The 117,947-nt window shown below is 41.6% G+C and overlaps 4 protein-coding genes across 5 annotated transcripts in view; 1 reads left to right on the forward strand and 3 right to left on the reverse strand.

The window, feature by feature from the left end:
- Window positions 1-1,506: 1,506 nt before the first annotated feature.
- Window positions 1,507-5,401, reverse strand: cep57l1 (centrosomal protein 57 like 1). Its single transcript, XM_022770464.1, has 11 exons — window positions 5,246-5,401; window positions 4,472-4,643; window positions 4,170-4,358; window positions 3,912-4,033; window positions 3,521-3,634; window positions 3,364-3,441; window positions 2,996-3,085; window positions 2,821-2,895; window positions 2,471-2,733; window positions 2,223-2,367; window positions 1,507-2,050 (listed from the first exon to the last, which is right to left on the reverse strand). The coding sequence occupies exons 1-11, from the start codon at window positions 5,264-5,266 to the stop codon at window positions 1,844-1,846; spliced, it is 1,476 nt and encodes a 491-aa protein (XP_022626185.1). The 5' UTR covers window positions 5,267-5,401; the 3' UTR covers window positions 1,507-1,843.
- A 1,431-nt stretch (window positions 5,402-6,832) lies between these two features.
- Window positions 6,833-58,489, forward strand: sesn1 (sestrin 1). Of its 2 annotated transcripts, XM_022764245.1 has the most exons (10): window positions 6,833-6,914; window positions 8,523-8,843; window positions 55,817-55,882; window positions 55,991-56,191; window positions 56,291-56,473; window positions 56,762-56,998; window positions 57,271-57,525; window positions 57,618-57,808; window positions 57,928-58,072; window positions 58,190-58,489. In XM_022764245.1, the coding sequence occupies exons 2-10, from the start codon at window positions 8,565-8,567 to the stop codon at window positions 58,274-58,276; spliced, it is 1,644 nt and encodes a 547-aa protein (XP_022619966.1). In that variant the 5' UTR covers window positions 6,833-6,914; window positions 8,523-8,564; the 3' UTR covers window positions 58,277-58,489. The 2 variants fall into 2 exon arrangements, with proteins under 2 accessions (XP_022619966.1, XP_022619974.1); XM_022764253.1 differs by lacking the exons at window positions 6,833-6,914; window positions 8,523-8,843 and adding an exon at window positions 54,752-54,984.
- Window positions 58,490-60,235: 1,746 nt separating this feature from the next.
- armc2 (armadillo repeat containing 2) lies at window positions 60,236-78,463 on the reverse strand. The gene is made up of 17 exons (XM_022764265.1): window positions 78,214-78,463; window positions 78,039-78,111; window positions 77,499-77,664; window positions 76,737-76,863; window positions 73,298-73,365; window positions 72,451-72,558; window positions 71,354-71,538; window positions 71,076-71,178; window positions 70,686-70,900; window positions 69,882-70,027; window positions 68,456-68,555; window positions 66,626-66,956; window positions 64,734-64,856; window positions 64,443-64,556; window positions 63,888-64,020; window positions 62,500-62,654; window positions 60,236-62,244 (listed from the first exon to the last, which is right to left on the reverse strand). The coding sequence occupies exons 1-17, from the start codon at window positions 78,429-78,431 to the stop codon at window positions 62,111-62,113; spliced, it is 2,499 nt and encodes an 832-aa protein (XP_022619986.1). The 5' UTR covers window positions 78,432-78,463; the 3' UTR covers window positions 60,236-62,110.
- A 22,609-nt stretch (window positions 78,464-101,072) lies between these two features.
- foxo3 (forkhead box O3) overlaps window positions 101,073-117,947 on the reverse strand; it is a 46,735-nt gene continuing 29,860 nt past the window's right edge. The window contains exons 3-4 of the mRNA XM_022765397.1: window positions 102,114-103,591; window positions 101,073-101,160 (exon numbers count right to left, since the gene is read on the reverse strand). Of these exons, the coding sequence (XP_022621118.1) occupies window positions 102,143-103,591 (1,449 nt within the window). The 3' untranslated portion in view covers window positions 101,073-101,160; window positions 102,114-102,142. The remainder of the gene's footprint in view (window positions 101,161-102,113; window positions 103,592-117,947) is intronic.

Genomic DNA, 117,947 nt, shown 5'->3' on the forward strand with positions numbered 1-117,947 from the left:
AAACCTTGTAATGCTATATCCCTTATAGCACTTTCACTAAGAAGTGGAAAACTCTACAGCAAGCCAACTTTTCAGTGACCAGTAAACTTGTGTTCACACACTGAGGATGCGTAACACCTCAAAGAAACGCCTTGTGGACAAATACACTCTGCAAACATATCTTTATCTTTATAAGAGGATGGATCAGGAGCTGTTTGTAGGCAATCCCCACACACACCCACAGCAAAATGCCTGACACACACTCGTACCTACCCAGTCCTTCTCCATACACTGCTCTCTGAACACACCACTGCTATTCAACAGAAGACAAAAACAGGGGCGTGCAGTCACAAGGTATCAGCGTTGCACGGTCAGGAGAGCAGACAGGAGTGGCTGGAGCTGTTGTATATGTGGGCATGGAAGGGTCTTGACTTGCCTCAGCTAACCTGATTGCTGTGTCCAGTCTTGCTCTGTAATCTAATATGGGAGCACAGAGAAACAATGCATTAGGTTTAGTGTCTCTCTCATACACCAGCTCAGTCCATTTAACCATCCAGTGAACTCTGAATCATGCCAAGAATACCAGAACTGAGCAATGTTCGCCGGATAATGAACTGAAAAGGCTGAATGGAGAGAGAAACAATAACAACCAGCTGTTCTCCTCTCCCATGACCCAGAGCCTTTGACAGGGCAGTAAGTGATATCCACTGTTTTAATTTTAGGATTTTATATCAACAATTTGTGACTAAACAACCCTTGTAGAGTTGGCTGTACAGTTTTTTTGTTTGTGGTATGAGGAGTGACTGAGATAAGATTTAAGGTCAAAAAGGCCTCTTGTGTTTCAAAAATGTGACCTGATGATACAATAAAGATGTTGACTGAGGCCTGATAGTGAAGAGATAATGCAGGAATGTTATGAGGCAGCTTCACATGTGGTTATTCATCCTGTAAAAAAGGTGGCTGACTCAAATAAACAGAGAGCAAATATAAAAGCCTCAGCAATGCCAGAAATGTGTCCTGTCCTCTGACCAGCCCGTAATTAAGATTGATAATAGCTATCAAAGTTGAATTTAAGAGAATAGAGCTGTTTTGGCTGTGTGAAATTGTGAAATCCCGTGGCAAATAGCAGTTCCTCCCACTTTTGGACAGCAATAAAAACCACATCCCTTTGTCCTGTGGTTAGAGCTACATTTACTCAGCTGTCCAGGCAGCTGCTGTTGTAGAGTTCACAGAGCACTTGGTGCATCTCTATTGTAGGCTGCTCAAGACAGAGGGAGCTTGATGCTGCATGCAGTATTATAAAGTTATATTTCACGATTGTCCATGCAAATGTATAGTGTGTCAGGGGTAAAATAGACATAGGCTGAGCACTGCCACCTAGTGGTTCTCAGTATGAAATCCAAATGATGCTAAATTAGACAAAAACTTGTGTTGGCGTCAGTAAAATGTGAATAAAGATGTATTTACATTATGTAGAGGGAATAAACTTTATTAAAAATTGAAAATATTAAAAATAGATTACTCCAGCTTCATTTGAGAGGAGACATACTTCATGAAACACACTTAAGTCACATAATTTTTTGGACTGGTTTAAGTCATAGTTTATCTATCGTCTGCCTATGAAGGACCCTGTATGTGCAACATTTCATTTAAATCCATCACCCATTGCTTAACAGGTTTTATGATCAACACATTATCACGGTCTGTGTAAAACACTTTATTCCCTCTTTTCATTTGTTACTAAAAATGGCCCAAAGGCTGTTTAAAGAGAGGGAAAAACAAACTGAAAGGAACCAAGCGGAGTCTTGTGGCTCATCCAGCTGTCAGATCAAAGCCTGCGCACAGAATGGTCTTGCAGAGAACCTCATGTTTCCCAGGAGAGATCGTCTTGTTTGAGGCTGTTTCTGAACTTCTGAGTCTCCCGGAGAAGCTGCAGGTTATTGTGAGTGGTCCCACCTTTCCTTCCCTTCTGCTTGGCCTTAACAAGAGAAGGGACAGGTGGCTTGATCCCACTCAACTTCTTGGTTGTGTCTTCCTCAGCACCTGGCTGACTCTGCGTCAATTTATGGACCTGCACAGGAGCAGAAGACAGAAGACAGAACACATCAGACACCTACACCTATCAGCACAATTAGGGATGAAAATCATCTGACACAGGACGTACCTGGCATACAACATTCCCTTTATGACACGAGGAATTGTACCATTGACCATCTTTATGTATTGAGTTGTGGCTCACTTACTGTCTGCTGGTGTTTGCGGAGCTTAGTGATATGAACTCCCTTCTCTTCCATCCTGGCCACCAGCCTCTCCAGTTCTCTCTGCAGGTCCTGCTTCTGCTCCCGATGTGGGGCTGCATCGATCTGACGCACCAACTCCTGATGCTCACTGACAAAAACAACAGAACGAAATACAGAAATGCAGACACATATTATTAAATGTGAAAAGAAAAACTTCAACAAAACAATTTTAAAAAAAGAAGCGTACTCACAAGCTCATCTGTCCCAGCTCGTCCTGCAGAGCCAAGAGCAGGTCTGACAGGGAGCTCAGTGACCGGTCTACTTGCTCAGGTAGGTTGTCAGGCTTCTTAAAAGCAGTGGAAGATGGAGAAAAGTCCTTTTGGAGGCTCTTCTTGGCTCCACAGCCAGGCCTGTGCAGAGAACTCACTCGTTCACATAGCTGGGGCTGGTGGTGCTTCATCATGTGAAGGATACTTTGCACGTTGGCGTGGACTGAGTGGCTCGGGCTTATCGACTGTGACAGGTGGGAAGCAATAAAAAAATCAATCAAAAAGTGAAAAAAGAATGCATGGTTTTGAGAGTTAGCGCAGAACTAACGTACCGTTCCTGCGACAAAGGGCATTTTTATGTGTCTTGGGCTGCTTGCTGATGCCAGCTCATTCTTTTTGGATGTTTTCTGAGGGAGAAGACAGCTGTTATCATGACTTTATTCCAAACAAATCTTTCCCATCAACTAAATACAAAAACATAATTAACTTCATTGGTAAGAAAATCACCTTGCTGGTCTTTTTTGTTTTCTTCTTTGGCTTTATCTCTTCAGCAGTTTGCATAGACAATTGAAGGTTGATGTCCAGCTCCCTCTGCAGCTGTGGACAATATCATGGTTAAAGGAAAAGCTCATTTCTTTTTTTTTTTCTTTTTAAGATTCTTTGTTTTACATTTTACCTCTGTGTTAGTTGACAGAGGGTTTTATGTAACTTAAATACCCACGAGAGATCATTTAGTAGAAAGTAGAAGTAATGGATTTTAATATAAAGTATATTTAAAAATTGCTTTTACGAATTTATTGTAAAATGTGTATGTTGGAGTAAGGAGAATTAAAACACAAAGTGAAAATGAGGATTCTTGCGTCACTGTGACTGACCTCATCTGCTTTCTCCTGCACAAGTTTCCGTTCATACTCTTCTTTCACTAGTTTTTGCTCCAGAATAGCAAGCTTCATCTGTACCGAAATAATGATATTATCATTCAGTTTGTGATGATTAATGTTTAGACTAATCAACCGGATAAACGTGAATTACCTCTGCCACAGTTTGGGTTCTACTCAATTTGAGACAATCTGATTCAAGTTTGTCCAGCTTCTCCCGCTGAATTTGGGTGTTTGAGCTGCTTGGCTGCTCGTTCTGCAGTGAAGCCTGGTGGGGAGGTAAACAGAGATTATAGGATAATTTAGTAACATCTATATACCACTAACAGTATATCCAGAAATGCTAGGAAGTAATGGAACACAGATGATGAAAAGGGTTAGGATCAATTGTAATTATGTGTAAGAGTTGATTCAATCTTGTTTAAAAGATTTTAAACCTGCTTTCCAGGCTACGATTTCTCTAAAATATATCCTACTTGGATCTACTTTTAAGGATAGATTTGTTATGAATTTTGTTTGTTTCAGTTTGTAGCTTTTTGAACTACCTGATTCTCCATGAGAGCATTCCTCTCCTTCTTGGCATTTTCAACCATCTTCCTCATGTAGTCCAGCTGCTTCTCAAGAACCTTACAGCGAGCCTCTGCAGACTGCAGCTTTGAGTCCAGCTCTGGTATCATAATCGTAGACACAACTGTTAAAAAACATGTAGTGAAAAGACTTTGCACTTTCACAGTGTCCAAGATAATATTTCAAGATCCCGATCAAGTGCAGTGGCATTTCTCTTTGCACCTTCTATCACTTACCTTCCCTGCTAGAGTTATTGGTCTCAGGCAGGCTGGCTGCTGATTGACTGGGCATCACGTTAGATGCTGTGACCTGCTGATGCTTCTGAATATCATGGGAGAACTGCTGGAAGCTCTTCTCTGCTTGCTTTCTTTCCAGCTCCAATCGCCTAATTTTCTCCTGGAGGGTCTTCAGTGCATCAACAACAGCTGGAGAGGAGTTGACAAGAACAGAAAAACATACAATGTAACTGGAACAGAAAGTGGCCATAACAATAACATTGCATGAGCCAAAAAAACTTGACATAATGGCCGCGCCATACCTTTGCTGTCAATATTAGGTTTGGCCTGAGACTCCCGGAGGCTGTTGATCTTTGGATCGGTGTTGATGGATGCAGGCGCAAAGAACTCAAGCTGTCTTGGTATTGGTATTATCCTGTCTGGAGGCTGGTAATAGCTCCCAATGTAACTGTTTTTGGAGGGTGAGTCTAAAATCTACAGACAGAAAAAGGTTGCTTTAGAAGCTGTTGCAACAAATTAATTGCATCGTCTACAAAATTAAAAAATATATTAATAAAATTCCAATCAATAAGTTCTCAAAGCAGTAGGTGAGATCTCCATATGGACTGTTGATTGACTATAAGTCGAATTCTTAAAGATATTCAATTTACAATAATATAAAACAGAGGAAAACAGGAAATCTTAACATCTGTAGAGCTAGAAGCAGACAAGTTCAGCATATTTCCGGGATAAACGCCTGAAATGATTGACCGATTATCAAAATTTCAGTTAGAAATTCTGAGGATCATCTAACGTTCACTGGTTACCCCACTCATCGTCTACACATTTGTACTGTACCCGAGTGCACCAGTGTTCTGCAACAAGGCTGTTCAAGTGCATCGTGAAGCTCCTAAAAGCTGCAGCAATTCCAACACCGCTAAGGTTTCATAAGAACAAAAACAAACCGGTTTATTTACGAATAGCGTTGAACTAGCTTGGAATAACCTACCAGCAAACCGCAACTTCACAAAAGTAAACAATGCCCAAGCTAATGTGTTAACCACAGTCGCAGCTAACGGCTGATTAGCAAATGTTACCTGGTCGTGATACATCTCCATTCTGTTACTAAGACGGTTATACCTGTTTGTAAACTAATCATATGTTTATATTTAATGTTCTCAGACTGCTTGTGTAAGCTGTAAACGATGTTAATGCAGCTAACTAGCTTCTCCTAGCGACTCTGTCAGCTACAAGCAGTCCGGTCTTTTTAAATTTCCCTCCTCTTCGCTGCCCTCCTCACTGTAGTTCCGCCTGCGCAGTGTTTCCTCCTCCACAATCCAGAGTTCCTCACCTTGAATACAAATGTATATGTTGGCCAGTTCTCATAAAGATGTTTACAAAAGTGATCTGTTTTGGATTAAATGCAATGGATGTTCACTGTATTTAAAATCTAAAACCTACAAATAATTTGCCTGGTTTTGTTAGAAAAGGATTGATCAATAGGCTTGCATTTATACAATTTGGGGGTTCTTAAAACAAGTTTGATAGTTACACATATTCTACACTGTTAACTTTATTTAAATAAAAAAATATGGCATTTTTGACCAAATCAAAATTGAGAAATTTCGAAACCTGGTTATTACCAGCATTTAAAGTTTAACACAATAACAGTGCGTAAATCCTACCACATCCTCAAAAATACCGTGGACAAAACCTTGTTGTCCTGAATGAACCTGAATAAATATGACATTTTAAAAAGCACTGCTCTGAAATGTGCCAGCAGGTTCCAAGACTGAACTATTTTGCATTAGGAAAATGATCACCTTGTGGTCTGCAAAATGGGAAGTTGAAATATATCATATTATGTGGAAACATTCATTTGGAGACCACTGAAATTTCTTTGGGAACTCTTCCTGTTTGATGCTATTTTTCCTGATCATTTAGGCTATTGTAGATTAGTAATGTGTCTTTAGTTAGTCAATCACCCAGTAAATATTTGCACAGTATTATGCAAATAGCCTGCTGCAGCAATAGACAGTACATCTGCTGTGAAGCAGTTGTGTTGCACTCAGTGAAAGACTGTATTTTATCTGTGAAGCTTGTTTTGGTGTTTGTGTTTCTTATGTGCATTTGTATGTGCATATTTATATATATATATATGTGTGTGTTATCTCATTTGTAACACCTTTGTCTCTCAAACAACATGGCACACCAGAATCCAAGTTCAACGTCTTTCAGATAATTTGACATGTTGAAATTCCTGTGTTCATATTATTTAATTGGCGCTGATCCTTCCTGTGTTTAACATGGAAATTTGCCAAAATACAAACGAGGCTAAACACAAAAAAACAAACGACATTTCTCTCTATGACTCTCCTTTCTGTTTTTCTGCTTGCCTGTTTCAGTTATTTCTGATAAACAAGAAAAGGGAGGGGGGCTGCTGTCGACGAAATGTATGATGGGAAATGCAGTTCTACAGCTTTACCCTCCAAAACACACACCGAACGAAGAGAATCCAACTCCCATAAACCCATCCCCCGCGAGCTTGGCAACACCCCTCTAACCAATCACTGGTCAGAATCCTAAAGGCACCGCCCTAGAATTCCCACATACTGCGTTGATTGGCCAGCCGGCTGTGCCAATCAAATGTTTACCCTCAAGTTGTTGCCTCCTGTCGCCTGTACTCTGACTGGGACTAACGTTGCTGCTCAGCGCTGTGGCAAGGCGTCCCGTTGCAGAAGACCTGCACCAAAGAATGAGGATAAAGTGAGTATTTGAGAATGACATTTTTTGCTTTTGGTGCACAGTGACAGGTTTGTGTGTGGGAATGTTGGTTTCGGCGCGGTTCTGTTGTACTTTACTGGTGTCTTTGTTAACGGGCAGCTTGACAGCCTTGACACTGAAAGAAGGCATGGAGAGATTGAAATGGACCTCACTAACTGACAAGCTTCGTATTCGTACATTTTTAATCACATGTCATTAACCGTAAATCATTGTTGGTTCATAAACGTTTGCTTAAGCAATATCACTGACAGGTTGTGGTGGTTTGTGACACAAATAAATCATATGTAGATAGGATTTTTCTTGGAAGTTGGTAATAGACCAAATACCAACGTGATGAAATTGAGAAATTACTGGTTTCCAGCATGACCTGAGTTTAAATACCAGATATGATAGAGCCTGACTGATCATGTATTTTTTTTTTTAAGTCGATACTCATATCAATAATTGAGAGTTAAGAAATGAGATAGCAAATAGCTGTATATGCCAGTATTCGCTTTTGGTTTTACTTATATGCTTAACATCTACATAATTAATACAAATTGTGTTAAATTTGTTATTGAAGGAATCTGACCAAGAAACTGAAGAAGGTTAGGTTATATAATGACATATACGTGATACAGATTTGTCTACCATCAGAGACTTCTCCATGCCATTAAAATGTGATATCATTATATGTTAGGCCATTGCAAATAAATGAGCATGCCTTCTTTGAGGCAATATTATACATTTATATGATTTTTGCATCATAGTGGGAAGGCACCATGATTTGTTGAGTGTATATTATGCTGGGTTGTTAAAAAACAGACATTTCTGTCTGGCTGTTTCATCCATCAACGGTTTGATTCGATTTGATTCTGAGGAAGTTTTACTTCATGAATATCCATAATACCATAAAAAAATTCATGCAGATAATAGAGGAGTTTATTAGCGCTAGACAAATAAATTAGTTTATTGCATATATATCAATGTCGGTATGTTGACTGATAAGTAAGAGGACATTATAATGCACAAATACCTAACTTGGTTTGAGGTCATTTAGAAACAGTGTCATCATTAAGACAAGTTACTTTTTAAAAGGTTAAATATCCCATTCATGATGTATCTTGGTCACAGTTTAAAAAAAACAAATCTAAGGGATCAGTATCAAGATTTTTTATGTTTTGTGTTAATGTTGAAAATGATTAATATCATCCAGTATATCGATTTCAAGTTTTTTTTTTAAACTCCCAAATATCAATATCAGTATCAGCCTCAAAAATCCAGTAGGGATCGGGCCACAGATTTTATTTAATGTAACCACTCCCTAATTGCCATTTCTGTAGTCTTATTTCTTGCTACTGACATACTGTATATGCTGATGCAGATATACCTGTGATGAGGTAATATTGACTCATGACATTGGCTGGCTGATTATTGGTCGAGTTCTAATTTCTAATTCCTGCAATGCTATGCAATGTTTGATACTGACTGACACAACATGCATGTACCCACCCATCCCTCCCCATTAGCATAATATTCAAAAGTTGTTTGTTGCACACACTGTGCTGCTGTGATGTAAATCTGGATTGTATCGTGTTATTTGTTGTGTAGCTTCCTGTAAGACAGCACAAACATTAAGTCCAACGTCAAAAGATGGAAGTGCAGGACCAGGAGTCTCTGGGGAGATGGGACGGGCTGGGCAGCCGGGATGCCAGCTCCAGAACTGAGGCCATGGAAAACATATGCCAGGACGTCATGAGGAAAGCGGAGGCTATTGGGCCCATAACAGCATCGGTCCCCTCGCCCCCGGCCTTGGGATGCCTTCCAAACAGTGATCTGAATGACATCCTTGCTCATCTGCTCATGCTCTCCAAACGGTGTCCCTTTGAAGATGTCAGGGCACAATGCATTCGGCTTCTAAAGGCCGTCCAGGTAGGATATTCATAATATCTACAATGAGACCCTAGTGAGCTATTTGTACCGTGCTGCACTTAGCTGCGCCATGCTGTCATATGTCCGCACATTTTAGTACTTATGGTATTGTTCTGTTGCCATCTGCTCCTCTTCACCTCCTCATAAGCATTGCAAACACTGTGGTTGAGTCAGAGCTGCGCTAAGAGCAATGCATGTTTTGTCAAGTGGATTACAGTCAATGACACGATGCGACACCATGAACTCATTAACACTTAAACATTGCAAGAGCCAAGGATTTACCAATCCAGCTCTTCAACTATATGCATGCATGCCAAAAGGAGAGAAAGTCAAGAGTTTTTATATTACTGATACACAAAAAAATACCAATATTCTCAATTAATTATACTGTAATGTCTAAAATCAAAAATCAATTCTACAAAATATCGTCTTAAGTTTAAAACCTAGAGACATGACGAATTTGATTGTCATAAAGTTTGTTGTCATAAGAGTTCATTTACATTTTTGGGCTGATAAACCTGTATTTGTTGAGAGAATTTTAGCTTAGGCCCTTTAGTAATGTAAACAATTTCCTTGCCTCTGTCTGAGCCATCTGAGATCAGAGGCACGTATACAGGACAAGGGATTCTTTTCACAACCTCACAATGATTTCTGCCAATAAAAAAGCAATGACACCGTTGATGGTATGTGGGTATTCTCAGAAACCTAAGGCGTGTTTACTGAAAATACTCAGTAACACACTCCATCATCAACATCATACCGCTATGACATAATGTTTCCAATGTAATTTTTTTTTAAGTATTTCAACATGTCTGTCTGTTCATTTATGAATTTCATTGTTGATGTGGTTGATTTGCCAAATGACAGGGGTGATAGTTCTCAGGTCAGTTATTAATTAATGTTGGGGTGTAATATTACAGGGCAGGGGGCTAGATGAATGGGGAGAAACCACATTCTGCTGACATAAACATTAAATCCTAAGTCAATGCCAGTGCTATCAGAATACCGTGCAGTTTGCAGATGTGGTGGGTTGCAATTTTGATTCAGGTCACAGCATTTGCCTGAATTAGATTTTCTATTCATGTTGTTGGCAGATCTTTCCTGAAGATCCGTAAGAAGTGGACAGAACTTCAAATAAATGTGTATTTATAGTTAATTTTTTTTGATGGTTAATGTTCACGCTCAGGCGTCTTGGATTGATTATATTTTCTCAGTTAGTTATTTGTCATTATTTACCTGTAGAGAACCAAATATTTGATTTATCCCAGCTTAGCGGCGCTAGCTGTGGCCTGGTCCACTTAATAAGTCCTTTAATAACAAACAAAAACTAAGCCGGACAACTTTTGATGGCCTGACATGTTGTTATTCTGAGGAAATAGACTGTTTGGCTGTGGCATTAATTCCTGTTTGTGCGGAAGTGTTTTTGGAAGATGGAGCAGGGCAGAGAGAGATGAGAGAGGGAGAAAGCTGCTTTGCGGGTTTAGTAGTGCACCACAGTACACACCGTCTGGTATTTTTGAATTATGCTAAGCTGCATTTGCTGAGGACTTGCCAAAGGGTGCATTTATGAGACCAATGTAGCAGCTCATGTTGTTCTGGTCCCACGGTTGAAGATTGCCCCCCCCCCGACCAGCACACACACACACCTTTCTCACGTTGTCAGAGGTGGAAGGGGCTATAAGGGAGGGGGGGCTCGGGCTCAGACAGACCTCTAATTCCAGCAGATCCGCTGATTAAAGACAAAATCTTTGAAAGCACAGACAGTCCTTTCCTTATGGCAACCCCCCTCCTCTAGAAGAGGAAGGCCTCCTGCTTGGTGAGAATAATGTCCCGTAATACCCCCGTGGCTCGCAAAGATTTGGCCTGGACCAATTTTCTGCTGGTTTGGTGGCCCAGTGTGCATATCCACAGTATATTGTGTGCATTTTATTCACTGGGTTTTTAAAAAAGGAAGAAATATCCATGGCTCTGTCTGAACAAAAATCCACCTACCAACACCTCGAAAGTTCACTAATAGTCTTGTTTGTTCATTTGTTCGTTTCCTCCATAAAAAATGAGCTGCAAAAAATGACACGCTTTGGTTTTATGGGGGGTTGGGTAGACAGTGTCAGGCGATAGCTGTTTCTCCCCGTTTCAAGTCTTGTGTTATGCTAAGCCAATAGGCTGTTGGCTGTAGCCTTATATATGGACAGATACAGGAGAAGACTGGTAAGAAAAGCAAATAAGCGTCCAACAATTCCTTTAAAACAACTGTACAGATAAGTGTTGGATATTTTATACTGGACCTCATTCATGGATGAAGGCATATCTTTTTATTTTATTTTTATTTTTTTGTGTCTGTTATTGTTCTTTTTCTAGATCAGATACCCATGTGATAAAATAAAGATTCAATAAAATCTCTCATCAGACCTTTTTTTGGTCTGTACAGTTTCCCCACTTGCCTTTTTTATGCAGTCTGAGTCGTTGTTTGTTTTTCAAGGCACCCTGTGAATATGCAGGACAAGCTGCGATCACATAACGAGAACGGGCTTGTGGGCTAGTGAGTCCCAGGGGTTAAGGGTTATGGGGTCACATCCGAAAATAGGGTTCTATATGTGAGGGGAGGGGTCAGGTTCCCATAAGGCATCCTTGTGTAGCAGTCTGTTGGGGTGAACATACAAGGGGCAAAATCGCTTACCCGTGCAAACCTGTGAGTATGCTTAACATAAGTAGACACTGGGGGTCATCCTGGGGCTTGTGAAGGCTGTTGACCTTGCTGAGCTGTATTGATCTGATACATATAGGAAAACAGGATAACCATGGGTGCAGACAAATGCAAACACACACACACACACACACACACACACACACACACACACACACACACACACACACCCACACATATATATATATGCACACAAATCAAGCGAGACAATAGTAAGTGTTTGTTCTGAGTATATGAAAGGGGTGGGCAGACTCCATCGGCCGGCTCGCTCTCCGGTCACCATGTTCCCTCACTGGATGAAAGGAGCCCAGTCTTGGGCGGTCGGACAGAGACAGAAAGGGGATTCTTTGTGTTATGTAATTACACCATTGTGTTTCGCCCCTTACGCTTACTTGAATTAAGAGCTGCTCTCAAAAGATCAACCTGTTCTTGTGACGTGGGCTGGTGCTGCTCAGATTCCAGAGATTGTGCCCACATCCACAACCTACAGGGATGAAATGATGTGGTAGAGAAGCACAGTAAATACCAAATGGACTTAGTGTCTCTGTGAATTTCACCAAGCCCAGTTCTGAGCATGTGATCAACTGACAATGTAGTCCAATCCATTTTAGGGCTGACTTTTTTTTTTTTTTTTTTTGCTACTTAGACTCGGTTTCATTAGAAAATTACATAATAGAATGTGAAGTCTTAGCCAGGAACTCGGCATCTTTGCGTCAGCTTGTTCCAAACCAAGCCTTTTTCTAATGTCCTCATGTACAATTCAGCATTGTGCTGGAGTGCATAGCCCCAGTTTGTGTCTCTTATATATTGTCATTTCATTCAAGTCACAGAGCTAAGCATCTGTTTTCTGAAAGATAAATCCCTGGTGATTTCTTTTCCCCCAAAAAACCCAGATGGTTGTTTAACAACACTTAATTCAGTTTTGAATTCATTGTCAGAATCCACAAAGATTCCTTTGTCCATCTGGATAAAAAAAGATACTCAATTTGTTGTGCAATAAAAAGATTTTTTAACCTACTGTATTTATATATAAAATCTTTTTCACTGTGCAGCAGACAGAATACATTTGGACCCAGATCTTGCAGCTTTCACTGCTGAGAAGAGTCAATTGATACATTTTTTAGATATTTTTACAAATCATAAAATTGTCAGTGAAGTGACAGTCTTAGAGTAGACTTGAGCCTACCTAGATTTCTCTGAGGAAGGCGAAGGCAATGGATGTTTCAAGCTCATGCTGCTCCTCATTTTTTTTACACGTACTTATTTAGCTAATTATGGACATTTAGGATGACTCAGCAGCCCCTGCAATAAACACTTATGTGTGATTAATTAAGTGAAATGGCTTCCTGGATCTGGCCTCCTCCCAGAATAACCCAGAACACACTTCTGTCTCTGTATGGAAAGCTTAGGAGTGTCTCCAGGCCCTCAGAAATGACACCAGATATTGATTGTAATGCTTTTTCTGGATTGATGTATTCATAGACGGTGGATAAGGTCTCTGCCACACAGGTTTTAAAGGGTGTACACTGCCTTTTAGATCTGTGTCTCATGACTGAAATATGTATTGCTGGACAGTTACGGTCATAAAACGCAAGTGCTCAAGTATATGCAGCTGTAGTACCTAGTAGGTTTGGCACGGTAGCTTGTGCAATGACTTAATTCTTGGAGATTGTGTGGAGATAATTTGCGAATGATTCGGACTTAGGTTTCTTCTTGGAAGGCTTGTTGTCCATATAAGCCTGTCTCAATGGTGGCATGCTTGTGGTGAGGCTATATAAACAAACTTGACTTGTCAACCTTGACAGACAGGAGTGTGGACAGAAGCAACATTGCTTTTCTGAGAAGGCAGAGTCAAAGTCCACTTGTGAACCGTGGCATTAGTTCAAAGAAAGATTTTAGCCACTGTCACAGTGACAGGAAGTTGTCCCCTCGTCCTTTTTTTACAGTATATGGATTTATGCATGAGTGTGTTTCTTTGTGTGTGTACTATATATGTGTGTGATTGAGCGCATGCCTTCAGTTCTCTCGGGGCTTCCTCTGCTTACTGTGGAAATAGAGTAAGGACCCATGGAGAGAGAGCCTTGTGGTCTGGACGGATCTGCTGGATTATGGGCGATCTCTGCTCGAACCAGGTCAGACAAATTGCACGGTGAGGGGGGGAGAGAAAGCAGCAGCAGCAGCAGCAGCAGGCAGTGACCTTTGGCACAGTAACTGTACAGTGAAATGCTCCGTGGATATGGAGGACGTGATAGAGGAATAAAGCTGTGGATTTACAGCTGCCAGCCAGCTGGACAGAGTGATGGGACAGTGCCAGTAGGGGTTGTCAAGGGTGGGTGTGTGCGCGCTGGCAGTGTCTCTGTGTACAGTCTGTGGGATGTTCAATCTTACTAAGCTACATGAAGCTTTATGTTACAATCATATCATGGCCACTTAAGGCTTTTCTGCACTCCTTCAAACCTCTTGTAATATGATTGTTTTTGGCCTAGGTGATAGTGATGGTACTAGCGATGACAGCTGCATTATGATGCAGCGCTTCTTTTTCTTTGAGCATATTTTCTGTCAATTTTCCAAGTTGTGGTGCAAAATCCTGTGTCACCAAATGCATCACCTTTTGGCTTTTAGTACCACAAATATCTGTGAATATAAATACCCAATTAAACTGCAGGTGAGTGGTTTTCTCAATGTACAACAAGGGTTTAAAACCACAAATAATGAACGCAACTGACCGATAAATACGCTCCCATTTATCAGGGGTTGGTGTGCAAACAAGGAACCCTAACTGGCTATGCATTTTTGTTTTGTAGATAAAGTGATGTAAATGGCATTGTACCAGTTTATGTAGCCTAGTAGTTCTAGCTCAATAACCAGAAGGAAATAGATATACAGAGATTTTATACAATTTCTTGACTTTTCAACCAAACGTCTTCCTTGCCAGCATATTAAAAACCATTTCTAACATGCTAGGAAAGCATATTAACACACAAGCTCCCACTTTGATCCTACAACACAGACAGACCCCCACCTTCTAGCCAGTGCAGCATGCTGGCGGCTGCAGACTCGAGGAGACTGGAGAGGAGGGGGCATGTGGGAAGTGTGCAACTAGGTCACTGTCAATCCTGTTGTAAGCCTGAATAAATGATAAAATAATCACCATTTTCTTTTTCAGTAGCACACATGAGTACAGATCTTAAACATTTTTCTGTAGAAAGAAAAAGGAGAATCTTTCTGTTTGCTGTAAGAATCACGAGCCTTCATTGTAGGGACTGTTCCACTAAAAGCTGTATTATCTTGGCACAGAGGGAGGGATGGGTTGGTGTTGGGTATGGGCTTTTGCACAGCATAAGCAGTCGCCATGGTACCAGTGGCATGAGGTGCGATGATGGGGTGGGTTGGTTGGCACTGTTACTTGGGGGGTGGGGGTGCTGGCTTGTCTGCGATTATTTCTGGCCGTGCTATTCAGGAACTGAGAGGGAGAACGACAGAGAGAGGGAGAGGGAGGTGGTAGAGTGGGAAAGAAAGTGGAAAAGCTAATGTGGCAAAACATGACGCCGATGCATTGCAGGTCGAGGAGGAGATGGAGGAAAGTAACAGTGAAAGAATAAATTGTGCAGTCTTAACGCTGGGAGTAAAGAGGGGAAGGGATGAAAATGATGAGGTGGTGGGGGGGTGGAACAAACACTGTCTTTCTCTGTATTCAGTCAGCAACCTGCAGTGGAAAACTACTAGCACCCCACAACTACCAGCCCTGCTCTCCAGAGCCTGAGCCCAGCCTGGCCCAAAACTGGAATAATTTCCATCCCGTCCAGAACCAGACGCAACATGGAATAGCTTTAAATGATCCCAAACCAGACTAAAGCCCCAAATAGATGACAATTCTTTATGTAATAAGTTGACAATCATGCCACGGTTTTTCTTTAAGAACACCGTCATCCGAGCCTAGATCCGTGTGATCCACCCAGGCTTGCAGTTGTCTCCCATCTGAGCAGGCATACATTGCAAGGGTCAGCTTGTCTCACCCACACACCCCGAGACTGTGGGAGAAGGAGGGGGGTGGGGAGAGAGAGAGGATGCGAGGCAGGCGGACAACAGTAACAAAGTGCTGCAGCAGGAGGTGGGAACTCTTTGGAGGATAAAAGAGCTGCATACCTATATAGGCTAACAGTTCAGTGTGTGAAAAATAATAACAGCCATGTTCTCCTGCTCTACATTCACATTTCAACCTAAGGCAGAGAGATTTACTGTTGCTCCTATCAGGAGATTGAAGAATAGAGATAGAGTGATCACATGGTGCTTTTGAGTAAATAAGCCTCTCTCTCTCTCTCTCTCTCTCTCTCTCTCTCTCTCTCTCTCTCTCTCTCTCTCTCTGTCTTATTGCCATAATGTGATATTTATAACCTGCATATGGAATTAGACTTCACAAATAATTTATAAAGTTGTGCCTTCTGCTGCTTCGTTAGCGCCTATTCTTATTTCTTTTCCAAGCGAGTCTCTCGCAAGAATGTGCTGAAATCTTTTTTTTTTTTTTCAGTTGTTTTAATGTTGCCAATAAAAACTGAAGCTTGTGTAACTGTTGCAGCCATAAGTCACTCGACTACATGCCTAAATGTCAGAGACATCATGTTGTCGTAACTGTTTAACACCTAAACAGGTTCATCCACAGGGGCGGCTGTAATGTTTTTTCAGCTCTGTAGAGCCCACATGTGCATTTACGTCAGCAACCTCTTTCTATTTGTGAAGATTTTTGTCTTTTAAACGATATTACACAAACACATTGCACATTTTACATCTCCTGGATTTGCCCTTACTGTGCCTCCGCTTCCCATCAGATTATATAATAATAATTTGTAATATGCTGATTGCTTTAACTATCTAATGTAATGTGATCACCATAAGCCTCTGTGATGACAGCTCATTCAAGTGCTGGACTCGTTCCCTGTACATCAGGGCTAATTATACACTTCTGCCCAAGTTCAGGCGTTGCTCGACACATGTAAAGAAAGCTCCTGGGTTTTTTTTTTTTTGTTTTGTTTTTTTTTTACATGAAACCACTCTGGATAGACACTAAGTAGTGCACAACAACATGTTTCATGTATTGTTCACCTTGCCTGACTGATGAACCAGCAAAATGTTTGTGACCAACTACACAGATACTTTTGATGCCTTAATAAGAAAATGGTCTTACAGATTTGTACAGCTATTACATTCATCTGCAAATCATCATTGAAGCTGTACTATATTGTGTATTGTCTGTTATGACCCTACAGAAATGGTTTACAGGGACACTAATGGAACTGAGCCACCATTAATGTTATTAATAACGCTTGTACTTTTCCTACTATGACAAGTTGACCTGTTGTGAAAAAGGCCTTTTAGCTATTTGAATAGTAATATGAACCAGGTATTCAAATGCCATGTATATTTTAAAGGGCGTAATTTCCAATGGGAATGGACTGGAACTTTTATGGTTTAATTTTTATTTTCCTAGTAAAATCTTTCTGACCTTTGTCCACTTACTTTCCAATTACCATAAACTAAATGAGAGAAGAGACGAGTTGTTGAAAATGTTCACATGCTAAGCTTAAAGGTCCCAGGAATATGCCGACATGTCAGATCTTCGAACAGTGTCTTAAACGCCCTCCTCCTGCGCCTAAACGTCATCAGACTTTCTGTGACTTTATTCAAAACTGGCAACTTCACACGAACACCCACTTCATGCAGTGTTTGGCCAGCTGTCTGGAGGTGAGAAAGTAAGCTCGGTTTGAACTTCTCAAGCTCGCTCTCTCCATTGTTTTATGTATTCATGAGCAATTGCAACACTATCAGTGCCTTCCAGGCGAAAATGTACACCCGTACACCCATATTTAAACAGTTACTTTGTCGCACACCTCTCTATGACGGCCGGCTTTTCACCTTGCCTTCAGAACAACTATAATTTTTTCCTTCTGTTGTGGTTGTGCAACACATCTTATGAACTAGTCCGTTGGAGTATTAGGAGCAGCAGAGACAGATTTATGATTTTCTTTGCCCTTTGTTTTGCATATGACCCCCCTACATGATTGTTGGAGTTTGTTGATGCAGCCTTAGATCAAGACTGAAAGCACTACTCAGACCTATGCCCTTGTATATATTTCTTTAGGCTTTTGGACACCAGGAGGGAGTATTCAGACACACACACCCACACACACAATCCAGGAAAATAAATCTTGCGGATATAAAAGTGACAGCATATCACCCCACTTGCCTCTTACACTCAGACACTTTCATCTATCGACCTAAATGCCATCTGTTCAGGATTAATTTGATTGAATTCATAAATGAATGATGAAGGTTATTGTCCAGTGGATGAGGTATTTGAACAAATCAATATGTGCCTTTTATCCCCCACCCTCTTACTCTTTAATGCTCCGCCTTTTACTTGATGAAACATTATGGGCCATCGAGTGGTTTCACCATTCACGCGGCATATTGAGTGACAGAAGTAACTGAGGTTCACCTGTGTGGACAGAGGAGGGCGCTCTCTACCAGTCTTTAAGCTGATTTTGCTCTCCTCTCAAGTTGTTGGATGGGAATTTTCCATGCACTGGGCTCAATGCAAGCAATGCGCTGTATGATTTCAATTTTTTCCTTTTGCCCTGGTCACTGGGCATTCATCCAGTATGTGTGTGTGTGTGTGTGTATGTGAGAGAGACTTTTTCTTCTATGCGTTTATGTTTATCTGTTTGTGTCTATATGTGTCTATCTGTCTTTGAATACGAGTCTTACTGTCTCTCCCTCTATGTGTGTGTGTGTGTTTATTCGTCTTGAGAGATTTATAGCAGTGAGCATGCAGGATTTAGAGGCATCTGCGGATCAGGTCACAAAGCATGAATAGCCCAGTGGCTGCGGTCCAGGCCTCAGTCTGAGGTAGCCCCTATTAGGATACAAACCACACAGGCTCAACACCAGGCTTAACCAGCTGGAATACACAAACAAAATATTAGGGACACTTGCTCCTGCTCACTTCAGAAAACATTGTGTAACCACTAAAATGGAGCTGAAAACAAGTCCAACTTGAAGCTGCAGTTATTTATTGTTTTAATTTACTGTAACTTAGTTATAGTAAATTAGTTTAAGGTGAATATTTTGTTTGCTAAAACAAGCAGTGTCGATGGATTTCAGTCTATGCTTTGTGCTTTGCCAATATATTTGTGTGTATAGGCTTCACACACACACACACACACACACACACACACACACACACACACACACACACACACACACACACACACACGCTGCTTACCAGGTCTCCCTCATCCAATCTTGGAAAGACCCCACACTTTGAGACATGAACTTGAGCTGTGTCAGCACCTGACAGATTGTTTCCCTCACACCGACCACTGCATGTATTGTGTGGTGCTGCACCAAATGGTGTTGCTCCAAGCTTTGCCCAGTGCCATGTTGGCTTAGGCCTGGCTATGATGTTGTTTCAGCGTGTGTGGTATTGTTTCAGGCCCAGTGTGGAGTGGTGGGGTGTATTGTGCTCTCTTCTCGGGGGTATTGTCCCGGGCTGATGTATGTGTGCTTGTTTATGTTACAGGCCAGTTTGTCAGGACGGTGACAGTTTCACGCTACGGGACCTCCGCGTTCCCACAGTCGTTCACCTCTGACCTCAGCTCTTTTGCTCCAAAGCCAGGCTGAAGTGTGTGTGTGTGTGTGTGTGTGTGTGTGTGTGTGTGTGTGTGTGTGTGTGTGTGTGTGTGTGTGTGTGTGTGTGTGTGTGTGTGTGTGTGATGGTAGAAAAACGGAGGGTGAGAGTGTGTGTGTGATTGACATGCAGAAAAAACTGCACAAGTGGGTTTGCTTCACAGTGTTTACTTAAGGTAGGAAAACATACTCCTTCACATTGACCAGAGAGTCTATCTTAACACGCACCTTCATGTTGGAGGTTATTTAGTGTCCAGTCACACACACGCACACACTTACAAAATGTAGTCAGAATGAACAATTTGCTGTGGGGTTAAAGTGCTGACTCTGGAATGAGCAATGTAGGACTCATAGCTCATAGTTCCCCACTTTTTAAGAGACTGTGCTGGTGATGGTCTGCCAGTGGTATACTTGCTCGTTTCAGGGGCTTTTCACCTTCATGTTAGTTCTTCAGCAAGTGAGTTAGACCGAGATCATGACACTAAATTACCAGTCAAAAATATCCCACCTTTTGGTTGCTTTGTCTCCTATTCAATTCATTTCAACTCAATGCAGAATACTTTATTTGTCTTCATTACTTCATTTTGTTCAAGTGCACTTTGTGGCGAGCGAGTCTGCAACACAAAATACACACAAACAAGGAGGTAAAGGGCGCAGAACATACACTTAACCAGGGCTACTACAAGTATCTTCATTATCAAAAATTCGAATGATATATAATGCTATAAATAAATTTGCCACACTCACATTATGGTTGAAAGTTGCAACCAGCTGTTTTGTAAGTGTAACCAGATACTGTAGCAAGATACTGTTGCAAGATACGTCTGATGTTATTGGTCAACCACACATTTCTCTCCTATAGTGAGAGCAGAGTATGGTTAGACAATATCACTGCTGATTGTGCAGTTGATTGTGCTGACTGAACAGTTGAACTATCTAAAAAACATATCACCGGACATCTTGAGACCTGGTATGTAATAATGTAATGATAACCATTATCATATGAAATTTAACACAATAATATCAATTTCACTTTATCATCTGCACAGCAAAGACGTCCAAATACTGAGTGTGAAAGTCGATCTGAACAAAGTGTCTGCAAATAGATAAAAATATGCCTAAGTGTTAAAGATGATAATCTGTAGTTGTTTGATGAATGTAGACTTTCAGTGTGTTTGTCACACTCTGTCCTGCCTCCCTCTGTGTAGTCATCACACTTGTCTATATCTACTTGTCTGTGTTTTTGTATCTGTGGCAAGTGAAACTCAGAGGTGTATGTGTGTATGTCTCACTTTGACACCAGTGTGGTTGATGTCTCTGTGTTGATTTGGTCACTTCAGATGCCCGTGTCTTGTGTCTTAACTAAAAGAAGACTCACGTGTCAAAGAGGAAATGCTGATGTTCCCTTTTTTTTTTTTTTTTTTTGTTTAACAGTTCAACGGTTTTAAAGTTCATGACTGAATAAAGAACGGAAACTTAAGCTCAAAGGTGCAAAGCAAGTGCACAGAGTTGTTTACAGTCCTAACGCTCAAACATTTGCACTACATGTCCCGACGCAGTTATTGGAAGAGATACCGTTACATCATAATGTCATCCATCACACCTTTTGGGTTTATTAGACCCCGGGGTCCACGCACGCACACACACACACACACACACACACACACACACACACATTCCCCCTACACTAAGTGCTCCTGGAATGCTCTAATAGCACATTACCTAACAACTCCACACTTTTATAGCATCTTCTGTCAGTGAAGTTCATGTAAGGATTTTTGTCATACTTTACTGACTTGTTTTGCAAGAATCAGGGAGGTAGCAGTCTGGAGGCTGGTGACTGAACACATCATGTAACTTGCAGACTTGTCAGGCAGGGGTCTGTAAGCTGAGCCCCTCTGACTCATAAGCCTTGTAGGAAAAAGCCAGTGCCTTGTTGTTTGCACCAATAATCAAGGTTGTCCTATGTGTGTGACTCCCTGAGTCACACACATGAAATGCAACTAAAATACATTTTCCACCTGAAGAATATTGCAAAAGTCATGTTGTTTGTCTCGCTGGATGACTCAGAAAATCTGTAAATTCAGCTGGCTGGAATAATAATTCTTTACTCTCAGGTTTTACACCTAGAATCACTCAGACTATTTTCTGTAGCCAGTTTCCTGAAAACAAGTCTGGGAGATGCAATTTGGTTAATGTTTGATGCATTTAGTCTTGAGAAATCAGAGGTGGTTTTTTATTCAGAGGAGGATATTTCTGAAATAACACAACAGATTTCAGAAGGTGTTAGTCTGTCACTTTAAATCAACATTTCTTTTTTCCTATTTCAGTAGAAGATCAAGTTCATAATAGCGCTTTCATTCAGAGACCTTTCTGTGCACTGTAGAAATATTTACGTACCTGTCGCTAAGTTAACACTGCGAACACTTTCTGCAATCCTTTGTGCTTACTGGTTGAAACAGATGGTTTCATGACATGTTTTGCAACCCGGTAAAAATGTAGGAGTCATGAAGGCTAATGGCTGAATTATGGCAGTGGTTCAGAGACTCCCAAGGGTCCCTTGAGAGGGCTGCAGAGGGTCTCCAGCAAAACAGGAACACTCTACTGTAATTCAGCAGAAATTATCCCAATTACAGGATGATTAAAAATAACTGTTGGACTAATAGGCCAACAATGGGGAAAATGACCTTTATGGACTTTTGAGGATTAAGCTTTACCTTATGGGGGCCTGTGGCACAGTGCACAAATATTTGGAGGCCCAGTAAACAGAAATGTAGGCATGTATAGAAACTTTTATGTGGTCTTGCAGGTTCTTGTACATCAGATAATGCATTACAGCGCACAAAGCCTTCATCAGAGCATTTCAACAAGGGCGCGTAGGCTTACTGTGAGCTTACTGTATGTCTCTGTGCTGATGGTGATTAAAAATAAGTATTAGCCCTGCGTTGAAAATACCAAGTATAATCTCTGAGGCCAAAGAGCGCATTAGACAGAGATCTAAACAAGTAGAAATATTTGGAAACAATGCAATCCATTGTTTAATGAGCAGGAGAGAGAGAAAAATGAGAGGGTGGAATGAACGGGCACGGTGACGTATAGAAAAAAAGCATGCTTAAAACTAACAGTAAATAAGGGAAAGGAATGAGGAGGAGGAGGAAGAGGAGGAGGACTAGACAGCAAAGAAAGCAGCAAAAAGAAGATGTGTCGGGCTTCAAAAAAGAAACAAAAAAAAACAAAAACAAAGAAATATCTCACATATTAATAAGACAACAAGGGTACAGTAGAGGGAGATGTACGAGACATTTTTAAAGATTTTGTCTGACTTTTATGGAGACAAGAAGCGCAAGAATAGCAGGGGTCGAGTTTGGCTAAACTCTTGAGAGAAGAGAAGTATCCAGGCCACAGGGAGATCGATGGTTAAAGACAAAAACAACTTCTCCATCTGGTTCCTGAATGGTCTTTGCTGGCAGGTTGCCACACCTTGTCTTGTCCCTCCGTAGGTTTCTTGGCATGGAGTGATGTTGCACTAAATACTCTGAGGCCCTTAGGAAACCAGGCATGTAAAGGTTGGCAACCAACCAACACAAAATATACACAAACCCTCGAGTCACTCATTCAGCTCCTTTTTTTTTTTTTCTTCCTCCCTCCCTCTTTTTCACTACTGAGGATAACATCCTGGTAAATATCTGTAAGCCCCGAACTAACGTCAGCTTTCACCAACATCAAACCTTATTCTCAGATATGTAGAGAAGGAGTTCATAACTGCTGTGAGATCCCTTCGTGACCCCCATGAGCTTATTCGGACTAGAGCTGCCGCTCAGTACATCAATCAACGACATGCCCTCAGGCGTTCATTGGCTTGTTTTAAGGGCGTGTCAGTCGCCCAGTGGCTCACTTCTCGTCACTTGACGTCAGGAAAAAAGGAGGGGAAGGAAGGAACTCTATAAGGACCCCTCTTCATGAATTTTACACAGTGCAGGGCATGATGCGATGTTGGGAGAGAAAGCAAACAAGCGATGTTTAGGAGCATATATAACCCATTTCCTTTGTGCTGATGTCCAGCCAGTGAGCAAGAAATCAAGTTAAAAGTCAAAGCAGTTAGTCTGAAGCAGCAGCAGACTGTTATCTTGAGTTTAAATGCTGCTGCTGCTCCCTGATGTTACAGTCCGTCTTAAGTTGGCCTTCAACAAAATATAGATTAAGCTGATTAGGCAGATAGGTTGGTGCATAGATAACCCAATTCCTCCCATTCCTGGCATATCATTTATTACGGTTAACATGTATAACACTTATATACCGTATTTAACAAGTAATCAAACGTCAACACAAAAAACAATTCTACGTGTTTGCTTGTCTTCATCTGGACACCCTTGCCGCCATGTTTGTTTGCCCATTATATCTTGTGTGCTTTGCTACATAAACTAAGCCAGTTGGTGTCTTGTGGTCATGTGCTATGTCACATGTGCTTCTACTGGTATGTATTTTTAATGTCTGCTTCTAATTTGGTGGAGAAGGCTGCGATGCAAATAAGTTGTTTTTAGCCAACTCAAATACAGTTTCATAGTAATGTTTTTTATGCTTTTTTTAGGTACAGTTTCTGACAAAGAAAGTCTAAAACTTCCTAAAAAAAGATGATGGATACTTTTGCTGTTTATTTGGACAGTCTGTTGAAGAGTTGTGCATCCAAGCTAGAAGCTAGAAGACCAGAGTAGCTGTGTGGTGAAGGAATTGACATTCTGGTCATAAGTTACTGTAATTATGGTCAAAGATGGATAAACAAGGCCTAATTCAATACACATTTTGATACAGAAGACACAAGCACTGCCTGTTCCCATTTCCAAATATAAGGATTTGCTGAGGTCACGCTGGGCTCTCGGAAACTGCAACATTTTTCATTATTTTTTTGATGGTGTTAGAAGTTAAATGAGAGAGATCAACAAATATGTCTGCCAATAAGTAAATGCATGCCAAAGATATGGCATTAGGTGCATTAGGTCAGTTCATTGTCTGGATTGTCTTATATGTAAGTGACTTGCTGTTAAACACTACTCATACTCTTATGAAGAGCACCTGGATTAAAAGGCGCCAGCAATGATATTTTAATAAAATATGAAGCTGCACAGATGTTGCATTGTTTCGCTGCTGTGCCACATTTTTCTACTTTGATAACTAATCCCAAAGATGTGTTGGTGGTTATGTAGCGACAGCTCCACAAGAGCTGTTTTCCCACCATTGTAGATTTCATATTGCATAACCACATTTAAGGAGGCCAGATGAAAAAGTTTGTATACGTTTAGCCAATATAATGTTAAAATATCAATATTGTCATCTGCCTTAAAAGTCAGGTATCAGTCAGGCTTTAGTAAAGAGAAAAAATCTGCTATAAAAATAATCATAGCTGCAGTTCAAGTTTGAAGATGAAGTCTTAAAGTGAAGCAGTTAATTTATACAGTAGTATAATGTGATGTGTGTCTGGTGCTGACCCATGATACTTTTTGGGTGATGATTCTGCTGAGAAGCTGCTTTTGGTAGATAACCTTGGATCCCACGACCAAATCCACTCTGGTAAAATTAGGCCGACCATTAAAAAAAAACGGCAAATGAAAATACATCACTCCCATGTTGTGCATCATTAACGCTTCTTATTGTGGGTCAGAGCTTGTTTTGTGTGCTTTGTTCCGCCAACGACTTAGCTTGTCTTTCCTCACATAGGAATATGGGTCAGCAGGGCTCAGTTATATACGGGTGAAAGAATGGGGGAAAAAAAAAAAAAAAAGATCAGTGGGTGATGTTTAACCAGTGCACCTCTGTGAAATATCACAAGTGTCTGTGTGTTTCTGAACGCAGGTGTGTGAAGGTGACCATTCAGCTGAGACGTTCGTCCAAACATGCTGTCATCGTTCCCTTGTCTCAGAAGTTTTCCCTCGTCATACATGTGAGAGAAAAAAAAAGAAAAAAAAAGCGCTGGTGGTGCGTTCATGCCGTATCTTTAACCACACAAGCTTGTTTTCACATCTCTGATTTGATGTGGTCACTCCACAACGATACTTTTTGATAACTGAACGCACTGTTTATCACCTGCTGATGTCACATGGGGTTTGAATGGTTGTGCTCCTCTCGATAAATGCCGTTGTTTGCTCAAGGTTTTTCTTTTGAGACGTTACAGGTTAACAGTTGCGAGCAGCGCTCTGGTTACCTCATTGTGCAATACAACCCCATTGCATAAATTTGGCTATAGAGGGAAGGGTGAGAAAAACAAGTAGTGAATGTTTTCCTTGTACAGATTGTTTTAGACTTTCTGCATGAAGCCTCAAGTGCGTATTTTTATCGCGTGTGCTGTTTGAAAACTCAAAAACTTTCCAGATTCCAAAACTACTTGTACTTTTTTCAAATATTATAAAAATGGGAACTACTTGTCAGTCAGACAGACGGCTTATTTTGAACTTCTGTTTTGTGCTGATGTTGATATGGGAAGTGCAGAATCATCTGTGTTTGTGCTGTGTTTTTGGCTGGTTCGACAGGTGTCCTGTTTGTACTGGGCAGAAAGTCTTTCCCCCATTGCCAGCTCTCCACACCCTTCTGACCAGATATAACCAGTAACTGTGGGCTGTCTGTGTGTGTGTGTACGCGTGTGTGTGTGTGTGTGTGTGTGTGTGTGTGTGTGTGTGTGTTTGTGTAAGGGAGAGAGAAGATGTGAATGATGTTTATGTACAAGAAACAAAGTCTGGTCTGTGTGTGTTATAGGGAGGGAGAGGGCGGGAGAGAGATAGATAGAGATAAGTGAATGCTGTGTATGTTCTTGGGTAAAACAAAATGTGTGTGTGTGTGTGTGTGTGTGCGTGCGTGCGTGCATGCATGTGCCATGCTCACACACACTTGCACTTGTGAATTTGAGATTAGCCCCCACCTAATTGTGGGCAAGCACTCAGAACCTATTAATGCCTGACCCGACCTCCTCTTTATTCCCTCCATCCATCACTCTGAAGACTCGCAGAAAACAGAGCAGCAAAACAACAACTGCCGTTAACAGAAGGAGACGGCTGCTCTCACCAACCTCTCTGATTGGCCCAGATGCACAGCCTAAAGGGGCTGCTATTGGCTTAGAGGAGACACACCTCTAGAATCTGTTTATGTGCAGCCAGAAAGAGAGGGGGTGGGGGAAGGGAAAGGGGACGGGGACATCGGGGTGGGGTGTGATTGCGATGGGTTTGGCAGCCGGGTAGAGTTTGATTGTGCAGAAGGGAAGAGATTTAGGAGCAGGGAGGGGTTACATGAAAACTCTGGAAAACATCCATTGGAGCTTGTTCAAAAACTTCTAGGAAACTAGGATGTTTGTTTGCTCTTCTGGGGTCTGTGTGTGTGTGTGTGTGTGTGTGTGTGTGTGTGTGTGTGTATGTGTGCTTGTGGGTTTGTGCTGAGCCCCCTTAAAATCACAACCACACTAAGCTAATTTAGTCAGCACCATTTATGAGCCGGCAGCCCTTCCCAGAAAGTCCAACCCAACAACTGCATGTAAAGCTTTGCTGTGATAGAGGAAAATCGACATCTTTATCTGTGGTAATCATATCAACATGTTTCTGTGGTCAGGCCTGTCCTTACATGCTACAAAGACCCCAGTTTGTCATCAACAGCCGCTCAGGCACTCGCGCTTTTCATATTTGACAGACACGAGCGCTGTCTCGTGGGTATAGAATACATGTCATTCATCACATGTGACATACTGTATGTGACACAGAGCCAGCAGGGAGCGTATAGCATGACGGTGAAGTTAAAGCAAATAAGCCAGTTACACAAGGTTGCTCTGCGTGAGGAGAGCTGTTGTTTTCTAATCAGATGCCAAGTAGGTAGGAGGAGCTTGTGTGTGTTTGTGTCACAGTTTGGATGGAGAAAAAACGGTTCCCCATATTTTTTTTTTTTGGAGGTGAAAGGTCAGTCACTGGTTCTTCAAAACATTGACACTAACCGAGACAAAGTAACCTTAAGAAAATATACAATATAAAGGACGATATCTCGTTTAAGCTGTAGTGACCAAGAACATGGTGGATCCTACACTCTAGGACATTGTTGACATACACTGTATGATATGGAAAGACTCACATTGTAGTTTATTGTATTTTAGTTTTTAGTTTAGTTTATAGTTTAGTGAAAAAAATGTGTATAAGAAATAAGAAGACTGAGATATTTGAAGCTGTAAGTGTATTGTTTACCTCACTGACCCTACAAAACAAAATGAAAAACTGTGATCTCAGCTCTGGTCTGTCACCTGGGGAAAATAGTAATTGTAGGAAAAATAATTAATTTCATTATAAAGTACTGCCTCACTCATATTTTGCTTTATTATTGAATTCTTCTGTTTGTACAATGTGCAGAAATGGAGTAAATGCACATCAGTTTCCCAGAGCTCAAAGTGAGGTTTTCAGATTGTCTGTCCAAAACCCTAAAGTATTCAGTTTACCATAATGTGATGTTTGATAACTGACATAAGCCATCAGCTGTTTTGGAGTTTTTGTGCCTTCACATTTTATCTAAGCAGGCAAAAATGTGATAAGTCATCCCCCTCACATATGAGAATTGTTGGGTCATGCACTGCAGGCTATGTAGATTACTGCCCTTTGACTGTAGTTCCCAGGGCTGACTGAGGTCAAAGGTATGTCATAGTTTCTGTGGTATGTTTGAAGAGTTCTCGCTAAAGTCTGCATAAAGTCTGTGTGTGTGTGTGTGTGTGTGTGTGTGTACTGTACTCAGAGTGTGTTTATTAGCCGAGAAAAGGCCAGGAATTTGTGCTAGTTATGAAAGCTGAGAGCATTGCAGTGTCACCCACTCCTTGTTTACCATCTCACTGTGCGTATGTGCGTTTGCGTGTGTTTGAGGAAGCGTGTCTGGGAGTACTCAGCGCCATTAGTGACCCCTGGGCAGGCCTGAGGAAAAGGCTGGGGTTACTGTAGTACATACAGTATATTCTCCTGGGCATCATGTGACAAAACCGGGGGGGGGGGGGGGGTCCAGGAACTGGCACTGATAATGCATGTTGTTACATCACCAGACTTCCCCTTTATTCCACCTCCATTCTCTTCTTATGTCACATCTGTTTGTCTTCTCTCCTTAGGTGGTTGATGTATTTCTTTTATCTGCTCTCTTGTAGATGTTCAGGCTGCTGCACTCCCCAGGGAGAGAGTTAGACACAAAGTGACATGGAAGGAAAGCAGAAGAATTCAGATATTAAAAAGAAATAGCCCACAGATTAGGCGAGAGCCACAGTAATAGGCACTGCTTGTCTTCAGCATGTAAGCTATTTTATTTCCCAAGCTTATGGTATGTTACTTTGTTTGTGTACTTGCAACAGAGTTGGGTAGTCTTGGAATTACCTGTAATGCTCTTTTATATTCAAAAGTTTTGCATGCAGAATACACTGCAGTATGTTACTACTGTTGGTACTGTTGGTGCACGCTATTTAATCCTCTCCGTGCACTTAAACTCTTGTGTTTTTAGTTTTGGAAAGGCAAAACAATGACACCACCTTACAAAAGTCAGTTCACACAGTTCACTGAGTGTCGCTCTTACTATTGTCCCATGTATACTGCTTCAGCAAGCTGAAAAAACTCCAGAGGTCGACAGACCTGCCGTACCTGGTTACCATTGGAAAGCTGTGATTGGAAAACTGCTGTTCCTTGGGAGAGGTTTGGTGACCATCCAATTACCAATCAATAACTTATATGTCAAACTTCTGAGGTTTTATTGTGGTTCCCTTGGACCAGTTATTAATTTGGACATGTTAAATGCATTATTTGATACAAGGTTCGTCAACTTGACGACACACAAGTGAGTAAACGAGTCATATCATTTGTGCATCTGTGTGTGCATGTGTGTGTGCGTATGTGTGTGTGCACGTGTGTGTGTGTGGGGGTTGCAACAGACACGTGTTTGAATATTTCACTCAATTGCTCGTCACCCCGTTGCAGCAGACTGCTGAAGGCTGTTTTTGCTCAGAGTTACATGTTCGGGCATGTTATGCCAAGATATTGTATAGCTCCATGTGTCTCATTCTCCTTTCACATGACAACGAAGTCAATATAAACAAATACTTTAAGGGCTCATAGATGCATTGTTGGGTGCAGAGATATTGGCCTCCAAATCAGGACTCTGCCTATCTGTCCCTTCCATAAAGCTAAACATACAGCCACCAAGTGTCAGTGGAGGCGTCTACATAAATCATCTGCTGAACTCATAACCCTCTGTTTGTTTTTTTTTTTGTTTTTTTTACGTTGAACATACACAGTCTCGGTTTTTATGGGTACAGAAAGTCCGTGAACATTCCTCGCCTCTCTTTACTGGATGTTGCTCCGGTCTCCAGGTCAAGTTTACTCAGAGTTGAAAGGTTACAGCACTTAACAGGCCGGTGCATGCGTAAGTCACCGTTATACACACATAAATGTGTGCATGCAAACAGACACACAGCTGTACACTTGTATAAGCTAACTGGTGAGCCATTCATGAAGCTGTCGTGCAGCAAACTCGTGTGCAATGTTCAAGTCGTTCGACCAAATTGCTCCCGTATGTGTGTGAGAGAGCGACTGCCTCTGTGATGGAAGGAGTTATTTGGATCACAGCAACACAACATGGGGTACATTAGAGGCAGTGCATTTGTGTGATTGTGCATGTTTGTGCATGCCTGTTTGTGTGTGTGTGTGTGTGTGTGTGTGTGTGTGTGTGTGTGAGAGAGAGAGAGAGAGATTTGTTTGTACTGTATGAGGTCTATGGGGTGTGTGGTGTCTATTGGCTGGAGCCCACAGTCCTCACTGGTTCAAACTAGTTTATGTGTCATTGTGGGGTATGCGGCTGAGGCCTCGCCGCACAAAGCCACTTGTAATAACAGAGGGGTTTTGCTCTTCATGAAGGGTGGTGGTTGATGAAGTGAGATGCTGTGATATGCACAAACCAGTTCGGTTCCGAGCACACCACCGCTGCTCTCTCCAGCGTCACTACTTCACTGCAGAGCGCACAGAGGGCGAGGCAGGAGGAGAATACAGAGCCGTGAGCAAGTGGTTAGACAATTACAAAAAATAAACAGAATTGACAGCTGCATGAGTGGGAGAGAAGAAGAAAAAGAAGATACATTGATTTAAATAGGAAGACTGATACTGAAAATGTTGTAAGGGAAAGTTTGTGCGTCTTTCACAGGAAGTAAGGCTGACAGTGTGCTACCCTACACAGGAAATAGAAGCAGTGGGTAAGAGGTCGTCTGAGCCCACAGGGGAAATTTCTCCAAGGTTTCAACAGCTGTGTGTGATATCTACTGTAGCCTACATTTACATGTTAGGCTTTTAACCGAATGGAAATGTACTTTATTCACTGGCATGCAGAAGATTACAAGTGAAGTAGGTCAGAGAATAATGTTAATACAAACATAATAAGACAATGCACCAATTTAACATGTCAATATCGACTCACACACAATAGAAAATAAACAGCTGTATAATTTCTTCTGCGGATCTTCAAGTTAGTGAAAAGTACTCAAGTGACATCACTCTGGTGTTTTGGCTTGAGTTTGGAGATTACACACTGTTAACATAAAACCTGTGCCCCAAACTGGACATTTACCAGACAGGGAGTGTCTAAGGCAAGATGCTACCAAGTTGCATTATGGGAATTGTATGAGCTTGACCTCTATGAGACCATTTAAATCTTGGATCTTAGAGTCTTAAGCATGACATGTTTCTGGTCGGTAAAATGCAATCTGGACTGGCTTTCATATTCAGCTCTTTCATCATAATGTTCTTTAAACACCACAAAAAAACTAAATAACCTAAGTCCATCATGCTTGGGAAATTGGGCCTTAAAAAAACACATATTCAACAAATTGTGTTCTATGGATTGAACCAAAGAAAACTAACTCTAACAGATATTTACTGTATTACCCCACTTCTGTATATGTCTCACTTTCTCTCTCTCCGATCTTGGATATTTAAATATCTAATTTCACACATCTCACTGTATTACTTTCACTCTTGCTTCATCTTTTTCACACGAAGGCCTTCCCCGCCTCAAAGATACTTTTTTAGCTCTTTCTCACCCACACACATGCACACTTTCAGAGCCGCACACACACGCTGACAGTGACTAAGGTCAGCTTGTTATTGTAGGCAGCTGGCGGAGAGGGCTTTCCTGTCCAAACAGGCCAAACGCTGAGGTGGCAGAGCTGTGGGGGACAGGGAGAGACACACAGAGGGGAGAGAATAGGCAGAGTGGGGTGACCACCAGCTAATCCTCTGGCAGGGGATGGTTGGGGGGGGGGGGGGGGGACATGGGGCATGGGAGATGGGTGAGGGCAAACAAGTTCTTCCTCTCTCACCCCAAATGGTTGATACGGATGATGTATACATAGAAAGCCACGTGCAGAGACATATGCATAAACACATAAATGCACACTTGCTGGGAGTTGTTTTACAGCACGAAGGCAGACACCAAACCTGACCTGCTCCACCACCCACTGAGTTTGTCTGATGAGAGTTATGGTGCTGCTTGCTTCCAAACTTCATTCTCATACTTCTCTGACAACTGACAAGGGCTGAAGATTCATAGCACTGCCACTGCAATCGCTGTTAGTCTGAACACGCCCTGACAAACGTAGACTCATTTGAAGGAAATGTCGAGTAATTCTGCACTGTGATTTTAAACTGGCATGAAGCAACTCCTCAAAGCCACAAATAGTGACACACCACAATGCAACAAACTGCACAGATGCCAAACATTCAGTTATGCCGCAGGTAATATTAGGAGATGAGTCATACTATTTAATAAGTCCAACATCTTGCCATCAGGTACTGTCGGTGCTCTCTGGTGCTCCGGCTTAAAATGAGAGGAAATAAGAACGTGTTTGCCAAAAACAATAAAAATGTTGAAGTGCTGGTGGCGAAGTATCCGACTCTGCCTGCACTCTGCAGTTTTGTGCGGTGCAAAGTGCTAACGTGCTAGCCTTTATAAATCAATGAATCGGTCGACGGTGTAGTCACCTAAATTGCACGCTTTGAGGCATGTTATGGAGAGGAAACACAGCTGACTAAGATTTGAATATTTCAGTTTTCATGGTATGAAATTATTTGAAAGGCCAGAAAGCAGCTGGATTTGATGCATTATTATTGTTTTTGGCAAAATATGTCTTGTGGTTGTTTCTGAAATTTTGCAACATTTTTGGCATTGGGAGTGCAATTATAAAAATGGTTGGCCACAACCTGGAACGGCTAGAATTTGGAAGATTTTTTATGCTGACCTTGACATAATCACCAAGCAATTGCTATTGGCTTGGAACAGTCAGACTATTTAATGGTTCAGTTTCATTGTAACAGATAAAACCTGGCGTTGCACAGTCTGAGGAGGTTGAGAAATACCAAACCAGCTCTTCCTCCCTGATATGAAATAAAACAAATGCCTCTTTATTTCCATGTAAAAGCAAAACTGTTGTGACTGTTGGCTTTAAATGCTAAAGAAGGAAAACTTGTCAAACTGTAGTCAGACAGTCTTTTTTTTTTGTGTTTATGTTGTTTCTAGTGTTTAGAAAGTTTGGATAGAAATACTGCTTTTCCCATGGACAAGACTTTACCGAATGTACTGAACAAAGGCAATACGCTTGACAGATTACAGCAAACTGTTAAGATGTTTTGATACTATGTCGCTAGTATAGTTATAGATGCCAACATACATGATAAACTGTATTCCCTCCGTAAATGACCTAAGGTGCAACCTACTGAGGGTCATGTGCCCGACCTCAGCCCTTCAGTGTTATGTAACCCAGGGGTAACAGTGACGGCTGCGTGGGGTTTATTTTGGTACTCTGATGCTCCTGTGTGACATTCTGCACCGGCCTACGCTGATACGTCCTCTAGTTTATGTTTTTGCGTTTCCTCTTAACACACACAGTTGGGGCAGGAAAATACACACATGCACAGTGAAGCATCTCGAGTACTGAAAACACACTGGATACTGATATTACAGTGGGAACAGCCAAAATACATGGAGAAAGGAAAAGGGAAGGACCAGAAACCAAACAAAGAGTGGAGCCGCCTAACAGCAGCACCGGGCAGTGGGAACTGCGTGCCTGCACGACTTTGTGTGTTTTTTCTTGCATTAGCATATGGGTCTTTCTTCGTTGAAGGTCTTTTCCTTATCAATGTCAGCGGGTTTGCTTTCTGTTGTCTCCATAAGGAAGAGAAGAGGAAGGGAGGAAGAGATAGTGTGGGGGAAAGAAGAAGAATAGGGAGTTTGGGAGATGACTGAGGTGAGATAATACTGGGAATTGGAGGAGGAAAAAAAAAAACATGTGCACATTTGGAGATGCTGAATAGACAATGAAAAGACAGAGCGAGAGAGGATAGAGTGGGAGTGGTTATTTTGGCAGATAGCCCGTGCAGCTGCTTTAGACAACGCAGCAAAGATCAGGAAAATATTACACAAAGACACACAGACACTTTCTCTCTCATATATCCGCACACACACACACACACACACACACACCCCCCCACGTGCATGTTCATTTTAAAGACCCTCACCGTTTGACATCGGGCGCTTGTTTTTGTCTTCTGTGCTCTCAAAGAAGTTTTCATACACACATAGTTTAAGTGTAAACAGGTCTCAGTGGAAACTTTTACACCGTTCTCCCAATATAAATGCCCTTGTTATGATTTAGTTTTTTCAGGTTCTGTTTTTCCTCAAGCAGCAGTTACATGCAAGATGTTAAATGGCTTGTAATGACTTCAGAGCAGGATGTGTGCTAATAGATAATTAGTGTGTTTAAAGTGTTAATTTGGAGGGGAGGTGTTTTCAGATGCACTGTTCGACCGCTGACGCACACTTTGCATACTGACACCTGAAGGCCACCAGTGCTGCTTCCGACTCACTCCAACCAGAAATGTCAAAATGAGTCACACTGGTCACTCTTCTTTTTAAAGGAAACAAAGTAAGATACAAAAATATCCTGGAGCTTTCAAATGCATCTCATTGTCTTCATCAGTGGATGGATTTGCACACAAATACTGAAGGTTATTTCTTTGGCATTTTGCATTTATTAGATAGTGATGGTAGAGGCACAGTCAGTTTTTTACTCTTTGAAAGCGAGTAAGTAGACCTTGTGTTGATTAAAAGGTCAAACTACTATTTAGGAAGGATGAGCTTAAGATATGTTTTTTTTCTCCCTACATCTACATCTCGTCACTCTGAGTAGTAGCCATTACATTTATGGAGACAAACTGAAAAGAGCTGCATCACCCAGAGCAAATTTGCTGAAAAGGCACTGTAGCAGACTGTACTTTACATTCTCATGACATAATATGCAATCTGAGACAGTTTATTAATGAGCTAAGAGTTCTTTCAGTCTAAAGTCCTGAAGTTTCAGAACTGTTGCATAACTACTCATCATTCACACCGCAACCATCAGACGGATACCTCCATTTGACATGAAGGTGCAAAAACACCCCTGCTGCTATCTAGAAATTAATGAGACACATGTTTGTTTGTTTGTGTCTGAAGGAACTAGCTCATCATTACTTACTGTGCAGCACAGCAGGGACTCCAGGTGACAGTCAGGTGACACACACACACACACACACACACACACACACACATTCACACGTAATACCCACAAACACATGTTCACACACACACACACACACACACACACACACACACACACACACACACACACACAGAATGGGCCCTGTCCTGAGGGGACACGATGTTCTGTTGACCCTGCAGAGGACAGCAAGAGGAATATTGGGAGCAGCTACGGTGACATGTCCATTAACATGCCTGTGAGAAACAGCACTCCGCCTAGACCCCAGGCAACGCTTTTCTGACTCTGCTTATTTAACTGTGTGTGAGTGTGTGTTCTCTCTCTGTCAACATGCATTGTACGCCTCAGGTCATTGTTGAGGATCTCTATGCAGCTGTGTATATGTTGTCTGTCTCGTCAGGCTTTGAGTTCAGGGGCTTGTGTAAATTGAGTTTTATTAAAATGCATAGATGCAGTAAAAAACATTCAAAATAAATATAATGCACTTCTCAGCGATTCATCTATCCAAGCTATTCATTATCCTGACTGTTTGTCCTGAACAGGACATCAACAGTTGTCTTGTATTTTAGTGTTTTCTCAGTCTATGGCACTTGGTAGTCATATTGACTAATGTGTAATATCAACTTGATTTAAATATATTTAACCGTCTTTGCTGTTGACAACCTGTGAAGATTGTGGTAATAAGTAAGAAAGTGGGGGCTATGCTAAGATACATAGATTGACTGTTGGTACAATCTTTCAGCAAGAAATGGCAGCAAATGGTAAAAAGGCACAGAAGAAAAAACATCTGATATAGTTTATCATCACTTCTGTTCTGTGTTGCAGTTCTCTTACACCTTGCATCAGTCTTTTTTGTATCATTTTGGATGTTCTGAATGTAGTACCGCATTGGCATAAATATCTCTCTTTTTCATTATTATTATTATTTTATTTTATTTTTTTTGAAAATACAAACGCTATCAGACCAGTGTTATTTGGAAGGTTTCCTTGAGATACTATCGGTCTACTCATCCCCCTCCCCCTTGAATGGTTTTGTCTCATAAAAACATTATTTTAAAACTCCATTTAAGGATAATGTGAATCCCACATCTGTGTAGCTTGTCTGTTAGCAACATACTCTCAACATACTCACCTGTCAGGCTGTGAGAAGTGAGATGTTAGCAGTCAGTCTGTCCTTTTATCAGTCGTCAAGAAATTCAGTGATGCTAGTCATTTTTGACTGCTTGAATTTGGTACCTGCAAAGACGTGGGGAGATTCTTTCGACTGCTTTTTACTTCTCAGCAAGCAAGCAAGTTTATTTTTTCCCTGGCAGAAAAACCCCTTACATAAGCTGTTAAACTGGACTAACTGAACACTTTTATTTTAACAATTTCTACAGTAATGAAATAATGAAAATAATGAATTGGAAAGCTTGTGGACACAGCTGTGCAATAGGTTCATGTGCTGCCTTTCTATTAACACACGCCATAAATTTATGTAATGGTCAGTTTCAAGCTCATAACTAGAGCTCACACAGCGTTAACTCTCTCTCTCTCTCTGTGTGTGTGTGTGTGTGTGTGTGTGTGTGTCCTGTCAGAGTCCTCTTTTCCTGGCTGCTTCCTGTTCAGATCCAGGGGTGTGTTCCACTTCCTTCCTGTGCTGCCACAATCTTCGTCAGGCTTCCTTCATGTCTCCCAACTTTATGAAATATGCTGTACATGACTATGTATTTTGGCATGTACCTCGACAGTGTACCCAAGTATTCTTTAAACATGTGCAGGTGCAGGTGCTGATGAGAGTGCACATGGAAAATGGGACAGAGTGCCTCTCTGCTGTGTTTTGAAGTGATCCACAGCCTGACACCTCTGAGGTCAGAGACAGATAAGACACGGAGTAACTTTTCCCACACAGTGATGACAGCGCTTGTGAAAATCCAGTCACAAACCAGCCTGTATCCATTCGCTTTGAATTTTTTATCTCTTTTCTTTGGTTTCAGCGGGCGTTTCTTGCTTTTCAACCTCTTTCATCAACCCCACTAGACCAGACTTTGTCCCATACGTCACCGATACCAGCCGAGAGGTGACAGGGTCAAATCTGCTGACTCAGACACAGCAAAAACAAACAAAAAAGGAAAATCTTAGCGTGTTTATGTGGTTAGCACTTCTCCATCACTGATGAAACATCAGTTTTCTTGCAACACAGAGGAATGTTTCTGCTTCCCATCTGGGTGCTGTTGTTTTGACCCGTAAAAATCTTATTATTGGCTGCTTGTTCTGTTGTTAAAAATCTTATTTTGCTGTTTTGTAATCTGGATAAAGACAGAATCTGTTGTTCACTAGATATGGCCCAATAATGCTATGACATGTGCATTGTTTAAAAGTTGGGTTTAGAGTTGCAAACTTTAAAAACTTTTTTCATGCAATATTCTTTAGTCCAGCATTTTACTTTAACACCAACAATCTGATCTATATCTAGATACTGGATGTTTGTTGTCTAGCTCTTGCCCTTTAGTTTGCAGATATATGTTTACAGTTGTCTTGGTTTAGCTCTATGTCTATATCGTGTATAAGCACATTGAAAGCTACTGGCAACCAGTCAAGTGTCTTTTATCCATCCACAAACTTGGGCAAAAAAGTTGATTGTGGCTTTCATCAATTTATCAATGGCCATGCAGTGATCAATAACTGTCTTTATAATCTTATAAAATAGAAAATGCATGCTCTTCCTAGATATTCATTAAACAATAGACACTGTCTATTTTACAGTACCACCTTGATAAGTTAGGTATTTGAATCCTAAGTAGAATAAACATAGGGAAGCAATTTGAATCGCAGAATGATTAAAATGAAGTTTCCATGCAGCTGTGCCTAGACGCCTCGGGGGGAATGTTCATAACTAAAATTATCTGATAAAGAGAAGTAGCAAACATTTATGGTGTCGAGCAGCATTTACTCAAACTTGCTGCTCCTGCAAAAGATGAAACATAATAATTCTGTGCAACGTGCAGGCCTTCAGACATAAATGAAATCAGACCGGACACACACAGAATACCCAACTCATAGAAGAGAGAAACGAAATGCCCTACTGTGACCACCTGAAAACAGTTAAATTCAGGGGTAGATGGTCAGTGTCAAGTCTCTGACAAGTCTCTTTAGACATCATGTAGAGAACACTCTGCATCAGTTGTCTGTTCGCCTTTTATTTATACACCTGTTAACTCACTTTTGATTGATTGTGATTTCACATCCTTTTTCCAGTGGTCGTTAACAACAACTCTGGGAACTTTAACCTGCGGAAACTGATATTTTTGGCCACTTGGGAGCATTTGAAACAAGCTATCAGCAATGACATATAATCACCTCTTTGGTTGATATGGTGAACTTGTTATAATACAGTTGCACATACAACACATACAGAGCAACATAGCATTTATTTGAAGTTGTGTCGTGTAGATGCCTGATGAATGCAAGTCCAGCATTCTTCATTTGGTCTTCAACAGCTCCTGAGGGAAATGTGACTCTTAAGTCACTAAAAAAATCTTCCTGTCATGACACTATGAGTCGTGAGAGTGAACCAAGACTGATTATAAATGTCTGTGCAACAGTATCTGCGGATGGAGGTTACTTAAGGTGGATGCTGACAGTGAGGTGTAGTATATAGACAGACAGGATCGGGCTCATGTTTTTAAAGCTCTGGTCAGTGTCACTGTATGTTGACCCTCAGGAAGCTGCTCTGGCCTGTGGCCTGTCCGAGGTCATGGGACTGTTTCCATGTGTGGCTGCCATAGAAACCATGGGGTCATCTGATAGGAAGACACGCCCCCTTATCTTGCCCTGTGGTAGAGTCGACTCCTGAGCTCTTGTGAAGCACTTTGGGAAATATGCACTTCATCACACTCCCAACACAGACAATCACACAGAGATAGCTGGTAAATTTAGGGCACGACAGATGTCCTACATGCCAGAGCTGACTGAGCAGCAGCAGCAACAGCAGTTCCTTAAAGGTTCAGTGTTAAAGTTCATTATCCGTCTTGAAATGGAAAATCCAGTGCATAAAAACCAGACAGAGGCAAAATAAAAACGGGAAGAATATAGCAACATTCCTAAAAGCGGACACTGTGAAAGCAACCAGTAGACAGATACAGAAATACAGTTGTCATGTGCCTGGTAAGATGCAGACAAACCATGCCACTCTTTGCTGCTGAAAATATTTTTAAAACGGTATAAAGAATCAGTCTAGGCCCATAGACAGTCTGACTTTTGTAAAGATCATGAGATGATGAGCCCCCCTGCACCCAGATGCCCCCCCTAAATCTCACACGAAAGAAGTGTCGATTGCATCAACACTCCTAATCAAACACCTCTTTTGCACCTCGCAGCCCAGACTTTGTTCCTAACTATCCCAACCACTGCCTGTCTCTCTCATTTACTTTCAAACAAAACAACTTTCACAACTCCACTTGAGAACAAACGTTCTCCTACATGGGCCACAAAACACCAAACAATCCCCCAAAGAAAGGCCTCTGTCTGGCTCTAAAGAGAAAACACAATTTGCCTTCAGATGGAAAAGCACTTTTCTAGCAGCCAGTGTTTTTCAGCGTTCACAGAAAACAGCGTGGAAAACATATTTGCCTCCTCCCTCCGCAATTGTTTCCATGCTGTATAATCGTTTGAGCTGTAGGAGTGTCAGTGCGGGGACATGCCTGGACGTCACGGGGTGAATGTTTGTAACTAAGACTGTTTGATAAAGAAAAGTAGCAATGATTGTGGTGTTAAACCACAGATACAAGAAGGAGAAAATGATGCAAAAAGCCTTGAAGTTGACCAGAAAGCTAGCAGTGCAGTGAACCTTGGTTTTTGGGAGAGAGGGGTGGGGGTGGTTGTGTTGTGGAGAGCGGGTGTGTGTTGTGTGTGCTGTGTGTGGGGGGGGGGGTCACTGTTTTGGAGGTGCCTCCCCCGGCAATATCTGGGGACCACTATAACTGGGTTGTCTTCGTGGCGGGGGGCTGCAGAGTCGTATAGAGGGGGCCCTGTTTTCCATCTGTGCTGTTCATACTCGCAGTTCCTCTGCAGGCAGGCTGTCAGTATGTGGAACAGCCGTGGAGGGCCTTGGCTCAGGGCTTACTGCTTCTTTTTTTTTTTTTTGTGCTTTTTTTTTTCACAGAGCTGACGAATTTGCTGGGGTTTGAGCTGTAGCATCTGTTGCTTTGAGGGGGCCTGCTATTTATCAAACTGAAGCTGAGTCTGCTGGGAGCCCAAAGGGAAAGAAACATGGCTTACTATATAGGTTAACCCCCCTTCTCCCTTTCTACTCCCTCCCTCTCTCTCTCTCTCTCTCTTTTTTTTTTTTTTTTTTTACCCCCAGCCCTCTGTTGCCTCGCTCTCTCAATCTGAAGACATGTTATTCAGAGCTGTGTTTGTGCGAAGGGAGCAACTAGGAGGGGGTAAAAAGGGGGGATACCTGAAGGACTGGGGGAGGGAGTGGGGGGGGGGGTGCGAGGAGAGAAAATGAGAACGATAGGATGTGGCTTACAGTATTTTCTACGACTCCCTACGGTGTCATAGTTAAATGCATGAAAAAAGTCGACTTACATTTGGCACATGATGTTGTTTTTCAAAACTCTGCTGAAATAGTTGAGCACTGAAATGCAGATGGGCCCCCGGCTTTTCAGGAATCCACAAGCACGTTCTTAGAAAGACCGTTTAGGGAGACAAAAAAAAAAGCTTTACAGTTTGGTTTTGTCCCAGGCCCATTGGCACAATCAAAACCAGTTGTTTTTGGTTTCTGTGTACTTCAGTTGATTCTCAGAAGAGACATGACACGTCAGGTGCGTACTACAGTAATTCTTCACCTTTTTAACAAGTTAACTATCTGCTTGCATTCGTACAAACACGGGCATGAGCCGAGCTGCTTCTCAGTGAGATGACTAATGCGTCAGCCGGCCCTCGGGCGTGCTGTGAATCCTGCTTTGACCACATTCTTCTTAACTGTCCCAGTGACAAAAACAACGCTCAGGGAGCATTGCTTCAAGGGACTGATGAAAGGCGCTGGGGAAGCAAATTAACAAAGGAGAGGAAGAACAGGGGAAAGCGGGTGGAAGATGAATAGCGAAGGAGAAAGACGGGTATTGATTGACAGAAGAGAAGTAAACAGCTTGACTGAAAAGACAGAAAACTGTCCAGAGGGTGAGACTGGGTGAACTACTGAGGTTACGTATCCAATCCATGCATGAACAATATTTCCTCTACGTCTAACGACCCATTTACCTCTGTCACAGCTCACCTGTCTCCGCCTCTCTCTCCATTTTCTCCTTGTCCCACTTTCCCTGTTTGTTCTGTCACTTTCTCTTCCCCTTGCTTTTCTTTGACCTCTCTCCTGCTCTCTCCCTCTTTCTCTCTGACCCTTCCCTCTCTCATACCTCCACTGTGATGTAACTCTCTCGAACAAACATGTTTTTTTTAAGGAGACGCACTCTGCTGCGCACACAGAGGCTCCATTCATACAAAGTTGTTTTCTGTGCTTTACATCTTTTTACACAAGAGCCCGAATAGCTCACATGTCTGTCCTGCATCTGCCAGCCTGCCGCAGCCAATAAGTCCTTTATTTATGTAAGATGACTCTTGTTATGGGTTTGGTCGCACCAAAACATGCCTCCTGACACGCTATAGAAAATACAAGACAGAAAAAATGCAGGGTTGTTGTTTTTTGCTCCATTAAAGTAGGCTGAGATGAGCAAAGAATATAAACAGTGCTTTAAAGGGCGCACACAGTAAGCTAGAGGCTCTTCCTCCTCCTCTCTCTCTTGCTCTCTCTCTCTCTCTCTCTCTCTCTCTCTCTCTCTCTCTTACTCACACACACACCGATGCATGCTCTCCAATCAAAACTTTCACGCTGAGAGGCAGCAACTGGTCAACAGGATATGAAACCTTCCTCTCTGTTCTTTTTTTCTTTTCTTCTTCATGTTGGAATTGACCTTTCCCCTACTTTTCCTTTTCTGCACTAAAGCTCACTCTCTGCCCGTCTCATGCTCTTTTCTGCTGTGTTTGTGGTTTACCCATGTTGGTTTGGTTGACTTTTTCAGCCTGTGGCATTCATTTCAAACACTGCTGTACGCAGTCTACCCTCTCTTGGGCAAACTGTGTGTTTCACTCAGTACATCTGGGCCTGGTAAACTTTCCATTTCTGCGCCGTAACTCCGTGCAGACTGTCAGATAATCAGTGTCCAGCTCATTTGCTTTATGGGTTATGGCTGAGTCATTCCCATGTACTTGGTGAAAGGTGTTCGCTCGGAGGCAGAGGCCACTCTGCTGAGCCTCACACCCCCCCCCCCTCCCCTCCCTCTATCCTGACTGGTGTTAGTGGAAGGGAAGATGACCATCTGCTGCCCCAGTTGCCCAGTGACTGGACAACAGCCTTCTCTTATGGCACAGTTCCACTGTCCATTGTCTACTTGAGACTCTGTGTGTGTGTGTGTGTGTGTGTGTGTGTGTGTGTGTGTAAGCCAGGTCACTGCATTCAACATGTGAGAGAGGGATTGTGTGCTTGCCTTTTATGTGTGTGTGTAGAAGTTTGTCTTGATCTGTCCCCGTGTGTGCGCTTAGTTGCCTTTATACATCTTGTGTGTCTTTGTGTGCGTGTGTGTGTGTGTTTGTGTGAATGTGTGTGCGTGTCAGCCTCAAGGAGAACCAAGTATTGTGTGAAGCTTTCCTGTGGGAGTCCCGTAGAGAACGCACCCTCACCCAGCAGGACGGTCCCTGGTGTGGTGTGAGCTGACTCTGCCTTGCAGGCGGGTGAGTGGAGGGTCAGAGATTTATAGGCAACAGGCCAAAACTTTGCTCCGGTGCATCAAGAGAATAGATTTCCTCTCCAGACATGTGTGCATGATCACACACACGCAGACACAGACATCGATGCACACTATTGTTTTGGATGAAACAGGCTCATCATCAGCCATCGCGCACAAGTAGGGAAAGCTAGTGGAGGACAGGTTGAGATGGAACATAAAAACAAACAAAACAAAGTGTTAGTTTTATACATTTAGATAATATTTTTTGCCCTGGACCTGTCTTGTTATTATGCTGTGTCATTTTTATTCAAAGCCATTTAAATATCCATGTCGTTCATGTGACCAAATTAAAAAATGTTTTATTCATTTACACATGCAAGCAGTTGATTCATGAACAGAAGGAGTTATATGACAGCAGGAACAAAAATGAAAGGAAATAAATGTGGCTAATTACCAACACAGACAAACTGGATGATGGATTTGTATCTTATTGATCCCTTCTGATACACATATCACTCTTAAGGGTTGAAATGTAATGTAAACCTAAAAGAAAATCTTTGAGATTGTTAACTTAACCAAGAGGCAACCAAGAGGAAGCAGCCTGACTCTCTCCAAAAGGAGTTGGTTTTTACTTTTCTGTTTGTGTACAGATTAAAAAAACAGATATAACACATCGGTGAGCTTTGCAGGGGCTGGTTTGCAGATTCTTTGGACAGAGCCAGACTAACTGTTTCATCTATCATTCTAATTTAGTCTATCTTAAACTTAGAGTGTTTTGCCACTGCTTAACTGAGCTAATTAGCTTCTGATCAATGTTTTACTATCAATATTTAGCCAAAGTCAAAAGGCAGGAAAGCGTTCCTTCATTCAAAGGATCACTTAAGTAGTAGTCAGCGGGTGATTGGTCACCATCTTTACCCATAAGCCCATCTTGGCTGTGCTGTTATAACACAGCATTTGGAGTGTCAGCAGGACGTGAACAGACAGATGGCGCCCCAGGTGAGTGCACGCTGTGAAGAAGAGAGGAGGTTGTCATGTTCCACTGTTCATATTTGTTCATATTTGTGATACACCTTCAAAAACCAATACTGAAAGATCTATTGTGAGTAACCACACAATTTGCTCTCAACAAGAGAAATATAAAGTACCGAATGTGATAATTAAACCCAACCCAATCTGTGCAGAAAAAAATACACCCACTCAGCAAATGTATCTTTATCCTTTATCTTAGTCACTTCAGGAAGTTAACACACTGTGCTTTTTTCTTTTTTTCTGAGCGAGTCAGTTTTGAACTTTTCTGTTCACACATTTCTCTCCGGCTGTATTTAGTTTGTGCAATTTGAAACAGCGCTTGTGTTGTTTGATATTTTTCTCACCCTCTGTTTCCATTCCTGTCTCGTTCTCTTATTGCCTCTCTTTCCTGTTGCATGCCATGTCGCTCTCTCTTTCTCACACATACAGGTGATGGGGGGATTGTACTGAGCTCAGTTACTCATTATCCCTCATCCAGTCCTGTCAGTTAGCCGGGAGCCATGCAATTTTTTTTCTAGCTTAGCTGAAAGACTCCTGTGAGCACATCCAGCTTCAGTTTTGTCAATGGTGCTTAAAGCAGAGACCCCATACCAGACACTCTTTTATGGGTGACACAATTGAGTGATGCCAAATGCCTGTGTGGTTCAAAATGTTGTTAGGCTCCACTTATTCAGTTTTATTACCTTTTAATCCTCAATTCAGCTGTTATTGCATAATGATATACTGTAGATTGAGCCAAAAACAAGCAGAGGGAATAGGGGTTGACAAATGCTCCTGAGGAAAGCAAAGGGATCTGGGAGATTTGCAGATTGGACCTGAGCCATGCTGCCTTGGGTTTTTAGGTGTGTGTATGTTTGTGTGGGAAACCTGATGGAAATCTGATTTGGCAGAGCCATTATCCCCTTTAGACTTCAACAGTAGGCCTACACTGTGCTGTGGCTGCCACTAATCCCATAATGGGCTGACTCTGCACTGAAGCCGCACAAATACTGTTCCCCTTGGTGAAAACTGTGACAGTGGGTTTGTTTCTGTTAATGCTCCCTGTGTATGTGCTCTACATTACAGTGTGTGTGCATTAGTTGTGTGCTGTGTGTGCTTCTCCTCAGGTGAGTGGGCACAGATAGGTAATCTAGTGTACAGAGGCATCGATTTTTCCCGCTGTACAGGAAGTGGCTGGGTATTGATTCTCTGGGACAATGATGTCACTCCAGACGGTGTGGGATGTTTACTTATCCATGATAAGGAACGAGGTGCTTTCTCTTTGCACACTGGTCAAATAATCCTCTCCCTCTGTCCTTTTATCACTCTCATCACTCTTTCCACCCCCATCTTTTCATTCATTGTTAATGCCCTCTTTAACCCCAACATCCATTATGTGTGACATAATCACTGATGAGGGATGTCACTTCACACATTTGGCTACAGTGGTAGTTTGTAACAGTTTTGCTAAGAAGTATGAAATTAAGATTTTAATTTAGACGACCTGCCCTTTCTTGTATTTGCATGTATGTAGTCAAAAAGTATGACATTTGGCATTTGGCTATGGAACAAAATCAGCAGCAATTAGGAGCTCTTTGTAAGATTTGCTACTACGGCATAGGCAACATTAGCATTAACAGCTGTTTACTTACCAGTCTAGAAGAGATGTTGTAAGTTCAGCATCAAACTCATAGATCAAACTTAATTCCTTTACTCACCAAAAGCTGTCTCCAGCAGGGAAAAGCAACGGCAATGTCAACTCTTGTTAGTTAGAGTTAGAGTCATGCTAACCAACTAGCCCTGGTCTAGCCAGACCATCTCGTTACTTTCCAATACTGAGTCACTTTAGCGTCCAGTCTGCCCTGTGGAAGTAGTGCTGCTCAGAGGACGTATTATAGCCTCTTGTCTTGTTAACGCAACAGTGACTGAAGCTCTTGGCAATACTGGTAAGTAAACGGCTGTTTATGCTAATGTTCGCCATGTAGCAATAGCAAAACTTACAAATAGCTCCTTTAAAGCGCCACAGTTAATTGAGACAATTTTTCCATCTCTTTGTAGTTTAAAAGGCGTCATCTTTTATTACGAACCTGTTGTGTTGTTAGATCACTTTACTTCACTTAGCCTGGATACTCGTATTCACTGTATGCTACACTGGAGAGACGCCATCTTATCTCTTAATTATAGCTGACACTTGAAAGTTAGTGAGATATTTAAATCAGGCTGGAGTCCACAAGGGGAATGTTATGAAAGATTTTCAGCCGTTGGTTTGTTCTTTTCTTGGTCCCACAGGCTTGTAATTGATTAACCACAGAGCAAATATGTCTAACACTACCTGTGGCATGAGACGGAGAGGACCACACACACACACACACACACACACACACACACACACACACACACACACACACACACACACACACACACAGACAGACAATGCAGGCACACTTCTGTCAGGGTTATGAGGTCCATGGAGAGTTTGTAAAAGTCAAGAACCAGCATGCTCACAAATCCTACTCATTAACCCAGTCCATTTTTAAATGGGGGTTAAAAAAGTTCAAGATAGATTAATTGTTCCATTAAATAATACAAAAGCAAACATATTTTCTTACGAGAATAGAAAAAGTTGCTTTTCCAGTTTTGTTTATCATGATTTTATTATTTTACAGATTTGAATAGTTATTATAAGTTCATATGACTTTAATTTACTGTGAGACTCATGAGTGACCCGGCATGCAGTGTTTGCAAAACTGGTAGGATGTATGGACATATTTTAGACCCAGAAGATAATGTGCCTAGGTAAGCGTTTTCTGCATTTTTCCACTGTTGTTTTAGACAGTACAGACTCATGATCTCATGTCACGTGCTTGTGTTTTCATATTTGAGGAAGTCACTGGATATAGACTCAAGAGGACCGTGTGCATGTACATGTACCATGAGTTTGTGTATGTTGGGACTTGTTCCTCTTGTGATTGCACACGTTGAGTTCGCACGGCTTTGCTGTGTATATTTTATGTTTTCAAGTTGAACTTGGTGCAAGAAAAACTAAATGGGGCATCTGAGAGGAGCTGAAGTGAACTGAAGGAAAGAGAGAGGGCTATGACTGGTGAACAGTCCATAGCTATAATCTGTACACTTTCTTGTGTACTTACATCAGTGTGGTAAATACACTGTGATCCAGACTCTTCTTTGTCTCTTTCACCGGTCTTTTTTGATTCCTGGATGTTTCTGTATATTTTTGGAAACAGAGTTTATCCGGGAGAGTAAAAAAAGTGGAGAAGGGAGAAGATTTATGCAGTTGACCATTTGTTGAACCCTTCTCCTGAACAATGTTAGCAGCTGTGTGCTGCTAACATTACGAAGTAAATCTTCTGTTACATTAAAAGCAAAAACTGTTTATAAATACACACAATAAAGCATAAATCTAACCTCTGTCCAAGTATGTAAGTCAAGCAGCCCAACAGAGTTTGAACTTGCAACAATAACAGTGCTGTTTCTTCTTCATACAACTTTACCCTCAATCCTTTAGCCTCATATAATGCATATAGCCATCAAGTGTATGTTTAGGACCCATTTACAAGATTCTTGGTGTAAAATCACTTAGCTGGAAACCTTGAAAAGACAGCCAGAGACTGTTTTCAACCACCTCCTGGAGCTAACATCAGCTTAATTAGCTAGCTAGCTAGCTACAGCTGATCAAATCTGCCACCAACAGTTGTTGATTTAGTTGGAAAAGAGTTGCCAGCTAGAAATGGGAAACCTGCTTCTGTCTACCACTGTCTGAAACCAAGGACCCATTGTTGCAAAAGAAATACTAAGATGTTCGAGTTTTCAATCTGGCAGCCTAACAGGCGATAAGTCCAGCAACAAGGCCCAGCGAATGGCCAACCATAACCCCATGCACAAAACCTCATTTACACTGTCACATAGAAAATGCACTCAGTCCCTTTATCTTACACTGAATTTGGGGGAAGATTTAAGAGGAAACGGAAGCCAATTCTAATAATTGACAATACCATTTTACTTGTCATGTAAATTTCCACCTTCACTCTTTACCAAATTTCCTCTGTCTCCCCTGTTCAATGTCATCCAAAGCATCAGCTGCTTAAAATAATCTCTAAAATTACTGGAAATGTTGAGTCAGTGATGATGAGTGAAGAGGACAGAGACCAAGGTGATCGAGTTTCTACCTAATCAAACAGACATTTCATAAACGATTAAACATTAATGGGGCAGTTGCCGTGACGTCGCACTCAAATGAGGCTCTGCCAGCCATTTTGTTCTGCCATTCAGTACCGGGCCTCATTGCCTATTAATGAAGTAATAGGACACGGCCAAAATGGATCTGAGGGCGACGATTAGGCCATATCACTTCCTCCCCCTTTAAGGAAAGAGCGGTATCACATCCCCTCCTCTCTGCAATCAAAATACATATTGGTGAAGGTTACAGAGAGAGATAGTGGAAACGGAGAAGGGCAGAAGTGAAACCGGCTTCAGGAACAGACAAAAATACAGATTAATGCAGAGCGCAATAGTTTCTAATCTTTGATGAAGCCTCTGTGATATATTACATCAGACTTTATCAGCGCCTGTTTTTGTCTGCTGTCTAAGCTGGTATACCTCACAGTGGATCATCGCTCTCTCACGACTGTCGACTCTTTTTGTTCTGTTATATAAAAAGAGGTTATTGACTCTCTTGTTTTCTGTGAACAGCTACATGGAAATAATAAAACTGTTTGCTAGGCTCAACGGTTCATTAAGTTTTTATGGGCTTTGATTTAGAGGCACACATTTGATTACTAGTTGGAGCGTTGTCTGCCGTAAGATGCTGTAATGAACTTGTTTCTTGGTATTTTTGAGAGTGAATCATCGTCTTTCTGTTTCTCACAGAAACAGGTGAAGGGTTAGCTCCTTTGTGTAGGGTTTACAATGCCCATTAAGAATTATAGGGTGATGATCAAAAACTTTTTGGCCGGGTTCCCAGTGGGATGAGTCACTTTTTGCTCAGTCAGCAGAGCGGAGGTCTTGTCAGAGAGAGAGAGAGAGAGAGAGAGAGAGAGAAAAAAAAACAGCTGTGCGTGCCAGGAGGCATACAGCAGCGTCAGGCCAGAGGAGCTGTTTTCTTTGGGGCTGTTAGCTTCTCAATGCTGATATAAGGTCAGCTTTGTTGGTCCCATGTTTTAGGATAACATGAGTAGTAGAGATAACCTTGCCCTAGATTTCACCGTGCATGTATCTGAAACATTCGCTGCAGCACTTGACAAGATTTTTGTCATTTGAACTTTTGGCAGCACTTCTGGACTCGCCCCTCAGTGTTATCTTTCTGTGTTTCCAATCTGTAAACTTTATGGTGATGGGGGAGTCAAAGCACAGCTAAAGTTGTTTTTTTTTATAGAAATAGTGAAACTTTGGAGAAGGAAAAGAGGAAAAATTAGTGAGTTTTCATTGATTCGTGGTGGCTGTGTCATATCAGGCTAAAGATAGCAGGGGAGGGTTTGGTATTTTCTGTTTTTCTATGGGATCTTTTCTCTTGGATTCTGTTGTATTGTGACAGCTGCCCTCTCCCTGTTAGAATAACATCCCCGGGAACTCACTCTTCCTCACGTGCTCACAGGGGTTGCAGGCCAACGCCTTTTCCCCTGGATTGTCGTCCGCATATAGATTATTTAGGGAATTGTGTGTATGCATGTTTACACCTGGCAGTATAAAGTCATAAAAGAGAAGTTATCTTTTGTCCCAGATACCTCTCTCCCCTCGATTTGTAGTTTTTTTTTGTTTTTTTTTTCTGTTTTCCGCATGCTCCCTGAGGTCTCCACAGTTCCTCTGCGTTTCATGGAATCCAGGGAACGCTGCTTCCTCCCAGTGTTGGTGTGCGCTGGTCCAGGACCCGATGGTCTGGGGGGCACGCCTCTCCTCTCAGGAAAGCCGGCGCTTGGCGAGACCACTCTCTGATAGCCTGCCAGAATACACACAGATCAGAGAAGAGGCGACTGGGAAAAAAGCAGAAGAAAAGGGGCCAAAAGTCACTCAAAGAGGGCCAAAAGGCAACTCTTGTCCAGTTAATTCCCACACTGATCCAACTTAGGCTCATAAGACTTTACATCAAATGAAAATCATGGTTGATATTACACTACATCAAGTCTGACTCTGAAGCTTATGATCAACAGGTTCTTACAACTTAGCAGTAGCTTTAGAGGTTGGTGACTGCTCTGTAACATGAGTGCAAAGTCTGCAGGATGTGGCCTGCGGGACAGGTAAGGGTTAACCCTCCAGTCTGCTCAGTTAAATGCTCAGTGATAGATGAACAGGCTCGAACCCAGAGCTGTGTTTGAAGAGTCGGGTGGGGGATACCCTCTGAGTCTGCAGTTTTCACTCTTTGGCTGTATCAAAGTTTAAAACTAAACTCTCATCTGTAGATGTGTAGTAGTTAAATAAGTTGACTACAGCTTTCACACACATCTGTTTACATGGAAAGAGTAAAGTTAGGGGACGTTTGTTTTGACACTTTTCGTCTGAGAAAATCAAACAGACAAAAATAACAACTGGGCAAATACATGAGTAAACTGCTAAATTACTAAATTGCTTTCTGTGAAACAGACCAGATTGGGTTGTTCAGTGAACTTCATACCTTGGAAGAACTTTTTTTTCTTGTTTTCCTTTTCTTTTCTTTTTTTCTCAGAGAAACAAGAGAGGCAGAGAGAGAGAGCACAGAAGATTGGTTCCTGAAACTGTTGTTCTGCCCTGTGATTGGTGGAAGCCTGTTGCTAGGCTTATGTCAGTGTTCGCGAGTTTTCTGCTTCCTCTCCTCTGTGCACTGATAGGTCAGGTTTGAACTGGTCTGGTGGACTTCTGCCACTTGTTGAACATCCCCACAGTTTCTGCGGTTCCCTCGGTGTCTTGCTGCATGAAAAAACACAGCAGCCACAGCACTGAGACACATATGTGCCGAGTTTACGTCTGCCATGGCTTCCTCTCTGTTTTTTAATCTTATTAGCTTTTATCATCCTTTTTTATTGGTTTAAGGCTGTTTTTAATTCTGCTCCGCACTCATAAAGGAAAAACAACTGTTTTTGTGGGCATTTGAGAAAGTAGCTGCCATACTTGTTTACTTATAAAAAGTTTAGTGAACTAATTATTTTGACAGATCTTAATGAAACAGCTACTTTGTTTCTAAACTAATTGTTGTTTAGTGTCCACCTTTGTACATCATGGTACAGCAATGTAATTTCTGTCTGCATAACTCAGTTGTAAAATGGTACAACAACATTCCCACTGTTGCACATACACTATCTGTTTTCTGGTGCACTTTACTGACCCTTAAATGCCTCAGTGTCAGTTTTTGAATTTGCTACATGTGTTTTTTTCTGTAGCTGGTTTCACACTTTATTATTCAAAGTGATACTGCATTCTTTAGGTCTGAGAAGTGGCTGTAAAAGACTGTATTTTGTACCTTCATGGAGCACAGAGGCGGTGGTCAGCTTTGATTTAAAGTGGACCCAGTGGATTCCAGTAGTGACAAAGTAATAAAAGTTGTTGCTGAAAGAAAAAAACAACCATATAAACCTGTCAAATCACTCTTACAGCATTGCCTACTCTTCTGCCATCAATCTTTATGCTCGGTGTGTTCCAGTCAGTGATATTTTTCATCAAAATATGACCAACTACACTACACCCACACTATTATCCCCAGCTCTTCCCTCGATTGAACTTGTATATGCTGATACTCCCATATGCAAAGTACAAATTCACTTTCTATGGCCACTTTTCTCATGCATGAAAATGAGGCAATGTAACATTTTCTGAACAACAGCCTGTGAGCCCACAAGAAGCAGGTCGGGGTAATGGCAAATGTTAAAATGTAGTGTAAGAGAGAGGAGTCATAAAGTAAGAGTACTGAACTGAACAAGAGTGGGTTTTATTTCTAATGAGTTTAACTTGTATTTTGTAAAAAGTACATTGTAAAATTTCTTCTTTTAAAAGTCATATACTTACACTTCAGAGTATTGCTAGCTACTACTATTGTTCTTACTATCCACATATTAATAGCTTCAGCTGGGTAGCCATGTATGAGCTATGTATGAAAAAACTGCTTCTTATAATGGCCATGAAAGAATATATGTAAAACATTTTTAATATGAACAATTTTCCCTATTACTCTTAATGGGAAATATTTTATTACTATTAGTGCAATACTCTCGGAAATGTGTCCATTGTTCAGGCCTTTCCTCCACCGGATCACTATTTGATGATATACACACTGTTAAAACAAATCTGAGATGATTCCTGTTGTTTCCAGGAACCTTTCCCTTCATCATAACTTATTTTCCCAGTGTTGCCCTAACCTCTGTACTCCAAACGCCCATCACATACACAGTCACATCTCCAGGGTGGCATGGCTGCTTAGTGGACATCCCATAGCTAAAAGGTCACTGGTTTATCCCGTGCAACAGCGAATGAGTCTCTGAGCCGACGTGTTGTCTTGTAAGTTTAAACAAGCGAGTAACAGAACGTCTACGTGCTCATTCATTGAAGCAAGCTCATAACAAGCTTGCTTGGAGTGGTTAATTTGATATTGGATATTTTCCTTATTTAGTCATTTAATTTTGTTTAGCAATTAGCCATTTAAGTAAAACGCCATTGAAACTCGATCAAGGTGACATGAAATAAGTGAGATGCAGAAAGATGTAAGTCTTCAGACTCTCCTGAGACACCTGCAGTGCGGTTTTTCATGTCACACCATGTTCTGAACAAACTTCAGAGGACACCATAGAACAGCGGTTTCCAACCAGGGGCTCGGGACTCCCATAAGGGGTTGCGAGATACAGCTGAGTTACCGCAAGATGATTATCAGGACAAGCACCAGAAAAAAACACTTTTCTGGTGCACAAATTTTCTTTCCATCTTTCTGCTAATCTTTGCCTTTTTCTAGTGAATAATTTTTTTTACCTCATCATGCCTCTAAACTGAAATGAAGAAGAAAAAAATCACCCTTAAATGGTCACAACTAGTGCACACGTGCAGGTGGTAACGATGGGTCAGAAGTATACAGTGCTTTGTTTTAAGAGGTCACAAGCAAAAAAGTTTGGGAACAACTGTCTTAGAACAGGCAAGGCCTTACAGGTCGTAATATAAGCTCGGCAAAACATTGAAATCCCCAATTTAAACTTTATTAGATGGACCAAAGAAAATGAACTGGAGGTGTAATCTCAGCCTCAGTGAAATCTGTGAAGGAGCATTTTGCCTGAATCCCAGAAACACACAGAGACACCCCTGATGTGGGTACAGTAAAGCCCCACAAAGTAGTCAGTGCGTGCACTCTGACAATAGTGTTTGGCCCTGTCCGCGAGGCCGGACCCCCGAGCCTAAGCGCTTTTATGTGAAAAGGTTTGGTGTGTCGTAAGCCCTAACGCTGACCAGCCTCTTCTGCAGCTTTGCTGAGCCATGGGGCTCCCGGCTGCCCTGGGAGTGCTGACTCCAGCCCTGGGAACATGTTTACCGCTGCCCCGCACCCAGCCCTGTGATATCAGGAGAGGGTCTGCTGGGGGGGGTGGGGGCAGGAGGGTGTGTATGTGTGTGTGTGTATGTGTGTATGTGTGTGTGTATGTGTGTGTGTATGGGTGGGTGGGTGGGGTGGATCCACACAATGAACCTGCTGAATACTGTGCTATCTAGTTATTGGTGCTGAGGACTTGCAGTCAGTTGCCAAACTGGCTGGGTAGGCTCTTGATCAGAGTTCACAGGGGCAGACTTGCCTTTTCTTGGCTTCCTCTCCAACTCGTTATTTCCAAATTTAACTTGTTTGTCTGGTTTTTATTGGGTATCCCCTCACAGTTCACCCATACACTTACGAAATCAGAGTTGTTGCAGTAAGGATGAACTGAACCAAGTGTCGTATCTTACAAACACTCAGAACTATTGTGTAGTTTTCTCCCCATAAAATTAGTCTTTGTGGAATCTTTGCTTGTTATTTTGAAATCTCACACAGAAACATGATGCACAGATGTGCATGTGTGTGTCTGTGCAAACACAGGCCAATCTGTGGATGCTTTAGTAATGTGGTCTCTGTCAATCCACAGAGGAAACAACACTTGACTTGCGTGGTCTTTTACATGACAATATAACTTCTTTGTTTGTTGTTTGCCGGGGATTTCAAAGACAAGTGTACCATTTCTGGCACAAAGAATAACTTCGTCAGCTTGCCTGAATGAAGTAAGATGGATTTTATACTGTAATATAGAATTTGCAGCACACAGTTTTGTTCTTAATAAATCTCATCAGATATAATTCTGAGTAATTATTGACTTTGTAACCACAGTGGTGTGATAAACCAGTTATACACTGTTCTAGTGAACGTGTTATTGTCAAGCTGGGATAAACAAAGCCATAAGAGCTGCCTTCCTTATCTCTGCTTCCTCTTGCCTTTTAAAGGACTCCTTCAGCCCGGGCTGATTGGTGGAGGAATGGCATTATCTGTGGTCTGATAGGCTGCAGTGCAAAACCACTAACTGAAGGGCTGTTGTTGTTGCAGCAGGTCCTGCAGCTATCCATCTCGCTGTGTGCTGATGATGCTGATCTTTGCACAGCAGTCCTGTACCTTCTTCTGCTGCTTACCAAGGAGAGCTGGGGCTCAGTTTGGGGGGGGGGGGACTTGCTGCTGCATGCTCTAAGCTGACTTTGAGTTGTTGTTTTCGCTGAATGCGCCGATGAACGCACAGATAGCACACAAACACGCCTGCCACTTCCAGCTACATTTGGCAATGTTACAGAGAACTATTTCTAGTATCATTGCATGGTGGTTTCTCCATGCTCTGATAATTGATTTCATTATTGATTTGAGTGATTGGATAGGAAAATCAAGCAGCAGTCACCTTGACTTGATTGCTGCCATTATTTAGCATACAGAGTGCAATTCATAACAGTGAACTCTATATCATGATCAATGGCAGCAGGGAACAATAGAAGGAGAGAGAAGTGATGATGTTTCTTGGAGGGGGGGGGGGGGTTGTTCTCTTTGCTCACGTTTAGGACCCCCCTCTATCCTCGCACTTTGCTCCGCCCCCCACGTGCTTTTCCCGCTGCCATTGGATGCCCAGAGGCTGTTTTCGCCACCCGATTGGCCGCTGAGCACGTCAATCACACGAGCCTCGACTTATTTACCGAATGTATGAGAGAAGGAGGACGGTATTCTGCTGTAGGGCTGCAACAGCTGACTGCCGAGCACTTTACCCAGTGCCTCAAGGAACAAAGAGAGGAGGACACAGCCATCCAGGAGACGTTTTTTAATAAGAATTAGACGCATAAAAGCGAGGGCACGAGATGAGGCACGCGGTCGGACCGTCAGAAAACGTGGAAAATAATTCTTTTGCGGTGACAGGCTTGTTAAAGATATGTACCCATTGTGAACGGCTCAGCAAAAAGGTAAGAGAAAGAAAGGGCTTCGGGAACAAATAACACTCATAAAATGCACCGTTTTTAAAGCTTCAATCTGCTGTCGGGGCTTAATTAGAAAATTGTGTCATATTATTGATGTTTTTGTGCGACATGTTTTTTTTCTTGCCTTTGAACAAACAAGCTGCAGTGCAGTCTTTTGTCCTGGCTTGTTTACGAGTCAGAGGAGTTTGTGGTCATCAGGCATGAAACCTTTTCTACGTTTCATTTCTTGACATGGTTTCAGTTCAAAAGAAGTAGACTTGTAAGTGACACATTTAAAGGGATGTTTTCTGCTCAGTGTCATTTCTGAATAATACACATTTCATGGTCATTCATTCATCTACTTCATCTGCTTCATTGTGCGCTGCGGGACAGTGTCCGCTAGTAGACATGTCTCGACAAGCAGCGGAAAGTTACAGGACATTAACAGAGACGATGCAAAGGTTTCTGTTGTGCTTTAATTTTCTATGAGGGGCAAGCAGTCACTTAGCTTGTTTGGAGATCTCATTAATTAAAAAACATCCCAGTTTAATCCGGCTTTTTATACGTCAGTGTATTTGTGACACAAGAGTTGCATGATGCTTCTGCACCGGATAAAACCTGTAATCGCATTTTCTAATAGTAAATTTCTGTGTAATCTAATATTCGTGAGTTTTTCTGGTGTCAGACAAACAAAGCGACTCTGGTGAGGCAGTGAAGTCACAGTAGCGGGACTACAGTAGAAATGAGCTGTGATGATCGCAGTCAGACGGAGCTAGAAGCTTCTCTGCTTTCCTCTGATATTTAAAGTACGTTTGTCTCTTTTTTATTTGTCTTGCAGGACTTGGGAGTAAGGATCCCAAGACCCTTAGGTAACGGACCAAGCAGATTTATCCCTGAAAAAGAGGTATGGGGCAGCCTGTGATCCTGTTAGACATTAAAAACAATTAGCCTTGTTACAGATATTAGATTTATTTTTTGAGTTAATATATTTGTAATTTGTTGCTTTTGTCAGATTCTTCAAGTCAGTAAAGTGGACGCCAGGACACAGTCGATATTTGAGGATGCGTTTGCAGCCCTCGGTCGTCTGGACAACATTTCACTGGTGATGGGCTTCCACCCACAGTACCTGGAAAGTTTTCTCCGGACGCAGCACTACCTGCTGCAGATGGATGGACCCCTATCTTTGCACTACCGACACTACATCGGCATCATGGTATGGCCACATCCAATCTCCTGTGAATTCTCAAATGAACTGTGGGTCCAGTTTTATGTGAAGTGGTGGTTAACCCTCTCTCTTCCTCTGATCCTGCAGGCGGCAGCTAGACACCAGTGTTCCTACTTGGTCAACCTGCATGTGAACGATTTCCTCCAGGTCGGGGGAGATCTGAAGTGGCTAAATGGCCTGGATGAAGCACCACAGAAACTGCAGCAGCTCGGAGAGCTCAACAAAATCCTGGCCCACCGACCTTGGCTTCTCACTAAGGAACACATCGAGGTGAGAGGAGGGGCACGGTTTTGAGGGTGAATGTGGACACAAAGTCTTATGTAACAGTCTGAGATCATGGGTGGAGGCTACGGTATAGCTACAGCTGTATAACTCGGACCGGGAAAGGGGGGGGGGGACTAGAAGGCGATAGGGGTTGAGGCAGGAAGACGAAGAGTCAATAAAGGGGATTAGAAGGGTGAAAACATATTTTCCCACTTCCTAAAAGGTCAGTGATATTGAAGTCATTATTTGGCTCCAGTTAGCATCACTCACAAGTTTTTCCTTTATTTTTTCCAGCGCCTCCTGAAGGCTGAGGAACACAGCTGGTCCCTCGCGGAGCTAATCCACGCCGTGGTCCTCCTCACACACTACCACTCCCTCGCCTCGTTCACATTCGGCTGCGGCATCACGCCAGAGATTCACTGCGATGGTGGACACACTTTCAGACCCCCCTCCCTCAGCCAGTACTGCGTGTGTGACATTGCCAACGGCAACGGTCACGCTAATCACCATGACGATCCACTTGGCAACCAGGTGAGTGGTAATGGGACAGAGAGAGAGAGTGTGTTTGTATCTGTGTGAGTGTGTGTGTGTGTGTGTGTGTGTGTGTGTGTGTGTGTGTGTGCGCGCAGTGAGCTAGAGAGATAAAAGTTGGAGCATGTGAAGGTTTTCTCACTCGTGTGAAACTTGAATCCAGGCTGCGGGTATGATCCATGCACTTAACATCCTGTGTGTGTGTGTTTTGAGACGCTAAGAAGTTGTATGACTCTCGTTCTTAACCACGGATGTTGATCTTTGTTTCTAAGGAGATGTGTGGCGAGGTGGAGGTGCTGATGGAGCGCATGAAGCAGCTGCAGGAGTGCCGCGATGACGAGGAGGCCAGCCAAGAAGAGATGGCAACCCGCTTCGAAAGGGAGAAGACTGAGAGCATGCTGGTGGTCACAGCAGAGGACGAGGAGTGTGTCCCCTCAAGAGACATCTCCCGACACTTTGAGGACCCCAGCTATGGCTACAAGGACTTCTCCAGGAGGGGGGAGCACGTGCCCACGTTCAGAGTGCAGGTATAGATTAAATACAGCCTGAATATAGAGTACTGTATGCAAAAGAAAAAAAGAAAGATCTGTTGTTAACTTGCTTTTTCTCCTCTCTGCAGGATTACAGCTGGGAGGATCACGGCTTCTCTCTGGTCAATCGACTGTATCCTGATGTTGGTCAGATGCTGGACGAGAAGTTCCAGATGGCCTACAACCTGACCTACAACACCATGGCAACACACAAGGATGTGGACACCAGTATGCTGCGTAGGGCCATCTGGAACTACATCCACTGCATGTTTGGCATCAGGTCAGTGGCTGGATACTCAGTTTTTTCTAGTAGCGTTTTATTCTTACAGTGTGTGCTATTTTGCTTAATCAGCACTGTTGCAACTGTGTTTTAACATTCTGTTTTTCTGTGATCCGTAGGTATGATGACTATGATTACGGGGAGATAAACCAGCTTCTGGACCGAAGCTTTAAGATCTATATTAAGACCATGGTGTGTAGTCCTGAGAAGACCACCAAACGAATGTATGAGAGTTTCTGGAGGCAGTTTCAGCACTCCGAGAAGGTGAGATGAGATTCTGATTCCTCTATCCTGGTTTCTTAGTTGCAGCTATTTCAAATTGGTTGACTATGGCACAGTGTTTAAAGACTTTCTCTTTACTTTTTTTGTTGTCTCCTGCAGGTCCACGTTAATCTGCTTCTTATGGAAGCGCGAATGCAAGCAGAACTGTTATACGCTCTGAGAGCGATCACCCGCTACATGACATGAAGTGCTTTTGGTGTTTTTATCGTTGTGTTTTTACTGTCATTGTTGTTGCTCATTATGGGACACTTCAAGGAAAAAAAAAAAGAAAATCAAAGGGGTGGGGGGGGGATTCAACAAAAGAGATGAGTGGAAGAGAGTCCTGGGTTGTGACGGTGCTTGTTGGATGGATGTGGAGAAGAGGATCAGAACAAATGGAAAGCAAGGAAAAAAAAAAAAGAGAACTGTGGAAGAAAAGTCATCTCAAACTACAAGTGGATACACAAACTCAGTTCGTGTTGCCTGCAGTGCCAAAAGTGACCAAGAGAGGGCTGCCTGGAGCAAACTCCTGCTCAGCTGGGGAGTTTGTGCCAGGCCAGAGCACTGACACCGGAGGCATCCAGGACGATGTTTCAGTATTCCAGCATGCAACACGTTGGTTGCCAATCTCTTCTGTCTCCCGGTAGAGTGAAGACCCACAGCAAGTCCCCAGAAAGCTGTGCAGCCACAAAGAGTCTGCACTTTGAATCTGTTGTCACTGTCATATTTGTTTAGTTTCTTGAATTATCTTTTTATTTCATTTTGTATTAAGAGAAGTGGATGTTGTCGATGTGGTTGCTGTTAGTGGAGATGGAAGCATTAACTATCGGCGGTGTTTTTTACGTGTGCCTGAACTATCCAGCACAGTGTGCATACGTGCTGATGCTGCTGCTCCCATGTTGTATTCAGCGGGGTCATATTGATCCCCAAATCACCCCCTCACCCTACACCATAATACCCCCTAAGCCCCTATCCATTAGAAATCCACTGCATTACGCCCCCCCCCCCCCCCTTCCTCGTCCTCTACCCCCATCCCAAATCTCAAATGTCAATGTAAGCTAATCCAAGGAGTGTGTGAAAACCAGAGAGGTGTGGAAAGAAACTCAAAGAACACTGTCTGAGCCCTTTTTGAGTTTGACTGTACACGTGTGGATGAGGTCTGTGTTCGTGATGACTGAGGTGTGGATGTCTGTGTGTGTTTCACACAAATGACAGAGAAAAAAAAAGTACGTCTTTGAATTTCATGTGTCAAAAAAAGAAAAAAAAAAAAGAAAGATAAGCGAGGCACTTTGAAGGAAAGACTTCTTGCTTCTGCTGTAGCTCTGTTATTGTGAGATACTTGTTTATCATTTGTTGATGATGATGTCTTTATTTTTCTGGTATTGGGGAAAAAAAAAGAAAAAAAAGCTAATCAAAAAGAATGTTAGAAACCAGGTTTTCCAGGAGGGATTTGCTTCCGGTTGCCCTAACCACACCTTATCTGTCTTCCGCTTATCCCTGCTGCCTGGTCGCCCTAACACTTTCGAAGCTTTGGATTGTGAATTTTACCAGTAAATGAATACCTCTTCTGTTTTTCTCTATAAAACATATAAGAAGTGCTCTTTGGTGAGCAGAGACTCTTTCCGGGCTGCCGTGTTCCCATTGCTCGGGGACCCGGCTCGCCCACACAGGGCCGACTGCGGTCGATAGCTGTCGGACGCAAAAGGTTGTAGCTGTGCTTATTTCCCTGCTAGGGAAGTCTAACCAGTGCAAAAGCAGCTTTTTTTAAATTTTATTTTGAACAGAGGTGTGAAACCTCTGCTGTTTTTGTTTTTTGTTTACTAAAACCAGTAAAGTACTGCATTCTCCTGAGGTTGGATTGAGAGAATCAGACAGATGAATGAGTGATATCTGGAGAAGGAGGATAAGGAGGAGGGTGATGATGATCAAGGAATGGTACATTTGGAAGTGGTTTGAGAGGAAGTGGAGGTTTTTTCAGACTTCTGACTGATGTCAGTTACTGACACTTTTTATATGAAATTATATGAAAAAGACGAAAAAAAATAAACTATGATATTGAAATGTTGTGTATCATTCGTAGTTTTCTCCTAAACAATTTGATTTCATTGCTTCATCAAAGAGATTGTATTAGATGTGGAGAGGCCTACACAATTCAGGAATCAAACAGTCATAGCACAATCACTGTCACCATCAGCTCACTTCCACTGCTCAGTTGCAGGAATGCAGGAAGTTAAACAACCCATGGTAATTAGAAAGCATAATTGCTTTTATGCAAAAGATGACTCATGAAAAGACATGGAGTTTTATTCTCACACCTTTTGTTCCAAAGTACACTTTGATAGCAAAGCTGACTTCATTATCAGTAAGCTGAACTCAGGGGGATAGTTCAGTTTGTCACCAGTGCAGTCCAGGGACTTTCATGTGAATTTCATTTTACTGTATAAGCTTGACAGGTCAGTTTCTCTTTGCTGCTGACCAACACTTAGCTCAAGATAAGGGGGAATTCCATGTTGGACACCTTTAGCTGTGTTTCCTGATTACATCCATGTCACACCTCACGGGAAAAAATCCTTGACTTCGTTGTGAGGTAATCTGTCTGAACTTCAGGGTTTTTCCCATCGAGGCCAGAGAAGCCTGTCTGTCAAAACACAATCACCAGCAGAAACTCACTGTTATCCCCCGCTGACCAAACTGCCTTCACATTTTGGTGGCTTTCCCAGATAATATGGCATAGGAAGCATTTTCTTTGAGTAACTTTGATATCAGCCAGCCAACTGTCTTTCATATCAACCTGAGAAATTCTGTGTAGAGAACAATGTTTGTTACTAGCTCTGGCTAATGAGTTGTTTAGGGGTTTTTGAAACATCAGCTTGTCTTGTGGTTGTTTAAAGGTCACTATTGTGTGAGATCTGGGGGAACTGACACCGGGGGTTTTTGAATTAAGTGCCGTTTCTGATTTGTTTCGATGTGATAACGATGTGATTTTGAAATGCTGTACTTTAGGCAACTTGGTGTAACTTGTAAGCACTGCCTGGCCCCATATCTGTGTAATAATAAAGGCTTTGAGAAGCAAAATGTTTCCTGCTTTCTTCTGCTTTATTACGAACAAGTTCCAAAGTCACACAATACACCGACAATAAAGGATTTGCTCATGAGGTAAATTCAAGGTTAGTCATCTGTTTTCAACACTACATTATCATAAAACTATCTTAACAACACAAAGCAGATCAAATCTGTTATATAAATGTGCAAAGAACTTGTATTAAATTATCCCTGTACATGTGAAGATACCCTAAATGAAAGTTAAAGTGCATAAGAGGTTATAAATGTTAACAAAATTAAAAAAAAAAGGCTGCTGGTATTGTTAAGAAAAGGATGCTATGAAAATAAATAAAAAAACATATACGGATGGAAGTGCAAGTGTTTTTTCTGTAGACAAGAATTGAGAAAAGAATCTAGTAATTTTATATATATACAGTATATATATACGGTATGTCCACACATTTTTTTTTTACCATTCCATCCCGATTCAGCCTGCCTCTTATATTTTGCATAATTACCATTATCAGCCAATAAAGCTTTTCAATCAAAAATCTATTGCTTTGAGTATGAAACACTGACCATCTATAGGCTTTAAAACTGGCTGTAAAAAGCTGGTAGCTTCAGCGTTCATGAAAAAACAGCATCAATAGTCGGCTTGAATTATGAGTATTTAGCCATAACTTCAAAAAATGACAAGCACTGGGAACATACTTGAGCATGTGGTTGGACAGTGGAGACGTAAACTATTCTGCAGCAGCAGTCTGAGATGTTTTAAATGTGTTTTGACACTTTTTCTGCAGTGAAAACTCTTTGTTCAAGCTGATCATCTCTGCTTTCTCTATGGCGATGGCTATTGACCTTTACAGACACATTTCAAACCTACAAGAGATGAGTGTTTTATACTAATAAGATGAAGCAAATACTTCATCCTATCCGTTTTGACGGAGGATAAAGGATTTACTTATGGCAACATGACTCCTAACTTCATGTAACAGTGTGTCAGGCTGTCAGGTCCAGAGGCTGGAGGATTTTCATCAGTTTTTGAGCTACAGGTAGGAATTCCAACTCCCAGCATGCTCTGTGAAAATCCCTCATGTCTTCATTTTCTATCCACTTCAGGGCCTCCTCTTCATCTATGGAATAGATTAAAAACAGTGGACAGAGGATGAGAGGGGGCAGTGTGAGGTTTCAGGTTCCTTTTCAGTGCTTTACATTGACATGTTTTATGTTCAGGCAGCTCCCAGATGTGACCATCGAGGTTTTAGTTCGTGTTAGTGTGACTATCTCTGTTCCTCCCTTCCGCCTGAGGGCCACTGATGTGAGTAAGAACATGTTCTCTCCAGCATGGCTCCCTCCCTTGTTATGTAAGGATTAGTAATAACACCAACCTAAGTATGTAGTGAGGATCTCCAGCAGGGACTCTCTCTCCTTTGTATCCAGCAGCTTCTCTGAACCACCACCGATCAGGTTCCACAGCGCCTGACAAATCTGTCCTGCCAGCTGCCAATCACCTGGTCCGAAGTCTCTCAGGCTGTCCACGAGACTGTTCACACAACACACACACACACACACACGGACACACATCATATGACTCAAGGGAGCGGGATTCACATGACCGGCAGGTTTGTGGGCATTAGCTCCACTTCATTGAATGTACAGTACATCTGAAAGAGGACTGTGCGCGTGCGTGTGTGTGTGTGTGTGTGTGTGCGTGCGCGCGTGTGTGTGTGTTTGTGTGTATGTGTGTGTGTGCACGCCTGTGTGTGTGTGTTTGTGTGTGTGTGTGTGTGTGTGTATGTGTTTGTAAAGGGGAAATGAGAACCTAATTGTTTAAGCAAAGCTCCCTTTTGGAGTGATAAGTGATAAGCCTGCACTATAGTAAGAAGATTTCACAGAATCTGTCCCTCTTTCAGCTCTCATGAGTTAAAAATGTACAAATTAATCTAAATTGACAAATCAGTAATAATAACATTGTATAACCACTGTGAACAAATAACATCAAGGCTCAGATGATTAGTAGCATCTTGTTAATACCAGTAGAGTGGTTGGTGCTCATTGCTCATGTCTGTGAAAATGCTCTTAAAGGAACAGCTTGGCATTTTGGGAAATACACTCAAATCTTTGTGTTGGTCATGGTCATGACATGTACTGCAACCTTATTGGCAGTCACCTTCATTTTCATTCACTGATATAGAATCCCTCTCCTTCTTTTTCTCAAAGAAGGACTGCATTTATATAGTGCTTTTCTAGTCTCAGTGACCACTGAAAGTGCTTTACACTACTAGTCACATTCACCCATTCACACACACATTAATGCAGCGCTTGCTATATACACATCACATCTCTATCACACACACATTCATAAACCGATGGTACATTGGGAGGAATTTGGAGTTCAGTATCTGCCCAAGGACACACCGGGCTGGACTGGAGGAGCCGGGGATTGAACCACCGACCTCCTGATTAGAGGACGACCCACTCTACCCCCTGAGCCAGCCCTGACAGCCGCTCTGATTTTTATGCAGTTATCAGTTATTTATTAAATTTAAAATTCTGTTAGCCACCAAGATGTTCTTAACTATATTGAACTTTTTAATTCATCATCATATTTTAATCTCAAGAGAACTGATCCAGGTACAGAAGATCTGCTTCTTCAGAACCTTGAGTAAATTTAGTGGAAAGTCTGTAAATTGTCTGTGAATTGTCAAATACAATTAAAATCTCCACACAAACTCTCCCCTACATGAACAAACCCTTAATCCCTAAGTGTCCTTACTTGGCAGCAGCCCCCTCTAGTGAGAGACTGACCCGGTTGGGAGGGTCCAGAGCCAGGTTGGTGAGGACCCCGCAGGCTGAAAAACACATCTCAGTGCTTTTTGAGTCGAGCAGCGTCACCACAAACTGGTGCACTGAGGGAGAGAAAGTGGAGAAAGATGACAGAGTGATTGAGCGGACAAAGGACAAAGCAGGGCAAAGATAAAGAGGGCCGCTATCACCAGCGTCAGCGGGTATGTTTATACTGACTGTTGCTGGCCTTGCAGATAAGTCCAGCCCAAACATGACACAACAGTACAGTGTACCGGTATTCTGTGACTATGCACTCAGCTTCCTGTAAAGTTCTGTGCTTGGAGGATACAATTTATAAATCTTGACAGGTGCATTCTTCAATTTATTTATGTTCATCAATATCAGGCTTTGATTAGATGGGACGTTTTGATTCTAACATGCCAACTTTTCCTGCAAGAGTAAAATAATATGGCTTACAATACTATGACATAGTCCCATGCTGGAGTCTTCTGTGTGTGTCTGTTTGTTTGTGTCCACCATTTACCTTTGTTTTGCATAATAAAGTCCCGCACATCATTGGACTGTGACAAGTTTCCATACACACGGGTGGCTTCAAGCATGGCGTCCATACTGGAGCTGAGCACCAACTTCAGCATTACTGATGTAAAAAGACAGGGTGAGCAGACAAAACAGAGGAATGGGGGAGTGAAAGGGGGAGGATAATTGAAAAAAAAAAGTGGGACAAAATTAAGAGTTAAATTGGCAAATGGAAGCATACTTTCATTGTTTTTATTTTTCCTTTCTACATTAAAATCTGCCACTCTTAGAGTCTTACACTTTGCAATGGCGAGTTGACTGTGTCTGATTGCAGAGCTTTCTTCCTGGTAGAAGGACAGGTTGTTGATGGTGGCAGCCACATTCACCAACAGCTCCTCGCTCTCCTGCACAGACCTCAAATCTGTGTTACCCACATACACACACAAAAGAACAAGATAGAAAATAATCATGAGTAAGAGAAACCTTTAATTAACTTGACTTGACTTTTGACTTTTTACAAAGATGTCAAAATGTTTGTCTTTTTTCCCTAAAAATCCTCCTGTATAAGGTGCAACCAACAGAGGGAGCATCCACACTGCACAGCCATGAGGAACAGGCCTTAATGCTCCTGAAATATTACTGCTCACTATTCATTCATGTGAAGTGACACTCATTCTGGTGACGAGAAGAGTCAGAGCTCAGAATAAACTGCTCTCTCCCTGATAATGACTACCCAGATGAATCCAGATGAAGGCATCACTTCCTTTTATGTTGATGAAGGGGAGAAGATAACATAAGGGTAAATGATAAATCTTTGAACCATGTATGGTGTAAAGTTTTTCATATTTTCAAGAATAATGCAGGAATAAATAGATATACATGGTAATTTACAGATAGAACAATTATAGAGTATTTTAAATGAGATAAATACATGTAGAAACGCAGTGAGCCCCCTGGGTTTTCAGCCTTTTTGCATATTACAGCTCCACACTGATGTAACAGTGTGACATTATCATAAAAGCAGCTGTTATCTGTGGTTAATTTTGGCCTGATATAGTCAGTTTGATCATGAGCTGCATACAAAGGTCAATGTGACCCAATCCAAGCAGGCATGACAGTGTGAGAGGCTTGGAAACCAAGTCTGTTCCTGATATAGCAGCAGATGTCGTGTACTCGGTCATAAATCGCGGGTATTGCGGTTGCACTGTCAACCGGCGCCTGTGTCACACAGAATTTTGTTTCTGGATCTGACTGGATATGCCGCTTTGTTGTGCCCCCCCCCGCCCTCTCCCTCCTCTTCAAAGCTCTGTAATGTAAAGCAGCGCAGCCCGTAATGAACTTGATCAAAACAGTTCATCGATCAGCCAAGCCTGCTCTTTCATTCTCTATTGAGATTTTGTTTTCTGTCTCCAGCTGTCACACCAGCTCCATATTCCGCCTTCAATTGCTCATTTTATGTTTCTGTCTTCAGTTACTTAATTTACTTCCTATCTTACTCACTGGCCACAGTCACACACCCCTCTATCCTTTAAAGTTTGCCTATTTTTTTTTACACTAGTTTGACCTCTGTTTTGTTTATTTAATTCTCTTTCCTAACTGCCATGAAGCATGTGTAGAAGGTACGCTGCAGAGAAATTGAGAGTTTCACACCCACCTGTGTATCAGTTCAACCTGTCCTGAAACCATCTAACCACATGGGAGAATTTCACACACACAAACCAAGTCGGCTGTGAGATGTGACAGAACATCCTGCTCATGCAGTGAGGTGCTTCGCTCTGTCAGACTCAAAAAAAAAAAAAAAAAAAAAAGAAAAAAAAAGCCAAACCAAACCAAAAGAGGATGTGCTGTGTATTGAACAGAAAGCACTGAGAGGAAAGCAAGCGATGGAATGAACAGACAAATGAGGAGTCTGTTTTCGACCAAAGTCATGTCTTGTTCCCAGCACAAGGGAAGTGGTTGGGTACCTAAGCAGATACTTCAGTTACTTACAATGCAATAAACATCTATTTTTAAACTTATCAGAACTCCAGGTTGTCACGCACTGCTTCCTTTGTATGACAGAGATACAATATGAGTATTACAGCTCTAAATCTGCTATTGATTGTACTTTTTGCCATTTAATAAATTATATAGATAAAAAGTGAATGACTTAAGGAGAGTGTTGATGAGTTCTTCCTGCTCTCTGCTCACCGAGTGTCTCCATCAGAAGCTGAATGCAGGCTGTGTTGGTTGCCAGCGCCGGACCTACAGCTGGATGGATGCACATGTTCGCCAGCACCCTGACCAGCTTCACCAGCACGTCATCGTCCTCCTGCACGCTCGTGGGTGGAGCGGAAGGTTTGCTGAGGGAAGAGGCACCTGTCTGTGAGGGCGTGTGTGGAGACGCATCTCTTCTCTGGTAGCTGTCGTACACTTGGAGGAGTGTGTCCATGCAGCCCTGGCACTGGAAGAGCTGCAGCCTAGCCTCGTCGCTTTTGGCTGTGAGGTTCCCGAGGGTGAAAAGAAGGCGCACAACAAGGTCCTGTGGGAGAACAGTGGGAGAAATTTGTTTATATGTTTCGTACTATCGCATATTTGGTTGAAAGGCCAAACTGCCAAAGTTACTTTCAAAGTTTCAAACAGTGTTCACTTAACGTTTCCTCTTACAGCATTTTAGTCAGTGTAAGATGTAGTATGTAGACAGTGTATGACATATATTATGAGCTTTCTTTGTACTTAGTGGTTTCATATTTATCAGCTTAATGTATAATAGTACTTTAGGGCAGCAACTAACAATTGATTTCATTACAAATGAATCTGTAAGTAACTTTCTTTATTAGTTAAGTATTTGTTTTGTCTGTAAAATGTCAGAAAGAGTCAACATTGCCCAGTATACTTTCTCAGAGCCCAAGTTGACATCTTCATCTATTAAATGTTGTTGGATCAATCAGTCCAAAATCTAAAGATATTTAACTTACAATCACATGAAACAGAGAAAATCCTCTGTGGTGGAATCGGGAAATTTTTGGGATTCGAACCGAGGCAATTAGTCACTAATAAATATAGTTCCAATAACAATTTTCTGTTGATCGACTTTAAGCTTCAGCAGTAGAGGTTGATTGTTTTTAACTAGGAAATGAAAAGCAGACAACATTAAATCCTATGAGACTGTGTTTACAATTTGAAGATCAGCAACAACTTCACCTGCAGCACAGTGAGCCTGCCCTGTCAAGTAGCACTATTGTCAGTGTCAGTCATTTTCCCTAGAGGGTTTGGAGCAGTGTAAACATGTTTGAGTGTAACTACACCCAAAGTTTTCAATGAGTTATTGCACATTTACTGAGAAAAAAGGGTGACAAACAACACCCTGTTTTTTCACATTTGTATCCTGACTCTCAAGTAAATAAGGTGAAGCACACGTGAGCCAGGAACATACTCAATTCTCCCATAAATGCGCACTGACATTGATATGAGGACAGGACTCGCTGCTCATCACCTCTTACTGTCAAGTGTGTGTGTGTGTGTGTGTGTGTGTGTGTGTGTGTGTGTGTATTTGAAGGCGTTGGTATGTGTTTATTCCCAGTTAGATTAAAAACATATGTCAGTCAAGTCTCCTCCCCTCCACCTCTGCATCACCTCTACTCTACTCAAGCTCACCTCCTTTACTGTTTTTTTCCTTTTCTCCTCCCTTCCTCCCTCCCTTTCCTCTACTTACTCAGCCCCTCCTGGGATGATAAAATGTCAAAACACACACACACACACACACACACACACACACACACACACACCCACACACACACACACACACGCACACATGCACCCCCACACACGCATAGCAGAGCAGAGACTGAAACAGGAACACCACGTGCAGATGGACACAATGTCCCGTAAATGTGCTTGGACTTGTACATAAACAGCTTGCTCTGAAGGTAAACATGCTTAGTGGAGCTACATCATGAACACCGGAAAAACTTGTCTTCTCTAAGACATACACACTAAAGCACACACACATACAAATGCAGGGGAGGCTAGCGGACTCACCTGTTTTTGGTGATGTTTGGTCAGCAGTTCTAAAAATAGTTGGTAGCAGTCGGGGGTCTGGGCCAGGGCGAGGCGGCACTCCGAGTAAGAGGAGAGTTTACTGAGAGAGAGGGGACAACAAATACCGCCAACCATTAAACTCTCTGACTGCTCCGCTGTGCCGACTACATATGGAGATATTAAATCAACACTGATAATGGATAAGTAGGCCTGGGCTGGAATCTCATTTTTATGTTTTCACTATCTTGTGCAAAATTATTCAGACAGTATTTATTTTAACAGTACTAAAACAAATCTAAAATTGCGTTGCCTTATAATTTGCATCAGAAAAACAGTTCCTTTGCACACTAAAGTACTAAATGTTCTATTTTGTGCTTCATACACTGATAATGTACTTGTGCCAGAGATGGAGGCTGGAGTCCTGGAGAGAGGATTTGAAGATGAGCATAATTTGTGTCATTGTGCTCTGGTGCAGGCACTGAGACCAGAGGGGACTGGGACTTGAGTAACTTTGGTGCCAAAGCCCTGTGCCAGGTTTTACACTGGATAATTGTCCCATGTACCACTATGAAAGGTCAAGTGGACAGCTGGCACGTATTGCATAGCATTTATTCTGAAGTATCCTAAGTACAGTGGGAAGAAAAAGTATGTGAACACTTTGGAATGACCTGGTGTTCTGTTAATTGATCATGACATGAGATCTGATCTACAAGTCATAAGTATAGACAAACACAATGTGCTTAAGCTAATAACACACAAATGATTATAATCTTCTGTGTATTTATTGAACACACCCATTAATCATTCACAGTGCTGGTGGAAAAAGTAAGTGAGCCCTTGGATTAAATAACTGGATGAAATGTTCAGGAGGAATTTTGGACCATTCTTCCAACAGAACTGCTTCTGCTCAGCCATATTCTGAGGATGTCTGGTGTGAGCAGCTATCTTCAGGTCATTCCACAGCATCTCTATGGGGTTAAGGTCTGGGCTCTGACTGGGCCATGCCAAATTTTACTTTGATGTTTAGAGTAATTGTCCTGCTGCATCACCCAGCTTCTATTGAGCTTCAGCAGGCTGAGAGCCACCCTGACATTATCCTGTAACATACCTTATACACTTGGGAATTCACTTGCACATTCAGAACTCTACAGTTGAAAAGCTGAAAGTTGTAAGGAAAAGAGAGGGAGAGTGATTGCTGGAGAAAGAAGAAAAAGCAGAGAACAGAGGGTGAGAAGTGAATGATGGTCTGTTTTGATTCAGCTCATTACAGGTTGTGATGGTTTACATTAGTGAGCTGCAGAGAGAAGCAGGAAGAAGTAAGGGAGAAATTATCCCCAACAACAAAGACAATTTTGACTCCCAGCCACAATTGGGGTGAGACATTGAATCAAATTATTATAACCATATGGAAGTCTGTGTATGATACCTGTATATTCTGGAAATGTTGGTGCAGATGTCCTGGTCTTTGCGGTGATGATGCAGCACCAGACAAAGCTCTGACAATACAGAGAAGGAAACAAAGAGTGGACGGGAATCAGGGTGATCGGCAAGGTTCCTCAGGGTCGCTGTCAGCTACAGGGGTCAGAGGTCAGACGGAGAGAGACAAAAAGGGAGAGAGAGGGTTGAGAGTGCGGGTTAGCAAGTGGAAGTCTGCACACATAGTACCTTAAGGGTCTGTATTTAGGTCAGTATTGCGTGTCAGTGTTGTATCGTGGCTTGCACACAATGTCAGTCATATGCTCATTAAGGCTGGCTGCTGGCCTGTACAGGACAGCATATAGTAGAGCGACCGGAAACTATTCAGTATGGACATCAATCATTCTATCACCAGAGGGAAACAGAAATTTCCAAACACACGGCAGCACTGAAAGTCCTGCAAAGTCGTGGTCTGCTTATTTCCCTCCTCTAACAGCATAATGACTTGTGTTATATATATCAAATGAAGCGCTGGCTTACTTGTGTGGTTAACTGCAATCATGTTCAGAGGAATGAAGCAGGGTGTGTTTTGGACTGAAATGTCCAAGCCAGTACAGAACATCATGCTCTTGTAGCAGCTTATATACCAGACATAAACAAAAACATTTTTGTCTAACAGTGGGGAAATCTGCATCAGCCAACAAATACATAAAGAAGAACATTTAACATTTTGTTCCTTTCTTTTGACCTAGAATAACTGTGTTTCTTTAGTTGCTGTCCACCAAATATCAAATGATTCATAAGTCTTTCACACCTGTACAAGGATGTGCCCAGCTATAGCGAAGTGGGTCTCTTCTACTGTGTGGAGCCTCTGGAGGAGTTTCTGGGCCACACCAATACAGTTCTTTTCTAGCAGGAGTCTGAGGATTGCACTGTTCCCTGAGAGAAATTTCAGAGTGCCAACGCAGTACAAGAGAGCTTCTCCAGATGTAGACACATCCTCATAGCTCAGCACGCCCAGCAACGAGTCTAAACATACAGATAAAAAAAGAAACACTGGATGGAATATTTGCCATTTTCAATGATAGGGTTCAGGGGGTCACAAAAATGGCACCAGATCGATATAAAATTAACACATAAGGAATTACATTTAAAAACAGGATTTGGTACAGAATGGGAAACCACTGAACTAGATCATCCTGACCTATAATAGAGTTGTTCTGGAAGAGGAGGTCGTTGGTTTCACTGCGGCTGATCTGGAAGATGAGCTTACAGATGTTGAGGAGGTTGTTTCCACTGATACACAGCTGGAGAGAAAAATGCAAAAAAGAAAAACCTTCACATAACTTTTGTATAAAGCACTTAAGTGCCCTGGATGCCCTTTGTGATAGAGACTTAGTGGCAGACATGCTGAGACACACACACACACACACACACACACACACACACACACACACACACACACACACACAGATGACTCACAGCAAGGCAAAGCTTGGCGATGTGCAGGTTGAGCTGAGCAGAGTTGAGGTCGATGAGGCGGAAGAGTGTTCGAAGAATCCCTGACCTCCTCTTACAGCGTCGTCCGAGCATGGCTGCTTCTGCCAAGGTGCCATGGAGACGGTCACAGAAATCACACAGACGGTCCACCGAGCCCTCGGAGCTGCCTGGCATCGCAGGAAAGCACATATTACAAAAAAAGAGAGAAAAAAAAACAAGTCAAGTTCAGGGCAACTTGTCAAACATTCAGAAAGTAAACATCCCAAAATGAAATCACTCACTTGTGTGTGTTGGCAAGTGTGCATCCATATAAATACCCATGTGAGTAATAGTTTGTGTATGTTGTGATATGTATGTGTAATTCATTTGGGCTCTGCTGCATGGTATGCATTTATTATTTGCATGAAGAACTTGAGGTTAAATTCTCAACATCAACAATACATTGCAGAGCAGTAAAATAGCATTGCCCTTCCTTTTCTAAGAAGCAGCTTTGACTTTCAATAGTCAAATGCAGGGAAACAATTCTGCAACAGGCAGCTACAATCTTGACGCAGAGGAAGAGAGAGGGTGGAGTCTTTTCCTTGTTTTTGAGGTAAAATAAATGTTTTCCTTGCATAAATAACAGGGTTTGGCCATTTCTAAAAAAGGTCGGCCGCAGTCTCACACTCGACACTTCGCTGCAGTTTCCCACTGCAATCTGAAAGGTGTTTTATGCATGAGCCAGAAGGCACTTGGTGCAATAAATATTTAATATTTATCTTTCAAATGAATTTTCCATTAAATTTGTAGAGTGTTAAAATATTTACAGCCATAGATTTCACTTCATGGGTGCCAGACTGCAGTTTCAGGCTGAGACAATTCTGTATAGATGCCAAACATAACATTATCTGTTTTGTTTGCCTTTCTTCAATGGTTGAAATGATAGTGGCTTTTCATTTTGTGAGACCTTATGTATGACTATTTCTCAGCCTGCTGGTTGAAAAAGGAAATCTAATAAGGAAACACAGAAATGAGGGACTGATGTATGTCATGTGTTTGCACTTTGTTTTTGAGGTTCCTTATTGCACTGGCCACACAACCTGCAACCACAGTCTCCAGTTGTTGTAGAAGAGGACCAATCGTATTGTTCCACACCAGTGACTCTGCATCCTCCTCTGTGCTTGTGGTGTTCTTTCCATTCCCCAGCTCTGAAATGTGTGGAGAGAATTGCAGTTAGCCACCTCCAAATGCAGACGGTGAACAAGAGTGGCAAGCATGGTTCACAAGTTCACTGTCTTAAAATAAAACAGCAGGAAGTTTGATGCCACAATGAAAGGTCACCATCCACAGCTAAACTTCCTCTGATTTGTGTCTGTGCTGATGTGACATAGCCTGCATGTGGGCATGTGTGTGTGTGTGTGCATGTGTGATGAAAACACTTGTGTTTGTGCACGCAAATGTCTGCAGTCTCTCACACATCATGTACCTTTTTTCCTTTTTGCTAAACATTTGCATACCCCCCTTGCTTGTTGCTTGGTGTGATGCAGGAAACTGTGGTTGCCCAAACCAACAGCTCTCTCAGCTATTGGCTGGCTTCCTCTCGAGGTGGAAATGAAGCCCTTAGCAACAACACCCCAATCAAAGTTTGACAAAGTCTTGTTCATTTATAGAGAGAGAGATGTGTCTATGTTTTTGGTGAAATAACATTTCTAGCCCCAGGACTATATACTGTGGTATTATCTTTAGACATGCTTACATTGATTTGGTTTTTGATATCTTGGTAGAAATAAAATAAAATGATTGAGTGAATGAGTGGTATGTTACAGTAAAGTTGGTGAGTAAAGTTGCAACTACACTTTTATTTCTACTTGCTGTACAAAATGTACCATTTCTGTAAAAAAAAAAAAAAAAAACAGCCGCAAGGTAATTTAGTATATCTGGACAAACCTGTTCTCTGTCCTGTTGTGCAGTCTGTGGGTCTAACTCCTGAGTCAACAACAGGCTGCGTTATTCTACTGTTGGTACAAAGAAACAAAAACACAAAGAGTGTGGTTATATCAGATTCTGCGCATGAGATGTGACTACTATTTGTTTTTGTTAAATTTCATTGACTTTGGGAGTTTTGGTTAATTTGGACATAAAAGAGGTACACAAAATATTTAAAGCATTAATTCTCATGTCAAAGAATACATTTCCATGAAAAGTTGCTGACCTGATGCACCATGTTCATCAAGTGCCACTAGGTGTCCCTGTTGCAGCAGAGGTTGAGATGTGTGTGCAGGTGCTGTGTGTGTGTGTGTGTGTGTGTGCCTATGTATGCACATACTGTATGTACTTACACTTATGACAATAGATGTGTATATGTGTGTATATGTGTTTGTTTGTGTGTGACAGCTTGTACGTTTCTGTGTGTGTGTGAGTCCTTGTATCTGTGCTTGCGTGTGTGACACTGAGCATCTCAAACTGCAATCCCCAACAGACAGGAACTAAGGACTTAGCTTTGTGGGCAGTCTGGTTAAAGCTGTTCATGATTTGTCAATGTGAGCTGTCTCCACAGTCTTACTGTTGAAAAATGTGCCCAAAAAACATGCACTGTGTCATGCTGTGCTATGTGTTGTGGCTTGCCCTCTGCATATGACTGTTGAATCTTAATCCCTGCATGTCACTGTCAAATCCATATTTTTCCACTCACACACAAAGAGAATGACTCAGTGCCACAACAAATTCTATGACACGACAGGTAGTATGACATATGATGTATTACTACGTGAACAAGTGAAAAAACAATTATTAATAAATAGAGATAAACACAAGCAGCATGTTCAGTCATCCTAATCAGCTCTATCCATCCATCCATCCATTAGCTATATGGAGCTATATATTAGCTATATGGAGTCCCGGGGGGGCTGGAGCCAATCCCAGGTGACATTTGGGTGAGAGCGGGGTACAGCCTGGACAGGTCGCCAGTCCATCACAGTGCTGACATATAGAGACAAACAACCAGTCACGCTCACACCTTTAGAATTGCCAGTTAACTTAATCTGCATGTCTTCGGACTGTGGGAGGAAGCTGGAGTACCCAGAGGGAACCCACGCACACACATGGAGAACATGCAAACTCCACACAGAAAGGCCCCAACCCTGGGTTGAAACCCAGAACCTTGTCGCTGTGAGGCTGCAGTGCTAACAACTGCACCACTGTGCCACCCCTAATCAGCTCTATTACTGCAAAATTTGATTCACAAATCTCACAAAGTGAGAATAACCTTTGAAAAACATGTAAAACTGTAATCACTATTATGTTATCAGGACTGTCTGAAGCTTCCAGAGTGACATTAGTACAAAAGGCTTACTCTCAAGATGGAATATTTCTTTGAGCTTTTACACTCAAGTGAGCTTTATTTCATGGTCTTGTTGACAGGTATGAGAGAGAAGATGACCCCAGCTATTGTAAAAATGTTCCCCTTTCATTCCACTCAAGCATCACCTGAAGGTGTTGCTTGATGACATATACAGTATGTGGTCGTTACTTTAGAGTGCACTTTCACTTTGAAGGAGATTTAGTGATTGGTATAAGCTGGCACACAGGGCATATGCAGCAGGGAGTGCTGGCTGAGGCATGTTGCAGTGAATGTCAGAGAGGGGGCTTTGGCTCTGTATGATAGGATTAAGAGCCTGATAATAAGGCTTCTTTGTGTGATACTGCATTCTCTGAGACATGACCTCATCCCTGTCTTAGGCCTGGCCAGTGCACTGCAGTCACAACACACGCTGCTGCCAGCCTTGCCCAGATGGGTACCCAAATCTAATAGAGAGCCATTTGGAGCTATAAAGCTCCGGCTTATTGGAGAAAAAGAACCTAGTGGATGTCTAATCTCCCCTATCTTTATATTCCATCCAACTCATCATATTAATCTGTCATGCTGTGTCTATTTCCACTTGCAGTTAGTGTACTTCTGGTTTGACTATCGCTGCGATTTTCACTCTGTATGTCTCTGTCTAATGCACCTTTTATGTTGCTCATTGCAACACTAAAGAACAGTGCATCAAAAACTCTGACCTAACACTAATCAAGAAGTGGAAGTCTTTAGACTTACCCTCTTTCATCATAAATTGACCACAGTCTGATCTCTTGGGACCTCTTTGTCAGCAACAAGTTATACAAACATTGTGTGTTAACTTGGCTTGCGAGGGAGGAGGATATGCTGCGGGCGATAGCCCAGATTTCCTGTAAAAGTGTTTTATGGTCTGTCCCCCCTCTATAGCCCCGGCTGCCCCACCCAATCGATAGTCGGATGGATTGTAACGACAGCCCCCGACCTCATGCCCAGAGTTATGCCCCTCGTGCTGACACACAGCTGATGAGGTCGGCAGAAAAAAGCAGAGCTTTTAGCCTCTCTGCACTGTGAAGGTGTAAAAGCTGACACATGATAGTAATGACAGATAGAGGCAGTTTCATTGGGGATGAAGCTCACCAAGAAGCTGGATTTAACTGTGACCAAGATATAGTGTACAGTAAAGTATATGAGGGTTTGAAATGGGGTTGAGCGTCTCAAGTTGAAGAATTTGTCTGTTAGTTAGTGACACCATTGCTGGTCTAATTGACTTCATATATTCAGCTGTCATCACTGGTAACTGAATATATCTAAAAAGTTTTGGCTCTGGATCAAGTAAATTAGTGGTTTGAAAACTTTCTGCTTTGGAAGATACTGTAGTTGTAATTAAAAGAACAATCCAAGATTTTGACCGTACAGAATCCACTCCAGAAATGGGATATGAGCATTTTGTGTGTTGTCCAAGTAATCATGACTAAAGGTGTATGACTTTTTTTTTTTTTTACAAATATTACAGATGGAAACAACCCTTTAATAGCATTAGACAACACTAGTAACTTACACTAGATATGAGTTTGTCTAATGTCAGTCTTGGCACAATATATGACATGTCAATCAGTCTGAGAGTGATAGCAGTTTCCAGAATTGTGTTTTAATTTTTGATTTTTGTTGACATTTGGATCAGTGGCTGGGCATTTAAGTGAAAAACAAGACACTAACAATGATTTGGTTTAATTTTTCTCTTCTCTTCCCAGCAGCATATATAAGTTATGGACTAAAAGATTAACACAAAAAACCATTAGAAACTCCATGCAAAAAGAGAGAGGCAAGAAAGTGAGAAGGAGGTGGAGGAGGATTTGATGAAAGGGAAAAACGGGAGGCACAAACTCCGTCTAGTAATGGCTACCACTGCAACCTTTGTGTACAAATAAATCTTCAACTCATTGTCAGACTGTCACTTCAGTCAAAAAGAGGGAGCAGAAGAGGGTGGGAGAGCAGACGAAAGAGAGAAAGACAGATCTTGCAAATCAAACGGAAGAGCAGAAAGCGTACCTTTCACTTGTTGTTCTGTGTGGGCCAGGTCTGTGGGGACCACTGTGGACCTTGGTGTGGTCTGTATTGAGGAGTTGTTGAGTTGATGGCTGATTTTGATCCAGGCCTGGGTTTAATCTTTCTGTCACTAAACACGTAGAAAGGATGTGGCCAGAAGTTATTTACAGGTTGCTGCTGTGTGCTGCAGTCAAATTTATACTTCTTTCACGGAGCAAAAGTACAAGTGTCCATTCATTCGTACACAATCACACGCTGCACACATACAATATTTGTGTACAGGGAAAAGAATTCAGTCAAACTCCATTATCTATTTTATTGCTGTAAACGGTAGAGCAGTTTCACAGGAAAGGGTTTGAGAGAGAGAGGAGTCATTTTCCACTCAAAACAGCAGCAGTAAATTACGTTTTTCATCCAGCCCAACCACAGAGATTGTAAATCAGGTATAATGTCAGCATGTGAATGGCTCTATTCATTTCCATTTGAGAAAACTGCCTTAGCACAAGTGTCTGCACAGAAGATTTAGAGCGATGCATTGACTGAAATAAATGGCATGCTTTTTTTCTCTCACTTTTTTACCTGTTTAACAAATGCACCTTGTGTTATTAGCATTGCATTGTTCGCAATAATAAACACGGTTATCTAATAATAATCACTTTGCTTTGTGTCATACATTCAGTAACTATACACTTTTTAGTTTTTCATTCATACACCGTGTTTTCTCCATTGATCCAGACTTTCATCAATATTTTTTTTCTGACTTACCATCTGTGTATCCCTCTACAGGAGGCAATGTGGTGAGAGATCCAGCCCTGAGGAGCCGTGCCCTTGCCCCTGCCAGCCCCCTCTTCACTTCCAGTGGGTCAGCAGGGGGTTTGGGAAAGGCTTTGAATGCATCTTCAGCATCACATGGGACTGGAAACTTTGGCTTCTGGTGCAGCACAAACATATCAGCGGCATGATGGTGTGAACAATTAGCCAGAGCTTTGATCCACCAATGAAAATACTTGGATCCAGAAAGAGATCATATTGCTATTGTTACTCATTTATTGTTATCTTTTATTTCATATATTAACATTGTAATCCCATTTACTAAAACCAAGTTTTTATCTTGGTTATAAAAACACCAATGCTGATACTAAACTTGCATACAGAGGTGTACACACAGCTTCCATTTGCTGCTTTTTTCAGTGCATTTGAATTCAGTTTTCATGGTAACACTCAGAATATTATAATATTAACCTTAATATAAATTTTTGCTTAGACTATGACATATAGTGTGCGCCTATGTGTGAGGGAACTTACGTGGTTCAGTGGAGAGAGGCGAGTCCCTGAACCTGGCCTTGAATCAGGTGCATCAAAATTTTGAGCATGAAGACTGTAACATGAAAAAATGGATGATTACTTTTACAGGCTAGATGTGACCAACAGTTGATCTCAGAAGGTGACAAACTGAAAAAGGGTTGAGTATATCACTAACCTAAAGGTAGATGGAGGTCTGTTGTCACGATCTGCTCGGACAGAGCTCTTTCCAAAAAGTTGCCTGTGTCCATCTCTGGGAGTAAATGGTCGCTGGGTGGACTGAACTCGCAGAGACTGTCTGGCTTCACTGACAATTTCTGCACTTGTTTTCCTCAAAGTGTTGCGCCGTGGAATGAAGGGGCTGCAATTCTCATGTTTCCTCTCCATAGAGGCCATTTAGGCCTATGTGACATTTGCCAAGACTGATTGCAAATGACTTCAGTGGTTTGACTTCATTATGCGAGTGGTTACGGCGTGTATCACTGATGGGAAACATAAAGTTTGGAGAATGCCAGAACAGAAAATGAACAGTAGGTGTGAAATGCTTCTGACATTGCTATGAAAAACATCCAATATCCAAATCCTTTACTTTAAAGGTAAAAACACCACAATGTATAATCAATCTTAAACAAAAATATGGAAGCATTATCAGCATGATGGTTTACTTGAACCATGATTTACTTTAATCATAAATCTATTTGGGCTTTCGACTGCTGGTTGAATGAAACAATTCATCTGAATATGTGAAATTGGGTTATTTGAAACTATAACAGACATTTTTCAATATTTTCTGACATTTTACTGACAAATCAATTAGTGATGATTAATTGCAAAAAAAGATTAATCATTAGTTGCAGCCCTAACTGTCAGATGAGTAGAGTTAATATACTCAGTTATTCACCACTGATGGCTAGATAGTATTTCTTTTTCCATCCAATGGTCACACGCTTTTTGATGGATACTAAAATGAGACCAACAGTGTGACAGTCCAAAAACAGCTTTTTCTAGGCTTGGAAAAGAGCAGCCTATGGTTTGTCACTTTGAATTAGAGTGCAAAAACGGACTGTAATTTTGGCTAATGATTGAATTTACTGTAGTTAAAATGCAATAAAATGTAGATAACTTCGACGTGGTAAATTATTAAATTTGGTGGATTTTACGACTTAAATGTAAGTGAATGAGAAGTCCCTCTGCGCGTTCACGCTCCGTCTCCATGGTGACCAAATGCTGCGGTGGTAGCTAGGACAACAAACCCAATCAACTAAATAGTAACGTTATAGAAGGCGAGATAAAGTGTTTTTTATCAACTAGATGTAAGGACAGTTGTAAACGTCTGTTCTGTAGTACGTGTACTCAACTCTTTCATGACCGGAAAAGGAGCTGAGAGACAGAATGCGTTTTGAAAGGCAGGTATGACAGCCTACCCACTAGTTAAACGAATCGTGAAGTAAACCAGAAAACTCACCGATAACCGCCGTGAAACCTTGTGTAGGAAATAGTTTTGGACAGATGTCACTCCAACTCTTGAAGTAGCCCTTTCACAAAAGACATGGACAACTACTACAGCTGAAATTTGTTGAAAATTGTAAAGTTTTCGAGCTTGCAGCAAACTAGCTTGAGGAAGACGCGTGCACGAGCAGCGGCAGTCTTGCGCGCCTGTGACGCGCGTTCACCGGCGTTGGATGGTGCAAACTTTCATCAAAGGACCGTGCGTTCATCCCCAGGTATTTTGTTGATTTAAACTGTGTTACAAATCGTCCTAATACAGGCACTGTATATTAACGATAACTAAGTTAAATAAAATGTAAATTGATTTGAAAAAATCAAGTGAGGGTTGAAAAAGTATATTTTTATTTTGTGGAGGTCGCTGACGAAATGATGGGACACGTAAGGTGCATGTATACAAGTCTTCGTCCTCGATTGAGGTACTCTGGCATAGTTTAGTTTATTTGACATTAAGAGAAGGAAGGCATTCAATCACACAAAACAACACAAATTTAAAGAAAGGCACTTGCCCATATAACTGGCCTATTTACATTGTGGATCATGGTGTAAAGACAACATGCATCAATAAAATCACTCCAAGCTAAAGAAATTAAAAAGAAATTATGATTACATACCAATTATAGCCAGAATAGTAAGCTTGCACTTCCAAGTTTCCCATAAGACATACAGTGCTTTGACCATTCTAATGAAATGAATATTCAGTTTATTCTACACTGAAGAATACTTTAAACCTGAGACTAATCCTGGGCACTAAAATGTGGATATTTTATTGCATATCAAACCATGCGCATATGCCCAAATTCAAGCACATTACACCACTGAAATATTCATATCATGTTTGAAAAAGTGCAACTGTTTCCTTTCAGTAAACTATAAAGCCAAAATGTTGAATAGTCCAACATGATGGTTTATAATGTACCTCTCCCACTCAGTGACATTCACTGATCACTGACCCATTATGAATTTATCTCACAATACTGAGAATGTTTAAAATTTACTACATTATGTTGATATTAGAGAAACATAACATGTTTCTTGATATCATTTGTTGATTGACAGGAAAAGGCATTTATTTATTTTTTCATGTTGGCAGCAATATGGTGTCATACAATTTAAAAGACTCCAAGACAAACAAACAGGTTGTAGAGACCAGCACAGATTTGTGGTAAACACTGTAGCCAAAATTTGATAAAGCATGTCAACAAAAGTCACAAATCAGTATCACACTGAAGGAAGAAAACAAATAGCTCCAATAACAAAAGACAAAATTTTGCTCATTTAGAAATAATTGCTCATTATTACATTGCTGTTCAGTAGCAGCTTGAAATCCAGCGTAACTGTTAGTAAGACTCATCCGTTTTGCCCTCTGAAAAAAATCTGACACACACTGAAGCATAGACATGACAAATTACTTCAGAGAGAAACAGTGAGAGATATCAAGCAAAGATATATTGTGTATCTTTGGTTGCTATTGACCCTACACTTCAAGGTTTATTAAGTTCAGAGTACTCTTTTTTTCCCTAGTACTTTCAGACTACCATTCAGCATTGATACCTTCAGTCACTGTAGTTGTTGTTTTCATGACCACACTGTAGTTGGGGGCAGCAGTCGTAGCTGTAGCTCTACTTTCACCTCTCCTCTAATTCATGTTAAAGACACATCAGGTCAGTCTCCATAATCCTGTGAGCCAGATGTCTTGTTCTCTTACGTTACAATATTATCTATCCAAGTTAAATAGGCTACTGGCTGATAATGTAATTCAACGAAAGATACAGAGCAAAGTTCATCATTAAAAATGAATTATACTCTCTGATTTTACAGATACAGACCAAAGTTTGATCAAGTACAATATGACAAAGTTGTATATTCACTTTCATCAAAATTGTTCTATTTTGGTTGTTTACATTCGGATTTGTCCGCCATTTTGTAGTCACACAAAGTATGACGTTTCAAAAAATGAGTGGACACAAAATGGCCGCAGACTTACGCTGTGTTCGTCAGCGAGTTTCACTCTGTAGTTGTTGTCCACTGCAAGTTGGTCTTTGATACAGCATTCCTGCTCCGCAAGAAAGACCAATAGTTGGTTGCCCCCCTGACACATACTGTAGTTGCACAGGAGAACTGAAGACCTCCAGCTTTTACTTCCTCTGTCCATTCGATTTAACCCAGACATCCCTGCTCTCTTCAAGCTTCATGTACTGCAACTCAAGCGTCAGTGCAGCAAAGTAGTAGAATTTGATCGATATTCATGGATAAACTCAGGGTTCAAGAGGAGTACATGATGCACAAGTTCAGTCATTCAACTCACGCTTCGCTCTGGGTCTCTTTAACCCGTCTAGATGGGTCGACCACTTTAAACACCAATCAGGTCTGTCTGGATTTGCACATTCGTCCACTCGTAAACCTTTTCCCCCTGCTTTTTATTTTTTACACTGTGAAATATACATCTGAACCATCTTGTGAGTCTCTGGTTGGATTTAAATAGCCTTACATGCTTCAGTCTCTTGGATACAGTGAACCTGATTGGCCGAGAGTGCTTGCTGGGCATGCCCAATCACAGGGCATCACCATGGAGCTCAACAGCCAATGGGAGGAGGAAGATGGTCTCTGTGATTTCATTGTCACTAAGGGAGGGGGAAACATACTGCCAGGACAGTTGGCACTAACATGTTAAGCAGTGGACTGTATAGTCAGAGTATATATGTGTGAGATAACCTGTGGAGCCAGATCAGGAGCGTTGCTGATGAGAGAAAAGCACAAGGCGGGTCTTAAAATGAATCTCCTCTCACCAGGAGCTACACAGTCCCATGCACACGAGCTCATACTACACCCACGTCACTGTTATCAGTTCTGCTCACGTCACAGGAATGAATGGGTTGATTTGTGAGAGCCATCGTCCTGTTTGAAGGTGGTGTGTCTCCTTGGCAACCAGCTCCATCTCTGGCCAGAAGCTTAGACTGACAGAAAGCAGTCAGCTCTCAGGACAGGGGCTTCTTTACTTTCTCTTAATCACCATTCAGTCCTGGTTTGACTCTTACCACAGTGGTACCTCCTCCTCTCTCCCTCTGTCTTCATCCTTTCCTAACCCTATTTTGCCCCTTAGATAGTGTCTTCTGTCCTTCCTATTTTTTATATTTCTGTTTTTTAATCCTTATTTTTGCCACAAGTGAAAATGTTGAAAAATATATACAGCCAATTTCCCAGAGCCCAAGCTGATGTCATCAAATTGTCTGAAAGACTGTCCAAAAATATTAATTTTCCTCTCATAAAAGATGAAAAAGAAAAGAAAAAGAAAAAAAATTGGCATTTTTTAATGTAAACGATTATCACACACACACACACACACACACACACACACACACACACACACACACACACACACACACACACACACACACACACACAGACCTTTCCAAATGGGCTCATTGTCAGGTGTATCAAATGTACTTCTAATCAATCATACTTTGTAATTTGGCATTATTTACTGCATATCCTCTTGAAGTATATTCTTGAACACGAAAATAGTACTTTACCAAAAAAAATTTAACATGAGTACCACTTATTGGCTTTTTATAGATCTCCATGACAACGAAGAAGAGAACTCCATCCACTGTTGAACACCATCGGATGTGATTGGAAACGCCATGAAATTTCCAGTAAGTTTTTTTTTTTTATCCGTCAAACTACTTGATATCAGTTTTTTGTCAGTCCCAAAAATTCTACACTTTGAAAAATCACTGTTTAGGAATGTTTTTATTTTCATATACACAGTAGGGGCTCCTGTATTGGATGGGACAGAGGTTATTCTGTTTTCCACCAGATGTCTTATCTTCTCATCAGTCAGCTTTTCCAGCAGTGACACAACAAACCGCCTGAGTAAAGTTTTTATGAGCCAGCAGGTTAACATTAGAACATGACAGAAATGAGCGGTGAGTCGCACTTGGGTTTTGCTCTTAGTCAGCAGACTGCCTGTTTCTGACAGACATGCGCGTGTGTGTGCTCTCCTAACTTTTCAGCACTGTTTCCTGTACAAGATTATAGATTCAGCTTTTGTACTTAGTCAGAAAATCTAAGATGAAATAGGTTGTTCAAAGGAAGTTTGTGATAAGGAGAGTTGTCTCACACAGAAGGACAGGAAAGAACATTGTGTATTCTGCATATTTTTTGCAGATGAAAGATGAAACAGTAACTTCTCTTTCTTGACAGCAAGCACTTTTTTCACTTGATCAGTGGTGGCTGTCAGTTTAATTAGAGAAGGAAAGGCGAAAAAAAAAAACAGACTCACTTAATATTGTACAGTCAGTACATTTTATCCATGCAATCATTTTCTTTGGCAGGAGTTTAAAAAAAAAAAAAAAAAAGTCAGGCAGTCCACATTTATGTCACAAGGTTTAAACGTCTCTCCACGCTGTTCAGTCAAAGGCAGAAGTGGGCAGAAAGCCAGACTCTCCTGCTGTCTGTAAAGACTAAGAGTGAACCGCCACTGTACACAGACATTCAAATAAAGCAGACATTCCAGGCAGACAGTCGCCGTCTTATCATCTCTCTTTGTGTGCTTTGAAATGAAATCTCACATATGCACACACGCATATTACACATAGATGAGCTTTTTAAGACCCTCACCCAGGCATTAAGAACACAAACACACTCGTGCTCCAACATATGGGCATGCAGGTGTACAGTACAGCAAAGAGACATCCCAATGATGTTATAATTCAATAACAATTAAGGGATTTTCCTTACAAACTCTATATTGCAATACTGATTCTCCCATAAAATCTCTGTCATTTACTTTTTATCAACATCTAGGAGAGGGACCGTTTTTCACAGTTAAACCCTCAGCTTTACCAGGAGCAGTTTAGTGTGTTTTCTACCAATAAGTAAGCATTAAAAAGTAAGTAAGCAAGTTTTGGATGGAGTACATCGCTTGGTCACCAAAGATGTCATGTAAATACAGAAAAAAAATCATGATGTTTTTAGGAAAACACTGTTTACCCCTGTGACCAGTCTTTATGCTAAACTAAGCTAACTAGCCGGTAGCTGTAGCTTTAATCTACAGAGAGTAAAGTGGTGTCAGTCTTCTCATCTAATTCTTAGAAAATAAGCAAATAAGCTTATTTCCCAAAATGCTGAACTGTTTCTTTAATGTATGTATTAAAACATTTAAATCTGGTATTATTGTTATTTTTTTTTTATCTCAAAGAGGTTCTATTGAGGAGTACAATTTGATATAGGCCCAGAGAGAGACTGGTTTTTGTTTCCCCTGAGATTACCATCACCCTGACAGATCCCAGTGAGGCATATCCATCTCTTTTTGAATGCTAATCAAAATGCAGGCGACTCAGCCCTATCTCGATGGAGCTTATGTCTGTTTCTATGAATAGATATGTGGGTGTGTGTCCTGACCTGTCTGTGTGTTTCACCATGTTCCTCCTTTGCATCAGTCCTCTCAGCACTTTTCACCAAGGCCATCTGACCACACATAAACATCCCCAAACACACATATCCACGGACTCACTTATTACTGGCTTTATAGTTATCAGTGTTTCTTAAACTGTACAAGTAGATGAAACAGATGAAATGTTAATGCAGAGTGTGTTCTGTCCTCTGCCCCCCCCCATGTTGTTTGACAGATTCAGTTTAAATAGTGAACTTCACCGTCTGTGTGCTCTCACAATAGGCTTTTCTCACAAGTACATGTGGGGGTTGGTGAAGGCCATCAGTGCCTGCCTCGCTCTTTTTCAGGCTTTGGTGTGTTTATCAGGGTCACACTTTTGTAAGTGCCTGCGTCTGTGCCTGTGTCTTTTTGCGTATGTTCAACAATAACCAACCTTCTCCTTTTACTTGAATTTCTTTTGCTCATTTCTGTTGCACAACCAATGGTGCAATCACGCTTTTTTATTCAGAACAAAAGAATAGTTAGTTAGTTTTTGCTTTCATAATCTCATGGCCATTCATCATGTTACAGGAAAAATGTTTCTGATATGCTGTTGACACACTGGTCTTTTGCCGCTCATGAGTTGCTTTGATGATGTAAGATGAAGATGAGCTACATTTTTACCTTAAACTGCTCAACATTTCACTCCCTAACCTGAAGATATCCAATTTATTATCTTATATGATACATATAAGCAACAAATTCTCACAAAGTTTTTTGCCTAGAAAGAAGATAAAATTTTTTTGTTGATCAGCTAACTAATTGTTTCAGCACAGCAATTAATTTTTCTACATGCATTATACGTCAAAGGCAAGTGAGTTTGCTGTTTTTGTTTGAAGTAGCTGTTTTGTCATGAAGGACTCAAACAAGAACTGAATTTGCTGTCCAGTTGCCATTGATTTCCTTGGCTAAATCTTCATAAACATGTAATTTATTTCCACCTTCAGACATCTCTCCAAAACGCTTCTGCTTCTCTAAAAAGAAAAAAAAAGTACAACTGGTAAAACAAAGTATTGTAATTCAGAGATGCAGCATGTCCTTTTAAGTAGCACACACTTGGTTTGAACTGTCATGGTTACATAATGTTCTGGAAATGCTAGGTTGTTACAGCTGCAGTTGTGGAGTGTTATGGAAAAATAAGAGACACGTAGGTACATCAGTGCCTTAGGGCAACAACTGAGACAAATGCCAGTATAAAGTTGTCTTTCAGAACGTACTGGTGCATGCTGACAGGGGTGTGCAGCTCTGCTTATCACATGGGAAAACATCCCCCTTGACCTCTGCACCACTCACACACAGACACACACACACAGAGAAAGGCCGAGCCAAGTGGAACACAAAACAGGAAAAAATACAGGACACAGTTGTCCCTGAGCATTCCCAGACAAACCACTTATTTTTATTTATTTTTTTTATACCAACACTAAACATCAAGTAAACACTGTCAAGAAATTAAAAACAATTGTATGAAAAAGAGACTGAACCCACATTGATGACCTGCTCTAGCTATTGCATGTCGTTCTGTTGGGCATTCTGTGGAGCTCTATAGTAACCTGCACTAAATCGCCATCATCGGTCAGGTCTTCTTGTCCTGCCGTCACCCCTCCCCCAGACCTCATATCCTTTGTTCCTCTTTGAGGATCATCCATCGCTCTTGGGTTGATATCTGCCAGTGAAGGAGCACACCATCATAACTGTCCTTCTACCAGCATTACAATAACACCTCTCTGCCTTCTCCTGCTGTATTTCTCTCTTTCTTAAATCTTGTCATGATCTCCCAGTGATTAATGGCGATGGATTTCTCTGTGTCTGCACTCACTTGGATCTCGCACGCAACCCAACACAGGAAAAAACAAAAACACACTCTCCAGATCAAACATTTAATCAGTTAAAAATCTGCTAAGATCTCTGAATGAGAGACAGTTTCAGCAGCATTCGTTCACAAGTATAAATATTCACAAACATAAACAACAAAGCACTGGAGGTGTTTCTGGTTGAATTGTGTGCATGTATGAGTTTGCATATTTCGCTCTCATGCAAGGGGCTCTGCAGTCTTAATAAACAAAGTCAGAGACTGAAGCCACAAGTTTTACTGTACATGCGCTCACACACACACACACACACACACACACGCACACACACACACACAAACACACACACACACACACACACACAAACATATAGACACACAGCTGAACAAGTCAAAGACAGAACACACACACTCATAAACACATATGTAACACAGATGGGTAGGAGGCCTTTAAGAGAGGGGTGAGGAAATTATTCGCTGTCACACAAGCATTAACACACAAATGTGCACACAGAGACTTGAGCGTGCTGTCACACATACACAGAGGACAAAAAAAGCATAGGGACACAAGATGGACGGGACACATAATGCAAATTTAGGTCATTAGGGATCATTTTTCAAAGCATTTTGTCCGCAATTTCCACATTTGACCAGACTGATAAGAGCCAGGCGGTGTCTGGTTTGTAAAGTGGCGTGTTGTTGTAGATTTACATTAATGTCAGATCCATGCAGGCGATTGCTTCTTGGACCATGTAGACATTTTTAGAAACTTTTCAGAAACATATTAATGATAAACAAGAATCCACTATATCAGATTTATGTCACATTGGACGCTGACTTCACTGCCCTGTCGGCTCATTCTTTATGGTAAATTAGTTCCTCTTTGTCTCGACAGCCAACACACCATCACCACCATTACTTAACGCATGGAGAAAACAGGGGAAGGACGGAGGGAGGGATGGAAGGAGGGAAAATGGAGACAGGGAGTAATGAAGCTATGTATGCGCTTTCCCTGGTGGTTTTAATGGTGAGTGCAGGCCATAATTCACTCCAACGCACACGCGCGCAAGCACAAATGAATGCACACTCATACATGTGCGTGCATACACACACACACACACACACACACACACACACACACACACACACACACACACACACACACACACACACACACACGCTGGGACGCCCAAAGCAATACTTTTGACTCTCTCTTTGAGTCTTTGTGTGTGTCCAACCTTCCATTTAGGCCAGTGCAAAGAAGATATATGGATGTGTGGAACAGAGTGACCTTGACATTCTGGGTGTGTATACGTGTTTGTGTGTGTGTGTGAGATGGGGGTGGGTGAGGGTCTATACTGACTGTGCACCAAATAGACCCATCTATAAATCATTATAATAGAACACCAGTACATCAATTTAAAAAAATAAATCAACAAAACATTAAAAGAATACACTGACATGTCTTCAACAGCAATTCAAAATTGCTAGTCATCATGAACCCATATTTAGAATATTATAATATATAACCAATATTTAGAATATTACTGTTAACATATATATATATATATATATATATATATATATATACTATGAACAGATACTATACATATCTTATGAAACGATACTTTCAGTTCAGTTTAACATGCTTTTAGAAAAAAAAAAAAAGAGTTAAAGCCATTATGTGATTTGTTTTTGGGCCCCTGCTGTTGCAGACCAGTTGCGGACTGTAATTTGAAAATAATTAATATTTCAATGCAAGATTTCAACACAGGGGTAATGCAAATTCCTGTTGAAATATTAGCAATGGAAAATTCACTAACAAATTTGGAAGTAATCAAATGACACACAGTAAACCTGGAGGTCTGCGGGCCCCAGGGCAGTCGTCCACTTTCCTCGTGCCTTGTGTGTATGTTTTAAAAATGTCCAATTTTAGTGACCCCTAGTGGTTGAATCTGAAGACACTGTATTTGACAGCAGTGTGCTAGTGTTCTCTAGGATAATTTCATTTTTCTCTAAATAAGAAAAATAGAATAATTTGAAAGATTCTACAATCTCATACAATTCTACATATAGGGAATGTAATATTATAACCTCTCCTTATGTCATGTGTTTACTATATGAATCTGTGTCCAACAACTAATTAAGTTTTCCTGACATCATGCTGCCTCTGTCTGATCTGAATATAGGACATTTTCTTTTCTCTGTCTACAGAGAAATGACGCTTGGGAGAAGGTTCATAAAGGGGGACATAAATAGTCAATGGAGGCAAACCAAGTAATGTGTTATATTGCCATCCCACATACACACACACACACACATACTCGCTGGAGCAACATGGGTTAGTCATTAATCTAAAGTAATGAACGCACACTCTGCAAGATAACACATCTCCATGTAGGTCAGTGGTGGATGATGCAAGACACAGTATAACACATAGACACTGCGACATAGACACTGTGTCTTCCTCTCCACACATTTAAATCCAGTCCTTCCCTGACGTGACTTTTCATGAAAAACCGTTCACCATGAAGAAGACAGCATGGTAGAGTACAGTATGGTATATTGCACCCTGTGACCCAGTGTATATATACACACACACACACACACACACACACACACACACACACACACACACACACACACACACAAAATGTAATGCAGTCACATGCAGCCACATGCTACAGTGGGAGGTAATGCTGTCAACCCCTGGAGGTTGGTAGGGGGATGGGAACACGGTTGGGGTTAGTGGGCTTATACAGCAAATGGATTGAGAGCAAGCTGAGCATGTTGCCCCCCCCTCACATGGGGAAATAACACAGCCTAGGTATGTGTGTGTGAGAGTGTGGGGGAGAGATGAACTCTGTATCTACTAGCTGGATATAAAGGAGGAGATGAGGGTTGGACAGGCAGCTTTTCTGTTTCCTGCATGATTATTCCACCTCATCTCCCTCTCCACATCCAGCCCAGCATCATCCTCTTCCTTTCTCTGTGTGGGGCTGTTATTGAGGAAAAGTGGGGTTGACAGTGGAGAAATAGGAGAGAAAATATACAGAAAATTATATAGGGAGGAGACGTGACAATGAATGAATGAAAGGTGAGAAAAAGAGAGCAGGAGGGGGGAGCAGAAGCTGTAAATGACTGTTACAGAAAAGGGATGTTAACAAGATTTTATTGTGTAATATGCATACTTTCATTTTGGATTTTTTCACTGTAATCAACATATACTATCAAATAAAATGTAGGTTTTTCAGATATATCTAAGATTACATCACTCGCTCAGACCTCTCACAAGTCCAAAACAAATCAATGTGACAAATGAAAAGCATCAATCAACACAATGATTTCTCCTCTTCTAACGGTCCACTCCTGCACTCCTGGTGCGTGAGGTTATCCAGTTCAATCCCATCAATGCTCAAACCCCCATCGATTCAGATAGAAAGACCAAAATCATTTCAAATCCATGCCGATGCTTCACCAAGGTTGATAACCAGAAACAGAGGGAATATCCATCAGTCTCTAGTGCTGTTTTATTTTCTAAACCTCTTGACCTCGTCCTCATCCTCCAAGTTTCAGACCATGATTTCATTCACTCTTCTCGTTCTTTTCATGTTTTTCCTCAAAACGTGTCTGTGGAGTGAAAGAGTGTGAGAGGAAGACCGCAGAGAGATCAGGCAGGGATTTAACAAAAAAGATAAAGGAAAGATGAAGTATGAGGAGAGTAGTGCATTGTATTGCAATAGAGGCATCATCCACTTACACAGCGCTGAGGAATCTTTCTGATATTTGACGCATCACCACCATGAGACAGATGAAAACACAAATATTGCTTCCTGTATCAAACTGATCTATGAAAGTGAAACTCAATTTGGAAAGACATTTCAGTCAGTTGAAGACTTCCACCTGCCAAAGGAATACACAGTTAGACTGATATTCTCTAAGCACTCAACTATCCAAGGAATCACACGTAAAAAAAAATGTCAGAATCTTGAAAATTTAAAGTTCTGTTTTGAGGGTGTTAACAAAGACATAACACTGTTTGGTATCTGGCAGTAATGCTACATCACTGTCAAGCATTAATCCTTGTTTCCTACTGGGGTTCAGTTTTTATTATCTTATCATTTCTTGTCTGAAAAATAATACTTTTTTTGAAAGATAAACAATATAATGTACATGAATGTTCTCTCTTTGGAAAAGGTAGTTTAAAAAAAAAATCATGCCTCTATTTGAAAGTTAATAGTAGAGAGATGACATGAAATGAGGGGTGAGAAATGTGGAACAAAAGTCTCCGGCTGTGTCTCCGTTTATGGTCATCGCCATAAACCTCTATGCCACAAACAAAGCCAGTTAAATAAATCTTACTGTAACTGAATGTCCACTTACTAGGTTTTTCTGGGACTTTCACCTGTGTCTCAGTCTACATCAGTGAAGTTTGAAGTATGATATTTGTTCAGTTGTCAATATGCGTCAATACGTGTCAGTTCAAGTCAGATACGTTTAATATATTTTTACTGAAACACTGATATGCACCGTTCAGAAAGTCACTTTTGTATTCAATGTAAAACCAAAACACAAAACACATAAGAACACATAATTAACATATGGAAACCAACAAACAACCAGACAAACAATCAAAAGAAAAAGTCTCTGGAAAAACAATGGAGGATCAATTTTTCCTCAGATCATCAGAGACCAATGCAGACTAGGAGAATAGAAGTAGTCAGTGAAGATGAAAGAAAAGGAGGGGGATGACGCCACAGATCAAGGTGATGCTGCTGTCCTTGTAAGAGCTACTAGTCTCTCTCTGATGTCGTGTTGGTGCGATTCTAGTATTTGTTCTGTGGTGTAATCAAAGAGCCCTGAAATTGTAGCGCAAACACAGGAGACAAGGCTCAGTGTTCCTTCATTGTACAGTACATATTTGACTACAGCATTGCTACTGCTCTCGATATTATCATTTTTAAAATATGCCTATTTCAACACCCTGCCACCTCTGACTCTCTCTCTCTCTCTCTCTCTCTCTCTCTCTCTCTCTCTGTTTATTAACCCAACCTCTTCTTCTCACTTCCTCAGCTATCTCTATTTCTGTCATTGCACCCCACCTCTGCCTATCACTTTTCACACCAACACTGTGGATTGCATCCTCACACGCTTGAACTTGTGATGTGCCCATATGGATGCACATACCTTTAAATCTCAAAGGAAATGGAAGAAAAGGAATGGAAAGGCCTGTGAATATGTAGGTATACATTCTTTGTAGATTTTATCTACATTACAGCAAGGAAATATGTGTAAATGCATGGTATTGATGACTGTTTTTTTTTATTATCAGTTGGTACATGCCGATTTTGTGTGTGTGTGTGTGTGAATCTGTAATTACAAAAGGACTGTGCAGTGTGAAGCAATCTGTCATCCCACCACAGGCTGTGAGTCTGAGCTATAATCTGCCTTGATGACGCTGATCACAGCCTGTGAATGGAGGTGCTGCGGGACAGTGCTCAACCGCTCTGTGCCAGTGTGCCATTACAGAGATGACATCATTCCACTGCAGCACTTAGCGCGCGCATTGTACACACACACACACACACACACACACACACACACACACACACACACACACACACACACACACGCACACAGAAGTATCATGCTCAGTTCTCAGGTCTTTCCACTTGTCATGGATCCGTCCTTGTGCGGCCAGCAGCAATTAGCATGTGTGTTCGTTCATGTTTGTGCAGAGCAGGAGTTCGGATAAGGTATAGAGATCAGACGGCGAGGCGAGCCATGGAGATTAAGATCCATCAACGGGGCAGTGTCAATGCTGGCTGGAGGATGAGAAGCCCCACTAATGGCCATATCTAGACAGATCCATCACATCTCCATCTTGTTTACACTTTGAACCCCACATCACATATTGATGACTCACTCCTCATTAGCCAGCTCACTGCTACGTGTGTGTGCATGGCATCAAGTGTCTCCATTTGTGTGTGTATATGGCGAGAAAAGATAGGGATATTAACAAGCATAGATAGATAGATAGATAGATAGATAGATAGATAGATAGATAGATAGATAGATAGATAGAACAGCACTGAAGGGTGTTAAGGGTGAAGAGTGCACACATACACCCTGTATGTGACCTGTTACTCTGTATTTCACTTGTTTTATCTTCATGTCACGACCAACTTGTCGCCCAACCTGTCTTTATGACTAATAGCACTAGCAGCCAGAAGCCACAGTGACTCCTCACCATCCAGTCTGGCCAGGCAGCAGTCTCTCTCTTTGCTTGTTCAACTGGCAAAGTTATTAATGCTTAAGCCTTTTGTTATTGTTCAAGCAGAGTCTGTTGGATGTGCTGTCTGACCACAGGTTGGTCATACCAATTTTAAATGGCCAAACCCAGAGGTGGGGCAAGAAACTGTCCATCAGCGTGTGGACTCGGATTAAAAGACAGAATTTAGTCATCGGTCATGAGGTATGAGAGAGGATTAGAGTTGGACATATGACAAGGTATTATAGTGATTAATATGGTAGTATACTAGCGTAGGGATTCAACTTTTATGTTTTTTTTTCTATTTTCTTAAGGTTTTTATTAAATGTTCTTAAATCTTATGTATTATATTTGATTGTTTAGAGTATATATATTGTCAGTGTTGTGTATGCTTGTTTTAATGAACTGTCAGATGGCCAAAAGACCACCTCCGTGGACAATAAAGTTGTATTCTATGTATTCTGTGATGAAGCTGCAAACTTGCTTAGTTTCTAGAAAATATGTTTTTGCCATTGTGAATAAGCATTTAGTGAGTTTTCATCTGTTGAAACAAGCCAATGCCATATAATGACTAGAGACCGATCAACAACTGGATTTAGTGAAGGATGATGCCAATGTCACTATTTGAGAGTTTATAAAGCCCAATAACAATATGTGAACTGATATTCTTTTGTTTTTACACATACTCCTAACAAACCCCTTTGGATCAATTCAATTTGGTTATTATTAAACTAATATTAGCAAGTACATACTATAAATCGACACCCCAGTGGTGGCGAGGAGTCAACTGTGTCAAAGTTTCAGAAAAGCAGTATTTTCTTTTTAAAATAAAGCTGCTGTGTATTGAGTTCTTCTCTTGTCAGGTGATAGCACTTCTTCTTCTGTTGTTTTGTAGCTGTCATAATGGATGAAACTATAACCTCGCATTTCATGGCTTTATAAAGACAACATTGTATAACACATTACCTGGCGAGCCATAGCTCAGGAGCATCATTAGCCCAATTCTAGACTTGTACTTTTTTTTATAGTGATTTAAATAGGCCGGGCAGTGAGTCTGTGACAATGTTTCCACAGGTCAGAGAAACAATGGACCAGTCAAAGCTTAGTGGCAGGATTACAAATGGGGAGTCATCTACATTGCTAGCTAGATACTCAGCTACAATCATAAAAAATAGTGACAGAAAAATGGCAACAAGTTTATATCGACACAGCAAAAATCAGCAGATGTTCTGTTAACTGCTCCTGGCGACCTCAACTGCAGCTTCCCTGTCAACTGAAAATGACTTAAGCTGGACGGACACATCACTTCCTACTGATGACGATGGTTAAAGCCAAACCAAAAAAAACACAACCTCCTACATTTCAGTGCACAATCACCACTTGCAGAAGCTTTCTATTCTTCTTGCCTTATGTATTTCAGCTTTTAGAGCTTGTTTTGCACAAGGAGTGCTGACTCACAATATTACATGCTGTACGAACAAAAATATACACAAAGACACACATGTATGGAAGGACTCACGTGGCACTGTACACACACCGCTCCCTCTCAGGTAGAATTACATCCTTATCTGACTCTGAGAGTAATTTAACAACCTGTACCACCTGTGTCTCAGTGGCTATCATCCCGATCTGCATACTCACAGGTAAAAGCAAGCCCACATGGAAACACATGTAACCTAACGTGTGCATACACCAACATATTGCTGTATGGTGAAAACTGGTGTTAGCTAATAGGTTAACAGTTGGTGAGATGTGGTGGACACTGATGAGCTATAGTGGAAACAGTATCTACACGCAGTCATTTGTTCACATGAACATTGCTGGGTTATCTCACTCGTGTTGATATCTGGGGGTGGCCTGCAGTGCACTCTGAGTACACAGGTTAATTACTTTCTGTATTAAAACAAAGATGACATTTACAAATAGGAGCCCACTTACATGGAACAAGGCAGAGGCGAATAACAAAACCCCCGAAACTGTGGGTGGAGATGAAGACGGTGGGAAACAAACATACACAGTCAGTTACTTATGATGTGACATGGAACCAGCCAATGAGACAACCAGCAGAGACAAGAAACATAAAACTGGTACTTATTTTGCTGCATATTAAAAGACATTAGTGCATAGCTTTGGTAGGCTCTAATTTTTACACATTTAGTTTTCTCTCAAATAAAAATAATGCCCAACATCAGGCTGGGGTAAGAACGATGAACATAACTTGGCTCAAAATGAATCTTCTTGAATCTGGACGTCGCTGCCCTTAAATAAGAAAAGAAAAAAATAAGAGAAGAAAAAAATAGAAAAAAAATTTCCAGCTGCTCAGTAACCTCACTGACCTCGCGCAGACTGGTGTGACTGCAGCCAGGCCAGACATTTAGTCAGTCAGGTGACCAGCTGACTGGGAACTGCTATTGAAATGTGGGTTTGGTATTTGTAGTTGTGGTGAGCCTGCTCTTTCAGCCATAAAGCATGTTTGAATATTTTGAGTTTGCAGTCAACCCTTGGCTTGGCATCGGCTATTTCAGAGAAGCACAGTGGACTTTTTTTTTCTCCCTCCATTTCTTTTCATCCTTTCTAAAATGTCTCCTCTTCATGAAAGAATGCGTGAAAATATCAAGCAAACAGAAATGACTCTCTTTGTTTGAGGTTCTCTTGTATATTTGAGTACAAATGAAAAGGCCACATTGGTAGACCGAAAGTACCTGATGCATGTACTGGGTTTGTTAACAATGACAAACAGTGTGGTTATGAATGTACCATACAGTATATGACAACAAAGCTTGGGTTTCACAAATCATTCAGACAGGTTTTTACTTTGACAGACAGAAAAGACCAAGAGACTGAGGCATCTCTGGAGCGCTGTGAATATACTTTTAATATCTAGGCATATATAGGCAAATGTATTCTTTGTAACTTTCACAATGTAAAATCTGGTAACATGTCATTGCTTCACATAGAGAAGCTAGCAACGATGATTAGACAGCAAGTCTTGATTAGCAGGTCCATAGCCAGGAGTTTAAAAACACTGAGATCATGTGGTGCCCCTGTGGCTTATGGGTTAAGACGATGAAAGGCAATGTCCCTGGTTTGAGTCCAGCCAAGAACCTTTGTTGCGTCTCTCTCTCATCACATTTACTGTCACCTCACCACTCTGTAATAAAGGCTTAAAATGCCCAAAAATATGTTTTAAAAAAAAGGAATAGCAGGGTCATAAGTTTGAATTGCCTCAGTACAACCACAGAAATGACTAGACTCTGACTAGACATCAAACTTTTAACCTTTTTCATGTTGTATTTGTGCATTTAACTAAAAACGAAACCCCTTGGTTTTAGTTTAACTTTTTGTTTTCTTGTTCAGCTTTCCATTGGTGTGCTCATCATCAAGACAATAAGATGGTGTGATATTCTTGTGGTCATAAGGGAAAAATATGTACTTTTAAGCAATTTAGTTCTTTTCAGTTTTCTATTTGTATATATTGTGTATTTCTGGTGTTCCAGTGATAGATATGGGGTGCACCTGCAGCTAGTGTAAAAGACAAAAGAGCTGAAACATTTGGTAGATAGGACATCTACCAAATGCCATTAATATAATTGGGTCTTACGAAATGGCATTAAATCCCGTAAGTGGTCCTGACTTCAGAATCTGATTGGAATTAATTAACTGAGAAGCCAAGCTTTCATTAACACTGTTGATTCGTTTAGTTTCCCTAAGAAGATAAAACAGATGCTGTGCTCTGTTAATTCTAATGCTCCCATAAATTCTGCAGTCTGAACATTTCTTTAAAGGTTCCACAAGAATGTTTCCAACCCTTTCCAATCCCAACTAACCCTTAAGATACAAAACACACATAAACTTACAGGTTAACCTTGAATAATCTTTTTATGATAGCAGGCTTGACCTCTGGTAGGGGAGTGGGTCTATTGGTTGTTCTGAACAGGGGGGGAAGGCAAGAGGAGTAGTAAGGCCAAGACTGTCAGCAGAGCGGCCGGCCAGGGTCTGTGTTAATATTTGGCGTGGAGGCCTGGGGGAGGTTTCAGACATGCAAGCAAAGACTTTGCAGAGTAACTTGACAACACCCCATTTCTGACTGTTCTCCCCTCTCCCTTTCCCTTCATATGTTTCGCAACAGCTGAGGAAAAGTACCCAGCCCAGTGTCAGGTATCAGGGGGTTGCAGTACGTCTGCTCTCGTTTAATGCTGCCTTCCACAAAACAAACATTGTGCAAGAGGACTTCCAGGAACTTGAGAAGAACATGGAGTTGTTTTGCTGTTTAGATCCCTCCAGACTCTGACACAAGAAAGAGTTCGGGAGGGGGTGTGAGGTTAAATTTGTTCACGCACAGGCTTTCTGATACACACACACACACACACACACACACACACACACACACACACACACTGTTTTGAAAAACAGTTGGCAAGTTAACTTGTGAATTAACAGCACATGTAAGGCAGACAAGAGTTGTAACATTTTCCTTGCTGGGCTGAAAAATTCCTCTCGTGGCAATATGAGCTGTTAACAGCGGCCCTGTGCTTCCACAGTACTCGTGAAATTTATGTACTTCTAATATGTTCATATTTTTACAGCAATAAAATAAGTTAAGACAAGGACACAGAAGGGGTGTGGAGCCTCACCAAGCTTTATTTACATGCGCACCATTTCTTATACAAACTAGATTACAATTCAAAATGGAATACACAGGAAAAATACCCACTAACATCAAGTCGAGAAGAAGCAAGATTAATAAAGGGCAAAGTTCAAAGGGCAAAGTTCAGAGGGCGTATGGATGGGAGCTGGCCCTTAGCAAGGATGGAAAAGGTTCAAGAGAAGATAATGAAAAGGAAACGTCCAAGAGGTGATTAAGGTATCTAGTGGTATGTCTCTTCTAAAATTTTTTTTGCTTTTCTTAGCATTAAATTTGCACGTTGTGCTGCAGGTGTGTGTGTGTGTGTGTGTGTGTGTGTGTGTGTTCAGCACAAGAACAGATAATCTGTGCCTGAATGAAGCAGTAGCACTGAGTGACTGTGTGGAGGGCCTGCTCCACTATGACTAAGTGTAAACTATCTCCCCGAAGAGCCGAAACATTTTAAACTGAATGTACAAAATGTTAGCAACACTTTCCTGTGATTGAGATCCCCTTTGCAGTTTATCAGGGATCAATAACTCTTCTTTAAATAGAAAGGATTACAGCGTTCCCTGGATTCACCTTGTCCGTCGCCTTCACAGGAGGATTAAAGTAATATTTAGTACAGTCAGTGTAGATAAATTCAAATGCTTAGCAGTTCAGGTGATGGCTCAGGATTCTCCCTGCCAAAAGTAAAGGTGATAATGCTCTGGAAATTTTATATGTGACAAGATGTAGGGAATTCCAGCTCATAGTCAGATGATGCTTCAACCACGTTAAGGTCATAACTAACAGCTCAAATGAGAGCACCGGGACGTGAGCCTGCTGTACTCCATGGGGAATAAAAGGAGCGTGAAGCTGAGGGACGTCCGTTAAGGAGGCTTCCTCTGCGTCTGCGACGAAGTGCACACACTCGTAATAGTAAACCCATCAATGCAGGAGGATGGTTCAAGTGCTGCTCTGTAAGCCCTGATTTGAAAAATTGAAACAGAGTGTGCGTTTGCGTGCTGAAGACACAGGGTTCCTCTCTGTATTACAATTTCTGTCGAGGGACGGCACCATTGGCAGGGTCAAAGGGGGTACAGCTATGTCATGCACTAAACCTCAGATAGCACAGTAGATCATTCTAGCCAACCATGCACACACACTCCTCTCCCTTGGCCTCAAAGTGATATACACACATCTGTACACTATTATACACAGCGGGGCATACACTTCATGTCACTACCCCAGACAGAGAAGGGGTACCAGGGTCTCAACATGCTACAACAATGGTGCTTCTTCCACCATTTACAAAATCTGGTTCAAGAATTAAATCGCTGGTAACAGTGTTCCCTCCTACCTGGCGTGTAACGTTGTTCATTATTCCTTCAACTTTACCTTCAGAGGTATTACAAAATCCAAGGGTCAAGTACTACATGAGTATATAAAGACATACAGCGAGTATATATGCATTTCACACAATTCATAATGCATAAATACATACATGCATACAGTCGGCCGTGCTGTATGCACCATGAGGGATAGTGAGGGATTACACATCGTCGTGAGATTAGTTCAACAGAAATACACGCCACAGATGAACACATACACACACATACACACACAGACACATACTCAGGAGATACAGGAAGTCACCTGCAGGAGCACCAGGCGTGTCCATGAGGGGATGTGTGTATGTGTGTCACAAGTCCGACAAGAGGGAAAAAAAAAACAAACAAAAACCTATGACAGCAAAACCAAAAATAACAGACCGCGTGAAGTCTTAATCCTGACGTTGATCTTGCTTCCTCCTCTTCATCATGGCGGCCAAAAGTTCACAGGTTACAAGTTCACCAACACAAAGCATTACTGTTTTTATCAAGAAATGTTAAAATACCATTAGAATGTGACTTGATGTTACTTAAATGGGAAGCCTCCCTTTTCCCCCCTGAGTGGTTCTATATATGCATAACAAGCCCCACAAGCTCATGACAAGAAAACAGCAGAGCTTAACACAGATCCCTGGTATTATTTTTTCTATGTGTGTGTAATATATGTACGTGTCTGTGTGTGTGTGTGTGTATATATGTGTGTGTGTGTGTGTGTGTCTGTGTGTGCATGTGTGTGTGCGTGCTGCGATTTGGCTGCCAGCATATCCTACTGTTTGTTTCAAGTAATTTGGCAATATACAGAGATAGCTTATTGTTTTACTCAAGAAACAAATGGCTTCTAGAGGAATGAGCCTAAAACCCTGCCCCCCCACCCACCCGCCGTCTACAGGTTCGACCTTGCCGTGCTACAAGTGGCTGCAGCTTTGGGCTTCTGCAGGTCATGGGTAAAAACAAAAACAAACAAACAAACAAACAAACAAAAAAAACGAAAGTAAATGCACGGCTTGCTCTCAGGACAGGATTCAACACTGTTTACATAGCACCTGTTATGGTGTGGAAATGTTCACAACCCTAGGACACAGGTATTCATTTTGGCTACATCATATGCTGTGATAAACGACCTCGACAGACCTCACCAGAAGCTAAGAAACCTAAGAAAAGACAGTCGGTATCTTCCCCTCCCTCCTTCTTGAACTTTCCACTGCCCTGCACTGTACAAACATCCATGACAGATTTTCTTCCTATAGTCTTTTTTCACTTTTTTTTTTTTTTTTTACAGTTAGATATACACAAAAGAGAAAACATATTTTGTAGTATTCAGCTAATTGTAATATAACCCTCAGTATGCTGCGGTTACGTTAAATTCAAGCAATTTGTAAGAACAAAACAGGAAGTGCATGGCATTATACTGAGAACTTCTAAGGTTCTGAAATCTTGCAAACTGGGGCAAAGTGTAGTTTTGTCTGTTATGTGTGTTTGCATGTATTTGGATGCGCGGCTGCTCAGTGAGTAAGATACAGGAAAACCCAAAAAAAACAAAACAAACACTGAACGTTTAAAATCACTAAATGAGAACAGAGGGATTTTTTTCAACATAACACATTCCAGGAAACCACTTGATCAGATTTACACCATATCACTTCTTGATTTTTTCACTTTACACTTTTGTCTTTTTCTTTTTTTTTTTTTTGTCTTCAATGGGAACAACTGCACCGTGCACTCCTTCCATCTTTGCTTGATATTTAGTCCTTGTATTCCACCTGAAACCCCTTCTGATAAGCACAGTCTCTTTGATATCAACAGACTGGGTGTCGAAAGGAAAATTGCATAATTCTAAGATTTGTGAGTTTGTTGTGATTGTTTGACATAGCTTTCTTGTTGTTGTTGTTGTTGTTGTTTCACAGGAGGCTTTGAGGGCTTGTGTGCAGCATCTCTAGAGTCTGTCGGATCGTTCATGGTTCACCAGTGTGGGAGCGAAGGTAAAGCTCTCGAGAGGAAGTCTTCTTCTGTAAACACAGGGTTTGTATTTTACGTTGTGCTGATGGCAGGTTTGGCAAAAAGGGTGTTGTGTGTCTGATCTTCTCTTGCACCACACAGTTCAGACCTAAAGTGAAAAAGAGATAAGACAATCATATTATTACGACTATTTGTGCCTTAAAAAAAAAAAATATTTTCTGATCTAAATTCAAACATTTCTAAGGATGCATCGATCAGCTCTGATGTAATACTGACCTTATTAAGTGGATCAGGTGTTGGCCAAACATCACCAAAGCACAGTAAATACAGTTGCATGCTGTTCATTTGCAGTGATAAGCTAATGTACTTAAAGCTACTACAGGTACTTTGTGCTTCACAATAAATACATTTTAATGTGAAACAGGAAACATCACAGTAAAGTGTTGACAATGGCCTTAGCAGTTTGTTAACATTTCCAAAGATTTACCCCATAAACAGTAGATAAAGACTTTTTTAACACTTTTTATTGGCATAGGAGATATTGTTTTGAAACTTTGCATGGACTCAATATACATTTTATTACATATTGAACTAAGCTTGCTGAGAAATAAACCTTTAGCAAATGGCGGAAAAACTACTGGCAAAGTTCTTTAGCAAGTCAGTTTTGGTCTGGTTAAAAAGACAAAGCAACATAGCTGAAGTGGTTAGGTGAACAGAAGAAGAAGCATGTAATTTGGTTCAGGGTAGTCTTTTCTTTGTAAACGTACACAGGACAGTGAGAGAAGGATCTGTTTGTGTATTAGACAAAAATGTGATGGTGTGACTGTAGTTATAAGGTTTATGCACCGTGTTATACAATTTCATAACCTTAACAACATGGTCGATGATTGCCCTTATAGTTATACTCGCATGTTAGCGTACACATTGTACACATCAAATCATTACAGATTTTACATAAAAAATTGAATAACCACTAGTATGAGTGTCTAACTGGTATCGGGGGAGAAAAACTTGGATTGGCGCATTCCCCATTTCCTTCATCAAAATACGCTCACCTTTTCTCAAATGCCACATCATTTACACACACTGACACATACATACCTGCTCTGCTCCTTCCCGGCCTGACCCTCTCAGCCAGGTACCCAGCTCTGAGAGGTCTGCTTGGTGCTAGTGAAGTTGCCGACTCCGTTCATGTTGGCCAGAGAGTCAAAGTTAAAGTCCAGGCCGTCTGCATCCATCAGCTCGTTCCTGATGATGGAGTCCATGTCACACTCCAGGCTGCCATTGAACATGTCCAAGTCCAGATCTGTTGGAAAACGGTCCTGACAGATCCCTCCACTGTTGCTAACTGTTCCATTCAGGAAGATCGATGTGTCGATCTGCATGGAGGAGGACCCATTTCCTCCCAAGGGTGAGAGCAGGAGCTGCTGCTTGGCATTAGCCAGAACGTTAGCCTCATTGGCTAGGTTCAGGCCTCCGTTTAAAGACCTCAGGGAGCTTTGGTTGTGGTTGTTACTTTGCAGCATCTCCCCTTGGCTGCCCTGAAGTCCTCCGGTGGTCCCAAAGGTCATTACGGGATCATTGCGGAGCATGAGGCCACGGCGGGAGTTCTGGGAAATGACAGCGGCAGCGCTGGCCTGTGACATCAGCGGGTCAGATTGGGTCATCATGACATCGCTGTGGCTGTGACTGTCAGAGCTGAGCAGGTCTTGTAGTGTCTGACTGCCAAAGCGAGACATGCTGATGCTGGAGAAGGAGGTCTGCTTGTTCTCCTGGATGGTCTGCATGGGGGATGGACGCAGAGAGGAACCCGTCGTGTGGGGGCCAAAGATGGAGTTACTGTAGCCATTTCCTCCACCATTAGACGAAGAGTTGGAGGATGGAGAGGAGGTGGAGGAAGGTGAGCCTAGCCCATTGGGTTTGGACCCAAAGTTGAACCCTGAGGAACCATTTGGAGCGTTCTGGCTGGAAGTGGTTGGCACCAGGTTGATGTTATCCAGCAACTCATCCATCAGGTCATCTGTGAGTCCATCATTCAGGTTCATTGTACCTGCCAGGTCTGCCAGGCGAGGCAGCTCGGTCGGCACAGCTTTCCCGTTGGTCGTGGCATTGCCGGGAGACAGTGCTCTGCCAGGACTGGAGTAGAACATAGGCGAGGGAGGGGGCTCATCATCGGGCACCTCATCTAGCTCAGGGTTGGCCAGAATGGGTGAGAGCCGACCACTCACAGTGCTGGCGTTGGAGTTAGTGCGGGAGCGGAAGTCTGTCCAGGCATCCAGCTCCTCACTGCTGCGTGACGTCGGGCTTCCAGGCCACTTAGAGAGACCTGAAGGACTGTCCCCGCCTCCTTCACCTGCTGCAGCAGCTGCAGCCTGCAGTGCTGCCTTCTTCTTGGCAGCACGGCCACGGGCGGACTTAGTGTACTTGTTGCTGTTGTCCATGGAGACTGCACGGCGGCGAGGAGCCTTGCCACCCTTTCCTCCCTCGGGGTTGATCATCCACCAGGAACTCTTTCCTGTTCCCTCGTTCTGGACGCGAATGAAACGGCTGTGGAGGGAGAGGTTGTGCCGGATGGAGTTCTGTAACACAAGAGAGAAAGAGAGGAGGTTGTGGTGAGCAATGTGTGCAAAATCCTTTTGAAACAATTACTCAAACAATGGCTGTCATCAATATTGATCTGTTGTATTCTTTCTTTCCTGTTGCCAATGACACATTCAATGAATACATCTCATTAAGTTCAACAACACGGATCCATAAACCACCCACTACCACAAATTCTGCAGCAACGCAAACAGTTGCTCTTGGTGATTAGACACACAAACAAAGCAAAAAGCCTATTGTTTCAATTGTTCTTCCACTAAATATAGACAGGAACACATTAACGTGCAACAGCACTTAGTGCTGATGTCTGCATTGTTCCCACTGTAGCTTTTGTCTTGTGAGTATAAAAGAGAAAAGAGCGACAGTGGTCTATAATCAAGCGTCTCCTCGATTATGAATAACACGTACAATGAGCCCATGTTGCATAAGGAGCACATTCTGTGTGAGATCATGTGTGTCTGTGCATGCCTGTGTGTGAGGCTTGGCTGTTGTATATTGATCAACTCTCAGCTCCCTCCTTGTGTGAGCCCAAGAGGCTCATTGTAGGGGAACTGGTGCACATGACAGCCCCTGGTAATGATCAAGGGTTTTACTCGCGACGCAGAGATGTACGTACATATTAACGGCCAGAACTGCCACATAACAGCCCTGTTGAGTCACTTGTTGCCTCACTGCTGGCTTTGTCTACATACATAGTTAACAGATGGACAATCTTTTGTAAAATATAGACGCATATTTAGCAGTGTTACACACCTTTTAGGCCTTCTAGCAACGTGGGATGGCAACATCTTGACTTTGGTCTCGATTTAACAACTACTGGATGGACTGGCATAAAATTTTGCACAGACATTTGTGGTTCCCAGAGAATGAAAGCTATTGACTCCAATTGAATCCAACTTTTCCTCCAGCACAACCATGAACTTGACATTTGTGGTTTGAGTGAAATGTCTCAACAACTGTCGTGCAGACTGTTGTGAAATTTGATTCCCATATTCATGTTCACCCCGGGATGAACTTTGATGATCCTCTGCCTTTTCCTCTGGAGCCATCATGAAGTCAAAAGTTGTCCAATACTTTGGTTCATGACCTCATACCTAATGACAAATGGCAAAACTAATGACACTCCCATCAGCCTCAGCTGTACCCTACATTGTGTTTAATGCTAATTAGCAAGTGTTAGCAAGCTAACACCATAGACTGTATATGGCTAACACGCCAGAAACATTATAGCAGTGGTACTGTGAGCATGTTAGCATGCTCATGTTAGGATTCAGCTCAAAGCACCACTCTGGCTACAGTATGTGCAGCCTCACAGAGCTGATAGCATGGCTATAAGTATGGCTCATTTCCATACACTAATCAAACTTTTGAGTATGACCTATGTAAATATCTAGAAGCGAGGGCTGCTTTGTACTCTGGTATCGGCACATAACTCTTACAACCTCGTCATATTTCAAGTGCTAATTCTGAGCATAACAGCTACAGTAGGAGAAGTAGAAGGCACTGAATAGTTCGCCTAGTTTTGAGGATGGAAGGAATCAGAACCATCAGAGATTTCAGTTTGACGTCACTTAACTGGGTTATATTTAAAACACAACAAAAGACATAAAGGCTAAGAAACCATGAAACTACTACTACTAAACTATTTAAACAAGAGTAGATCAGTTGCGTGTCATCAAGGGTTTACATTTACACAATAGAAAGGACTGACATAACATGTTTACACTGTAGAGATGTCAGTTCATTTCAGTCACTACTCATTTTCAGTAGTTAATTAGTGCAGGTTAAATGAAGGATAGCATGATGTGAGCTCGGGTTTTGCAGTTATTTTAGACTGGATATTGCAACTTCACTTGTTCTGTAAATCACACCCATGCACATGTCCATCTGGACACCCCCCCCTTCACACACAGACACCCACACAAACACACACTTGCAGCCATCTGGTCACTTAAGAGGACATAATTTCATGGTTCTTATATGACAGCATACTGATGACACACAAATGCTGAGATAAATATGCACATACGCTCAGTTACATTCTCAAATGTGGACTCAGAGTAATGGGACTTCACTATAAACGTTTATAAAACTGCAATTTGAGAAAAGCATTGGGAAATTTAGGACACATGATTATGACCTTTTTAACTTTACTGTTGTTATTTCACTTTCTTCTTTTGCTTCCTCTTGTTGTGCCCCACAACCCACTGAAGACCTTGTCGAATTCATTACGGGGTATTTTGCATCAGCCTCCTTCTCTTTCCATACCCCCTCCCTCCCAGTTTCTGTTGTTTCACAAACACATAGCTCTTATGGGCCCTGAGGGACTCTGGGGCTATGCTATATCCTCCCATATAAACAACCCAACCGCCATCCGCAACATGCACGCATATTTCCTTCTCCGTTTTCCTGCTATGTATATTTTTACTCCCTAAAACAGAACAGATTTCTGGGTTCAAACTGTCGAGGGCCAAAATTTTCTTGTTTTTGTGGGAATCACAATATTGTTTTCCATAAAGCAGTCCCGTCTTTCCTGGGCAACAGTTTACAGACAATTTGGTCTGGATTGTTATTCTGGTCAAAAGCAGTTCAATCAGAGAGGAAAAAGAGCGGGCTTAAGTTACTGAGGGCTACGTTGGCAGACTACAAAAGTTTGATCTCTGGGGCAAAACTGAACCTCTGACCCTATGTGAGTGTGTGTGTGTGTATATCTGACAAGTATGTGTGTGTTTTTTGGTAGTTGAAATATACAGTTTAGAATTTTTAGCCTCTTGAGTCTTTTGCACATTCAAATGCATAAGTTGTTTTCTGCAGGACTGTGTGCTTTGTGCAGGAACTGCTGTGTATTAGCAAATCGATAAAAAACTGCATGTAATCATTAATGGTGTGTGTATGTGAATGTATGTTTCCCAAGTGAATGAATGTATGTATGTGTGTGTGTGTGTGTGTGTGTGTGTGTGTATTCTGTGAAATGAGAAATGAGAGAGAGTAAGATGAGAAGAGATACCAGGGAGACCAGTGTTTATCCTCTGCCAGCATCTCTTGAGGCATGACGTAATGCTGCTTTATTACAGAACATTTTACAAACACAGACACACACACACATGCATAGACACACACACACACACACTAGTTAAATGTTTCCAGCTGCCAGGAAGATGCAAATAATGACAGAAGATCGACTTTGTAAAGGAAAAAAGAGAACTTCTGGTTGGATGAATGAAGAGCAGAATGAATGGAATCTGAGTCTCCTTCTCCTGCTGCTGTAAACATTTACCTGCCAGCACCTGACACTTCATCAATCCTTCTCCTTCGCTTCTTCCTACACTCTCTTTATCCCAGCATCCTCCCACTCCCTCCTCCCCCCGCCGACAAAGCCACTTGTTTAATCTTTCTCTTTTCCGTGCCACTGCTCGTATCCTTCAAATGTCAGGTGAGGTAATTCTAACTTGATGTGATGGAGCAGCAATAAAAGGAAACGGGACATCTGCAACCGAAGCATGGACAGTGATAAAAAAAAAAAGAAAAAAAAAAGAAAGAAAGAAAAAAGAAAAATTGGGTGGGAAGTGGAAGTGTGAGTGAGTGATGATGAGAAAGATGGTGAGAAGAGGATAGCTGCAAGAGGACAGAAAGAAAAATGTGTGTGCTATATATATATATATTACGTCGAGGCCGATCCTCCATCTTGCTTGCTCACAAACCCAGTACTGTACTGCTTATCCCAGTTATTCTGGATAATTCAGAGATATATTTTCTGTATAAACAAATTATTCAACTATAATCTTTTTTAAACTTTGAGCACCACAAACAATCTTTCATTCACCGCCACCGTATAGAGATGGAGCAGAAGGGATATACTGTATGCCCTGTATGGCTTTGTGTGTGTACATGGCACATCTCTGTATGTGTGGGATACTGTATGCTTACTGCTGTAGCTCCTCTGGGGTATTCCCAAAGCCCATTAATAAAAACAGCTCACTGAGACAGCGGCTCTGATTCATAACTCCTACTATGCAGCCATGAGAGCTAAATAACATACACCACTACAGCTTGCAGCAAAAGCCTTCCAAGGAGTAATGACGCTGTTGACTCTGCCCGGCTAATTTTAGGGATTTTTTTTTTTTTTAAGTTCTCTGTCTCTCTTGACCTTATATTTCCCTCTGTTTTACTGTTTTGCACCCAGCACCTCTTTTTCTCTCATGTGACAATTTGGGGGAAAAAAAGGCTTATTTGCTTTCTTACAGAGAGTTAAATGTGAAGATTGGTGCCACCTTTACCAATTAGCTAATTAGCAAATTAGCTTATTTTAAGATATGGATTGGGCAGGTTAGCCCAATTAAATGATTTCTAACTAATATCAGTTACTCGAATGTAAAATCTTCACACATTCAGGTGACACATACACCAATCAGCCACAACAATAAAACAGTTAACTGTTGTAATTGTTGTGGCTGATTGGTGTATATCCATGGCCTGTTTTAAGAGTTTGTTCTGAACCATTACTAATTTGATTTAAAACTTAATATGTGGTTTGAATTATTTTCCACGGCTTCATGGCTTGACTCAGTCAAAAACATTAAAAGCAGTCACCTGTTTTATTGTTATGGCTGATTGGTGTGTGTGTATCTGGAGCGTGTAATTCTTCATCATAATGGTTTGTTCATCTTGATGGAAGAATACAAAGTTAATCATCCATTTCCTCCTATACCCACTTTTAGAGCAGACTACTAGGCTACTAGTAGGCATGTCAACTGTTTTATAAAATTTGCTGACCACTGAGCTGAACTGAACTATCTTATCTGATATTAAATGAAGAGGCCTATCTGTTGACACCCTCTATGAATGGTTTGATATCATAACGTCCTCTGGTCTAGAAAACAAGAAAATGCTGGGTAAGAGAGTCAACTGTTCATGAGGCCGGTTATCCAGGTTCGCTGGTGTTACATTTTTGAAGCCAACTAACTCAAAGTAGCCTGACAGAGCTAAGCTTGCTTTGTGAGACAGGCCCCAGCTGTGTGTGTATGTGTGTGAGTGTGTGTGTGTGTGTGTGTGTGTGTTTGTGTGCGCACCAGCTGCAGCCAGAGCTCAGGAACACAGAGGCCTTTTTGTCCGTCAGCAACATGTGGGAACAATTAATCACTGTCAGCAACCACGCTAGGAATCTCTCTCGCTCTCCTTTCTCTCATTATTCTGATGTTTGAAGGTGCGTAGGTGGGAACTCATATGTTTGCATTTATGTAAATCTGAATGTAGTGGGTGTGTGTACAAAAAAAATAAGGAGGTGTTTTAAGGAGATTTTAAGTCTGCTCTGAGGGAATTAGATCAATTTACTACCACTGATGCGTGTTGAAAATGTGTAGAAATTAACACCCACGAGGTCATTCAGAAGCAAATGCCTCTGATTGGTCCAGAGGATTCTAAGAATGCTTTCTAATTGGTTGTAGCTGTGCTAGTTCCAGCAGTGGTGATTGGTGGATGGAAATTGGCTTGCGTAGCCAGGCAGTGCAGAGAAGGGAGGGTCTACACTGTGTTGCAAGTGTATTTCATCACCCAGCTACAGCACATATCTGAACTCGAATGTATGAAATGGCTCGGTTTCACTTTGTCAGGTACCTTTACTCTGAAAGTAAAAGAAACATTTTCATGGTCAGCCCAACCCTGACACAACCTTCTCTGCCTTTGGAGTGAGGAAATACACTGCAAAAACACACACACACTTGGAACACAAAACTCAGCACACACACACACACACACACACACACACACACACACACACACACACACACACACACACACAGCTCTTCATGTGTTGTGCTGCAGGGAAGCATTAGGTCAGAGAGTTACAGTGTCATGGAGCCAGGAGACAGCAACGAGTCAAAGGTCAAAGTGCTTTGAGGTTGCAGCTCTCACCTCATACACCCCTCCCCTTTAACCCTGCGTCCACTGCTGTGATTGGACAAACCCTGTGACCTGAGCCTCACACCTCTGGTGTACTTAACCACCCACCGACACTGTGTGTATGTGTGTGTGAGTCCTGGCCAAACATAACCACACTTTATCAGCCATTATGTAAACCAGCACTAATCTGAGTCTAATGTCAACAGTGACCACTGCTGGGTCAAGCGAACAACTTGCGCACCATTAGTTGCTATTTAAGACGAGGGACTGACAATGGGCTGTGGTTAAAATAATGCTTGTCTTTCAATGAAGTGTTCTTTCCTTAGAGAACGCAAACAAGATTACCTTTGTGCAAACAGGTGACAGGTAGCGTCCTAGCAAATGAATGACATATAAGTCACAGGTATAAAATGTTCTAAGAGCAAACAATAGCCAGATAAAGACAAAGGAGCTCATTGTTTGGTTTTCTGTTCTTTTATATAAGGGAAAAAAGGAACTCTGGCACATTTACAGTTATGTTTATTGAATTGCACCATCCCTCTTAAATAAACCGATATATTAATAAATAAACAAAGAAACAAATGAGGGCATAAGCCCACAATTAAGCCACAAATACATGTAATAATATTTTACACTAATTTGGAAAAATTAGTTCAGTGAGCTTGGACTCATGTAGTTAAAAAGAGAAAATACTAATAATTAATTAATATTAAGTATGCAAAACATGTATTTTGATGCCTTATCAACTCATATCAGAGTCAAAAAAGAATGAATAAATAAACAAAGACAGACACAAAAGAGTTTATTGTATTTTAGGCTGCAAATGCATTATTTTATTTATTTATTATAGATTTCTTTTAGATATTTAGGGTATTTATTTACTGTTGATTTACACATTTTACGGAGCTTTAATTTATGTTGCCTTTTAAATACTTTGCTGTTGATATGTGATAGTACATGATATACAGTGTATATAAAGATATTTAACCATTCTGTATTTGGAAAAATCAGCTAATAAAGTTACAAAAAATAAAATACACTTCTGGACTTTTTGTGATACACTGTGGTTAAGGAGAATTTACACGGAGCAAATTCAATATTTAGCTACTGTATCAATGTTGTTCTCAAAGATTGTGACCAAAATTGTGACCACAGGTGTATATATGAAGCACACCTCCATGCAGAGATGAGGTGCGGTGAGAAAATGAAAGTGTTGGAGGTAGTGTGTGGTAGAGGCGTAGACGACACACAGGTCTTTGACATGTATAAGGCGATTTATAAATAAACAGCCTGGCTGGTCTACGCTAACACAACAGAGCAAGAGGATGGTTATTTATACTGTGACCCTACACACACACACACACACACACACACACACACACACACACACACACACACACGCACACACGCACACACACACACACACACACACACACACACACACACACACACATTTGGTCTGGGTTCCAGCAGCCCTGAGCTCTGGACTGCAGACAGAACATTCCATTCTCTTCAATCATATGTGCGTTTCCCGGCCAGCGGCCGGGTGTCACTCCCAGCTTGTGTGTGTTTAAGTTGTATTTTTGTGTATGTGTGTGTGCGTGTGTGTGTGTTTACGCTGGACAGGGATCTGGAGCCTGGCAAAAAGAATCTTGTTACACCTCATTCTGCTTATATTTTTGCACTTACTCCCCCTTTGCTCCTCTTTTTTGTGAATAGGTACACACATACACACACACTTACACTCAAATATACACACACACTTAAACGTTAAAACAATTCAGGAAACAGATTCTAATTTTTTTGTCACGAAAAGTCTCTCATATTGAATCTATAATACTTTATTGACACTGACAAATCCATCATTAAGGTGTGAACAGTGATATCAAGTTCCTCTTAGAATTAAATTGCTGTTAAAGTGAACACACACACACACACACACACACACACACACACGCTTCTTTCCAAGAGTCGTGACCTTGTTAAATCATGAAAAGGGCTGCTCCTGTCATCTCCGAGACCTCACTACTGCAATGTCGACCTCTCTCTCTCTGTCTCTCTCTCTGTCTCTCTCTCTCTCTCTCTGTCTTTCCCTTCTGTCTTCCTCTCCCTCTCTTCTGTCTTTCTTTGTCTGGATCTCTAGTGTGTTCCCTGTTGTGTAAGACCACATGCTCAAACAACTCCTTGTTTACTCTTTCATTTCCTCCAATCAGTTAGCCTGAGGTGGGGGAGTCGGCCGACCCATCCCACCTCAAAGAGCCAATCGGTGTGGGCCGGTTGAAAGGCATGGTTAGTAGTTATCCTTGTAAGGCCTCACTGGGTCAGTGTGTTTTGATCAGTGCTGGACTGTCACCTCAACTCCTATGGAGCATGTGGCTCATGGTCAAGGTGGGAAGTACACACACACACACATACACACACACAACACACACTGGAAGAAGGAATATGAGAAGCAGTTAGGGATAGGGAATTACGTCACTAGATATTCTCATGATTTGGATCTAGAAAAATAAAAACTACAACAACATAAAAAAAAATCTAATTTCTGTCTCCCATGCAAACAAACTTATGAGGAAAACACCGTCAGTGTACGTTCAAGAACACACTGTTTGTTACAGCTCTGTACGGGACGTCTACGCTTTGCTTTGGGATGACACAGGACATCCCTGCTGGGTTTTATCAACCCGAGTTCCAGGACACGGTGTCCTTAAGCTTCGGAGCAACTGCGGCTGCCAAGAATGTACACATGCACACGCACACGCACAAACACGCACACACACACACACACACACACACACACACACACACACACACACACACACACACACACAGACACGAGCACACTGACAACAGAAACATCTGAGTGAAGACAAAGACGACACATGCTGATTGAATTTACACAGCATGGGTCAAATATTCTGCCATGTATACTTTAATATCACAAGAGCAGTCATTTGGACCATTTCAATCATCTGGAAATTCAATTCAGAAACTTTTCAAGGACACAACAACCAAATTCAGATGTCTTTCAGCTAGCAAGCCGATAAAATACCAGGCAAATTTAGGCATTTTGTCACATAGATCCTGTAAAATCCTACTACATTGTGATAACAGTAAAAAAGGGGCGACAATGACCAATAATCAACCTTGCACATAACACAAACGTCTTTTAAAATGCCACTTTAATCTGTCAAACTCTTTTGATCGGTTGTAATAGAAAATAAAAAATAGCATCAGGGCATTTCTGAAGCACACCATGAACCATCTGCCAGTGTGGTGATGAACTGCCGGTGGATTTAAAATAATTCATTTGCTGTGTGAAATGAATGTTGTTTGGGTTTGTCTGCGGGGTTGGGTTGACAGATCCTCTGCCCCGGCATGATGACGATGGCGTGGTGACTCGCAGCCTGCCCTTTTTAAGAACTTGAACTATTTCAACATCTGACTTCTAAAAATAGAGAGGGAACAGAGGGTAAGTCTGCTAGCGACGATTATCGTATTCATCCTGGTGTATGAGCGCCGCTGATGACAGACACACTCTTAATACACACAAAACACACACACACACACACATACACACACACACACACTCAGAATGAAAGCCCAGTGGTGTGGTGGTGCATAAAGTACGTGAGTATGCAGAGACAAGGGTAAAAAAGACAGGCCAGACATCAAATGATCCCACTGGTATGCATTACAGAGCTTTTCAATGTGAGCAGGTGATTAATGAGACCTTCAAACTACACGAGTATGTGTGTGTGATAGAGAGAGAGGTACAGATTGATAGACACTGAGAGAGATTTAGGGAGACAGAGCAAGATAAAGAGTATAGAGGGAAGACGGAGAGATAGTGGAAAAGAGGGCACCCTTAGTATTAAGACTAACAGGGTGACTATGTGATTAATTACATCTCGGTGCGATACGAGAAGCTCCGAGGAGCGGAGGGGTAGAGGGAGAAGAAGGGGGAAGGGCAGAATCATTCAATTATCAGGAAGGGGAATGTTGCTATTCCTGTGGGAAGATATGGCGAGGGCGGCAAGGAACACATTTGGGAAATGAGCCTGCCATCTACACCTCAACCCTCACACCTATATCAAGCGCAATGGAGTGGCGAAATGGGAAGATTTATTTTTGGCATCCAGGATTTGAATGTAAAAGTTTCGTTCATTTTCCGCACAGACAATGGTGGGTGACTGGCGGTGGTTGCTGGCGTACTCCCAAGGCTTGATTCAGCATGAAAATCTCCTGTTTAAACCATTGATTCTGGCCTGATAATCAGACCGAATTTACATTTCATTCAACTACATTCATTCGGCCTGGTGTTATATTTATGTTAACCAATTTTCTTGCTTGCGGACGGGTTGTTTTTGTTTTGCTGTAACCCATTACTGTATCCGTCCCGCTGACATCATTTTCAGGAGCATATTACCTCCACAAGTTTTTCCACATTGATCAAAGAAACATGAGTGTTGATCTCACCCATGTCTGTCGCCCTTTTTCTGTCTAGTTGACTAGTATTTTTTGACTTGTTTACTCTTGGATTCTGGCTCAATATTGGATCGACTGTGTTACTATTATGTGGTATTTTATTCTTGACTTGCTATTAGCACTCTAATAAAGCGCCATTTCTAAAAGGTTTAGGAGGAATAACTAATGGCTTTATTAATGGTAAATAAATAATTTATATATGGGGCAGTCTTGCATTTCTTTGTGGGGGAACATTGAGGATATTATTAAAAGGAAAACCTTCAAAGGCAAATTTTTTGATTCGCTACTGTATGTGTTTGAAAGAAGAGCAAAAAAAAAAACCAAAAACGCGTGGAGTAAGACAATTTATTCCACCAGTGGAAGGAAAAGCGAGAGAAGAGGAGAGAGCCAGGTCAAGGGAGAGAGAAGCGGAGGGACTGAGGGAAGTGAGGTGGGGAGGAGGACATGCTGTTTTTATGTGCATAGCTTGGGTGAGGGGTTGACTGAGGTCTATCGCCTCCCTTAAACACCACTCTGCCCTGTGCGCATACTTGTATTTCCACCGAGGACCAGCTTTTGTTCAGCACAGAACAAAATGGTTCTAGGTGAACTGAGGACACTGATTACGTTTTGAATTACACTGGAAATCTGTAATAAATTTATGGAAGATCTGTGCTACCTCAGATGTTTCTGTGCAAATACAGACTAAATTACAAATTATAGAGCTGCAGCACCTGCAGCAGAGAGATGTATCCCAACTCTCTGTGACAGAGAATGTGGATTTTTCTTAGCAACCCAAATTCATTTCTGGTATGTGGTCACTGGCTATAAATCTGCACACACAGAAAATGACAAATTTCTTCCTGACTGTTATCTCCCCTTTTAGATCAGATCTTTTCTCTTTACTGATTTTTTGTGATTTTGTTTCTATTAATACTTAAGCACTCTGTAACTTTGTTTTGAAATACACTATATTGTAAAAACAATTATTCTAATCTGTATGTTATCATTATAAAACTACTAAAAATATATAAAAAATGAAGATTCTCACAACTCATGTCCAAACTGAAGCCATAACCTGTGATAAACAATCACAAAGAAGATTTTGCTTCATTTTAAGCGGTCATGAACCAAAAAGCTTGAGAATCACTGCCTTACATAATCTTGAGGGAGTCAAATGTATAAGATTACTTTGTGCTGACATGTGGGGCCACCAAACTGCCTGCTGCAGTGGAGTTGTTAATATTAGGCATGATGTCAAGGTTAATGACGGTCGTAAGTGAATTAAAGCCAATAAAACGTCCTTCGAGTTATATAACACAAACATGTGCGGCTGTCCTGCAGAATACAGTGCCTTTCTCCCAAAGTGCCTTACTGCACAAAAACTACTCACACAACAACTTTGACATGGGCCACCATACAGTATTGTGTTCATTGCCTTTTCAGAGTCTTTTTTCTCTCATGTGTTTGCCGTATTCAAAAACACTTTGCACTGGTGTAAAACCGTATGCATACGCTCACTACAAAGTCAGACATGCACTGGAACTCCAAAATCTCCGTCCACACAAAAATGCGAAACACGCTGTCAAGCGCTGTTGAGAGCGTGTCACATCAACAGACGGCGATATAACCCTAACTGTAATGCCATTGTTGGCCAATCAGAGACATGAATAAAAGGGTATCACCGGTTCCAGTAAGCAAACATCAATGACGTCAGACGCAAGGTTACAAGTTCCAAACAGTCTTCAGCCTGTCTGGTGTCTGTTTTCAGTGACCTGCGCATAGAAAAAGCTATGTTTTCAAAAATATGTGTCCATGTGAACAGGGCCTGACCTTCCCTCTGTGCATTTCAGTTATGTCCACGTCTTTTATCATTACTCTTGTCTGCTTGATCTACTTTTTGCTCAGGTGTGTGTGTGTGTGTGTGTGTGTGTGTGTGTGTGACACTGAAGTGTGCTGCCTCTTTGATCCAGAGTTTCCACAACATGTCCTTCTTAATGCCTCGGGGATGTATCCAGGATACTCCCATGGGACATAGTTTTCTATCTGTTGACGTACACGGTTTAATAACCTGTCAAACCTTCAATTAACTCCGCTGAAGGTGAACTATGATCTCATTGAGACAGATTATGACGATAATAGCATTACACATAATCATGTTGGCTAACTAAACAGTAGGTAACAAATCTAGTTTGAGCTCAATTGTTTGGAAGCAGCAACATGCAGTTTCTTGTGAGTGTGTGTGTGTGTGTGTGTGTGTGTGTGTGTGTGTGTGTGTGTGTGTGTGTATGTGTGTGCATGCGTGGGTGTGAGTGTGTGTGTGAGTTTTGGTACAGCAGTGGAGTTCACATCTGGTTGGGATTAGTGTCGGGGCCCTGCTGGTGTTCATGGGGCTCTTCACTCTAATGGTGCTAAAAACAGATACAGTACACACACACACACACACACACACAGCAGCAGCAACAGCACGACACAGCACACACACACACACACAGACCACAGGCTGCTGATTTTTACCATATGCTGTACCATGACACACACGCTTAAAAGATAATTCCGGTTTACTACAACTAGTTACTTTGGGCTATCATTCCTTGCTGTCAGGCACTCAGTAAGTTAATTGCTGTGATCTGGGAAGAGTGTGACATTGCTAAAAAGACATCTGACATGGCAAGAAACATGAGCAGTCAGGCGCTCAGACAGCTTTTAAACATATCCTCAGGTCAGCCAAACTTATCTTGATGGGAATGGGAAGGCAAATCCTAAACATTTTAACCAACCTGTCCACTGTAAACACCCATCTCGGTTTACAGACAGACAGACAGACAGACAGACAGAAGATAGACAGACAGACAGACAGACAGACAGACAGACAGACAGACAGACAGACAGACAGAAGAAAGACAGAAGACAAACCTTAATAAACCAGAACTTTCAATTTCAAACTAAAATTGCTGGTGCTGGTTGTTTAAACCTATAATGGTGATGCAGTGGTTGGACGTACACGGTTAATAACTGTGCAAAACCTTCAATTAACAGTGCCGCTGAAGGTGAACTATGATCTCAATGTGAGACAGATTATGACGATTAAATAGCAAGTTACACAGCACTAATCATGTTGGCTAACTAAACAGTAGGTAACAACTCTACCGTTTGAGTGCGCAAATGTGTTTGGAAGCCCAGCAAAACAATGCAGGTTTCTTGTGAGGTCGTGTGTGTGTGTGTGTGTGTGTGTGTGTGTGTGTGTGTGTGTGTGTGTGTGTGTGTGTATGTTGAGTGTGCATGCGTGGGTGCTGGTAGTGTGTGTGTGAGTTTTGGTACAGCAGTGGAGTTCACAATCTGGTTGGGATTAGTGTCGGGGCGACGCCTGCTGGTGTTCATGGGGCTCTTCACTCTAATGGTGCTAAAAACAGATACAGTAACAAACACACAGCACACACACACACACACACACACACACACACAACACACGACACACACACACACCACACACAGCACGACACACACACAGCACAACCGACAGGCTGCTGATTTTTTACCGATATGCTGTACCATGACACAACACGCTTAAAAAGATAATCCGGTTTACTACAACTACGTTATCTGGTTGGGCTATCATTCCTTGCTGTCAGGCACTCAGTAAGTTAATTGCTGTGATCTGGGAAGAGTGTGACAGTTGCTAAAGAAGAAGACATCTTGATCATGGCAAGAAACATGAGCAGTCAGGCGCGTCAGACAGCTTTTAAACAATATCGCTCGCAGGGTGCTATCAGCAAACTTATGCTTGATGGGGAAATGGGAAAGGCAGATATCCCTAGAACAATTTTAACCGAACATGTCCACTGTAAACAAGCCGGCATCTCGGTTTACAGGAAGCAAGACGCACAGACAGAGAGCAGAAACAGAAGAATAGACAGACACGACAGACGAGACAGAACCAGACCAGAAGAGCGACAGAGCAGGACAGAG

This window comes from Seriola dumerili, unplaced genomic scaffold (genome assembly GCF_002260705.1).
Source record: "Seriola dumerili isolate Sdu_G_001 unplaced genomic scaffold, Sdu_1.0 BDQW01000025.1, whole genome shotgun sequence".
NCBI lineage: Eukaryota > Metazoa > Chordata > Actinopteri > Carangiformes > Carangidae > Seriola > Seriola dumerili.

What these genes read in the sequence shown, in the direction of transcription:
- cep57l1 (XM_022770464.1), bottom strand. Translation starts at nt 5,266, where the DNA reads ATGGAGATGTATCACGACCAG. An exon ending in ACCTAATATTGACAGCAAAG is followed by an intron (nt 4,359 to 4,471) that starts GTATGGCGCGGC and finishes ACTCCTCTCCAG; the next exon opens with CTGTTGTTGATGCACTGAAG. An exon ending in GAACCCAAACTGTGGCAGAG is followed by an intron (nt 3,442 to 3,520) that starts GTAATTCACGTT and finishes ATTTCGGTACAG; the next exon opens with ATGAAGCTTGCTATTCTGGA.
- sesn1 (XM_022764245.1), top strand. Translation starts at nt 8,565, where the DNA reads ATGGAAGTGCAGGACCAGGAGTCTCTGGGGAGATGGGACGGGCTGGGC. An exon ending in TGCCCACGTTCAGAGTGCAG is followed by an intron (nt 57,526 to 57,617) that starts GTATAGATTAAA and finishes TCCTCTCTGCAG; the next exon opens with GATTACAGCTGGGAGGATCA. An exon ending in CACTGCATGTTTGGCATCAG is followed by an intron (nt 57,809 to 57,927) that starts GTCAGTGGCTGG and finishes TGTGATCCGTAG; the next exon opens with GTATGATGACTATGATTACG.
- armc2 (XM_022764265.1), bottom strand. Translation starts at nt 78,431, where the DNA reads ATGGCCTCTATGGAGAGGAAACATGAGAATTGCAGCCCCTTCATTCCA. An exon ending in AGACCTCCATCTACCTTTAG is followed by an intron (nt 78,112 to 78,213) that starts GTTAGTGATATA and finishes TTCATGTTACAG; the next exon opens with TCTTCATGCTCAAAATTTTG. An exon ending in TGTAGAGGGATACACAGATG is followed by an intron (nt 76,864 to 77,498) that starts GTAAGTCAGAAA and finishes CTACGTGTTTAG; the next exon opens with TGACAGAAAGATTAAACCCA.